Source organism: Falco cherrug, chromosome Z (genome assembly GCF_023634085.1).
Source record: "Falco cherrug isolate bFalChe1 chromosome Z, bFalChe1.pri, whole genome shotgun sequence".
NCBI lineage: Eukaryota > Metazoa > Chordata > Aves > Falconiformes > Falconidae > Falco > Falco cherrug.
In genome coordinates this window covers 84,002,282-84,146,460 of record NC_073720.1, presented here as the reverse complement: position 1 = coordinate 84,146,460, position 144,179 = coordinate 84,002,282, and the positions used below count along the sequence as shown (strand labels likewise).

The 144,179-nt window shown below is 41.0% G+C and overlaps 2 protein-coding genes across 3 annotated transcripts; one reads left to right on the top strand and one right to left on the bottom strand.

Annotated features, from left to right (window-relative positions):
• Positions 1 to 42,375: 42,375 nt before the first annotated feature.
• On the top strand, positions 42,376 to 132,419 carry ATG10 (autophagy related 10). 2 transcript variants are annotated; one of them, XM_055698600.1, is made up of 8 exons: positions 42,376 to 42,456; positions 44,354 to 44,479; positions 49,287 to 49,406; positions 93,666 to 93,789; positions 103,938 to 104,035; positions 124,764 to 124,861; positions 125,151 to 125,270; positions 131,838 to 132,419. In XM_055698600.1, exons 2-8 carry the CDS (start codon positions 44,354 to 44,356, stop codon positions 131,863 to 131,865), a joined length of 714 nt encoding a protein of 237 aa, XP_055554575.1. In that variant the 5' UTR covers positions 42,376 to 42,456; the 3' UTR covers positions 131,866 to 132,419. The 2 variants fall into 2 exon arrangements, with proteins under 2 accessions (XP_055554575.1, XP_055554574.1); XM_055698599.1 differs by having other exon boundaries at positions 131,835 to 132,419.
• A 4,364-nt stretch (positions 132,420 to 136,783) lies between these two features.
• Positions 136,784 to 139,410, bottom strand: RPS23 (ribosomal protein S23). Its single transcript, XM_055698601.1, has 4 exons — positions 139,156 to 139,410; positions 138,688 to 138,847; positions 137,962 to 138,082; positions 136,784 to 136,984 (listed from the first exon to the last, which is right to left on the bottom strand). Exons 1-4 carry the CDS (start codon positions 139,157 to 139,159, stop codon positions 136,838 to 136,840), a joined length of 432 nt encoding a protein of 143 aa, XP_055554576.1. The 5' UTR covers positions 139,160 to 139,410; the 3' UTR covers positions 136,784 to 136,837.
• Positions 139,411 to 144,179: the final 4,769 nt, after the last annotated feature.

Sequence of the window (144,179 nt, the reverse complement as noted above, 5' to 3'; positions counted from 1 at the left end):
AAAGAATATACAGGAGATACTGATACTGGGGTCTGTTAGGCTAAGTATACGTGTTAATCATCTGTGTTCTATTATGCTTATCTTTCTTTGGATTTTTGGCTAATTTTCCAGGGCCAGAATATTAACAGGGTTTTTAGTATGCGTGGATTAGGTTATTATATCAGGGGTAGAATAGCTAAGTGGGTGAAACCGAAGAAATCCAGTAAAAAGCTGTGGAGTTGTAAGTAGTTTCCAGCAGACATGTTGCTGCTTACTCTGCTAAGGCTCGGTGCAGGGAAAAGCACTGGGCCTACAGAACTGGATGGTTTTATTTGCTTGAATTCTTGGGTGAATCCGATTGCTGTAGGTCAGTTATTAATGAGGATAAAAAGGTTAACGGAAACAGGAGATGCTGATAGTCCAACACTTCATGTCTGTGAAACCTATGTATTGTCAGATAAAAACAGTACTCCTATCACGCTGATTACAAAATCAGATGATTTTCGACACATCTGAATTTAACCGGACATTGTTTTAGTAGAGCGTAGCTACAATATATAATAGATGTACACACAATGCATCAGTGTGACTGTCTAATTTCACTAGTTATAATTAGACATTAGAAATGGCGCAGCATCCAAGCTGATGCTGTTTCTGAACAAGCTACTATTGCCCTTCTCATACAGGATATCCAGGCTTGGGTGAATTTCATTCCTGTTCTTTTTCTTGGTTGTTCTGTAAACAAGCTAGCACAGTGCCTGGAGTCCAGTGACAAGCATTCCTCCTCATCTGCTGATTTTTTTTTTTTTCTGGTTTATTTTATTAAAAAAGCTGCACCATCTGTATGTGGTCAAAGAAGGATCAGGTCAAATACCAGGAGATGAGGCCGAAAAGACATAGTAGAAGAGGCACTACAGGACTGGTCTCTTTGAAATAGACAGTTAATGATATGCCCCCATTAGCGCAATGCAATAAAGATCTACAGAGCAACAGAGCTGGTGCTGTGTACCTGATGTCCACAGGTGTTTTTGCAGGGGTTCACTTAAGGCTAACCCAAATCTGGTCCGTGGACAGAACACTGTATTGAAACAAATTGGATGAGTTCTTAGAGTGCATCTTTTGATTCAGCTTTATCTGAAAGGAAACTATTTGTATGCTTCATGATGCAAACAGAAGAATGGCAAGTAAGGATAATTAGGAGAACCACTTGAAAAGCAAACTGGTCTGAACTAAAAGTGATAATGCAGATGGGCTCTTTAGGTCATTCTTTAGCGTGCATTTCTGCATCTTAGTTATCTGTGCTTTCTCATATCTGAAAAGGAGACATGGGCTGGAATAAAGAAGCAAACTTCTTCAGTCTGAGTAAATGCCTCTTGAACATGCTGAATTTCAGAGCAGTGTTCCTGAACAATTCCATAACTGCACAAGCATTAGAGTGTTTTGATTTATGTTATTAAAGGAATAGGTCTGAACAAATGGATCTCCATTTGCTGTAAACCAGAAAAACATTAGAGTGGTCAGGGCAAATAAGGACAATGGCTATGAACATCGAGCGTACGATAATGTTTTGCATTTTTGATCTTAATGTATGTCATGTCTGGGCAGTTGCTGAAAAATTAATATATCTAATAGCAAAGGGAACATACATGTAAACCTACAATGATTAATTAGTAGGATATGATAAAAAAAAAAGGGGGAAATGTAGCATGTAGGGAAAAAGTGATTTACCATAACTGTTTGGGTATAGCTGATATCCCTAACTGGAAAAATCATGTCCTCACTAGGGTGTCCCATGGAGGAACTGATACCATTTCTTCATAACAGAATAGGGAAGCGCATGGTATCAGGGATGGGAACATATTTTGGAGTATTCATTATGTGCTGTGTAATGTCCATACACTTTCTTTTAGCTGGTATTTTATTTACTATAAATATTAACCTTAGTGTTGCTGTACTGCTATAGAATCCCCATCGTTCAGTGCCCATTGCTGTGGGGCAATGATGAAAAGACACAGGCAAAAAAATGGCTCTTGTCCCAAGAACCTTAAAACCCAATAAAGTTACAGCTAGCTGTGACACCTGACCGGGGGATTTTGGGCTCGTTGCTGCTCTACGCTGACGTGCTGTAGTGTTTTAGCCCATCAGCTGCAGGCACCATCTTAACCAGTTTGCCTCGGTAGTGTCCCCAGTCTTGGTACTTTTTTGACCCACGACCAGATGGAGGGAAAGGGACTCTGCATATTCTTCTTTGGCACATTGCAGACCAAGAGGAGAAAATAACGAGATTCCACTGCCAGAGTTCAGCCTTTTAAACTAACAGAACTGTAGGTGTGAAAAAAATTATTTGCATGAAGACCATGGGAGATATGTGATGTCCTAATTGCAAACAAAATCCAAGCTTCAAATACAGTTCTATAGGAAATTACCATTTTTTGTATGTATAGGAAGTATTTAACTTCTGGTAGTTTAGGACACATTCCAATCCAACCATCCAGAAAGGCCAAATTATACGTAATAAATTATTGTTGAGAAAGAGGTATCATGTTATCTGTCTTGTCCACAGCAAATTATAAAGCTATTCGAAACCACAAATGTTGAGTTCTTAATCAAATAAACTACTTACAATAATTTTACTACAGATATTTATATAGCTTTGAGGATGTATGTTCGATGGAAAGATGATGAAATGTTTTTATAAGATCAAATGTTATTTAAAAATTCATATTGCTGTATGTCTTGAAATTGTACTGGCAAATCTTTTCATTTTTCTCTCCTGTTCAGTATTGCCATAGGCTCAGTACTGTGGTCTTTACAAGCAAAAATACCATGCATGGTTTGCCTATATGATGACATCGGGGGGGGGGGGGGGGGGGGGGAGGCATTACAGCAGCCTCCAAATAGTAAAGATGACAGTGAGATCCTGCTTCCTTAATCGAAGTCAGTGTGAGTTTTGCCTGAGGAAGGTTAGGATTTGGTCCCTGAAAATAAGATAATGAAACATAACTAGGAATAATGGGGTGATATGAAGACACGGAAAATGTAGGTTGAATATCATTAAAATCTTCCTGACAGTGAGCTCTATTATACCAGGGAATAATCTCATTGACTTCAATGGGAGAACTACCAGCGTAAGATCTGAGCAAACGCTGGAGTAGCCTTGGTCCTCATCCAAAACCCACTGACATCAGCGGGGATATTTCCATAGACTTCAGTGAGGTTTGGATCAGGCCCAGGGTGAACAGTGCAGCTACGTTTGCCCGAACCCGCACAATTCCGGACACTTTTTTCCATCATTGTTGTGAATAGTTGTTAGATGCATCTAAATACAGGCAACACATGGTGTTACCGGTTCATTTAAGCGTAGCTGAAACTGATCAGTTTAAGAGGCATCTTCCATGTGGTGCAATGTAAAGAAGCTGTTAAAATTACCTGATTGCTGTTGTTCAATCGGGTAATTTAAATGGAGGCCACTATGAAGAACACAGGTATGTAATAAGGCTGTACTGCATTGCCGGCTGGAGCTTATGTACTTGTAACACAGGGGGGTATAGAGGCTGGGCATTATTTGAATTAGAAATCTCTGATTTTTGTTTTCCTGCCTATGAATGCAACCGGCAAAAAAGCAGGGAAGCTACCAGCAAGGAAGCACCAGGCACAGGATCAGATACTTGCAGAATAGTGTGAAGGAAAATTGAAGAAAAAAATCTTTTTTTTTTTTTTTCATTCATCTTGTGTGTATTCTTTGTAAACAAACCAGATCATGCCAGAGTTGCCAGCTCCTGCATCTGTTTCTCTCCTCACAGGCACAAGTTGCAGGGTTATAAACTTTAGCTACTACCTGATTCAAGAAAGGCAACAGACTAATTATTTGTGGCTTATGCCTTTGCACATGTAATTTAAGTCACATGTTGTTTTGTAGACACTAGTGATTAAATGTATTTTAATATCGGCTGCCACTGAACCTCAGTAAAGTGTCACAAATAACAAATATTAAGAATAAAATTTCTTAACAGCAAACATGCTTTTGTCCTTTAGTGAATTCCCTGCGCCTGGGTATTCTTTTCAGCACCTCATACAGCTCTGCAACCTAGCCATATGTTTCTATCCTCTGCAACAGACTGGCAGTCGCTTACATGGAGGTTTCTGCTCCTCAGTAAAGTTTCTATTAGATCACGGGCTGCGTTGTGGACAGGAGAGGGGAAGGGAAGCAAAGAAGAAGGCCCAAAGCTCATCAGCTTTTCATTCATTCATTAATACATGTACCATGGTCAATGAGAAGGAGCTCTGGAGATCTGTGGCACTCATACGAGACTAATATAACCAGATTAAATAAAACTACTGCATTTGTTCAGGTAAATTTATTAAAACCTTGGAATCTATGTACAGGGAAAAATGAGTATACAACTTCTAAAATTTTAACGTGCAGCAGTCATTGGGCTGCACAGATTTGGAGAGGGTTTGCAGTAGCTTCAGTATGTTGATCCGGTTACTGTAGTTTTTCATTATTGTATTAGTTTAACCTAAAGCAAAATGACTGAAAAAGAATAGGCAGATGAAGACAACCTGAATTGACTGGCCCCACCTCTCCCACAATAATTTAAAGGTGTTCAATCAGACAAGTCATAGGAAATACGTGGAATATCTTCTAGACAATGCTGCTGCCTCAGTGCAGAATCAGTTCCAGATACATCATTCTGTATATGTTGTCCACCTAACTTTGTTCTAGAAAACTCTAGTGAGGAAGACTTCATCCTAAGCTACCTATTCCAGTGTTTCTCTGGCCTTACTGTTAGAAAAATTTTCTTAATACCTAATTTTCATCTCCCTACCTGCAATTTAATCCAGTGAACATGGAAAATAATGCATTGCCTTTCTTCCACAGCTAATTCGTAGGCATTTGAAATTTCGTACCATGCTTCTATCTTCTTCTGTGTAGACCACACAACCCCATTTCCTTTGCTCCTCCCTCACAGATGAAGTTTTCTAGTCCTCATTCTCCCTGCTCGTCTCTTTACTCTCTCTAGATTGTTATCAAACTGTGGAGCGCAAGCTTACGCAGAGTATATCAGGGGAGGCTTTATCAGCACCGGGTAAAGCAGAAGGATTGCTTACCGAGTTTTGAGGATGACATTCCCAAATATATATCCCTGAATAGTGTCCACATCTTTTTGCAACAGCCTGATGTTTTTGAGTCTTGTTAAACTTTGTTTTACTACAACTCTAGTATTTCCTTCTGCAGGACAAAATCTATCCTGTGTAGCTGATTAGTACTTCCTGGGAGTGAAATTTTGCAGTTATCCTGACTGAATTTCAACCTGTTTTTCAAAATTTTCCTTATTTTTCAACAAAGTTTTGAATTATTGCCCTGTTCTTGAACATGACTGTTGTGCCTTCCACTTGCTGTTATCTTCAGATGACAGAAACGTTTCCGTTTCTTTTTCTATTATCTAAGTCATTACTAAAACTGCTACATAGTATTGGACCAGAAAAAAAATCCAACGTGGAACCCCATTTGATATGTGTTTCTACTTTAATAATGAACCTCTGATACCTGTGCTCTCAAAATACATTTTCAGTAAGATGTTTAGTAGTTTCATGTAGCCATGTTTCTCTACCTTGCATGTGAGAATGATATGGCATAGTGACAAAAGCCCACTGAAGTCAAAGATGTATGACGTCTACTGCTTCTTCCTATTCTTGATGCCCGTTACTCCATCATGGAAGAAAATTAGATAGGTCTGACATTATTCACTCTTAACAAATGCATGTTGGCTGCTACTTATCTCTTTGCTGTCTTTTAGAAGCCCATAAATAGTTTAATTAATTGGCCCATGACTGAAGTTGACTGATTTTTTGTGAGTTTCTCTTCTTTCCCTTGTTCACCCCTTTTCAGCAGTCTGGAACTCAACCATCCTGCATTGCCCTTTCAGAAATAACTAATAATAATGCTGCAATTGCCACAGCTAGATCTCTAAATAATACTCAGGCTGAATTTCACCAAATGCAACCCATTTTAATACAGCTCATGTTTTTCAGGTATCCAAGACTTTTTTTCCCTACCAACTGTAGTCTTAGTTCTTACCCCTTTATCTTTAGTGTTAATTGCTTCTGTTGTCTGATCATGGGGTTTGTTGCTGTTAAGATGAAAAAAAAAAAAAAAGGCTTTTTTAGCATCAGTATCTTTTACTTTCGTTTGAGAAGCAAACCAACTTCCTCCATTGATTTTCTTCCTACTACAATGCATTTAGAATACCCTCCTGCTATGCTTTATATTTCTCATTAGTTGTACCTCATGTTTTGTCTCAGCCCTTTCAATTTAGCCTCATGTTTTTATCCCTTTTTTTTTTTTTTGTAATTTAACCTAGTTTCCAACTTCCTATACTCTCTTCTTGTGTTTTAAGTCATTAAAACACTCCTGATTTAACTGCATTAATTGCTCAATGTGCTTCTGCATTGGAAGAGTTTACGCTTCTGCCTTTAATATTAACTTTTTAAAGGAACTGTCAAATCTATTGGATATCTCAGACTTGTTTCCCAGAAAATCTTTGTAATTCCATGTATTTATTGAATAATGACTTCTTGATGTCCACTGGTTTTGTTTAGTCTTCCCAGCTTAAGGACTAGGAGGTCTGACATTTTACGGTCAGTCTCACCCAAGCTGCTTTACATCTTCACATTCTCAACCAGTCCCCAATGGTTGGCTTGAATAACATCTAGAAGAGCTTCCTTTTTTTCCCCACAACTCTGTAAAATTGTTTTCAATGCATTTCTAGAACTTGCTGGTTTGTGTCCTATTTTTCTTGTTTCCTACCAGATGTCCAGAGCAGTTACATTTCTGCATTTCACCAAGTCCAGTGCTTTCACACAATTGTATCAGTTTACAAAAGCATCATTCACTTAATCTTCCCGCTTCAGTGGCATACAAAAGCCTATGCTGTGATGGTGCCCTCATTTTTTCCTGTTACTTTCACCCACAAACTTATACCCCACCTATCTTATCTCCCACCCTGCACTTCCGAACAATTCTTGTATAATCCTCATATGCAAGGAAACACTACTTCTCTTTTGCCCTCCCCACTCTTCCAGAGCAAGTTATACCCTTCCATATTAATATTCCAGTCATGTAAATTACTTGAACAAGTGCCTGCTATGCCAATTAACTTGCAGTCTTCATCAAGCCCTGAGACTTTCAGTTCTTCCTGTTAATACCCCTACTTCTTGCTGTACAGAATCACAAGATATTGAGTAGATGCCTTCACCCTCCTCCTTGTCCCTCCTATAACCCTGTTATCAATATCCCTAGCTATTCTACTTGTAGGCCTTTGAGATGAACTTCTTTTCTAACAAACGCATGGATTCTTGTAACAAATTCTCATTATTTCTAATTTAATGTCCTCATAACTGAGGTTGCAAGCCTATGCCATCCCAATTAACAAAGACAAATCAGAACAATTAATTTTAAAGATGCTTCCTCCTCTCCAGCTAAGTTGCAGGTGGCTGGAAGCAAGAAAGGGAAGGGCTGGCTAAAACAGCAGATCAAGTAAACTTGGCAGGCTTAAAAAGGAGCCTTCATACAGAGGAAGTTTCTTGTTCAAGGGAATCAGACTGACACATGGAGGAATGTCTGGGTTACAACCAGGAAGGTCAGAGGTCTAGATAATATAAATAGGTATGTAAACTACTTTTTGGAGGCTTTTCTTCCCCAAATACCTTATTCCACTGCTAAGTAAGCAGTTCTTTCCTGAATTCTGCATATTACTACAGCAAACGGGAAAATTTTAGGTTTCATGGAGGTTCAAGTACATTGGCCACGACTGAAAGAAGGATAAATGGGACTTCTTCCAGGATGGGCTGAAGCATTAATCCTCACATTTGGGGTTGCACTGACTGCTTACTGTCCTGCCCTCTGTAGTCATGCCTGGCTGTGGGCATCAGTCTCACAGCCAAGCGGCTCACGCCATGCATCAGTACTCGGCGTAAGTCAGATTCAAAGCCTGAGACATTCTGCACCTACACCTGAGCTCCTCCGCATGCAGAAGCCATCTGGCTTTTTCAAGACTAGCAGCACAGCAGCGAGCCGATACGTAGGCTTTACAAAGGATGGGGACTTAAGCAGATGCTTAAACCCCAGACTAATATAGACCTAGACCAAATCTGGAAAACAATACAGATGTAGACTGAAGCCAGTAAAAAGGTACAAATGCACTGACCTGTAGCTCGTCTGATTCCTGGGCAGCTCACTTAGTCCTCTGAGGGCAGCCCACACCATCAGTTCAAAAAGGCACGTCAGTGGCAGTATTCTGACCTGGCCACAACTGTCATAAGGGGCGTGAAAAATAAATTCTGACACTGCCTTTTCTCTACTTTTTTGAAGATGGATGATGCTTTTTTTCTCTCGTTTTTCTGATATTTGCACAGGGAGATAATCACAAAGATTCCTTTAAAATAATGTAATGTTATCAGAAGTCATCAAGAACTCTACTGAAAAATATATAAAATAGTAGGCTGAACTAGGGGCTAAATTGAGAGGTGATTTTTGAAATGCTTGTTAAAATTAGGCCCAGTTTTGAGGAAATAATGAAAATGTGAAAATTTGTGCTATTTCACAATATTAAAATTCCCTGGGTTACTGACGCTCCACAGATACTTAGGGAAGCTATTAGGAAAAATTTGGGGAGACTTAGGAGAGCCTTTCAGCATCTTGTGAAAGCACATTTTCTACCAGATGTTTTTAAAGAAAGAAAAAAAACCACCCATATTTTGATTCCATTGAATCATCAGCTGCATGAGAATCTTTGTCTTCTGAAAGTGCCTTAAGCACTTTCTCTGGATCAAATATTAAGAGGAACTTATATTAATTAATATCTTTTTTTTTCTTTTCTTTTTTTTTTTTTTTCTGTAGATGACAGAGACTAGGTTTGGAAGCTTCTCAGGAAATTTTCTAACAATCTGGGAAACAGGTTCCCATTTTCTGGGATTTTTCCAGAACATTACTAGCTAGAATATGGTAGTGGTTTTAAGATTAGGAGAAGATGTTATTCATAATGCAGAACCCTCCTTGTCACAAAATCATGTGAAAAATATCAAAATAATACGTCCTAATGCCACTGATAATTACCTTCACTTAGTAAAACCAAAAGCAAATCATATTCATGTGGAAGAATTTGCTTTCTCTCTACTCAGGCTTTATTGAAGCATGGTTTTCAAACTCTCTGTGATGATCACATGCATAATTGCTGCTGTTGCTGTTTTTCAATGCTTCCAGTTTATGTTACATTTCTAATAAAACCTGATACATAGCAGTTGCCATGAATAAGCCAGCATTTAGCAACAATGACCATATCCTGGCATCCGGAATACTACAGCTATTGCCTACCAAAAGTTCAGAAGAAAATATGTGGGCGACTCAGATGCAAACTGAAAACTGGAGGGTCTTTCTTCCTGAGCACCTTCGAAGGATCTTTGGTGGCAGAGATGCCAAAGCCAGCGTAAGCAGCTCCCCAAACCCCTCCAGCTGCTTCTTCCCGCCCCTGGGCCGCCCACAGCCGAAGAAACAGCTGTGCCAGCACAATGCAGCAGGGCGGTACGGTACGGGAACAAGGGCTGGGAATGGGGAGGGCTGCTTACAAATGCTGAGGAAATGCATGTGGTGGTGGTGCACAGCACTTAAGTTCCTTAGGTCGTTTTAAAACTATCTCCGTTCATTCACTCAGCACAACGACCCTGCCGCTTTTGCCCATCTCTTCCTGGGGGCAGCCTCAGGAGAATGGGAGGATAAAGCACCCCATGGCCAACCATGAATTCTTGCCTAACCAGTCCGTGGCAATGATTAATTAGTGTCCAAGAACACTGCTGAAACTTCAACCAGTGGGTGAAATTACAGAACCAAGGCCAGTAGAAGACAAACCTCCTATGGACACTAGAGCAAACTCTGAGTTGGTGGAAATGTACCAGAGCATGCAGCACACAGCATTAGTTTAGTGGTGACAAAAGGTGAGTAGCCCTGTCGCCCTTTGTAATCACAGCAAAAATCTCAGTAATGAGTAACCAGATTGGATAAGCAACAGCTTTGTGCCCTGTAGCAGTGGGCTGAGTTTTTAAAAGTGCTAAAATGCACATTTCTGTTGTCTACATTGGCGTAAATATGAGCAGCACAGTCAGATATACTGAAAAACACCCTGTTAGGACTAGTTGTTTTCAATTCTCTCTTGTTGTTTTTCACTTGGTGTAAAGATGGGTAGAAATCAGAAAGACACTCTTGGCTGCTCCCTGACAACGCTGCTGTGCATCTGTCTGACACAAGGGTGCAGACCCAAGACAAGCGATAGTGGGCAGGACCAGCTGGACCAACGGACGGCCAAACGACTGCAGGATGCGGGAGGCAGCGGGCTGTACGGTGGCAGAAATACAGCTGGCCTTTAGCCAGTCATGTCAACAATCCTGCCAACGGCAGCCTGCAGAATTTCTGCAGGCTGCAGACCAGGATAGCTGACAGTAGCTGCTGTCCTGCGCACAGCGGCAGGCAGGCCGTTGGGTACAGCGTTATCTCAGGCTACCATGGCTCTGCTTGCCGGTTTCAATGGGCTGACGGCCCCACCTATTCCATTTGCTCTGTCCTGCGGTGGGAGGAATGAACGCAGGTTGTGCGTAACCTTTGCCTTGAAGTGTGGTAGGCAGGCACTTCAGTGTGGTGGAAAAACCTCATCCTAGCCCTGATCACAGGTGAAAGCCATAACTGTGAATTTAGAGCGTGCTAGCCACTCCACGGTAACAGCTTGTGTGCACATTTCTGCTTGGGGATAAAAGTGAGGTAATTCAAGGCAGCTTAACCCTCATTTTATACATGCACACAGCCAGCTCCACCACAGGAGCTGACTGTTGCAAACGCACACCCTAACTCACCCTGCAGTAACTTGCGCTTCCGTATCCCGAGGTAACCTGGCCTAACACTGTCGGTGAGACTGTTTCTGTCCCGAAACAGAGATGAATTATTTCCTAGCCATCAAAGTAAAAGCCAAGTTTGTAAAATCAGAATCTGTTACATGAATAAATGTTTTGGTGGATGTAAAGTGGGTCAACACTAGTCTCTCAGCTTGAGAAACCCAAGTCATGTGCACCAACACATGTAATTGAAAGAGTATGTCTCCATGGTAGGTATTTTCTAGCAGATGAAAGTGACCACACAGTTTGAAACAACTCATTAATCTGAAGTTTCTTCTTAGTTCAAAACAAACATAGGTGTATCATTTAGGAAGCAGATCTCCTATTCTCTTCAGTTCTTTCATCTGTTTCAGTAGTCGCTAGAATCAGATGTTTCAAATAAAAGTTCAAGGAACCATCAACAAAGATGTGCAGTAATCCGCCTAGTATCTGTCTATATCTCACTTGTTTATTCTCAGATTGAGTGATGATCTGGAACCTGAGGTTTTATAACTCCTCCGTACATGTTTGTTTTAGTTTATCTGTTACAGTTTTCACTGTTCTTGCTACTCATAAAAAACATTGCTTTCTTTTGTAGCTTGTAAAATTCTTGACCTCAGTTATCTATTGTGGCAACGTGTTCCCCCATCTAAAATCACATGGCTTGGTAAAATGTTTTATTTCGCTGGTAGTGAATTTGTAAACTTTCACTTTCAGTGACTGTTCCACTGTCCTTATGTATCAAGCAGTGGGAACAGAAGCTCTCAATTTTTTTTCTGCAACAGACCATGAAATCAGCATTGGCATAGCAAGTAAGTACAAAGTGATCCTTGTGCAGACATAATTGTCCAAAATGCTGCCTAGCTCCTGCCAGAGCATCAACAAGATCATATATCTTTTGGAAACAGTATCTTAAAATGATTGATTTTTAGTTATGAATAACCCTTAGAGGCCCGGAAAACACTAAAATATTCAAAAGGGGTCCCACGCTCCCCCGTAACTTTTCAGTTGTGCTATGCTAGTTTCTACATGCGTAATATGAAGAATTGTTTGGCATCAGGCATTAGGACTGCCTACATGCAGTCCACCAATTCCTCATAAATAGCCAGACCGAAAAGCCACTGCAAAGAGCTCCTCCAAATGTATGACTGAAGCAGTGCATGTCATAGCTTGTGTCTCCCCAGCCTGAGAAACCTTTCTTTCCAACTTCAGATTCCTGAACTCAGGGGTTTTATGTGCTTGATCACTGTGCTGTGGCATGAAGACTTAAAAATTATTTCTTCTCATGACCTTCAATATCTTTGAAGATCTTCTTTGAGAGCTTCCTAAATTTTCCAGATCAGACTCTTCCCTATCTGAACTCCAGATACTGGTCCAAGTGCGACGTTATTTGTGCATGAGAAAAAATTGGACATGGAGCAGCTATACGCTTGGAAGCTATTTGCATGAAAAAAAGAAGATGGCTGAAAACAGCCAAGGAGCTAATTCTCATGAACGGCAACTTGAGCGCTTGCAGTAAGTCTCTAAATAGCAAGACCAAACGTTAATTCTTCTGAGGTTGTAGAAAAACTTGAAAAAAAGAAAGAAACATAATTCAGTTTTGTATAGGTTGCAGTAGCAAGGATTTGGCTCAGAAAAGCCCTTGGTTAGTACAAACAAAATACGTACAGGTGTTTCATCAGGATTAAACAGGAAGGCTGAGTTAGGGTAATGGGTGTATCTGAGTTAGGGCAATGGGCGAGTCTGAAATAGCAAGGCTGAATTAGAGTTACGGGCACCCATCTGTTTGATAAAGCAAATGTTAAAGGTACCACATGTGAATCCCTGATCTCACTGAACCCAATGAGAATCCTGAACAGGTATTTCAGCATCTGGATTTCATGTCACCCTACAGAAAGGGGAAGAGTTAATGTTGGTATATATGTGTGTGTGTCAAATCAAAGTGCTATCTTTGCTAGATAGAAAAAGAAAATAAAATCAGGCATTAATTAGCAGCAAGTAGTGGAGCTGGGCAAAGAGCTGTGTGGAGAGTACAGCAGGAAGAGCAAAGTGGACCAGTCTGGAAAAAGCAGCAGCCAGAGCAGAGTTCACAGAATGATATAAAGCGATAGGCTGGAATAGTGAACCGTCCTGGACAGGGAATTAAGGAAGAAATGAAACAGGCCAGCTTGCCAGGAGGCAGCAGGGCTTACTGGATAGCTCTGATTTTAATGAGTCTCTTGCAAGCCATGTTTGCAGGATGTCAATAGTGCTCATGCTGCAGTTTTTATTTTTTTTATGAATAGACATCTCTGTGGCAATGGTGAATGCAGAAATGTTGCCAAGGTCCAAAACCGTAACAGTTGACAACACACCTTCAGATGATGAAGCTGTGTCACAACATGGTAAAGCATGTCATGACATTCAGCAGTGGCTGATGTGGTGATGAAGTATCAGCATACTGCAGTTACTGGCAACCGTTAACTCTGCTGATAGCGGGGCTGATCTGACATGCCGATCAAAAATGTGAGTGGAGGGGTAGCCTCATCTTTAGTGGGAAAAACAAGAGTGATGGAACGTTACTGCTCCCTGACATGAAATGCCTCATAAATGTGTGCTCAAAGGTAGGTCCTCACGTTCCTGCCTAGGAGCCTGGTCTTCAGAAGGTGCTGAGCTGCTAAGTGGGAATTGTTAGATACTGGTCATTTTTTCAGTTGATTAACTGACCTCTGAGCATGTGTCCAGAGAATTACTCTCGGGACCCAAAATGCTGTGCTTTCAAGGAGGGCCAGCGCTGCAGCCCATCCACAGGCAACGATCTCCAGGTCCACCAGGACCAAGCAGACCTCACCACGGCCCGGTGGCAGGGGCCCGGTGGCGGGGTTTCAGGTCCCCGGCCAGGGCCAGGGGTCAGGGCCCAGGCCGGGGCGGGGCTTGGGGCCCCTAGGCCGCGGGGACAGCCCCCGCGGGCCCGTGAGGAAGGACGGGACCCGGGAGAACCCGCCGCCGCCGGGAGGGTGACCCACCGGCAGCTGCCCCGGGGGGCGCGGCGGGGACGCCGGGCAGCCCCAGGCCCGGGGGCCACCGGCCACCCCAAAGGCCGCCGCGGCCGCCCCGAACTTGGCGGCGGGGTCCGACGGCGGGCCGGGTGCCCGGCAGCCCTCTCGGCCAGCGATCTGCAGCGTGAATCAGCCCTCGCCAGCAGACGCAGTGCCTTCCCTGCGCCTGCCAGTTCCTGGAGGAGGAAGAAGGGTGGGGGGGGAAATTAAAAACCCCGCAGGAGGAGGTGCCCACCCCCGCAGCCCCCCGACCCCTCCCGCCTCCCCCGCTCGACCCCGGCCCGGTGCTGGCGGCCGCTGCCCACCGGCGCGGGCAGCATGTGCCTGCCTGCTGCCGTCGCCCCCCAGGCCCGGGCAGGCAGGAGCCGCGCTCCCGCTCCCACTTCGTCTTGGCAGGGCACCGCCATCAGACGGAGTGGGAGGAAGAAACATTAACTCCAGCAGCTGTTTCTTGACCCCGGCTGTCAGTCTGCCCGAAAACACGTTCGGGTTTTTTATTATTTTAAATTCGGAGAGTCCTACCAGGGGGCGGGGGGCGCACACTCACAAAGAGGGAGTTTTTTGAAGGGGGGAAAAAGTTGGATCCCAACCCCCCCCCCTCCCCCGCCGCCCCTCTCCTCAGGCGGCCGCGGGGCTGCGCCGCAACTCCCCGCGGCCGGCCGGCTCCCCCGCCCGCCCGGCGCGCGCGGGCAGGTGCGCGGCACACGGGCACAGACGCCCCCCCACACCCACACCCACACCCAGACACACGCGGGCACAGACACCCACACACACACACACCCACACACAGACACAGACACACGCGGGCACAGACGCCCGCGCGCGCGCGCAGGCACACACACACTCCCCCCCACCCCCCCCACCCCCCCGCACACACAGAGCCAGCGCTAAGAGCCGTAGCTAGACTACAGTAATTCCCCAGCATGGGCGGCTTGAAACTGCTCGGGCTGAATAGCATTTGCTGTTCCGTCCCGGCGGCCGCCTCCCGCCGGCCCCGCGCGGCGCTGCCGCTGCCGCTGCCGCTGCCGCTGCCGGAGTTGTGCTGACACAGGCTGGCTGCCGCACCGAGCCCGCCGCGCGCCCCGCGCGCTCCTCCCGCCGGCGGGAACGGGCCGGCCGCCATCCCGCGGGACGGACGCGGGCACGCAGGCACACACACACACACAGAGACACACACACACACACACAGAGGCGCGACGCCCCACAGCTTAGGGGGAGCTTCCCCACCACCACCCCCTCCCCCCCGCCGGCAGTGCGCGCGGGGTGTCCCATGGGGTGCCCTCCTGTGCTGCGGGACGGGGGTGCTGTGGTGGCGGGGTGGGGCGAGGTGGCCTCTGAGGCGAGGCGTGCAGTCGGGTTTTGCCCATTAGAGCTTTTGTTTTGGTGTGTTTGTCTGTGGGGTTTAGGGTTTTTTTTTTTACCTTAATACGTGGGGAAAGTGACGGTGCTCCCTGGGCTTCCTGCTGCATTAAGTGGGAGAGGGCAGCCTGGCAAAGTCAGGGGTGGGGTTCACGTGGAGGCATCGGCTCCTGCGGTGGCCATCCTTCAAACAAAGAGAGGTGGGGAAAATGTCGGTCCTTGCCTCTTGAAACTGAGCAGAAATGAGTAGTGCTATATCTATGAAAGTGCACATACACACGTGGTGTACAAGCAGGTATGCTCACACCTTTGTTGTCAGGCAGGCCAGGGATTTGAGTCAATGCCTTCAGCTCACATCGGACCAAGGTTGCCTGAAGTTGCTTCTCATAATCTTAAAGGTGTGGAGGTTTCTGGAGGTGTTTTTCTGTTGGCTTCCTGCCCTCCGAGGCCTCTGAAGTCTTCGTGAAAGAAGGATTAACTCATTGCAGGGCTTAAAATGCACATTCCACACGCACAGCCCTTTACAGTGCTGACCTCTTAAAAATAAGGGGCTTCTTTAGCAGTACCATAACCTGGCATACCTAAGGGTTGCGACTAAAGGGAGGAAGGAGAGCAGGCAAAGTGCTAACAACTTGAAACTATTGGCAATGGCTCTTCTCCCCTGACTCATTTATGCTTTACAGCACTGGAGAGCAGAAGGCATGCAAGCATACCTGCACTGGTGCCCTCATCTGTATCAAGAAAGCCTAAGAGGTAGAAAGCTTTGGCCTCCAAAGTGCCAAACATCTGTGCAGCTCACGCTAAGGAGGTGCTCAAAAGACATGTCTGCCTCTCACCGAGTGAGAAGGCCCACTTGCTTTGGAAGGATGCGGTCCTGGAAGGGAGGAATCACAGTTGTGTGTAGTAACCCGGCAGCTCACAGCACACCGAACTTGTATTTTCAGTCTAAACTGAGCATCTGTCCATGGCAGTCTTGTGGTATCTAGTAAGGGCGCAGCAGTGGTTCGGTCCTCCCCAGCAATCCTAATATGGGAAAAGGAACTAGGAGGAGGAGGTGGATATTGAAATGAACATGCCTGTGGGTGTTTGTGCATTGGGGAGGAAGGTGTGAAGACGAGTGCTGTGAGGGCTGGCTGAGGGCAATTCACAAAGGGATGGAGCAAGACATCAGCTTTACTTGCTGTGCTCTAGACAATGGGTGATTCGTCCTGATCAACTTCTCAGACGAAATGGTAGTTACATGTGCTATACTAACTGTAAAAAAATCGTGAACACGTATGTTATAGATTGATAGAGGAATGTTAACCTTAAACTGGCAAACAGTATTTTTCCCATTCAGTAGAGAGGGAATACTTGTATCTGACTCCTTAGATCTATACAAAGCCTCCATATTTTCGGCTGATCAAACAGATATGTTTTAAGTTCCTCTACACTTGCTTTGAACTGGTGAATAGCTGTGTTTTGTTTTGTTTGGGTTTTTTTTAATAAAAATTGTGATTATACAAATGAAAGATCGCTGATGTATTTTGGAACGTCTGGAGCTGCCTGAACAAAAAGCAGAGATGCTTGCACTGTTTTTTAAGAAAAATCTGACCATCCTCTTACAAAGTTTCTGGAAAATACTGTGTTAGTGCCTAAGATGATCATGCTGACCTCCTATTTTTCTTTTCTGGGTTGTTTGGGTTTTTGTTGGTGGTTTTTTTTTTGGGGGTGTGTGTGTGTGTGTGTGTCTTTTTCGTTAGTACAGTTGTGTTCTGGGGAAAAGGAGTTGGCATTCCTGTAATATTTTGCCCACAAGTGCTTCTGACTCTGCCAGCTGTGGCGTGCAGGTGAAATGTAAGTGACAGGGTTTCAGGGTGAGTTTCAAGATACACAGACAGGTCATTTTCACCAGTCCCTATTTCTAACCATAATGAACTGCACCAGCAATGAAAACCCTACCTAGTTTTTAAAAGCTTCAAAAATTGCTGACTGACTCAGGAAAATAATGAATGTGTGTATGGCTGTACACATTTGAAATATGCACAGTTTCATATTTTTGTGATACTTTTCCTTGTTAATTGCGTTTTTCTCCAACATTAATTGCCCAGTTTTAAGTGAAAGGTATTAGCCAATGTAAAAACTCTGGGCACAGTACTCATTTGGATTCAATTACTTGTAAGTGAAATTACAAATTAATTTGCAAATTTTGGTATCAGATGCCATAGTGTAGGGCCAAAGTAGGACATCCAAGTACAGAAGGTGTGTGGGGCTGGATGCTGGGGATATTGAAGATGTATTGTTAATTGAATATTTTCTTGGAACGTTTTATCACATTTTAAAGTCACATCTTAATTACAGGTTGTAATGATATGATTTTTATTCCAAAGAAGTTTTATTTTAAAGCCTGCTTTAAAATAACGTCATGTGGGTAACAACCCTTGAGTCACAGAACTGATAAGGAATTCATTTGGCTTTGGGATCTTAGTATGTACCTTCCCATTGGAATGAGATACCCACATGAACTGCAGCTAAGGGATTGTTCCATGTGATCCTTCAGCTGTATTTGATTTTGTGTTACTCTAGTGGGACTGCTGGTCTATTTAAATACCTAACCTTGTGAGCTCTTCAAGCCTCTGGCAAAGCTGATATTTTCAGTCCTTTTGACTTCTGCTGGAACCAGTGGTGTTCTTTGCACATAAGGTGGCTGGTACCTTGATGGATTGGGCCCTGGGCTCTCCTGAGTCTGTTGCCTCAGTTGACTGGAGTGGCTCTGCCATTAGGAAATCTATGGATGATATAATGCTTTAGCATTGCAGATAAATTGCGACTTTTGTGTGTTTGACTTCTTAAATCTTCTTGGAGAGGCACAAATTATTCAATCAAGCTGTTTATCAAAGCTGTTTCTGAGTGAGGTCTCAAGACATACATTCATCATGGTGAAAAATTTCCTTCTGAGACTTTTAAGGGGGCCCTTCTCTAATCTGTACCTATAGAAGCATTTTGGTAACTGAAAATGAACGACTAAACAATTTCATGGTTTCATGCATGCTTACATAGTATATAATGTCAGCGATTGCTAAGATGACCCATTCATTCATCTAAATTTGCTGAGGCATCTTAGAGGCTGCCTACGCAAATTTCTCTGAAAATGGCAAATGAACGCCTGTACTCTGACTCCACCCACTCACCACCATTTCGTTTGCAGGGCACATGAACAGAAGAGCAAAATTTGCTGTTTGTACACACAAGGTGGCATAACTTGTGCCTGCACAGAGGACGCTGAACTAGCCAAAATTCAGATTTACTTGTTATTAGTCACACAGATTCCATGACAAATTTTGGTAAATTCAGTCCGACTTAAGGTAAACGGGAAAAATAAAAGGAGGGGGTGGGAGGGTGGGGAAGAAGGAATAAAAGGTAACCTCAGTGTGATAGTTTGTCTTCTGTACTCTTGGTTTGTATACTCCCATTGCAGCCTGACTTGTAACAAACTATGTAAAGTATCTCCCTTTCTAACAAGTGTTAAAAGCTGGTCATCAGCTCCAGCTGAGAGCAAATTCACACAAGGTTAACCAGAACAGGTAATCATGACTTTCTTGTCCTTGTCAATAGTTAGCATTTAAGTGCACGCCTTTTCTTTTTCCCTTTATCTAGTATTTCCATTTAAAAAGCACTGTTTAAATGTTGAAATAGTATCTGGAGTGTCTGGAATATTTTGATACTGAATTGCGTGTTTAGTATTCTCAGTGAGTAACTTTTTAACTCTTCTTACTAAAAACACCCAGTTATATATGTATTACTATTTCCTGCAGGGTTTGTGTTATGCATATTTAATAATCAGGCAGGCGTAGAGAATGTATTGTATGCGAGTAAAGATAAATCTGGTGCAGCATGTTCTGCACTAAAAAAACCCCAGCCTGGTAATGGTGGGGTAGTAGATGCAGCTACAATAAACAGAAAGAGTTTGTGCATTACAGTCACCGTCCACAGTTAGCTGGTGTAACGATTTAATACACAGATGAAATGAAAGTAACTGGAAGAAAATGCTTTAATCTCTTCAGAGTGCAACCAGTGTGTATTCACTGAAGGCTAAGTCCTATACTCCTAATTCAGTTACAGCTGAAGGAAAACATCAGAATTGACTGCATCGTAAATAATCAACTAATGTTTTAAAGAGTCCTCAGAATAGTAGGTATGTGTTACCTGGTGCTAACTAGGTAGTGTCCAAAATGTCTGAAATCAGATACAGTTTTTTTCTAAATCTAATCTGAGCTATAATCTCTGCCGTATTTTACACAAAAATTGCTTTTATTTTAACTGCCTTGTAACTGTAAGTGCATCTTGTGCATATTTCTAATCCAAACCCATTATTTACCATTCGTGAAGGTGCTAGTACAGTATCTGGGCAGAACAGCAATAATCAAAAGTCCATGGACACAAGGCATCTTTGCAGGACCCTATGACTGAAGCTGGTGACAAACCACACACCGCCACCCCACCCCACCCCCACCCCCTGCCCCGAGATCTCATGGGTACAGGATCAGTTTTCTAAAAATACTGTGGTAATACAGATAAACAGAAATAATAATAGTAAAAGGGGACATGAGTAAACAACTGGAAAAACAAAGTGTTCCATGGCCTACGCAGATGAAATTAATGTTTTTCTGAAGTTCTCATGCTTACTTTTTGTTCTTCCCTGCAGCTGATAACCATCTCTATGATGTTTTGTGCAAGAGTAATTTTATGTTAGTGTTGATGCCAGTTTTAACCCAAGAATAGCTTGCCTTAAGTTGGAATCTGTGGCTGTTTTATAATGTGTATCATGTTTTTACATGTTCAGCAGCAGTGCTAATGAAGGTATGATATGCAGAGGGTGTGCTAATTTTATGTTTAGCAAAAACATGTATAATGCTTAGGTTTGAAAATGAAGGTGGTAAAAACTAGATTAATGAGGTCTGGATAAACCATTGCTAATGGATTAAATTATAATAAATACTCAGTGTATTACTTTTTTTCTAACAAAAATTGCATTGTATTGTCTAACTGTTAGAGAGATTTCTTAGCCTAGAAGGAACAAATGCTGAACAGAATAATTTGATAACTTAAGAGTTATTATCTCTTGAATTGCTTTAGATTTGGCCAGCAGTTTATTTATTGGTACAGTGGCTAGCAATCTTCTAGTCATGAATCATGGCAGACTATTTAAGTTACCTCTGTGGACAAAATCTTAAATCTTTCCCTCCTATGGCAGAGCTTACAAAATGTTTTTGCTCACTGTTTTAGGAAATTACTTAAATAATGCACCAAATGCCCATTTAGCATGTGGCTTGATTCATTAATATATACAATAAGAAAACATAAACATTGGAAGTGTGGCTTTAGCATTTCCGTAGCTCTCTAAAACGTGAAGACAGTCAGCAAATGAATTTGCTAGGAAACTGAAAGCTATATTCATATCCCACTAATGATACAGGTCTCAACCACAGAGCAAAGGAAGGCAATAGTGACCGCACAGTCCCGTTACGTCTTCGTAACAGTCGTTACGTAAGGTAAACCTTTGTGCTCACTACCTCATTAATTATTATTGTCTGGGCAGAGGCTTACTGCTATATTCATGATGATGCATAAAACTAACAAACATCCAGCTTGTTCTGTTCTTTATGCACTTTCTCTGTTTGCATTTCTTTTAGCTCCACAAGTTAACAGTCATATTAATCTTAATTTCTGTTTGCAATAAATCTTACAGAAGACAGAGGAGGTAAATATGGGAACTATTAAGACGCAGCTTCTGTCAGGTAAGTTTTCTGACTATTGAAAGCATTTCAATATGTAACATATGTCAGAAAATTTTATTCTGAATCCTGGCTGCGCGGCTGGTGAGTTAGGGTGCCACTTTGGCAGTACTTGGCTCCTCTGATCAGTCAGGGGCCAAACCTTGATCCAAGTGTTGAGCGATTTCAGAGACTTTGTGCACCTCTGTTGCTCAGATACGCAGTATGACCAAGAACTTTGAGACTGATCTTGAGAGAGTCTCTTCCCTGCTGAAAAAAAAGGGTCATGATCTACACTTTGTTGATCAGAAGAAGGAGAAGGAGGTCTGATGTGGGTGATGTCTGCAGTGGCTTCAGGAGGTGCAGAATGGCCCGTTGCAGGAGGAAGGTATCAGTGTGATGCAGTATGAACAAGGACAGTTTTGCCAAGAGACTGAGTCTCTGTGGTAGTACCAGCCCATGCTAATGGACAGCAAGGTAGCCTGGTGGAACCATTCTTCAGTTCAGAAGTGAACATGGCTGTCCCCTGGAGCAATCTGGAAAAGGTGATTTTAGAATAGTGCAAAATGATGTTTTCATATACTTCCGTGTGCTAGTGCAGCTCGCACAAACTGTAGCTGGAGTTACAGTGTAATACACCAGAGCTAAATGGCATGCCACTTGAAAAGCACTCTCAGTCTTCTGCCTGTACGTTTTTTGAAGGAGTGCTGTGATGCTCTCAGGTTGCATGTTAAATGTGTCCTAAAATTAAAAGTGTTTTGACTGATGATGAGAAAGATTAAACCTGTCATCTAGAGCCAAGTGTAATAATACAGGGATAGGGAGCTTAGCTAGCAAGCACATTTAATACTGTGTTTTGATACAAAAACGTAACAACAGTTTAAAATGTCCAAATACTGTTCACAAAAGCCCCGTGAGAGCTAATTCATTCTCCATAGCCTTGCAAGCATTCATCATTGGCTGCCACCCTGCTCAACCTTAGCTTTAATTTACTGTTCTGTGGTAATAAAACAATGTATCCTGCCTGTTCTGTATTACTAGTAGTTAAAGGCAAAGATGTAAAAAGTTCTCCTCCAAAGTGAGGCACATCAGCATAGTTTGTAGGTGCACTCCTGCTGAAACCAACTAGTATAGTAAAGGACTTTTGTGAACAGAATTACACTGGTTGATCTGATTGGTTCTCAGAAATGTGTTGGTTATGTAATTACGTAGCTATTGCAGACTGGCATGCTCGTATTTATAACTCTTCTGTGTTACTACTATAATTTTTCTGCACCATTTCGTGTGTCCTTCATGTTTTCTTTTTGGCGGGTGGCAGTGGCAGGAAGTGGTTACTGCTGTTGTTAGACTGTTAAGTCTAGATATTAGTATTTTTGGCTGGGGAGAATGGCTGTAACATCACCAGACTTGCATAGATCTATGCAAGTATTCTAAAAATGTACATGTTGTAAACTGGGAGGGAATAATTGGAGCATGGAAGACTGTAGCTGGTGTTAAAGAAGCAGATTACTCAGTTGTACAGAGTAAATTGTATTCCCTCTAAAAAAAATTAGCCGTGTAGGGTGTAATAATCACAGACTCATTTCTGGGAGCTGAGGAGGAAGAAGTGAAACCAAAGCAGAGCTAGTGCTGCTGTTTTTTAAAACAGGGTCTGTGAGGAATTTGGAGAAAGAGAATGTTTGGGCAACATTTTTTTTTTTTTTTTGCCTGAAGAAGGAGAGAGGAGGAAAAAAAAGACTAAGCCAGTTCCTTTAAGTTTTTTTGGAAAGGGAATAGTTTAGAACTTCTGCTCATTTTCCTGGAAGAAAAAATCCTCTTGATATGTTAGGAGGTCTTTTTTCTTGCACATTGAGGAGGACAGCCATAAAAGAGTAATTCCTGAGGGACCCAGGATCCCCCTCCCCCAGCTAGCCCAGACTTTTCTTGTGGGTTTGTGCAAGAGCAATGACAGTACCAGAAAAGAAGTTCTTGATTTTAGTCCCCCTACTAAAGTCTTCTTGTGTTTTTGGGCTACAGAAATCATGAGGAGATAATAGGTGAGCGATTCTGAGAGGTTGGAAGTGACAAATCGGCTCCCAAAACGACAATGGGATCACTCCCTCCATCTCTGGGGCTCAGGTTACCCACCAGCTCAGGCTGTATCACCACCCTTCCTCTGGTCTCATTGGAAAGCTCTGGTGCTTGAACTGCAGAGCTGCCGCAATTCAGTCACAGGATGGTTCTCTCTTAGTTTATCCAACACCTTAGTCTTTGTTTCCGTGGAGAGGGTTCCAAGCCAGCCCCCTCCTGTGATTACCAAACTCCTTGCCTGCGAGAACTGCGTGCCCCTGGTCTCCCGCCCCTGGTCTTTGCCTGCATGCATCTCTTCAAGCCTCTGCTCTCTGAACTTTCTGTTCTGATGTATTCTGTCCCTTCTGTATTTCCCCCTGATCCAGGCCTAATACACTCAGTTCATGTGTTTTGGTAACTCTGAGTACTAGACCACCTATTTTAAATGTATTTGTGTTACTAAAGGTTTATTGTAAGTGGTGTGGTATGGATAGTAACTTCCTCTGACCGAGACAGCTCCCGCGGACATGTTCGGTTGGTAATAACTTTGCCAGTCTTCTGGCTGAAGTTTTCCAGGCCAGTTGTCCACATCCAACTGAGACACATAAACATGCTTATCTATCAGTTAGGTGGTCATGTGTTGTTTTTCACAGGCGCTCTCCCCTTGTCAGTGCTCAAGGTGGACAGATGAACTGTGACTTGTAAGAAGTGAGGATGTTTTCTGTAGGACCTGTAACTCATTTGGTCTGGAAGGTAGAAGGTATTTGGCTGGTGAGTCAGGATGTTGCTAACACAGAAAGGATGCTTTAATGATTAAAACCATTGAATGCTGCTCTGTTAAATCCCATGACCGGGACACAGTCCTGTCACGGGATTCATATGTGACATGAAGTAAGGAATTTAATCAAATTTATCACAGGTGGTCATTGTCCATGCCCTCCTCTTTTTCTAGCTTCTAGACTGGAGACTCTGTGACCTAATTTGTGGAAGCTGTGAGTGCTCATGGCTGCAGACAAAATCAGAGGGGACTGTCCTTGGCACGTATAAGTTCTCTGAAAAAAAATGAAGTCCTAGGCACAGCAAATTAACAGATATCTCTGGTTTTCTTATGTGCACCACAGTTCTTTCCTATGAAACAGTGTACAGTCATGGGAAGTACTGCCCCGTGTCACACAGGGACTGTGAAGACACCTCTGATGAAGTGGAATGCTCCCTTTATGAGACTCCCCAAAAAGCAATTAATAATTCAGTCTCCCAAACAGGGCTTAAATTCTGTACAGTAAATCAGACCTGCAAGAACATACTAGAGAATGCAGAAAAGCATAAAAAGTGGTAGCTGCTCACTGAAAGAATGTCATCTATTCTGGGCTCTGAAAAAGTGGGCAAGCGCTGAACAATTCAGTCACTAATGACTATAACAGAATGCTGATCTGTAAGGTGGGCAAATCAAAGCTTAATTCTGTATTTTGTGACTTTTGAGTACTTGACTTTGCAAGTGTAATGATATTTTAACATATTCTTTTGGGTACAGTGTGTGTAAGTGCTGATAGTTTTGCTAATACAAATATTGCTCTTAACAGAATGCTGATCTGTAAGGTGGGCAAATCAAAGCTTAATTCTGTATTTTGTGACTTTTGAGTACTTGACTTTGCAAGTGTAATGATATTTTAACATATTCTTTTGGGTACAGTGTGTGTAAGTGCTGATAGTTTTGCTAATACAAATATTGCTCTTCAGAGGGCCACTTCACTAGTGGGAGGGTCACTTAAAGTCCTGGGCAAATCCCCATTTTATAAAAGCAAAAAAATAATAAACATAAAAGTGCCCAAAGAAATAAGCCTCTATGTAGATTTTAGTCCCTTAGCAATCTTCCTAAAATACTAAAGGGCACTTCTCCTTAATGAGGCCAACACAAGCAAAATCAAAGCAAAGATTCCAGAGAAAAGTTCAGCTAAAATAAAACCAAAAAGCATTTTCAGGTTGTTTTCCAAACAGTGTAATTCAGGATCTTATTTTACGTATTTTACCAACATCTCATTTAAAAACTTACTTGGAAGTGAGAAAGGATGCAAAATTTTAGGGGCAGTTGTTTTTTTACACAGAAGCTAAAAAGTCCAAAGGGAAGAAAATGCTTAGGAATGTGTTTATATCAAAAAGCATTTTTTAAATTTTTTTTAAATCTTTTTTATATTTATCTTTTTTATTTTTTTATATATTTATCTTCTTATTTTAAGATTAAAAAAAATTTTTTACCTTATCTGGAAAGTAGCTATTGCAACCTTTTAATGCAAGATCAGCACAAATATGAAGACAGAGATAATGCAAAGGTTAAGAGGCTGGTTTTGCTTCATATGGCAGGGTTTGGAGAGACAGATGCAGTGATTTCATATCTGATTGAAAACTGCAGCTTTTCTGAGGAATTATGTTTTAATCGCATAATAAACAACTGTACAGTAAAACTGAGGTCTGTGACAAAAGTCTTAAGATGTCTGAATATAGTGGTATTTGTGCAGGAGTGTTACACATTCCTATAGCTCCGAGTGCTGACATACACCCTGTCACTTCAGATAACAAAAGTAACTCCTCGGCTTGTAGGATAATCCATGCTGGAAAGGGACTTCACAAGGTCTCTAGTCCTACCTTCTGCCCGAAGCAGGGTGGCTTACAAGATCAGAACAGATTGGTCAGGGCTTTTCTCAGTTGGGTCTTGAAATTCTCTGAGGCTGGAGACTGGAGACTGGAAAACCTCTCCAAACAAGCTTGACTGTCCTCATAAGGCAAAATTTTCTGCCAGTATCTAAGCCAGAACTTCTCTTGTTTCAGCCTATGGCCACTGTATTTTTTAAAAGTGTGTTTTAATTGGATTGCAAATTATTATACCTGACTCTCATTGATGACATTTTCAATAAGTACATAATTTCAGCTGTAGCTGAAACTGATTGATGCTAAAAGTGATTTTAGTATGGAGTAGTAAATTCCTATGATTAAAACGTTTCAAATTCCAAACAGAATTGTAACACTAAAATAGAAAAATCACTGGATGATAAAATACGTTTGTTTGCACCATTACCGTAAATGATGAACAATGCAGGTATTCCCCAATGAAAGTAAAACTCAGCAAAATGAATTTAAAAAAAACATTAAACAAGCTCAGATTTGTACAAACTTGTCCTGCACACACCTTCAAGTAATATTATGTACTGCTGTGATCAAAAGAATCATCTGCAGTTTCCATGATACCATCATTTTATGACTGGCATTTCGTATTCTAGCTCATGGATACAAACTTTGAAGAATATGAACAATATCCCATCTAATGACCCTGTGTTTTTTATATTCTCTGTCTCAGCATGCCTGCTTGGTGAGAGGCTTTCTTCTTTCTAACAAGTTTCTCTCAGTACCATTCAAGAGGTTTGTGACATTATTAGTTCACAGTGACAGAAGACATACGTGGCACTGAAGTGCTCATTAAATAAATCAAAAAAAGAGCATAGACTGACTAGGAAGGAGACATTCCCTCACACTGTCAAACTTCTCTCACTCATCCATCCCATTAGGCAGCAGGTCAGGGCTAGAGTAAAGTACATGTAGGGCATGTAGGACAGAAAAGTTCCCATTGTGGAGTATATGCTTTTTCTAGCATACATTTCTGTGGGTAAAAAGTGAGTCAGAACATTGCAGCATTTCAGGCTACTTCTTTATAAAGCTGCAGGACAAATGATGTCTAAAACACGTAGTGAGACTTGACTGCCTATAACCAGCTGCTATAGATGCTATAGTTGCCTTAAAAAGACTATTCACAAATAGTAGAGGATAAAGGGATCTATACTTACAGGATGGATACATGCTTCAGAGGTAAGACCAAGTGCCAACAGAGCAATGAAGATTATGTTAAGCATTACGCTGTAACCACATGCCCTGGAATGAATGATTGAGCTTCTTAAATGGTCATGCTAATGTTTTTACTTATGAGTTCTTACCTGTAGAGGTATGGTCTCATAATTACTGTAATTACAAGGCTTATGAGTCTCATCAGTCAAATCACCTTGCTCCCTCAAGACATTCTCAAAATTGCTATCTGTCTGATTCCCACACACTAAAAAGGTAATTCTGGAGTGAAGTTTTCAGACTAAAAAAACAACCCAAACAGTCAGAGGAAAGAAATATGCAGCTATGTCGTTCAACCCTTTACACAGTCACAGGTTTCCTTTCTAAGCCCCTGCCACGTCGTCCCCACCATCCACAGCTGAATCACTGAACCCCTCTACCTCGGGCTTGCACACCACAGCATGTACAATTAGGTTCTGGTGACAAGCACCGTTGGTGTAGATTGCTCACACTACGTAGTGAAAATGACTGCTCATAGTTTTCTTAACTGGTATTCGAGTTCATGTCAGGCAAGAGATGGTGATGGAGAAACATCTAGCTGTAGTTCCACTCTTGGTACTCTAATAGCATCAGCTACAGTACTGGGAGCTGCACTAAAGGGGTTACACTGGCACATGTACTCAGGAATCAGGTTGCTGAATATTTCTTGGTTTTTTATTTTTTCTTTAAAATTGTAGAATGGTTTGGGTTGGAGGGGACCTTTAAAGGTCATCTAGTCCAGCCCCCCTGCTGTGGGCACGGACACCGCCCCCCAGCCCAGGCTGCCCCCAGCCCCGTCCAGCCTGGCCTTGAGCCCCCCCAGGGACGGGGCACCCACAGCTGCTCCGGGCAGCCTGGGCCATCTCACCACCCTCACCGTACAGAATTCCTTCCCAGTATCTTACCCAAACCCACCCTCTTCCAGTCTCAAACCGTCGCCCCTCGTCCTGTCACTACAGGCCCTGGTAAAACATCTCTCTCCACCTTTCTCGTAAGCCCCCTTTATGGATCAGGAGCCCACCAGAAGGTCTCCCCGGAGCCTTCTCTTCCCCAGGCCGGACAAGCCCAGCCCTCCCAGCCTGTCCTGACGGGAGAGGTGCTCCAGCCCCCTGACCATCTTCGTGGCCCGGCTCTGGACCCGCTCCAGCAGGTCCGTGTCTGTCCTGTGCCGAGGGCGCCGGGGCTGGGCGCAGCGCTGCCGGGGGGTCTCACCACAGCGGAGCAGAGGGGCAGAGCCCCCTCCCCCGCCTGCTGGCCAGGCTGCGGGTGACGCAGAGCCCGGGGTACAGCCGGCTCTCTGGGCTGCGAGGGCACGTTGCCGGCTCAGGTCCAGCTTGTTGTCCACCAGTTCCCCAAGATCTTCTCCTCAGGGCTGCCTCCATCCCTTTGTCCCCCAGGCTGCACTGATACTGAGGGATGCCCCGACCCACGTGCAGGACCTGGCACTCGGCCTGGTTGAAGCTGATGAGGCTCACATGGGCCCACTCCTCCACTGCCCAGGTCCCTCTGGATGGCATCCCTTCCCTCCAGTGAGTCAGCTGCACCACGCAGCCTGGTGTCAGCTGCAGACTTGCTGAGGGTGCGCTCGATCCTGCTGTCTATGTCACTGATGAGGATACTCAACAGTATTGGTCCCAGTATGGACCCTTGAGGGACGCCACTCATCACTGGTCTCCACTTGGATGCTGAGCTTACATTGTTGAGTTACATTGACTGTAACTATCTGGACACAGCCATCCAGCCAGTTCCTTATCCATCCAACAGTCCATCTTTCAAACCCATCTCTCTCCAATTTACAGCAAAGTCTGCGTTCACTTAAGCATCATGTAGAGTTAAGTAGTTCCCCTGGCTATCAATGCAGGAATTATTTAGAATGCAAAAGAAATCTTCTATCCTACAGGGAACAGCTGTATGCTTGATTTTGAAAGTTCAGAATTGCCTTATGGCTAAATATGTGCATGTGTGAAATCCAAAATTTGTGGAGATGGTGGCTGTTTAGCCCCAAAATACAAAAAAGAAAAACAAGAGAATATGTAAAAGAGGAACATAAAGAAATGAATCCTCTTTCACAGTCCCAAAGAATTTGTAAAGAATTATTGTCTTTTGAAAAAATACTGGGTAAATTTTGTATCTAAATTCAATTATTAAAGATACCTTAATTCTGCTTTATGTGCCTAATTACTGCCTTATTGAAACTAACGAGGAGGGGCATCCAATGAAGAGAGAGTATGCTATAAATAGAAATCCCAACTAGAGGGCTGCTAATGGAATCTTCATGATACTGGGTAATGTAAACAAGGAGATAAACTAAAGAAAGTTTTAATAAATGAAATGTAGGGTATTATAACTTTCACTCTCTCAGTGTTATATCTCATTTATGTCTGACTTTACATCATCCATGGAACATTTATAGTTAAACCTGATTTGTGACAACCTGAGATTTATAAATGTCATCCCTTCAGCCTTTTCTGGATTGAGTTGCAGATACTCCATTTCATGAAGTACTAAATGTTTTCTGAAAAAGAACATTAGCTACAGAAGTAACATTGCCTTCTTAGGAGCAGCCAGGGGACTTGAGGGCAACGTGGGTTAGTTTGGACCTTTCATCTCTAAACAAATCCAAATATGGCAAATCTTCAGGTACTTTTTGATTACATAATTCTTAAAAAGTCTCACTCGTATTGTCTGCAGTAGGCCTTTATCTGATGGTATAACCAATAATAATGAGACAGTAGGGACCTAAATCTGGACTTACCTTATAATTGTTGTAATCACTGGGACTGTGAATATGGTTACAGGATTGGGCCCTTAAGTTACTATTTTACAAGGTTTTATTTCCAGTACTTCTGCAACATCTTGCATCTTGTTTCAGATACTGATACAGGAAAAAAAATCATTAAGAAAATAAACATTGTTTGGTAGGAAAACCCTCCCTAAGCTCAATTAAGTATTCTGCTTTTTACTTAATATCATGTCTCAAAATCCTTCAGTTCCAGTGGTCTGGTTATTTTATCATCCTGCCTTCGATACCCTTTTACTCTGAATGATAATGTACATTTTAATAATAATTATGCTTTGATTTTCTATACACCCATGTTTTCACTTGAGTGTCTGAAAGGGCCTAAAGTACTGTTGAGTTAATCTTCCAAACAAGGATTACATTATCATTCTCATCCTCATTCCACTGTTAGATGAAGGTAACAGCAAGAAGCAAGTAACTTGCCAAAGGTAACAGAGAGTGGTAGTGGCAGAGATGGAGGCAGATGTGAGCTAAGAATGGATGACACCACCCTCATCATTATCCCCCAGTAATTCTCCAGTTGATAAAACAGGGTACAGCAGCTGTTTCGCAACTTCTGGATACCTGCAAAGAGCTGTCATCTCCCAGGGCACTAACCACCGCTTTCAGCTGCCTCTGTGTCAAAACATTTTTCTAAAAAAAAGGGAAGATATCTACCAGACAGACAACATTTGGAACTGCTATTGAAAAGGTACATGAAAATTATTTTTATGTAAACAAAATGTGTCCACCCATAAAGCCATGTTGTTTCACTGTGAGCAGGTAAGGGGCCAGGAAAAGTTACAAAGTGCGGTGATAAAGGGGATTAAACAGAAAGTGACCTGGATTTGTGTAAGCCTTCTGGATGGCAAACAAAAGAAACAGGGCTGGGAAAACACAGCACTCCAGTTCTGCTGGGTGGGTCTCATTTGAATTGGTGCTTGGGGGTGCATTCCACTATTGTTAGACACGAAATTACTACCTCTCTGCCCTCTAAATTACAAATCCCGTACAGTATGTATACATTGTACATTAGGGATCTACAATTTAAATTTACATCTTATTTTGGCTTTGCTTCTTGAATTTGGCTGTTTTTGTGAAAATTCCTAGGAAAAGAAATCTGTCTCTTAAACATGATTTAGTTTGAGTCATATCCAGTTAACTCTCAATTATCTGTAGACAATATGTGCCAGATGTGGCCCATTTTGGTATAGAGCTATATGTAAGCTAAATGCTTATAAGCTATATTTTAGCTATATATCAGCTAACACACACCATCACTACCCCCCCCCACTAAATCCACATCAGCTCTGTGCAGATCCAGCCACAAATCTCAGCATTGTCCTCCAGCCACACGGAACATGGGGATGCAGTTGCTTTTCTGATTCTGTGTGGACCTATCCGGCTGACACTGAAATGTAGCTGGTAAATCCGGCCAGTGGGAACCTGATTCCTGCACCATTGCACTGTGCTGCTCTGTGCTCGGGGAGGATGCACTAGCTCTGCAACGCGTACCTGGTCTGCAGGGGTTTGGAGCACCATACAAAAGATACCTGAGAAGTTCAGCAGAAGTCATTTCACCTCCAGTTCTGGGCCTGGGGTGGCTGCACTGGATCTCAGTTATATCCCAGCACGGTCACACGGGTGATTTCAGCCATGCGCCACAGTACCTGGGTTATCTGGGTTTGTCATTCGTCATTCAAAACACCACGACTCCAGATAATGGAGAGTAATGGCTGGACTAAATTAATTCTGACATACCTTCATCGACTTCAGCAGAGTTACATCGGAGGTGAATTTGGCCCATGGATTTCATTGCTATGTTAAGAAGCTGTCAATGCTGTGTACAAATTAGGGGAGCTGACACTGATGAGCTGGTGAAGCTAAAGTGTGTTATTTCACAGTGTTATTAAATAAAACAATCCCATTTCAGTCACAGTCATAGAATCATGGAATAGATCATATAACCATTTAGGCTGGACAAGACCATCAAGTCCAACCATTAACACAACACTGCCAAGTCCACCACTGACCCATGTCCCTAAGTGCCATATCTACACGGTTTTTAAACACCTCCAGGGGCGGTGACTCAACTATCTCCCTGGGCAGCCTGTTCCACTGCTTGACCACCCTTTTGGTGAAGAGTTTTTTCCTAATACCCAATCTAAACCTCTCGTGACACAACTTGAGGCCATTTCCTTTTGTCATGTTGCTTGTTACTTGGGACAAGAGACTGTCACCCGCCTCGCTACAGCCTCCTGTCCAGCAGCTGTGGGGAGTGCTAAGGTCTCCCCTGAGCTTCCTTTTCTCCAGCCTAAACAGCCCCGGTTCCCTCAGCTGCTCCTCACAGGATTTGCTGTCCTTACCAGCTTCATTGCCCTCTTTGGACACGCTCCGGCACCTCAGTGTCCTCCTTGTGGTGAGGGGCCCAGCCCTGAGCCCAGGGCCCGAGGGGCGGCCGCACCAGTGCCCCGCGCAGGGGGACGGGCACTGCCTGGCCCTGCTGGCCACGCTGCTGCTGACACCGGCCAGGGCGCTGCTGGCCGCCTTGGCCACCTGGGCACGCCGGGGGCTCACGCCCAGCCGGCTGCTGCCCAGCCCCCCCAGGCCCTTTTCCCCCGGCCCTTCCCAGCCCCCTGGCCCAGGCCTGCAGCGCTGCCTGGGGCTGCTGTGACCCAGGGGCAGGGCCCGGCACTCGGCCTTGTTGAACCTCATCAGTTGGCCTTGGCCCATCAGTCCAGCCTGTCCAGTCTGCTCTTCATCCTCGTGTCTTCCTGACTTTCTTTGACTCTTACTGTATTATTTCCCTTATGAAAATGCTGCACATGACTAAAGCAGAATGAGAAGCTCAGGACTGGAAATGGTTTGCATAACCTCTACACCTTCCCTGTGTGAAATATTTTAGTGCAGTGTGACTGTGTTATGAGTAAATAGAACTTCAGCGAATGAAGTAGAGTTGCAGCCTCTTATACCAGGGTAAATTTGGTCACCTCAGTCAGTGCATTTGGGAATCACAGGCAAGAAGTAAGAAATTCCAAGGTGAGTGTTAGGAGGAAAAAAAGTGTGCCAAGATTGCAAGATAACTTATTTTGAAATTCTGCTGACACTGGTTTGAAGGACTGGACCCCTTTTTTTTGTGCTCATTTCTGTGGTGGCAATCATCAGCAGTTTCAGGGTCAGGAAATTATTCCCGCGTCATTCAAAGTATCATCTTACTTGATATACGCAATGATTTTATGCAGCCATTCTGCCAGTTAAACTATGTCTGAATAAATGTACAGTTTTTTCTGGGGAGAAAAAAAATTACAAACTGGATTTGGTAATATCTCAGTAATTCAATGGCTGATTTTAATTTTGAAGGTCTGGTAAATTTCTGGACTATGTAATTCAAGCAATTCAATTCAAAGTGGCCTTTGGCCTTGTCCAAATAGGGATAAACAAAAGCATGAGTGTCGTATATTAGCTTACGTTAGTCAACAGAGAATTTTATGAGGTCTAGTACAGAGATGGCATTTTAGCACATGCTAACAGTCAGTTGCTCAGGGCTTACTTTTATCAGGATGGCTTCTGATTTTTTCCAGTCTTAGCAACTGACGTATATTTTTCAGGGAACAAGAATTTCCTTTGTCAGTTAGAAATGATGAAGAAACAAACTTAGCAGACTGACTCCTGAACTCTCCATTGATAGCCTTTCCTTCCACTGGGCCTCTAAAAATCTTATTTGCATATCCTGATGAAAACCCCATCACTGGGGGAAATGGTGGTTTTGTCTTGCATTCTGAAGCAATCAGTACATTTATAATTTTGGCAGTAAGTTTGGAATACAGGACTCATGACCATAAAAGATGATGTGTTAGGATCACACATCATGTGTGATCATAGGAGTATAATAAAATAAATGTAATTTTAGAACATTCTTACCATGCTGACGCTATTCACGTGCTAGATTTCTCACAAATGGAAGAAAGAGGTATAGTAAAAATACTGAGTTAGAGGCCATGATGTTATATTGATGATGACAATAAAGTATGGGGCTTTTCTCCAGCGCTTTACATCAAACTAGATAAACACTCTTCCCCGCCCCCCCCCCCCCCCCCCCCCATCCCCCCATTTCTGTGACAGGCACTTCAAAATAAGAATAGGTGACTATACCATTTGGAAGGTTGAACAAGTGGTGAACAGTCCAGCTGTTCAGAAAATAAGAACCAACAACTGACAATGTGTTTGAGAAACAATACCAAGTGAGGAGTACAGGAGGTGGACTTGGCAGCTATGGAAAGGAATTGGCAACAGAAAGTAAAACCCTAAGAGACAGCCTGGTTGGTGAGATGAAGGGCTCACGTAGCTGACTAGTCTGCCTCTGGTAACAGCAGCAGCAGAGGTCATTTCAGGGAAGAAAGCGAGCCTAGGTGCTTCTTCGGTCCGCTCCTTGCCATCCACAGTTGCTGTATTAGGAACAGCAGAGAGTAATAAAACTTTTGAAAGCCCTAACTTCAGGGACAAGAGGCCTGAAGGAGAACAGTGTAGTCACCGAGTGTATCCACAGCGGATTTCGTTGACTACCAGGTCTACGGTGGTTAGTGCAAGGGCTGTGCCAGTGCAAACCCATCCCATTCCTTGCTGTACACAGCTGTACTTACTGGGTTTGGAAATCCTGTGGACACCTTCAGCCTTGGCATGGAGAGAGGCCAACACACTTGACCTTCTGCTTGGCCCAGCGCAACAGACGTAACAGGTATCAGGAAAGGCAGATAGGGGGCTCGCCAGGCGGCAAACAATTCTGACTCCACCTGCCTGTAGCTACTGCTTTCTCTGTTGCATATTACAGTTAAGTTCAGTGGTTTAGATTACTTTGTTTCTGCAGCCATTTAGCTTATACTTTGAAAAGTTACTTTGAACTGGTAACAGAAAGATCATCACTAGGCTATGCACCTGCACTTGAGAGATACTTAATAACATTTCTTCCAAGTAAACTTGTAAATTACTTGGTGAAGTATCTCCAATCCATTCATAAACTTACAGTAGTGTTAACAGGCGTACTTTCTGACAGCACAAACCAGTTTAATTTCAGTAATGTAGGTCCATGTTCAGAGCCTAGTGAATGTTTTTTAGGATATAGAAGTCTAGAGTCATGTCCAAAACTTTTTACCTAGCTGATATCAGAAGTGATTTTCACAGCATCTGTGTGTCTTCAGTCACCCAGATGCACACTGTTCCACTGTTTCACTGCTACATATATAACTGGTTTTCCTCTTGGGACCTGTGTAGTTAGGGAAGGATTTCATGGTCTTTAATAAGAGAAATTAGTTGTTACAAAAGTAACAGGGAGTAGTAATACTCCATGGGTAACATGCTACTGGGAAGGAGTTTGACTGTGAGCTTAAGCACTAGGGTTCATTACTTGGTGTCACAGGCCTTACCATATTTCCCACATTGCTGTTCAAAACACCATCCTTGTCATCCATCAAGACTTTACTGAGCTAGAGTGCATTGCTCTTTTGGCTGGCGTAACTTTTTAAGGACAAACTGGGTGCATCTGCAGTCCCTTCATATCTCCAGAGCTATCTGGGACCTCATTCAGCTACAAAAGTGTTTGTCTCTGAAAGCCATTTATTTCCTCTTTTGCAGCTGCAAGGGGATAAATACAGTTTTGCAAAAGCAAAATAAAAACCAAGAAACAAACTAATTCCTGGAAAGACACCTATGACGATCCCCAGAAATTCTGAAATCAAACATGTAGATCATATAAATCCCTAGTGTGCAGGATGTTGTGTGCATACAATGCTGTGACACGAATAACATACATGAAGTCAAACTTGCTGGGATACAGAATGCGCTGAACTATACATAAATACTTTTTAACAGGCATGATCTTGTTGGCTGTACATTAAATGCTCAGAGGGGGTTCCATGGCAAGAAAAGGGTGTAGCATGGATTGGAAAAAAGCCTCGAAGGGATTATTTCAGCCACTGAGTGACCATAAAGGAAAGTTTGTCTCCTGAAATGAGGAAAGGTGCTTGCCTTTCTTTCACTTAGCTGCAGCATCAGTGCAGGTAAGACTAATACCCTGATTCAAATTGCAGGCAGGGTTCAGAGTATATTTTGCCTTGCACCTCAACAGAACTTGTTAAGAATGAAGTGCAAAAGAGTTACTGGCATATACCCCTTGGATGAGGGTGCACACCTGCGGTCAGGAATTTGCCATGATAGACAAGATCAGCTCTTGATCCTGTCATAAAATCATAGAATCATTTAGGTTGGGAAAGACCTTTAAGATCAAGTCCAACCATTAATGTAGCACTGCCAAATCCACCACTAAACTGTGTCCCTAAGTGCCACATCTACACAGCTTTTAAATATCTCTAGGGATGGTGACTCAACCACCTCCCTGCGCAGCCTGTTCCAGTGCTTGACCACCCTTTTGGTGAAGACATTTTTCCTAATATCCAATCTGAACCTTCACTGGTGCATCTTGAGGCCAGGCCAGGCAGATTTCCAGCCACTCTTACCCAATGCTAGCGTTGCCTTGGCTTGTTGTGATCCCAGTGCAGGACCCAGCACTTCTTCTGGAATCTCATACAATTGGCCTCAGCCCATCAGCACAGCCTGCCCAGGTCCCTCAGCAGAGCCTCCTGCCCTCAAGCAGATCAACACTCCCTCCCAGCTTGGTGTTGTCTGCAAACTGACTGAGGGTGCACTCGGTCCCCTTGCCCAGATCATTGGTAAAGATATTGAACAGGACTGGCCCCAGTACTGAGCCCTGGGCACACCACTTGTGACTGGCTGCCAACTGGATGTAACTCCATTCACCAACACTCTTTGGGTCCAGCCATCCATACAGTTATTCACTGAGCAAAAAGTACACCCATCCGAGCCACAAGCAGCCAGTTTCTCCAGCAGAATGCTGTGGGAAGCAGTGTCAAAGGCTTTAATAAAGTCTAGGTAGACAACATCCACAGCCTTTCCCTCATCCACTAAGCAGGCCACACTTTTGCCCTCTCCCATACAACAACTCCTTGGTAGCTGCATGTTGGTCAGGTTGGTCAGAAAGAGGTGCCCAAACAGAGTATCTTAATAAATATGGATGGGTGTTAGATTTGTGTTAAGACTTCTACCAGATTAACTAAAAAACAACATTTTTTTAAAGTGATGTTCTATGCATTTTGGTGGAATTTGAATTCTTGTCACTATTCATTTGTGCAAAAGTATCTGCCTCATAATAACAGGAATTCACCTGCAATTTTGACTAATGATCAGTAACATCATGTGATGTCTGCTTCTACTTGTATTAATTCTTGCTTGACTTCTAAATGAACAATTTCTTCATAATATTTTTCTCTGCAAAAATGATAGTGGAAGGTGCAAGCTTCTTTTATTTTTTTTTTCCCCTCAGTTTTGGGTAGTTTCTGCTGTTGAATTACCTTACCAAAAAATGTACAATCTGCCATTCTTCATTCAGGAAGAAGTTCTCCCTCATTCTTCAACTTGGTCACTCTCCTTAAATAATAGAGTTCTTAACTTTTACAATAAACCTTCAAGTTAAACTCTGAGTCTTTCCTCTACACAGGGCAGATGATAATTGGTCTGCTCTTGCCTGTCATTTCTCATCCAGGCAGCTTTCCTCTTGACCTTTCTATCTATCATCCAAGGAAAATATTCTCCAAACCTAGATCTACATGTCACATTATATAATTTTGGGCTCATAATATTTTGTAGGAATCAAGAATAAAATCCTATTTTCCCACCAGCAATATCTGTGTGTCTTCACTCTCTTCAGTGTTAATTAACGAGCTGCTAATTTTATATGTGGGTCTGCAGACCTATACCAGATGAATAACTGGAACAATTTACTCTGGAGTTTAGCAGTAGGCTTTATGTTATGTACTTTGTATGTGTACAATGAATCATAGTTCTGATCTAGCTAACAACCGGAATAAAAACATTTCACCATCCCACTTTGAACTGGTTTCTGATTTGCTGATTTTAGCAAACTGGACAGTGGTAGCATAGGTTTTCTGGTTTAATGAAACAAGAGAGACAGACGCTAACTTGCTTATTTACTGCTATTATATATATTTACTATAGGTTCTTATAGTATTCTTTTATCGTACTTTCATATAATCCTGTTCTAATGACCTTTGCTCCATCATCTGCAGTTATATTTTAATGCTGTTTTGACCATGAACTTGTAATCTGATTTCAAAATTTATCTTTCTTTATCAATTAGTCCTCCTCATTACTCTCAAAATCCCCCAAATCCAATTTCCCTGCTTAGGAACAAATTTTTTAGGCCTTCAACTGCTATTATCTTTTATATTAACGACCTGGGTATTTCATATGTAGCCTGTCTCAAGCTGATTTCCATATGTCTTGGTCTAATAAGGAAAAAACCAAACCAAAACAAAAGAAATTCATGAACAGAACATGAATAGCAGTAACAGAAAGAGAAAACAAATGAAAAAAACCCCAACACCAACCTTGAAGCCTGAAAGAAGAATTAAACTTTTAGATAAAATAAGTAGAAAGAAGTAGGAAAAATTGCTGAAAACAGAAGGTGGCAACAATTGCTGCATTATGCTAGTACTTTCTTCAGTGCTGGTTGGTAGCTGCTGGAGTGGAATAAAAATACACATGAAAAATGAATGCTGTTTGTATACCTCTTGGTTTGTTTCCTTTTGAACTTTCTCTCAGAACTATCACAGGGCCCAAGAGCAGGTATGCGGAAGGCACAGACCATGCGTCTGCAAAATTCAGCTCCATTTGCCAGCCTAACACAGTCACCACAGCCTTCAACAGTTTAATTAATTCCCCCTTTTTTGCCAGCAAAAGGAAAATAACACTACTTGTCTACTTCATAAGAGCACTGTAATAGTACAGCGATTACTGGAAGATAAGGTTTGTTAACAATTTTGAAATAGTAACTCTCCACCTACCAAGATCTAGCTGGGAATTTTCAACTATCAAGTCTCCTAAACAAACAAGGCAAAAGAATGTAAAATACGTTACTTTTAATTATTATTATTTATTATTTGTGCAGAATCTCCATAAGCACTGTTAATTTAATAACAGATTATTACGACATTTGAATTAAGCGATCAGCCATGGTGAATAGTTGCTAATATCAACTTCAGCTGGAATGAAATCCACCATTTAACTTCTGCTGAGGTTGCCTGTATATACAATCCTTCTCAAACTGTAGATAGGGTATGTTTGATGCTGTGACTATATCAGCACAGCAAATGAAGAAACTATTTGTTATCATACAAATGATAAGTTGGGTTTGAACATGCTGTCTGATAGCCTTATGAGACATTTTCGCAAGCATTTCGGTTTGGCTATACCATTTCTTATTTGGCTTATTTAGCAATATTCTTTTATTGTCAAACTTTGGGACCCAGGTACTGCCAGGTACTGGCCATAATAGATTTTCATCTCTTTTTGTTTAGCAACATTGCTCAGCATTGAAAATGAAAATTAAGAGTAATGAAAAAACAAAAGCGGAAGGAATAGCATTAGAATTACTGTGAATTGCTCAGGATCCAAACCACACTAAGGAGGATTTGTGAAACTGGATTTAGTACATTAATACAATAGTACATTGTATTAATTCTATCAGCCTGAGAGCTGTAATGTTAACTTTTTTCTTTGGACAGTAGAATGTTGCCTGAACTGCATGGTTTTGGTCATGCAATGAGTTTTGGTCAAAACTGTGTTTCCTGGGACCAAAAAACAGAACAAAGAGATGAAAAAGACCTTTTAGAGATCATTCAGTTCACTGCCTGGCTGATGGACTATTATCCATGATCTTTATTTAGTTCAGTTCTAAAATTCCCAAACAACAAAGGTCTTACAACAACTGTAGTTTACACTCAAAAATTATCAATATGTGATAATATATCAAAAACGACCAATATGTGATAATGTATAAACAACCAACAATACGTGATAACAATATTAATCTACATAGTATATTAATATTTTGAATAAAACAAACTGGTCCCATGACCTATTATGCATTTGTTTGAAGTATATAAACATCTAAGTAGTGACACAAGGAGCAGGACTATTAAAATGCTTTTGTATAGCAGAGACGAGATGGAAACCTGAGGCATTTATGCAGAGTATGGGCAAAAGAAGGAAGAGAAAGGAGAGAAACCCCCATAAAGGAACTTCTTGTCAAGTAATTTTAGAACTATAGCAAATGCATTTCCCTTGATAAAGTGGCACTCAGAGCAACTTACTGAAATGCCCTGGCAACAATACTGGAGATGACCAAGATGATACCAGATGCTGTAAGAATATACCATGAATCCGACCTGTTCTGCAGACAGACAAAAAGGGAAATGGTCAAAGAAAACTGAAACTATTATCCCAAGTTTGTCAATAGCAGAGCCAAGATTAGAATCCACCTCTAGTAGGTACAGTTTCCTCCCTACACAGAGATATATATAGTATTTCTGTTAGCAATAATGTATGGATACTAACAATTTATCAAAGTTAAGTATTTTAGATCTTAACTTCTGCAACACAAAGAGTTAGTGACGCTTGACATTAGGAAGCCAGCAAGTCCTTAAAGAGGATATTCAGGTCAACAATTTATTATTTTTAATAATACCTAATTACTTCAGATTGTATATGTTGAGTTTAAGATCCATAGATAATATTGCTTGTTTGTGACACTCCAGCAGTATAGCTAAAGCCTATACTCTTTAATAATTACAACCATGTTGAGATCCTGGATGTCCTTGTCCTTGATTATAACGGGGGCTGTGTACTCACAATTTTAAATAAAGTAAATGGATCTGAATATACGAAAACTATGGCTTAATGTTCTGGAAACTACCAGTCGTGGTGACTCCTTTGGTAACTTCAATGCAAAATCAGGGCCCTATCAGCCGCTTTTTAAATGAGCTATGTCTTAAACCTGATGATTCTTTCCCTAAGAAAATCCAGAGAGGCAGTAACAAAGCTAAAATTAGAAATCAGGAGCTGTAGCTTCCAAGGGAATGCACATTACGTGACATTTTTTCAATACCACAGGCATTTTCTGTTAGTGAAAAAGACTTACAGAATATACTCCACAATGTAAAAATCTTCCTTCGAAACTCAGTGTTGGATGACAACAATGGTGTTTATTTACCAAATTTTAAACCCCTAACATTTAAAAGAAACAGTGGAGAACAATATAAATAATTAATTCTGATGACTAAATAACGACTATAGCATCACAACTTGTAGTTACAATGGTATCACCAAAGCTATGCAACTGCTTTAAAAAATAATACATGCAGTCAAAACAGTAATCTGTGGAGGTACCATAATTTGTTCAAAGCACATCATGCAGTTAATCATTCTCCAGAATACCTTCATGAAACAAAACTTTGCTTATATATACACCCGATGCTGAAAGCTACAGACTTGGGTGGAACATTTCATTGTTCACAGAGAGTGGTGAAAACCATCTGTAAATACAAATCATGGCACATATTTGAAGAATGCAGCTGCTAACAGCCAAAATACAGAAAATGGAATTTTAAGAACAAAGAGAAATTATTTATCTCAGGAATATTCCAGCAAAAAGTTTTGGCCCCTGTGAGCTCTCCACACCCAGCAAATCACAAGCAAATTAGGAACTGCACAGTTGGAAAACGTCACATTACAACCAGCTAGAGCAAAGCACCATTTGCATATGGAGGTTCCCACTGAGGAGTATGGTCTCCAAAAGCTGATGGGATAGCTCTTGTTTACTCTTAACGCAACAATCATAAACCTCTTTAAAATAATGGTTTACAGCTGAACAGGTAAAGCCAACATTTTACATTCCACTTAAGTCTACTGAAATGCAGTGTGCTCTGCAGATACTACGGTTTGGATAGCTTAGTCATGCCAGACAAGACTTTACCACTGAGAAATATAGGGTTTAACAGACTTGTAAATTTGAAAATAATTCTTCTAACATTTGCGTAGCAAAGCAGCCTCTGTGCACCTACCACATTCTCAGTTCTAAGAGCAATTGCAAAGGCAACACAGCTGGGTCACAAAATGAGCACTGGGCATACGCTGGGCATCTCCTGGGAACAGCTCCGGGCCACGCTGTGGGGGACGACCTGCATTTGTCCTCATTTTCATCCAGACAACCGTATAACCGACCACTTCGGATTACTCTTCTACTGACCCCCATGTTGTGTTACAAGACAGTGCTTAGGTGACCAGCCATTTCAACTTCATGTTACCCCCTCCTCACCTTCGACAGGGAAAAGTAGTAACGTTACATATCTACATGGTAGGGGAAGAAGGGCAATTAAGTTGGCAAAACCGATTAGAAACATTGAGATAAAAACTGGCACTGCCGAACTCCTGGAAGACGGCCAGCCTGAACTACCGTTATCTCGGTCTAATATTTTTTGGGGGCGGTAGGTGGAGGCGGGCAGCAGTCCTGGGCGAACGGAGGGCCCTTCCAGAGGCTTGCTGGAAACGCCCACGCCCGACCGACTCATACATCGCCTCACACAGCGGCTACGCAAGGCCAGCGGCCGGCGGGGGCAGCCGATCCACACCCGGCGCCGCCCGCCACAGCTTCCCGCCCCGCGCGGCTGCGAAGGGCGCCTCCCGCTGCCCCGGCCCGCGGCAATGCGCATGCGCTGTGGGCGAGTGTGCGGCCCGGAGCTGGAGGGAGAAGGAGGAGGAGGAGGAGGAGGAGGAGGGCGGCACGGTACGTGGAGGGCGGTGCGGTGGGGCTGCTCGCTCCCACTTTCCCCTGCACCCTTCTGTCCTCGGAGCTGCGTCCCCGTTTCCCTCCGTTCGCGGCTTGCGCCGGGCCTCGCCGCGCCTCGCCTCAGGCGGGACGGGGGCGCCCGCGCCTCCGCCCGGGCCCCGCCGCTGCCTTACCCCCGCGCACGGTGCTGCCGGTGGGCGCCACCTGCCTGCCCCGGTCGGCGGGACCCGGCGGGGGACGTGAGGGGGCGAGGGCCAGGGGCACCCGCCCGGCGGGGCGGGAGGGGCTCGGCAGGCACGGAGGAGGCGGCCTGGCCTTGCGGCCGCCCGTGGCGAGTGGGACAGTCGGTTCGGGTCTGCTCGCCGCTCTTCGGGGTAGTTTACAGAAAGGAAGAAAGGGAGGTGCGCTGCACAGGTGCCCGCAGCCTGGTATCCCTTCACAGCCGCTCACTTCCTAAAGCACGTAACTCTCCTGAAAACGTGTGTGAGAGATACGCACTCATTACGTGCCCGTGCCGCAGTTTTGCAGTCTGTCGTCTGGACTGGGGAATTTGAGAATCACAGAAACATTTATAGTGTCGGTTTTCCACGTTTCCTCTTTTTTGACATGCTGATAGCACAAACAGTAACTGGGGCTTGGGTTAACTGCCATTGAAAATAATTTATGTTCAAGTGCTAGATAATTTATGTCATGGGCAGGCAGGATGATGTTGTGATGCAGGGCCGGATCCTGAAAAATAACAAACATTGTATGAGGTGCTGTGCCCTTTGTATTTCTTGTTAGGAAAAGGTGTGCTCTAGGTGTAATAGTTACTGAATATTTGTGGTGCTGCAGTGATGCCTGATGTCTATGAACATATTGAAACAGCTACATCGAAAATGATACATCTTTTTTGAAAGGGGTAAAAAACTAAAAACTGGCCAGATTTTCTGAGAGAATCTTTCTGTTAAGACCCTGGGAGGACAACATTTGAGGGGCAGGGAAGGTGATCATTTGAAGCGGGCTATAACCCCCTGAAGCCATGTTGGCCTGCTGGCATGAGAAGGAACAGTTGCATTAGCTGGACTCTGGCCATCGTGAAGGCTCTGAGGCCACAAACACTACAGTTGTTAAGCTCCTGTGAGCCATTCAGTTTCCCCAACAGAAAGATGCTAGGCCCATGGAAGTAGCCCACAGGTGGATTCAGGTTTCTGGTCGCCAGTTGAACCATACTGCTAAGGAAGCATATGTCAAAACTACAGTACTGTGTGTCCAGTTGTGGGCTCCCCAGTACAAAAAAGACAATGCCATACTGGAGCAAGTCCAGTGATGGGCCACAAAGATGATTATGTGTGTCTGACATGTGAGTTGAGGCTGAGAGAGCTGGGATTTTTCAGCCTGGAGAAAAGACAGGTCAGTGGGATCTTATAAATGTATATAAATACATGATAGGAGGGAGTAAAGAAGATGGAGCCAGACGTTTTTTAGTACTATGCAGGAAAAGCACAAGAGGCAATGAGCACAAATGATACATTAATTATTTTCATTTAAACAGAAGAAAAATTATGTATGGCTATGGTAATTGAACACTGGAACAGGTTCCCTACAGAGGTTGTGGTGTCTCCATCCTTGGAGATAACCAAAAGCCAACTGCAGATGATCCTGAGCAACCTGCTCTGGTTGACCCTACTTGAACAGAGGGATTGGACTAGACAAATCTCCAGAGGTTCCTTCCAACCTCGCCAATCTATGATTCTCTAATGTACTTGTAGAAATGTGTCTTTGTTTTACCTAAAGAAACTGGTTTGTTTTTTTCCCCAGTGCTTTGTTGTTTTACTATTCAGTTGCTGTAAAGCAGTGAAAGTTTTTAGTGTTCATTTTATCTGTCATTAGTAATACTTGGTTTGCTCTGCAGATGTCCTGTAGCATGGCTGGTGAAGAGGACTTTGTTTTGGAAGAAAAAAGATTCAAGCAGTACTGTGAAGAATTTATTAAACGTTCACAGCAAATAGGAGATGGTTGGGAGTGGAGAACTACCAAGGTAAAATAATCATAGTGGTACTTTTTAGGTACCGTTGCTGGCATTTTCTGACATTTTTGAGCTGTTGAGAACACCACAAGCTGAAACATCCTTCAGGGGAGTTTACAACATGTGAAATAAATGGCATTTTACACAGCTGGTCCAAAACCAAAATAGTGCATAGGTGGTTTATATGAGGATTTAGGCCAGTACATGTATTGAACAGGGTTTGTGAATTCAGAAACTGCTGGGATAGTCTAGTGCCGCTTATGTAACAGAGGTGTAGGATTACCTGAGGTGATTTCGATCTTGATCAGAAAATGTCTCTTAAGGCATTATGCAGTCTTCATTTTCAGAATTTCCAATGATGGGAAAACAGTCTCAGCTCTTGACAAGACTTTTGAATGGTTGGCTATGCTTAAAATTAAACTATTTAAAAAAACCCAAAACACTGTTACTTCTAAATTTAACTGCCCAGCTTAATCTTCCAGCCATTGGTAGTTACACCTTGTCTGCTAAGGTGAGGAGCCGCCTTTTATTAGAATTCTCCCTGTTTTGGGACTTCAGTTTCAGACCTTAACCTTGTCATTGTAAAAGCAAAACATGTTGAGCTCCCTGACTGTTAGATGTTTTCTAGTATTTTAATCATCCTTGTGGATCTCCTTTGAATACTGTCCAGTATATGAAAATCCTTTCTCAGCTGTGAGCAGAACTAGACAATGAATGTGCTATCACTGTGAAATTCAAACCTTCCTACTCTGGGCAAGTGCTTGTGGTTATATATCGAAGGATAACTTTAAACCTTTAAGCTAAAACAGTACATAGTCTTTGTTCTAGATGTGTGACTTCATGTTTTGTATTAAAATACATGTTAGTTGCATACAGCAACCTGATCAATCTGTCTGTATTAATCATCAGTCCTTATTATTTGCTGCTTCCCCGTAATTTTCAAACCTCACCAACAATAATTACATATTGTTTCTAGGTCATTAATCAAAATTTTAAATAGCGTGGGGCCAAGACTAGTCCCACAGGACACCATTAGAATCATTTCTTTTATGATCATTCTCTATTTTTTAAGTTACACTTGAAATCTATGAATTAATAATTTTTTCATTTGTTAGTGTATGTCAGATTAGTGTGGGATTATTTTAGTTTTTTAATTTCTGCTGATGGAATCAATAGTTGAGCATATATTGTTACAACTTTTATGCTTATCAACCAAACACGTATTTTTAAGTTACCTGACAAAGTCTATTTTTCTTAAAAAATAACTACATTTATTGAATATATTTCTACCCAGTATATAAAAATAGATAGATTTATGCTGGCTTTGTCCAAAGTTCAGTTGAACTTCCACAGTGCTCGAAGACTTAAATAAGATCAGCATTTCTTACATACTGATTTAAAAATATCTAATGATAGCCATTTCATGCTAGTGTCCAGCTTAACCACTGCTGTACTAAAACCTTTGTAATAGTTATGGGTTATGGCTACGTGATTTGTGTTTGTTCTGTAATAGCAGAAAGATTTTGAATACTTGCTTTTTCTACTTTGTATGCTTCTGTTATTTTCCATCTATTAGTAAATTCACACTGTTTTAGGATTTCATTTTGCCACGCTTTTTTTGATGGGTGAGCAATATAGGTTTTCGTAGGTTTATTTGCTTCTCTGACCAGTTTTCTGTATTGGATGGTTTGGAATACTCATTATTATCTGTGTATTACTTCTTTGTGCTGTAGAAAATTTACTGCTATAGCTTCCCTGGCTTCCCCTGCTGCCACTTTAATTAGTGGTTTCCCATGCTTTCATGAATTTTGGGGAGAAAAACCATGCTTGTACCATTTTGAAATGCAGGAAGTCTCAGGGTAAATGTATGCCATCATTTCTAGATAAGTCATTGTCCATTAGCATTTGTAACCCTTTCATCACTGATGAAACAGAATTGCAGTAAGAAGCAGGATTTTGGCTTAGATGCATTCTGTTTAGAAGTCTTTAAAAGACTGCAAATATTAGCCAAGTGTTACAATGCACCCTTTCTTACAGGCAACCATTTGAAACTTTAGATTTCAGTCCAAGGTTATATTTGTGCGGATTTATTCAACAAAGAAAGATGCTTTAAGCCTCTATTGGGAATTTAATACGTGGGTCAAAGTTTGAACTTACTGTGAAATAGGAAGCTTTGCTGGAAATAGCAGAATGAGGTAGATTTTTGTTCTCACGTATAAAAAAAATGTAAGAATCTTTTTTTTTTTTTAATTGGTGACTCCATGATTTCAGTGTGTGATAAAAACCTGACTATTGAGACCATCCTTTTATAGTGTGTAGTCTGGGAAGGAAGCTTTTTGTTAACAAGATGTCTCATTGTCTTTTTGTGGTTTTTTGTTGTTTTTTTTTTTTTTTTTACCAACATATGTGTTGTGGGTAATTTTGCTGATGTAATGCACTTGGATCTCATTCCTCATTCCATACTCACGTGAATACACCCATTGATAGCAATAAGACCACACAAGTAAACCAGTAGAACTGTGTTCTTGTGTTCCCATGTTTTCTGTAGAGATTAAATTTAGATGATGAAATACTCATTGTTTTGGTGGAGCTGGATCTTGTGGCATAAGTTCACATGGGCAAAGCAGAACACTGTTATTTACAACTGTGAGTGAAATGTTCTAAACTATGTTATTTTTATAAACTGTGTTGGTGGGTTTTTTTTCCCCAAGAAGAAAGCGGTAAAAAATCCAAGAGCACCTCTGCTGTCGGACCTGATGGAGCTAAACTTGGGTGCTGTGTTCAGGGATGGATAGCTAAATCAGGGTGTGAAGGCTGTCCCGTGTTTGTTTTCTGCTTTATGTATTTCATATCTAGTTAGGTTAATCTAAGTAATCATATCAAAGGCTTTATTAGTTCACTTTTGTTTATGATGCTCACAAGACAGCTGGAATAGAAATGGACTCCCTTTCCACATTTAATGAGATCAAAGTCCTTGTTAAAGTATCGATTTATTTACAGGGGTGGAAGTGTACAAGATACGTGACACTACAGGGAGTGCAACAGGAAGGGTGCTTCTCTTTCTTGCTACCTCTCCTCTAGCCTTTGACATACAGCTCTCAAATGCAGAGACTGCTAACTTCATGTTTGTGTCTATCCATAGATATTTTTTCATGGCACTCAAATACTACAGAATTTAAAGGCAATGGAGCTTGGCTCTTTTATGCTGACAGGACGAACTGGTTCGGGGAGGTGAACGTTACATCCAGCCCTTCTCTGGCAAAGCTCATTGTGCCTGGGGGCGTTTACCTCTGTGGGTGGCGGTAGTACTTCGCTGCTTGTAGGGAGGTAAATACCTATGCAGGTCGCTTTGCTCTTGCTGACACTCCCTTGAAGCTGCAGGAGAGACTTGAGAGTGAGAAAAGTGGCTTTGGTATCACCACGTTAAGCTTAATTTTTTTGTCACTGTTGCATAATTCTTCACTGCACAGGTTGCAGTTGATACTGCAGCTAGAACATCCAGCACAGTTTGGCGTATTCATGCTTTTGATGAGATTTAGTGAGAAAATAAGGCATGTGGTAGGAGAAGTTATGAGCAAGGTAATTGCTCATAGTATGATTCATGCTTGAAAATTCATGGACAAAAATACATGTAGCGACCATTACTGTTTTTTATGTGTGAAACTCATAAGAACAAAGCAAACAAGTAGCCCATAGTGATTTTGGAGGTACATATATTCTATACTGTCCTTGAAAAGAGAGAACTAGTGTGTCAGAATAAAACCTATGTTGATTGAAAGGTCAGAATACATGAGATAAACTGTCAGCAATGACAGATTAACCGGAGTTGAATTATAGTTAAATTTGCAGCCTTGTCAAGCAGCTTAGTGCTACAGTAATGAATTTTATATAGAGACTGTTTTGAATAGAATCCTTTTTCATCAGATGTTCCACATGTGCTTTCTATGTTTCTCTAAAATAAAACATAATGAAACAGCTAATAAACCCCTGATTTATTTGTTTCCTTTGAGAAATAAGTTCTTAACGTGCAACTACTGATCTTTGTGTTGTGCATACTCTTTTCTCCCTTTCAGAGTGTATGTTCTTCCAGTGATCAGTTATTAAACTTTTTTTCTCTTCTAATTAAAAAAAAATAATGTTTATGTATGTGTGTGGATAGTCAGGTCAGCAAGGGGGAAAAGCTCCTAAAACCTTCTCCTGCCACTCTGAAATTGCACAAGGGTCTTTTACAACAGTAGACCATGCGGCCTGGGAAGCAGAATGATAAAAAGGGAACTGGAAGAAGGTACAGCTTTCTCTTACCTTTGGCCCTCAGAGGTGATTAAGAGAAGGGAACAAACTGTGACTGCACACATAAGTTCTGAAGTGTCTTGTTTGAGTTTTTTTGTTTTTTTTGAGGACTTTGATGGGAGCGAACTGAGCAAAAATAAACCAATCTAGCAAGAATTGGGAAGTTTATACTGGGGTGAATTCATTGCTTGAAATAGGTAAAAAATGTTAATAGCTGTTCCTCTCTTCATGACCTTAGTGAGCTGTCTTCCAGTTCTCTGGCACTCATCCTGATCTCCAGGTAGCAGTTGTCTTATTCAATTAGTAGCTATATTAAATTTTATTTTTACTGTTCAGGTGTTTGACTTCCTTTAACACCAAGAACTAGTGCAAAATACCTGTGAGAAGATACTGAGAAGCAATGCAGTCATTGGTGCCTATAAAAAGACTTGGAGCTTATGCCTAAATAGCATGCTCTGTTTATTTTCTAGAACAGTGATGGCATTTAGCATTTTGGTTACAGAAAATATTTTTTGTTTTCTGAACACAGGACCTTGGTGATGGTTATCTTAGTAAAACACACTACCAAGTAAGAAACAGAAACATCCCACCAGATCTCAAGGAGAAAAACAATGATAACTGTGAACAAATGTTATGTACACATGTTGAAGTAAGTACACATTTTAGACTTTTGTGTTTATAAAATAAATAATTTTCAGAATTTTGAAAAAATACTATACTATTAAATTATGTCCCTCCAGAAGGATTACAGAACTTAAGTTAGCAGTGGCTGTTAATTATTCTTCCTACAGTTGTACTTGTTCAGTTTCATAGCTATATTGGTGATGAAAACTGGGAGGAAATGCAAAGGCTCCAGCATTTTTTATATATGTATTTTCCTCACTGAAGGATAATGTTTGTTTGCATGTTGATTCACTAACATTAAGGAAACTTGCCTTTTCTGGACAAAGAGTAAGCATCAAGGTTTAATTATTTTAGAGATAAATATTAAAACACAGAAAACTTCTTGAGGATAATATTATTTTGAAGTGATATTTACTGAGTAAGTTACGTTCAAGAGTTTTATACTGGGTGTATGCTTTTTTACTGTGAAACTAACTTAAAATACTGAGCATTTTTTTGAAACTGGTGGTAGGAAATAAAATAGATTTTGTATTCTTGAAGGAGAATAAACTTTCTTCCAGAAAATGAAAACCATTCATTAAACTCAGGGTGAGCTTATCTGAATAATTATTTGCTTGTTTGATTCTGTGTTAAGACTTCCAGTTTACTGACTAATCAAGATATAAACAGTAGAAATTCACTCCCTTGTTATGTTGTTATCGTAAATACAAAAAGAAAGCTTAGATTATAATTGACTGAAAACAGTGTGTTCTATATATTATAAACTGTTGAGTAGATGGCTATGGAATATTTTTCAGTTACCTTGTTCTGCATCAATTCCTTTTCCTTTTTCATCAGCACACTGTTGGTTTTTTTTCTCCCACAGAGACTCCGATATGGGGTCTGAAATGAGTATTCTTTTGGCCTAGTTTCGAAGGAAATGGCATTTAAAACAATCATGCTGTCATGTTAGTCTGTAATTTAGTTATTTCTACTGATTTTTTCAGTTCACTGCAGGCTTCAGCTGTATTTTAAAGAGGGGTAGATACCAAAAAGTATTTGTTTCTTAAAAATTTTGTGAAAGCAGTTGGCTGGCTAGATGAGCATTACTTTTACTAGTAGGTAGAAGAATGATCTTTATGTTCTATTTGGCTAGGCAGTGCGTGTACAGAACTGGACTGAAGCAGCACCTTAGTCACTCAGAGTGCCATGATGGACACCTAGGGTTCACATAACATAAGTAAGCTGGAAACAAGACATGGTTCTGTTACCAGTATGGCAACTTTATTCAAACTACTAACAAAAAAAAAAGAAAAAAGAGAGCGAGAGAAAATTTTACAACTTCATTGCTGATAACACCAGCTTTGATATGAATTGAAATCCATATAATCTTTAGAATCTTTTGCTTGCATATGTTTGATAAGTACCAATTATAAGTATAGTACGTAAGTTATCTGAAGGGTAGCTGAAGCATTTAAAGTGTTCCTTTAATTTAAATTCTAATGCTTCTTAAAATTAAGGCTAATATCAATGCTTCAGAAGTTGTTACTTAATTGTCACTGCAGCAGTGTTTGTATGCTTTTGTCCTGACTTGTAAGAACAGATTTTTATTTACATTCAGAACGGTTTTTGACGATTGACTTTATTTTAGTAATGAATCGAATCTTCATTACAGAGCATATTGTAAAGGAACATCTTGTAAAAAGCTGTTGAGTCCTTCTGGAAAGAAGTATCAGCTATAGACAAAAGTACCACAACACAAAAAGGGCTTCAGAGCCTGTAACATACTGAAACAGAGTCTTTAATATACTCAAACGTAATCATAAACAGTCTTTCATAGACTGAAATACGATTCCGGGCCAAACTGTGGTTTATCAAGATAGTAATATTAGTAAGTACCAACTAGTAAGTACCTACTGAAATACTGTGAAAGATTTCCATGTTTTGAATCATAGAAATGTCTAGGTTAGAAGGGACCTTGATCGCTAGCTGGTTCTCTTTGAGAAGGCCTTTGTTCATGTGTAGTGAAAGTAAAGGTAAGAGTGAAGCAAGCAAAAGGTCTTAGAAAATTTTCTAGGTTATGAGACCTGAGGGTGTGCATAAGGAAAAAAAAAGCTTCCTCTCCAAAATACTCACTGCCTAATAGAAATTATGTCAAATTTATATTCGTCATTGGACTGAAGGGTAACCAGGCTGTTAAACTTATTTAATCTAGAAAGTGGGAGAAGCACACCAATAGGTTGGAAAATGAATTTTTCTATGGATACATAAAGTAGGACTATATATTTAACACTAGAAGAAAGATGGAAATGGTGACTGCAGAGGGGGATAAATTTGCTCAGGCAAAGCAGTGTATGTATAAGATGCATTTTTTTTTTCTGCAGATGTTGCATGTGAGAGTCTTGTTGCATTGTTCTAATGCTCTGTTACTTAAATAGGTTTTGTTTTTGTAAAAATACACATTACACCCATAAATCACATGGGTGTTAATGGAGTTACTGCATCTCTTTCAATTAGTTATTGAAATCCATTCTGATGCATAGAGTTCAGCAAAAGTTGTGGTTTTGGTAGAACTTTGAAAGATTTCCACTGGTTATATGCATTCAAGGTTTAGCATTTTTTTTCCTTTAGAAAATCTCTCTCTCTCTCTATTTGAAGACTAATGGAGCTCTAGACAAGAATTTTAATTTATTTTGGAAAAAAAATTGGCCATTGTCTGATACTTGCATATTTCACAATTTTCAGTTCCAGAATTGCTGTTATAATTAGATTTTTCTATATTGTATCTCTACTATTTGTGTCGTATTAGAGAGATTTCCATCTTTCAGTAGTCTGATCATCTTCTTCAAGGCGTGATAGGACATATGACACAATTTTACATAAGATAACTAACTAGGAACAGAAAGAAAGGGAAAATAAGGAAAGTAAGGTCCCAGTGGTCAATATCCATTGTTAGTAACAGACAGTGTTGACAAAAAGAAAAGGGAAAAAATGTACTGTAGTATATGATGAGGTACAAGAAGCCACAAGATTTTCTTCTCCTATTCCTGTGAATCCAATTCAGAGATAACAAATAGAAAGTTAGTTTTGGTAGGCAAGCTGAAAATTATGAAGAAAATTAGAAGACAGATTTTTGAAGCTGGGTGGAAATACAGGAAAGTTATCCATCGTGAGGCTTTAACTCCTATTTAAGTAGTTGAACCAAAGACACATCAGGGGAGGGGTGATGTTGAATAAATCAGTGAGTATATTGTAGCGAAGAGTAGAATTAGGATGTTGAAACTGCAAAGAAGCAATATTATTACTGTTCTGTTCATTTTTAATCTGTGAAGGGATACTGAAGTCTAACAATACATATAATGTTAGGGAAAATAGAATACCTGAAGTAACTTTATTCAAATAGAAAATAAGTTATCACAGTATCAAAAATGTACTAATCTTATGGGTTCTCCAGGGAACCTGATCAAATTATTTTTTGTTTATTTTGGCTCATTGGTCTTATAGATAGTTAAGGTTTCCAACTTGCCATCTCATTGTCTGGTATCTAAATACCTGAAGCCTTTCTGGTGAAGGAGCGATGAATAACTATGTATTCTGGTCTTTTCTACAGAGCAGTCTGTATTACGTGGTGTGCTTGCTTCCATTTATACAAGTTGTATTTTCATCTGAATACCAAGAATAAAATTGTGTGTGGGTTTCTTTCCGCTTATTTTAGATATCTGCAATATAGAGCTTGTCACTTAAATCTTTGTTTCAGCCTGAAGAGGTAAGAAAGCATGTTGAGGTATAAGTCAGTCAAACTATTTTAGGTGTCTCCTCTAGGAGGAAGGTGAGTCTAAAAGTGTCTGATTTTCTTCACTGATAATCAAGAGAAACTAGGTGGTTAACCTGGATATCTGCATTTTGTCATCTGAATCTCATACAACAAAATATGGATCTGAGCAATTTTTGCTGGTGATTTCTCTGAGACCAAGATTTCACTGTGACAGCAAAGCTTGTACTTTGTAGAGGACTGTATTTTGTAAAGCAGCAACTCAGGAGGAAAAAAAAGGGATTTAAGGATAAACTGTTTGAGCAACTGACACTGACTTAAGCTTGATTGAAGTCTTTACATTGAGACTGGCCTGCTTGTGTAGTGAAATGCTATGGCCTTTGTGATACTGGGGGTTGTCAGACTGGGCAGTTACAGTTAGTGCATGTAATGGATCTGCATGTGGTAGTATGCCAGAGTCCTTTTTTGGGGGTGATATAGCGGTGTGAGTTGCTGCATTCTAGCTCCTGTTGGAACTTCTTACTTGCACAGAGGTTCCTGTATTGCAGGTATTGTGAGATAGTAAGGATTAGCTGATTGGCAGTAGGTTGCTGTAATGGGAGGCAGCCTGCTCTGTAGGACCAGCAGGAATACGGCAGAAGCTAAGAACAGGTTTGGGAGCCATTGTGCTGTACTGCACCAAGTTGGCATGTTATCTTGTATGAAGCAGGTTTTCCCTTTTCTGGAACTGAAGGGTTCTGTCATATGCATAATAGTTAATTGATGGTTCCTTCAGCGCATTGGCAAGCCTGCAGAGTTCAGACTGTCTCCTTGTTATCCTTTTGCATGTCAGTGAACCTTTGATATCTGCTAGTTTGCAGACGCACTCTTGCTAGTTCCTGAGCTGTCCCAGGCAGTATAGGAATTACCTTATGAACTCATACGAGGACTGTATAGGGTATTGGGAGCTGTGAGAAGCTCACAGTTGTAAGTGGGTACAGTATAAGTGCCATCAGTTGGGTTTTACTCTTTGTATTGAAATGACCCAGCTTAGATGAAGGTAGATGTAAAAAAGCATTTATGTCCACGTAGATGCACTGACAGTATAAAGAAAGGTATCTGGAGACAGGTATGCTGATATGATAATATCTACTTAGAGCAGTTTAAGAAAGTTTCTCTCTTTATACTTGGCAGTAACTGAGTTGTCAAACTGTTTATCTAAGCAGGTGCCTGGGGATCCTGTTTTATGCAGACCCTGTCTTTCCCTTTGCCATCTTACTAGAAAAGAATTGAAAATGTTCCTCTGGAATGTCATTCCGTGGTTTATGTTGGTTTAGTGTAATCAAGATGTTTGTTTTAATGTCCAGATTGGTAAACAGAAACTACTAATGATGTTGTGACTAGCCATAAACAAACTTTTGACTGAGTTTGTGAAGGATACCCTTCTAGCCAGTGAGATCAGATTTGGTCCCTAGGATGTGAGCTGAAGAGTTTATAAATCTTTTAAGAGTATCTTCCAATAAAATAAAATCATCATGAGATGCAGAGCAAGGAACTGATACAAACACATGGTGCCATTTGAAAATTTTTAAGTTGCAGTCTTGTTCTGGTTAAATTTTTATTGAATCAATTGTTGCCTTTCTGTGCTGACTTTATGCCAAATGAGTGTCACTTATACTTTTCCGTAGACAGCATAAATCTTGTGTAACCACCATACTGTTGTTCTGGCTAATTCAACAACAGTTTTCAGCGTATATTCTTTCTTGATCCAAATCAAATCTGTCCTGCCAAGAGATATGTCAGGGTCTGTATCAATGAACGTGGAATTGTTTCTTCTTTTGTGTAACTTATATGTGGAAATATCTTTCAACTATTTTGTTATTGACAGTCTTATACTACTTAAATTTATAAGAGAGATTCATATAAGTTGTTCATCACAAGCTCTTCATTGAAACGAGATGCAAAGGTGACCAGCTGTGGGGAGTATTAAGTTTGATGAACTTAACCTGGGCTTGGTTTTGAGGGGTGCTGTGGCACTGGAATCTTGACTGTGTGAGGTAGTAGCTTCTGCTTCCAGTGAAACTGGAATCTTACCCTTCTATATTTGTGGGTTTTTTTCCCTTTTCAGTCATCCTATTTTGTTCCACTTCAAGTAAGTCACAGTGAAGAGAATAGTTTTTCCTGCCTGTGCTTAGAATGCTACAAAAAAAAGAGTATTTCACTCACTTTAATATAAGCCAGGTCGCCAACTGCACTGAAAGGATGCCTTTCATTCTAGACTTTAGTATTTACCATCATCCTGCTTCAGCTTTTGTTAAGTGCTATGTAGACACATTTTAAGCAAAGACAGAACAATTACATACATTATTATGTGAATTGTTGATAATGTGAAAATATGGTACAAAATTCAAAATGAAGATAGTCCTCTTGGCTCAAAGAGCTTATGTTCTAAAAGAGTAAAATAGGAAAATCTGGATTCACTTTATGCATTCTTTTTGTTTGGTATTCAGATAGCTCAAGGGAAGTAATAACTTGGAGTAATAATTCCTGCGTGTGGTTTGTCTCAGCTCTTCTGGGTATTGCAGAAGTGAGTCAGCGTGGAACCATTTCTGAAGCTAGAGCCATTGCTACTTGTTGAAGGAGTGGGCAGGTTGGAAATGTTGGTTTGTTAATACCTGATGAGCTTCACAAACATGTTAAGTTACGTATTTACGTTTACATGGAATCCACCTTTACTGGCAGATGTTCATTAGTGTTGGTGAAGATCTGCCTGATGGAGGACATGGGAAAGAGTCTGACATCTATCTTAAACTTCATGATACAATGTGATTTGCTGTTTAGCTGTGCTGTTCAGTTTATAACTAGAAAATTACATTCTTAGTAATTATTAATCACTTTTTCTCTAAACAAATCCAGTGTTTTTAGAATTAAGAACAACTCTTTTGGTGCAAACCTAAATAAGATGAATTCAGTGTAAACATTTGCATAACCACCATATTTGTTGGATGGTTGAAACATGTGAAGTAGAAACCCAGCAACAGTACTTAAGGAGAAAAATGTAAATACATTTAATGGAATCTAGCACTCATTGCAGAAAATAATGAAAAGACCTTAGTAAAAAGGGAGAAAATAAACTATTACCTACTCACCTAAAACATCAGTTTGTAATGAGTGATCCAAGCTTAAGAGCAGTGCAGTCGCTAAGAACAGGTGAGTTTACCCCTAATCCCTGTTGCTCTGAGAAGGGAAGTAAATCATGCTGCCATCTGTGTTCAACCCAGAATTTTTCCCTTGAAAAACTGATGTGGGAAGCTTTGGTAGCTTTGATGAGAAGGAAATACTCTTAATTTCAGTTTGTTTTGGATCTGCTTGGACCCTTTTCATCATGCTTGGCTTCCTATTCCAATTCGTTTAGGTCTCCAGGGAGTGAGCTCTTCCTTTGGTGCTGCTGCCCATAGTGCTGTTAGTCAGCCTTCGCTGGGCAACAGTACATGCTAATGCCCCATAATTCTATGTTAGCCAGGCCAGTATTTGGCCCCATCTTCCAAATTCCTTCGTGCTTCATTGTCTAGCATATATACCAGCAACCTTTTCAAATACCAGAAAGGAAACCCAAATTGTTGATGGAAACCTGTAAAAAAATAAATGAAGAAACCACGTATTCTAAAGGAGATCTAGTGTGTTGCAAAATACAGTAATGCTGCTTGTGATTTTGCATAAAAATGTATTAATCTGAAAATGGAATTAGCCTTTATTGAACCACACAAAAAAATTATGGTGTGGATTTTATTAACTGTTTTGTACATGAAAAAGCTTGGCAAAAGAGTGACATTGTTTAGAAATACCAAGGCGGGAAGAAACTTCAACGTTACACCCCTTTCTTGAGCTGGAGAAACCTCAGTAGAGTGCTGTAGTGACAAGTAATTTGAATTCTAGATATGTCTTGCTTCTGGGTTCCTTCACTGATGGGATGTCTTAGTCTTCATGGAAGAGGCTAAATGCTGCTTATGTCAAGTTCTGGAGACATGGGAAGTTTTTGTCTCCCATGCACGGACCTTTGTAGATAATTTTTTGTGTCACTTTGGTGTCCTGGCAAATCTTGTTAGCAGGAGTTACATTTAGTTTTCAACAGCTTTGATGACATGCTGTTGGCTTGACTGTCATTGTGGGTTCTGGGACTTTGATCTGAATTACCTATTTTGTATATTCTTTGATTGCTGTTCTGTTTTACACAGTAAGATATACCTAATAAGTTTTCACAAACAGTAGAAATTGTATCAAAGCAAATATATATATATATATATAATTATGAAGCTTTTGGGAGAACTGAAGAAGCCATATGACCTCCAAAGGTGATTTATTTTTAGTTTAGATGTTAGCATACAGTGTTTTGAACTTTTTGTCCACTTGTCTTAGTATTCAGTGTTATTGCTTAATATTAGCAAATAAATGCTACATTAAACACAGGAAAAGATGCTCTAATTCAGATTTAGTAACTGAATATGACAGTTTAGTTAGAGTTACCATAGTTGAAGGCATGGTGTAATCCCAGCAGAATGTCTTCCTTCTGCAATAAATAAATTCTCATTTCCTATGGAGCACACATAGAGACTGGTATAGGTATAGATATAGCTATACATATAGCTATAGATACAGCGCACACAGAGCACACATGGTAAGTGAAGATGGTTTTCCCAGAATCTGATCTTTGAGAGACCATTAATGCCACTGACAAAATTATTTATAAGCTCCCTCATTTGGCCTGGTGATGATATATTATAGGTATTAAAAAGAAGTATTTTTATTTTATTTCTATTTAATGCATTTATTCATGACATCTAGAAAGTTGTTTTGAAAAATGTGTGATTTTAGTGCATCTAGAAAAAAAAATCCAGACTGAAGTCTTTAAACTTTTGTAATTTTTCAATTTAAAATACAATTAAATAATTTGTAAGTAAGATTTAATTTCATAAATGTACAGTCTTTCTTTTCATGTATACCTTTATTATAAAATAAAATTCTTTTTTACAATCTCATTTTTTTAATTTTTAAAAATAATGACAGGGTGGACTTCAACAGCAGTTGTCTTTGCCCTGTAAGTTATGCTGACTGATTTACATTAAAGCTGTAATTGCATATATAACAGAAGTGTCAGTGGTATGTAGGCCACGCATTCAGATACTTATGTTCCTGGGCTGTGTGCTTCCCCTCTCAGCTTGCTAGGGTAGTGTATTTTTTTTTACAAGTCTTCGTGAATTTTGCATCGAATGTTTTGATAGCCACATGCTTCCCATGCCCTGATCCAGAGATTCCAACTTTTACAGTTTCATCAGTGGAAAGACTTGTGAGAAATTAAAATCTGCTTTTCTGTTTTCAATTTAAAAATATACTATATTAGTCTTAGTAAGAAAAACTGTTATAAAAATAGGCACTTGTTTGTAGATTTACTAATTTTTAAAAGGAACATTCACAATAACAGTGGGGTTTGTTATGCTGTATTGTGTTGTGTGTCCGTTCCCCTCCGCCCTTTTCTTTTTCCCTCCAAAAAAGATTCAAATTGAGTGGAAGAGTTACTGAAGTGATGGACATATCAACAGTACTTACGGTGGCACATACAGCCACACTGTGGCATCATTATTATATTTTTTAACATATTACAACTAGTGCATGTTGTAACGTAGTATCATTTTGGCATTTCCTAAGCATTGCTGTTCTTGGGGATAATGGAAATGAAGTTTTGAGGGAGCATATCAGTAGGATACAGTGACTCTTCATCACCTATGAGCAAGCAGATACCGAACACTTCCCCAGTTAAACCTCCAAAACTAGATTGTTCAGGAGTTGAAAGAGGCTGTACACTACAGTGTTTTTACTCAGTACAACTCATAAGTGGGGTGGGCATATGGTTAAAAACTTCTATGTTTATGGAATGCATAAAAGACCCACATGCACTACTGTTGAATTTTACTATCATAGTTGGCTTTATCTCTAAATTGTGAGCATTCTGTACTAAGAGTATACACTTCAGGGTTCAGTAGAACACAATATGTATTGGTGGTAGTTCAGAATTGATTAAGCACTGAGATACGCAAAAAGATTATGCTCCAAGCATGTACATTGAAACTAACAGTGATGTTAAATATAATAGAAAGATTAAAATAGAAAGATTGCATTCCTAAAAACAATTACTTGTGTATGTTTGGAACATTCTGGCCTTAAGAAAGTAAAGGGGAGGTGTTTTTGAGCAACAGAAATACTTCTGAAATGAAATGCTACAGAATTATATTTTGGTTTGGCCATTGTAGGGTATGGAGATATGAGAGAGCTGCCCGAATCATGAGTGACATTTTGGAAGCCTGGATTTTACAGTGTACTTCTGTTTTATGCCCGTACATACGTCATAAATTAGTGATGGTGGCAAACAGGGAAGGACAGAGTGAAGGAGAAGGAGCCTTGCTCCCAGCAGTCTGGGTGGCATTGCTGCCCCAGCACATTGGGTGGTATATGCTGTGCCAGGTGTAGATTAGTTTGCTCTCTCCCAGAGCGGCAAGGGAGTCCTGAGGGAGATTGCAACAACCCTAATCATAATTTCAGCATTTGGCTGCTCCAGGGGCAGTCTAATGATGTGCTGCCCTAACTCTGGGCAGAGTATTGTCTTTTTGTCCAGACTGTATTTTTCAAATGTTTATGGCATTAGCTCACAAACAAGAAACATGACACTATAGTATTTGTCAATACTGCTTTACCACAAAGGAAACAAAATCACAATCCAGTCAGTTGTTAGCATTTTCCTTTTTATGGTGAACCTCAAAATACTTTGTGTTGCCAGTCTCACATATATGCCTGCCTTTGTTTCTTTGAAATTAAATTGTACTGGTACAGTATTCTGTGCTCTAATTTTCTGGAGACAATGCTCATCTGTATTGGAGAAATACTTTTATTTTGGCCAAGTGCCTGTATTTTCTAGCAGTGTTACATGATTCATCTTTCAGTGTGTTTGAATTGTTTGCCTGCAACACACAGGTCATGTTGACTTGGAGTGAATATTGCGGATTTAGAGCCTTAGAGTGAGCAGTGGCTTCCTGAGAACCAGGCAAAATGGCCAAACTTCCACATGTCCGTGCTTTGCAGAAAATTCATTGTTACTGTCCTTTTAGCTGTGAGGTCTGACTGTGAGTTTTGTTTCCTCCCCAACACCATCTCACCATCATTGTCTCTGAACTGTTCACATGGGTCACTCTCAAGATCATAAAACAATCCTTTTCTCCCCTTTGTTACAAGGAACAGTTATAATTTCCTACTCTGGAAAAAAATGCAGTCTCATACTTTTTTTCTGCATGATAAATCTTTCTATGCTGCAAATCTTGTTAGCCTTATTAATTAAAAAGCAGCCACTGCTGCTTTTATGTGAATACTGTAAAGGTAGCAATTTAGCTTTCTTCCTAAGGTCAGAATGCGGTGTTCACTGAGGACATTACATAGTTGTACTGTACAATCTGTGTGTGATTTTGAGGTCTAATCCTTCCTAGAGATAACTAAAGAGCATTGAAGTTGATGGAGATTTAGGAACTTCTGCTGCAGGAAAATACATTCTAGAGATACAAAATACTTTGTTGTCAGGAATAACTGATGGGGGCGTATCGGCAAACACACAGTGAGGAGACACTGCTTTCTTACCTTTTAGGAGTCGAGTCTTGGTATACCTTTTTTAAAAATGTAGCTATGAAAATAAGACTTTTTTTTGATACTCAACTGGTATTCAACATGATACTGCCAAAGCAGAGTGTTAAAATTTGGTACGAATGTTATTATGAACACCCCAATTTGAAAGTTATTTTTCTGGTTTACAGCAGAAATTAACTTGGTTCTCTGAATTTGTATGAGATAGGTGTATTCCTGAATGACTAAGACAATATATCTTTAGTACATAGCAAGTATTTTTTACTTGAATTCAGATTATTAATGTTGTGCAATCTTTCTGCTCTGGTTTGCCAGGGGCTAGTTCAGGCATCGCTTAGACATGCTTATTGATAATTTAGATGGGGCACTCAGTTCTACTGTATAGAAGATACTGAAAGTACATACTAAGCAAAGGGAACATTGTTTAAATGTTCATAGATGTTTAGGGACAAGAAAATACACTGCTTAGCATAAATGGATGTCTGTAATTGGGAGTATTTTGCTGCATGCATAGCTTTTGCATGATCTGTGGTGGTAGCAATGGAAATTAAGTAATTTGAATTGACTCAAACATCTTTTACCATTTTGCTCTGAATTTTGAAGGAAGATGTAATGTCATGCTGAAGAAGATTTAAGTTTGCTTCTGAAAAAGATAAAGTGTAAAAAAACCTTGGGATCATGAGATAGACATTTCTCTGGGATAAATGATTAAGATACGGAAAGGCAGACGTCTCTGGTACAGAAGAGAAAGCTGCGGCTTGTAAGAGGTGGAAGACTTGTGCTGTAGATAACAGGTCATACTTTATAATGTAGGCTTTGTGTCTATTTAATGATTTTTGTAATATGATCATTATATTTATTTCCATCTATATTTTGTATTTTTCCCTATTTGATAGCTTGCCAATATAATTTCTTTCCCAGACAGCTGAACCTAGCTTGCAGACTGACAGGGCACAGAAAAAAACACCTTCAAAGGAAAGCACATTAAAAAGCTTAGAAATCACCAGGAAGCGTTAACGGCTCTGTTGGCTGTTACACAATGGGATGCAGGAATTGCAGTAATGTTCTTCTTCCATCTGGTGCCTGCAAACTTGGTGTTTTCAGAGGCTTTCATTGCTGTAGCAAACTGTTCACTTATTCATTCATGTGTAGTTGCCCATTATTCTTTGGAAAAGACTTGGGTTGAAATAGGCTCTGTTCTTTGTTACAGAAGTGCTCAGTGTCAAACGTATTACAAGAAGATGTCAGTCCAAATGCAAATATGATCAAATTTCAGAGCATCTCGGCATGTTGTATATATTTGGAATGTACTGTGAAGGTGTAGTCCTGGGAGTGAGGATCTTGACTGACAATACTCAAAGGAAAATCATTCAAAATCTGTGCCAAAATGTCTGTCTAAGACTGAAATTTCAATTTCTGTTTTAAATTTCCTGGCTTATGTTAGCTAACATCCCAGCCTTAAATGTCTTACTTTTCTTAGGATCTCTGTAGTTATTTTGTTTGTTACATCTGGACTGTTAATTTTCAGGACTGTGAGATAGCTACTGACTGGAAGTTGTCACTTTGAGAGGGAAGAACGGTTTTGTGAAGTAACGGATGGGGAAGAGGTGGGCCTGACACGTTTCACTCCCAGTAGCAAAAGGAATGTGCTTATATTTCCTTATATTGGTTGGCAACTGGGGCGATACTGGGGTTGCAGCTTGTCACTTTACTGCAGAACAAGGACCATCTTAGATCCTCATGAGGAATATTTGGAGGAAAGACAAGCCCCAGTCTGCTGACAGGGTTAGTATTTACAGCTTTCATAGGAAAAGCTTCAGAGCTCTGTTAGGAGGAGAGCGAGTGAAGATGAAGACAGGACACTTACTTCTTATTGCCAGACCAGGAGATAAAGCAGTTAGTTTGTAATTTCAAAGCACAAACCAGTTAAAAATGTCCATCTCTTGGTCCTCCCTAAATATCTGGAATAACCATGTTCTTATGGCAAGAGACACTGATGGTGTGTTCACAGTAAGACAAGCTTGTTGGGTTAGCCATCACCTATTGCACATTCTGTTCCTTCAGAATATAAATTAATCTCTTCTGTCCCATAGTGGTAAGCAGGTAAATTAACTTTATTGTTTTCCTGAAAGTATTACAGGAACTCCTAGTATTCTGCCCGTTTAGTTAAATGTCATATAATAATATGCATTTATGCAAATCTTGTCTAGCTTTCAGAAAGTGTGAACAGCAAGGGGGTTCATTTTGGCATATGGGAACTTCTAGGTGCTTTACTGTATAACTGTCTTTTTCACCTTTTTCTTGAAGAATTTGGTGTTCTCTGTATTCATGTAACTATGATAATTGATGGTGGAATTTGTCTCTGTGTTGTATACCTACGTGCTACAGGTGCAGTGACTGAAATACTAACCACCAGTTACTGGACTGAGGAACCTGTGTGAAGAAGGAGCAGTTTATAGCAGCTAGAACATCACTGATGTTCAGCTACTATTGATACCTTACTTATGGAAGTAAAAAAAATCAGTATTTCATGGAAAGGAAGAAGCTCAATTAAGCAAAACACTTCTGGTATTACAGCTAATGAGAGAAGTTTGAAGAAATGAGCTGTAGTTGGTAGGATGGCGGTACTGCAGAAAAAAAAATGGGAAGGTGTAAATGATGTCCAGACACATAGAACTGCAATGCATGCAGTAAATGTGCTTATAAAAGTTTCTTTAAAATTGTACTGTGTTTTCTCCCTACACAGTTTTAAAATGTTCACATCCTGGCCACTTTTTACAATCTGTTACTATAACAGGCTGAAAACATACACATTTCTATTTCAAACAAGATCTCAAAATAAGTAAATATGAAACTTTGTATGAAGTGTGGTTTATGCTAAGGTCTTCCCTAAAGCCTTTCATTGTTAAGGACATTTAGGATAAAAGCATAGCTCCTATAGGCAGTAATATGGGAAAGCCAGTGATTGTGAGTAACCATTTTTTGACTGACTGACTTCATAAATGATCTTAAAGAGCTTATACTGTCTGTCTGTCACTCCACCACAATGTACTTTTGAAGTTGTTTGCCAAGATCAGTCACATCTGGCAGAAGTTGCTCATATTCTGAAAATGCTAAGTTCCTGACATGTTTTGAAATACCAGTCAGTAAAATGGGGAAGAAAGGCACTGGTAATAACTCAAATGACTGATTTCTACTCAGGGATGTAGAAGAGAGGAGGGAAGGATGGGAGGCCGTAGTGAGATGCGGAGATTTAGCCTGTGTCTACATTAGTGTGAGTGTTAAGAGAAGTAGTATAGTTTCGGAGCAAAGCCCCCAGCTGTCCCTGCTTACCATGAGTTGGTTAGTTTCGTGAACATGAACTGGAATACTTTTGGAGGAAACTAAACTAGTTGTACTGTATGAGCACCAACTTGTAATGGAGGTATGAGGGTCCAAACCAATGACTGATTGTAGGTACAGGTTTGACCCACATGTAGTTGGTCTTTCATTTCAGAGAATTGGGCTAAGTCCAGGCTGCAGCAAAATCTTGGAGCTGGATACAGTGTAGGTTTTGTGATCTCCACACCAACTATTGATGCCCTTGATCTATTCCTGTAGTGCTGTATTACTTGCTGATGTAGCCCTAAGCACCTTAGTGTACCGTCACTTGTGCCTAGTAAAGTAGTCCTCCTAAAATAAGGACCTCCTGTGTGGTCAGTGAAGAGCAGTATGTGCTTTTGAGTATCTGTAAATAAAGATCTTGTCTGCTTGAGTTTAGGAAGCAGTTATGCAGAGATGATCTGCTTCTGGAGACATTCAAAGCCCATTATTTCTTCACCAGCTAAGTTAAGCCCTGAATCTGAATTAATGAATCTGAATTAAGTGTCTAGCTTAAGCAAACTGTTCCACCTGTGTTAGTTCTTTGGCTTATGAAAGTTTTGTTTTCCCTCCTTTATGCAGCGCTTAGGCACATCTACACATTGGAGATGTTAGCAGATAATATTTATCATGTTAGAAGCAAGGTGTGTCAGAAGAATCAGTTAAACTTGACTAAAGATCATCCCATTTTTGGTATCTGGACCATCCTTTGGCTATCTTTAGTGGAAGCTTCTGAGTACATGATGCTTTGGAAAATTGGGCCACATAAATAGAAACCTGCTAATCTAAATGGAAATTTCTAGTTTTGAGGGTTTTGTCCAAGATTCAGCAGCTAAGGCATGGTTAATTGTCTGGAGTAGTTACTTGGTTTTCACTTGGGTTTGCAGAAATCAACACAAGAACAACAGAAAGCTACCTATATGAAATTCTAAATCCCAGGTAGGATGCATGGAATGCATTTAAGTACCTCCTTTGCAGGATCCTTGTGCTTCAGCAGTGTCACAGCATATGTTTTAGTGTACGTTTAATGTATGTTTAACCAGTCCAGTGATTTAAGATGTAGAATTGCAGTTAAAAGAACAATTACAGAGAGTATGCAATCAAAATTTTGATCCTATGGTCTGGTATTAGCTAGAATTATTTAGCTTTCAAAAATAAATATTACAACTACAGCCATTTAAATACAAATTAAATGGTAGAAACTCTCATGAGTTTCTAATTTTTAAAATTTTTTATTTGCTGTCTGTTGTTAGATGCTTATTTTCATGTTCTCCAGGTTTTTTTTCCCACATTTTGAAAGGGTGGAAACATACTTGCCATTTAACATCAAAGACATAGTTTTTGTGTAAACTGTAACTGCATGAATTTGAATTCTAAGAAAAATGTTAAACATTGGAAAGATGAGAATGTGAAAGGTTTTCTGTTCCACGATTTAGCAAGGTATAATACTCTCCTTTGGATTGTATTAGAAAAACTGTTTTGATCTGATTTTCTGTGATGTGAGTTTCTGTCTCTGCCCTTGCCTCAACTCAGAAATTCTTCCATCAGTGGAGTGATGTTAACCACATATGAGCAAGGTAGAGGTTTTTAAAGATAATTAAGCTCCTGTAAGTTTTATGGAATTAAATGGCTGAGTGGAGGACAGAGACCATAAAAGTTCTCTGCCTGAGGGAAAACTTGCAGCATGTGCTGATGACTTTACTGTGTCCCAGAGAATCCGCATGAGAAAAACCTTATAAATGTCCCAGCTGAAGGAAAAGCCTTGTCCTTCTTTGGACCTAAACTCAGTTGACCACAAGATGCAAAGCTGAAGGAAACCAAAATCAATCAGACAAAACATTTCAAAAGAATTCAAGGTAATTCTGGGTGTACAATATTTAACAAGCAACTTGGATGAACTATTTCAAAATATTTTGTCATGTGGATTTGATGCAATATGAAAAAATAAACATAAGTTGATTGTAGAACTATGCTCACATAAATTAAAGATTGTTTTTGTGCTGTGAGATTTTTCCCCCCTCTTTCCTCAAGTGCCTATGCTTTGGGATGCCAGAGAGTGCATTTGACTAACTGTGAGTAAAGTCTCTCAATGGGCAGCCTTGTAGCCTGTGAGAATATGCTGGGTATATGGATATTGAAACATTGCATTCCTTGGTGAAGCCCAGCGTACCTTTTTTGATGTAACATCTGTCCCTGTGAATGGAAGTATTGAATGCTTCTGAATAGTAAAACTGTGCTGAACCTTTCTGATAGCATTTTTGATCCCACATTATATAGATATTCAGGTCTTGCTAAGTCTGTCCTAAATTTCTGGACACGTACAATCCTATCCAAATTTGCTCTGTGTGTATGTGTGCGTACTAAAGTAAATGCATAATCTATACAGCAGGCGCAATGACTCCACCAAGCTTTATTACCCAGTTCTTCATATATACAAAAATTCTTAACACTTCCAAGGAAAACACTGGACTTACTGTGCAGGCACTCTGTAGTGCTAGGCATCTTTCATATTTATGGGAGATGGCCATCTTTGAAGGCAAGATGTAATGGAAATACTCTTTTTCAATTCACTGTGAGGAGTACTTACTTTCCTTGTCTTTTTGCGTAGTTGAAGGTTTCTTTTCTGGTTGATTTCGTAATTTTATAACTGTAGTATTGCATGGGCATTGGTTGCTGTAGCAGATTTCAGAGCAAGGATATATTAAAATTCTATCCAGCTGTGTCTGATTCTGCTTTACAGGTAACAGTGTTATTAGCCAGACATGCAAAGCTCTTTAATATCCAAGTTTTTGAATCAAAGTGAATCATACCTTACTGATGAAGTAAAGGTATTTCTAAACTGTTTTCAAACAGTGGAGCTAGTCTAAGCTTCCTTTATCTAGAGCTTCTTGCGTACCCAGAATAGTCTAGCCATCAGTAATCTAGGCAAGGTATTTTTGCCACTGCTAATCAGATTTGTTGTATTAGACTTTTATCTACTGCTCCATGTAGTTCTCCAGGTTTTCCACCTCTTCTACTAACTTTGCTTACTCTCTTTGCTCCACTTGAGATGGGCATTCTGCTGCAGCATTAGAGTCTCATTACAGAATTTTATTTCAATCCCATCTCTAGGAATACCTCTAAAAATAACTAGACTTTAATGTCCTTTTTTTTAAGTCTTGTTTCTGAAAACTGTCCAGATAACTACTGTGACAGTACCATCAGTAAAAAGGAAGAGATAGAAAAATAATAACATGAGTGGGGTCGTTATTAATGTCTTTCTGTTAATGCACTTCATTATCTTCAATTGAAATCACTATTGTAATCTGATACGCTTATTTTTCTGGGAGGTGTCCTCACAGGAAAAAAACTCACAGTATTTTATTCAGCTAGTCCTTTCAGATTTTTTCAATTGGTATTTTAAACTGTATCTAAGAATTCACTTCTGCCGGTTGTTTTTCAAAGGCAGCCCTTTATCATAGATCTCCTGACTATGTGTAAACATCAGTTTTATGAGTCTGCTGTACAGACAGCTGGTTACGTTGTAGGTGTGCCAGTGAACGGAATCTCTACTTTCAGTCAGGTCTAGAAGTCTTGCTGTGGTGAGCTTTTCCCTTATATGTGTGAAGTACTTCATAAAGGACAGCTCTCTTCGAAGATGTAAATAATATGGAATTAAAAAACATAATCAGTTTTCTTTAGCGGTAGAAGAACATTTAATAACCATACATGAGTAATATGGCAAAGTGCTTAAGCAAACCAAATCAAAATCAAGTGCCTCAAAATTTTTTAAATAATTATTATTAAGAACTGAACACTTAACATTTTGAACGAAACTCACTAATAACATGTAGACATACAAGGAGTGAATGGATGACTAGAAACTAGTGTTAAGAGTAGGAGGGAAGTGAGCTAATGCCAGTACTTTGGTAAGGAAGGGGATGAGCAGATTCTAGTCAGACCCTACCTTTAGAGCAGTTTCTGAATACCAGAAGTTAGATTACAAATAGTTTCATTTTCAGGATCAGAAGAGAATGGTGGTTTTTCCCTCCTTTCCTTTTTTTCCACTCCCTCTTTTGATCTCTTAAATTTTCCCCTGCCAGTATCAAAGAACAGGTATTTAAAAATATCTCTGACTGTAGAGTAAATGCAGTTGTATTCAGCTGCTTCTGAAATGAAATGCTTTTTCTTAAATAATAATTCAGTAAAATGCTAGAAATTAAAAAGGTTGGTTACATTTTGTGAACCGTACTGAATTAGCCAATAGCAGGTGCCAATTAGGGTTGGGAGAACCGTTGCAAATGAGTTCTGCCACTGTACTCACACAGTTTGCTGTTATGTATTGTATGTTGCAAATAACAGAGAAGAGAGAAAAACTGTTTTCAAATGTTCCAAACTGGACTATAACAAGGAAATAACTTGGGTCATAAGCTGTTTTACCAAGATGTTCTATTTATTCTCTTCTGAAGGAGTTGTCCGTGCTTTCTTCTGGAGGCAGAGTAGCTATAATTCGTACATTGCTTTGTTAGACATAATTAACTTCATAGAGAAGTAGCATATTATGTTAACACAAGCAGAGTATCATACTTACATGGCTACGTTCCTTCTGGTACACAAGCCATCTCTCTAGAGGTTGTGAACATGCCTTTGCTGAAACAGACGATTCATTCTGATAATGTCGGGAAACCAAACAATATAATAACATGATTGCATACGTTGCATTGTTTCCATCTGTCCATACCTTATTTGTGTCCAGTAGTGTATTATTCCATGAATCTTACTGTAAAATAAACAGTAATACATGTAATTCTTTCTCTTTCCTTATTTTCTGTCTTTCCTTTTGCTGCACTTTATAGTGCTTTTCTTGAGTATTTTCAGTAATGGTAGGTAAATAGCAGTCAAATCTGTAGTGTTTGGAAGAATACAGAAGGCTTCCTAGACATATATTTCCAAAAATAGGTTAGGAAAAATATTTGTGATGGAACTAGAAATAATTTCTGAAGGATCTGAGACTTTTTATGTTACGAGTTGAAACAATGAGTTTTTACCATATTAATAATAGCATTTGAAGGCAAACTTGTAGAATTCTTTTTCCCCACTAGTCTGTTGCAAGTGGTTTATTGATAACTATGGCATTATTAAATTAATTATTATTCTGGTATTATTTGTTATAATGGTAGGAGTCTTTTGCATTTAACAGTGATGGATTTTTTTTTTTCAGCAGCTGGGATTCTTAATGAGCAAAACCTGAAACTTTTAGGTTTGGTTTTAGCATGTAGTAAGAATTATAGAATAGCTGGCCTTAGAAAACAAGCTTGAATGGATGTATCATGAATTGATTCTGTTTAAAATAAACAGATAGACAATTTCAGTATATAAGTTTCTTTATTTCAGAAGGACGGTTTGTAATTTCTTTAAGGTATTTAATGATTTTGGCTGAAGCATGCTTTGACTTCCTTTCAGTCAAAAGTGCAGAATAGTCTGAAACCTAACTATTGTAGCAAGATCATTAGGAAAATAAAGCAACCTTAAAGGATGGAGCAAAGGTATAGCTTAGATGTTTTAGGTGTAAAATAAGAATTCCCCAGAAGAGAATCTGTGTTGTAAAAGAAAATAGGTCTGAAAAGATGCTAAGACAAGTATTAAAAGGTTATTTAACCCTGCATATAGAAAGATTAAAGAAAGAGAAGCAAGCCCAGAGGAAAGATTGAAGACAAAATTGTATTTTACTCTCTCCACCAGATAAACGGAAATAAATTCTCACTTTCAGTAAAGATGATTTCAGAGAAGGCAGGATGGCTAATGAGAATGGGGGTGTATGTAGACAGAAATGACTTTGATCAAGGGGGGAACAAAATTTGAGAGGAGATTGTGAAGTAGAAGGTAAGAGGTAACTTCAACTGCAGAATTCCTGTCAGGTGTCTGTTGTCTTTTGTGTTGGAATACAAGAAGAAACCTGGGTTTTTTTCTATTTAAAAAGGCAAAAAGCTATAGGATTATTAGCCTAACATCAGTGGTATTCAAGGTTTTTGAATAAATTCTTAAAGAAACAAAGTTGAAAATGGAAATAGAATAGAATGCAAGATGGGGTTACAGAAGACAGTGAACCATTACCTCTTATTTGGCAAAATAACTGATTTGTTGGAGAAACAAAGTTTGGTGCTCTTAATCCATTTAGAGCTTAGAATTTTTTTTTTTTATATTAATAGCATACAGGAAAACAAAGCTTGAGTTATAATACCACAAAAATTCACTCTTGGACAAGTCTTATACTTTAACTAGTAATTGTAGTACAGGAAGTGGGAGTGTTTTAATTATATTTGCTGATGGCAAAATATCTGGAGGCATTGTCAATACAGCAGAAGATAAATTCCTGTGGAGAGAACCAGAGGACCTTGAGGACTGGCATAACAAAGACAAGATGAGGTTTAGTGGTGCAAAGTGTAAGGCCATGTATTTAGGCAGTAAGGATAAGATAATTTGGTTTCAAAAGCTCGTGACTCTTTAGTTGGAAATGGCTAGGGAGGAGAAATATATGGGTATTTTAGATGATCATAGGATTCCTGTGACCTGCTAATGTGCATGAATGAAATAAAGACAGTTTTAGATTCTGTCTGGGTGTTGCTTTCAGGTGAAACTGAGTTGAGGACTTGTCTGTCATGTTGTATGTTTAGTTTCAGTTACTCCCACTCCAAAATAAAAGGGTATTAAAAAAAAAATAGTAAAATTGCTACGGTGATAGGAAAATCAGATTGGGGAAAGCCTATACTATGAGAAAAGACCAGAGGAATTCATGTTGTTTAGCCTAGGAAAAAAACAAAGCCTGAAAGGAAGTATGATTTATCTGTTAATACATTGGGGGAAAAAGGTTTGAAATGCCAGGGAATGAAAAAGCTATTTAAACTAAAATAAAATGTTGGCACTGGAATTAAAAGTTATAAACTGAACATGGCTAAACTTGCACAAGAAGCAGAGGGGAAGTGAGATGCTGAAATGGCTTTCCAGAAGAAGCAATAGTATCCTGAAGCCAGTGCGTTCTTAGATAAAACTATATAAATTTAGTAAAAGGCGTTGTGTGATGTTTGATACCTATGATAATGAGACACTGAATTTCATGATCTAAAAGGTCCTTTACCCTCCTATTTCACACATCGTAATTATTTATTTTGTGTTATGTATGACTGTGATGAAAGACAAGTGTTTAGAGTTAATGTCTTTGTGGAGCTATATATCTATATCAGATTTTGCAAGGCTGCTTGGAAGGTCAGGAAATTAGAGCAGAGATTGCACAGGAATGTGTGTTTTCCCCTGTAAAACAGGACCTTCATCTTTACATTGTCTGTGAGAAAGATTTTCACTTTTGCCCTAGATAAAGGATCCTAAAAGCCTGGGATTTAATTTTGCGTAAATCCAGTCCTCAAAATCCCTGAGATTTTCTTCTTTAACTGGCGTCCAAATTCTGTTTTCATGTAAGGTTTAGCTAGGAATTTCTCCTTCTTTTATGTTTTTCATGAAACAAATAAGAGAGGTACTTCACAGCAGAAGAAAAGAAGGAAGAAAGTACAGGAATTTTATCAGGAATTAGGCTCAAAAGTCACAGTGCTAGCTAGCATTTCCCCCTTATTGTATGGAGTCCTGCTTCATCACTGAGACTCCAGTGTATCATGGGGAATGCCTGTCTCAGGATAAGGCTTCAAAAGAAAATGAGGAAGTAGTTTGGTTTCATTAGAGGAAGCGGGCTGAGAATTTGCGGGTGAGATTGTGTGCGTGGTCACCCTTCATACGTGTGAGAAAGAGGGCAGGAATGTTCACTATGGTTGGACTGTGAAGAGGAACATGAGGAGGAAGTCTGGGATAAGTAGTCATTGTAAGTTGCTTAATGATGGTACGCACTGCATTTTTCTGCCCAGAGGCTGAACTGAACTTTCGTGCTTCCTTGGTTCAGACCCGATACAGCTACTCAGTATTAGTACTAGCAATGCTAAGCAGTGCCCATGGGCTTCAGGTAGCTTGTGTCCACTTTGTAATGAACATCAGACATTTAGGAGTTGTGATAGGATGAGACCAACGAATGATGAAAACCCCTTGACTGCTTTTGTATTTTTTCCCGCTGGGATTGAAAATGTGACTTGTCATAGTTCTTCATAGTGTATCTGTCTAAAACCTGCATTCTTATCTGAGAAAAAGAAGGGAACAGAGGGGATGAGAGGTCCTATTCTGAACACAAAGCAGAGAAAGTGAGTGGAGGGATCACTGCTCTGAGCAGCCTCAGAGTGTGAAAACTTGGTTCCTGCTCTTGCAACTTAGCTTTAGAGCTGAGCTCTCATGGGTGCTGCAAGGTTAGTCATATATTTCACTTTTTGTAGTGAGGCTTTGCCTTGAGGCTGAGAAACACGCTGAGGGTTGAAAATGCTGTTTTTAATGACACATAATTTTAGATTATCCTTAGCTTTAGATTTTTACCTTTTTCTTGGTAATCTTATTTCCAGCTTTGTTACCTAGAACATCATCTTTTGCTTTAGTAGGTGAAATTTGTTTTCATTTGTAAGTCATCTGGTGTTAAAAAACCAGAACTGACAGACAGGCTTTTCCAGAGAAGATGTATCTAGGAAAGCAGCATGTAAAACTGCCAAGGCGCAGGGACCTACAACCTGAAAGAAGGCTGGGATTTTCTGGAGTTGTGTATGAGTCCTGCCAGCTGGAGGGATCCACGTGCACCTGGTATCAGTTGCTGACTGGTAGGAAAACATCCTGACAGGCAAGGTGTAGGTGGAGTAAAGCAGAGCCCTGGGCAATCCCTCAGATGGTTACATGCTTCTACACACTTCCAGCTTCAGAAAACCACTTTTTACCCAATCTTTACAAATGATGGGCACTTGAGAACCATGATGTGGGTTGAAGCATATGTGCTATTACAGTCCGTATTACTTACCTTCTATGGCTGAAAATGCAGTTGTTTGGATATCTGTGCTGAAAGTTTGCCCTAGTGAAATAGATTAAATTTGAATATCAGCATTGTCCTTCATTTCCCTTGCTCTTGTTCCCAACCCACACTCCTTCACAAACTTGGTTCAAGCTGCTTATTTGACTTCATGTTAGAAAAATGAGCTAATACATAGTGAGGATTTGAGGTGAATACTTTTTTGATGATGATAAAATGAAGACTGTGTAGAAGTCATCTACAAATGTGATGAATTTTCAGTTCTTTTTTCTTAAACCAAAAGACCATTCTGCTTTTTTTCAGAAATCCTGTCTTCAGTTCTGTTTCATTTTTCATACGCAACTGCTCGGCAGCCTTTATGTCTAAGGCCAGTAGTTCTGGGTTTGTGTAGAGACTGATCTCTGGGCCTACAGCAGTGTTCTCCCACTAATGGGCCTCGAAACCTCAGGAAGATACCCGGGAGACAAAGCTGTAGTGCCTATGAGGTTTGTATATGTTTGATAGAGGCTTGTGGAAGCCTTTTCTTTGGTCAAGTGTGCCTGCTAAAATGTATCCATGCAGTCACAAGTAGGGAAGAGGATAGACCATCTGTATAGTCGGTGTAAAAAGCTGATCGTGATTATAGAATTATAGTTGTATGTGAGAAAATCTAATATTAATGTGCTCTTTCTAGGTTAATTTTGTCTGAGTGACTCAGACAGTTCCCAATTGTGATTGGCAATCAATAGTAATAATATGAGCACTAAGTCATGTTTCTTCATCAAAATGACAAGCCTCAGAGCAGACAGTATAATTGTTTGCTTTTCTGCACAGATAGAGACAAGATTGCTTTGCTTTTTTTTTTTTTTCTAAATAATGAGTTCATGGGGGCTAAAGAAATTAATGTGTAAAGTACCAGAGACAAAGGCTTACGTAAGAATAGGGAAGTGTAAATATGAAACAGAATGGGCATTTAAAATGTCATGTTAAACATTTGCAGCACTAGCTAATGACATGTATTTTATAAATACCCTTTAGAAATTTCAAACAGTGGAGGTTCTGCATGGCATCTCAGAAAGACTTGTTAACGTGAGAGTAGAACAGTGTTATGTATGTACATACATGGTCTTTTAGGAAGAGAAGCAAGGATTTTGGAGTTCATGCAAATAGTACAACTTATATGACTGCTATTTCTTAATAGTGTCTAACCTTAAACCTTAAAACCAAAATAAAATCTCCGGTAAGTTTTTTTTCAACATCCCAACATGGCATATGGTTTTTCCTGTTCACTTGAGTCTTATCTCCATAATGATTTAAGTATCACTGTTTTCTTTCTATTTTTAGTTAGCAACGTTATATATTTCTATCTAACATCTGATTTGTGTGTGTGTGTGTGTGTGTGTGTGTGTTCCAAATGGTATGTATCTTTTTGGCTCAGTTATACATGTGTTACTTAATATCTGCTATATCAACAGTTCCTTCAATACCAATGTGGTTAAGAGATGAGCCAGAAGAAGTTATTTTGAGACCACCTGATATCAAAGGGATGAAAGCTACAGAAATCGTGTTGAAAGTCAGATTGTTTCTCGCTATGAAATTTCAAAACTGTCAGGAGGAGGAGCGGCGTGAGGAGACTTAATGGTGTCGAGATGGAGCTAGGAAGGCCAGTGCTAGGCTTGGTGCAGCATCCTGTTCCTTGTTCATGATCATCTCACATTTCAAGTATTTTGGTTAAAATGCAGGCAGGAGTTTCATCTAACATGTAGGCGTTTTGGAAAACTGGACCTCAATAAAGCCCAACATGCAATCTGCCAGGCTAACATGATTCAGGTATTTGGCATTTATGAATATCTTTTTAACTTTTTATTCCATATAAAATGGAATTACATAAAACTGTGTCATTATCAGGAAGGTTGCCTATGTACAACCACCGTGAACCCTGGCTAAATGAAGCAAGGTAGATACACTGTAACTGGTCAGTCTGTTTTGGAAAGCGGATACCAGCACTTTTTTAAACACATCTCATCCTTTGTAATTTTAAGGAAATACATGTATATTTAGTTGTTACAAAATTCAAGTTTCTTTTTTCTTCCCCATTTTCATCATTCCTTCAATGATTATGTTAAGAATTGAGATTTCCTACGACTATTCTATGTAAAAAAGTTAAGATTCTTTACTGTGACGAAGAACTGTATGATTGAAAAGCTAACAGGAACGTTAACAGAGGAAAATGTGGGAAGAGAATTTTTAATCAGAGTATGTTAAACTATGTTTTAAGTATGCTTTCAGCACCTACTTCTGTGATTAATCCTTATTTGAATAGTAGACAAATTTGTGAAGGAGTTAACTGTCTCAGTGCTTAAATTATTATACTTCTGAGTTAAAGGCACAAACACATCTTGCATCTGCTGTTGGTGCTCTGGCATCGAGTTCTGTGCCTGGGTTTACGCTGGGTTACTTAGTGTGGCATGATAATACTAGTTTTACAGGCACTGTCATGTGGTTTTCCTTGGGTATATCTAGTAATAATCTTGCACCAGCTGAAGAAATTCACTAATCTTGGTGTTAACATGTTCAAGTATTGTTGTGTTTTGTTCTTCAAGGTTGCTGAAAACTAAATTATAGTTTTGCTGATGTAGGGGCATCTAGCTTTCGAAAGCATGTTGTCTGATAGTTCATAGAACATCTTGGCAGTGTTTTTTGTTTTTGAGCTTAGGTATTTAGTACAGGGAGTTATTCTTCTTTAATTGTTCTGCTTTAATTATTCTTCTTTATTTGTTAAATTGTTTCAAAGCTCAATTTTGATACTGGCTAAAGCTGTGAAGGTACCAGGATGTAATAGAAGGTCTCTCATCTGAGACATGGTTATGTTAATACTGTCCTGTGGTTAAAGGTGGTGCCAACCTTTGATAAACTATTAAGCTTGATTTGTACTGATTTAAATTTTAAAATTAAACAGTTACAGAAAGGACTTTCTAAACATGTTGATGTTTTGCCACTGAATGATTACAGCTTGATAATATTTGATTTTAATTTTTGAAGTTTTGGTTTTGAAAACAAAAACATCTTGTAATATGTCTTGTGTATTACTGCCATCTCTTGTTTTAAAGGCTGGTAATATTCATCAGTGGCTTACCTACTGAAACTTCAGAACTGGTTTTTAAGTTATTTTACTAAAATAGTGAGTCGTCAGCTAGCTAATTATTGTTTTGAGTGTTTGGAAATTCACATTATTTTAGCACTAGGAATCAGAATAATTAAATTATGCTCTTGGGTATGTTGTGAATTTACTGCATAAACTTGATCAAAGCACTTCACCTTTCTGTCTCAGTTTTCACAGAGTAGCTTATGTTTGTAGGAGGTAGAACTTAAAAACACAAAATAACTTTGTGAAAGAGTAATCTTGATACAGAATATCCATTGAATTTTTTCATGCCATTTTGTATTGAAAAACCTCCCTATAACATTCAATAAAACTACTAAGGCAAGAGCTTTACCTGAGTCTGTACTTGCATTGTAATGTTTACTTTCCTTTCAACTCTTCCCATCTTAAACAAGGAATAGATACATTTAGGACCTTGCTGTCCTCTGTTATATCTGGGTCCTCCTGGGCTTATTACTGAAAATTTTGCCTGATTTTTTTTTAAAGCTGGAACTGTAGAATAAGCAGACATGGTGCAACTTAACAAAAAAGATCATATGAGTAAAGACTGCTTATAAGGGTGAAGAATCTCAGGACTGAGCTGTCTGGTATTTATGTTACAGATGATCAACATATACTTCAAATGTTAGAACAATCTGTATTACACAATAGAACTGTACATAATCAGTGTTCGTGCAGTGGTCTACATATTTCTTTCGGACGACAAACTAAAACATGCAGAATTAAGCAATGGATAAATATGACCCCATTTTTCTGGTTTTTATTGTCATCCAATTTTAATCTTACAGTTTTCCCTGAGCAGAGGAGAGGGGGAAGCATTATGTTGCCCAAATGAAAGGCAGTGTATGATGTGAGGAATTCCTACTGCATGTTCTATAGTAATGAGAGTATGCTTATCATTATGGATTCCCTTGCTGCAGGTTGTTTATTCGGCTTGAGCAGCAACCATCTTTTCTATTGGAGTACTAACATACTGCATTGTAAGTAGTTATGTATTTCTCTAGTGACTCGTATCTCTGAGCAATTGGAGGATAATTCAAAACTAAGAAAAACAAGTGACATTAGAGGAGCACTAGAGGGCTAGTTTAACCCTCTCTATCCTCAAATTTAGTTTGAAATACAACTTCCTGTTGGAGGTCTGTGTCTTTAGCAGGAGTGGGAAGAAAACAGGATTGTTTTCTCACTGGTTGTGGTCTAAGTGCTGGGAAGGATGGAACAGGTTCAAGAAACAGGAACGTTGTTTCTAATTCCATTGAAATACAGACATTTTAGAAAGCTCTTTTAGAAAAACCTAAGAAACTATTTGGAAGTGTCTCAGTAATATGGCAAATCTGCACTAAGTATGCTCTACCAGCAGGCTGTACCAGCAAAGTGCTGCTGGTGTGCGTGTAGTTCAAGAACCACCACTAGTGGTTCTACTGTGGTAGTAGACAGAACCATTCCTGGCCCAAATCAGACAAACTTGGCTGGTAAACCAGATTTGTCCCTATGGCTGCACCTCCTGCACTATATTAGAGGCTGCTACTATCTCACTTCTTCATGTTACTGAGCATCTTAGATGTTTTAGGCAACGTATATATGAGGCAGATCTGTAGAGGTGGTAGATGCTTTAACTCTAGACCTTGAGGACGGAGCTGTTTTGAAGTTAGACCTTCAGGTTTATTTTAGTTCAGATTTGTGTATTGTCAGATGTTTTCAGAGGCAAAGAGCAAAACTGATATAACCATAGCCGCCTATATGGTGAGCTGCAGTAAACTGATTTTTGTTTTACATTATGTCATGTAAATACATACTTTGGCTCTTGAAGTACTTTTTCAGTGTGCTCAATATGTTTACATAGTAAATGCCTTATACAAGGGTTTGAAATGTCCCTGGTATCAATACGAAATAAATGAATCTTCTTAGACTAGTAAGTGGCTATATTTTTCCGTTTTCAGAGTTTCAGAGTTGCAGACAGGTTTATAAACATGCAGTTCTCTTTTGCTTAGTGCTGTATATATACTGCAGCAGAGGTGAAGGTGTTAGAGAATTTTTTAACGGAAAATTAGTTTTCTACACACTCAGATTTTCTTCAGGAATGAATTTTTCTAGTTAGACAAATGAAAAGAAGCAGTTTACCTAAGATCAGTTTAATCCTACTGAAAGTGTGACAATGCATTAAAGTTTTCTGGAAGTTTTTTTAGCAATGGTTCAACAATATGCTGCATAGCCGAGCAGAGCTGTATTTTTTAGATCTTTCTCCACCAGTGCTCTGTTGGGGAAAACGGCATTATACTGTGGTGGTATGTTGTTGCCTTTGACTATATGGCAATTAGAGTAGTGAAGTGCCTTTGGATGCCTCAAAGTAGAGGTAGGCTGGCTAGAACCCTGTTTTAAGGATGAAAATCAGACGTGCATTAGGTTATGCACACTACTAGAATTATCAAACCAAATGTCCAGCTGATTATAAGGGAATCAGTTCAGCAGATTTATATGGCAAAGTTTAATTTAGAAGTACTGACATTTTCTTTTTTAATATTTACCATCTCTAACCAGAAAGTCTTTGTTGTGTGAAAAATGTTGATATTTAACTTTTATGTTGATTTTCAAAAAAGACAAATGTTAAAATACTGGAACTTCTTGTGGAAATGAAATCACAGTATTTGGTCAGATCTCAGTATTTCAAGTCCTCTTTTCTTTGTCTAACACATAGTTGAGCAAATGAGATATGTGAAGTTGGGGCGGGGGGGGGGGGGGGGAATCCCTAGCTGCAATATAAGAATGAAGGGTGTTAGTCTTTTGATTTGTTGATACTGTCAATACTTTTGTGACAAAGAGGGAGGGTAGAGCTGAGCTCAGCTTGTGAGTAATCTTGCTGTGGCAACACTTGTGTTTATAAACTCGATTTCCTGTAACAGTTTCTAGCTCCTGCTCTATTGACTGTGTTTCCCTGCTTTGTATCATCAGCACAATTTGTCAGCAATCTCTTGCTTTTGTGCTGAGGTTATTAAGGAATATTCTAACTAAGATTACTTTACAGACCAGTTTTAGAGGTGCTTAGTTAGTTGATTGTCCCCTAGTCAATAATTCTCCTTTTAGCATATCCCATTATCACCCCTTTTTACAGTTTCTTATGTATTACATTTTTTATATAATCCACATCATCTCCAGTTTAAATAATTTTCCATTTGGCACAATATCAAATGTTTTACTGAATCCAGCCAGATTGAATCGCCTGCATTTCCTTGTACACAAAGTTAGTTAACTTATCAGAGGAAAATACCAGGTCAGTTTAGCATGCACTTTCTTTGGTAAACCAGTTATGTTTTATCCCAGTTTCTCTATAGTTCTTTTATAGAGAATTATATTTAATGATATTTATAAATATTGTTATAATACTGTTTATAATAAATATAATAAAAGTATAAATATATTAAATAAAAATAATTATTCTTGCCTTCAAAAATGGTTCTGATCCTGTATACACTGAGGTCAGACAATGGTTACCTAAAGAGCTTTTCCCCCGCTTTTCTTAAATGCAGATATTTCATTTATTATTTTTCATTCAGGTACTATCAATCCAGCATGTTTCAGTTATAAAAAAAACATTGCTTGCTGGATCTGTAGCTTCAAGTGTACGTTCTTTTAGACATTTACACTGAAGCTTGTTCCTGTCCCTCTCCTTGGCTTTTATACCAGTGACCAAGATATGTCTTGGTTGTCTATCATAGGATGAATTAACCATTATATCATACTTCTGTTTTCTACTGTATGTACATGTATGTAATGTACATACTGGGCACTGAGACAAAATATGAAATTAGGCTTGAGGCTGTTCCTTCATTATTTTTAATTTAAACCTCAATCTTACTACAGTTTTGCACCACTTTTTTTCTTGCTACTCATGTCTGGTAAGCCTTTTGCTGTTCTTAAGTGTAAATCCAGTTTGAATTTTGGCAGTTCTTATTTTCTCCTTCTGACTTAGACTTCAAGATGTAGCTTTTTTTTCTTGCCCCTAGTCTTTTTTATTCTCTGTAGGTTTTTATTGCGTACTTGGGGTATTCTTTTCTGGGGTGATTATTCATTCAGTTAAGTCTGCAACTTTATCCTACAGTGAGGTTTTTTTAGTGGTTCAGGGTATAAATTTTAGGCAGTTTTTGTATCTCTGATTTAAATACATTTAAGCCTTTTCCAGATTCCAGTCCTTCACTTTTTTTATTTCACCCTTGGTTTCTCAAGTATTTTAAATAATCTTAACATAGATTTAGGAAAGCTTATCATGGACAGTTTATCTCAACAGATACTTAGTACAGGAGGATCTATAAAATACCCGTTCAGTGTTCATCTGCATATTGCAGGCCAAAACACATTTCTCAGTTCATCATACAAAGTGAAGCTCTGTTGTAAAATACCAACAGCCAGTCCTTTAATTTGTAAAATTCCTAGGTCATCCTAGAACGCAGAGCATACTGATCGGTCCAAGGCATGAACATTTCGGTGATCTCTGCCAGTCTCATGGTGGAGAGATTCCCATCTCATTTGCAGTCTTGCAATGTGTTGGTTTTGAGAGTTTGGGCAAGACACAACAGTCAAATAAGCTTAATATCATGTGTACACCTGTCTTTCTGTATTTGTTTGTACTTACATATAATTGAAATCTTTAAGTCAGATTTATTTTACATAAGCAGCTATCTTGTAATTGTCTTGAAACTTGTTTCAAGATATATATATAAATAAAAATATTTTAATATATAAAAATACAACAAATAAAAATATTTGTTAATTCAATGACTTTTTGGTGAAGAAGTAGTTCAAGTATCGCATCCAAAAAAAGAGATTCTTGCCAATATTAGAAACACCATCTCCTGCAGTTCTGGGCAGTACTAATCTCCCTAACAGTATCAGAGATTCCTATCTGAATAAAATCCTTTCAGTCCTATTTGTACTCTTATAGACCCTATTTTTATAATTCTTCCCCTAGATAGTTTTTGATCCAGGTTGAGGTATCTCCATCCATGTCACTTGTATTTCTCTGCAGCATTCACAGCTGGAATATAGGCATTGAAAGCATTTTCTCCCCAAGGAGAACCAACTGTAATATCTTCCTCCAAGTCTTGCACCAGCCATCCACCAGAAGTCTCTGGTTCTTCCCACGCTGCCAGAGTTCTTGAATCATACTGACCCTGTGAGCACTTCCCTTTGACCTATCTCTGTCTCCTGTATAACTGAAATACAGCCCTTTCACTAACTGTGAACACTAGTATCAAGGATCGTACTTCCTCTCTGCTACTGATGTTTCCAGCACTTTTTTTTAAAGTTTTATTTATATTTTACTATGTCTTCACTTATGGTTTTATTCTCTTTTTGGATAACAGACAAATCTTTCACAACACTTTTCTCCTGATTTAAAAAACTTCACTGTACTAGACATGACTGTAAACATGAATGACCCATGCTCAAATGATGTCTTTTTGTTGAGAGAAGTCAGTTTTGTGTGCATGCCTACCAATGATGAAGTGTCCCCAAACCTTCCAAAGTTAATTGATGAGTTGTCTGCTGATCAACACTATGATGTTATGCCTCCACCTTCCTTCCCTTGAAAGGGCAAATCCCAAAGAACCACAGAATTTCTACTGAAAGCCCCATGAAACCTTCATTTCTTTGAGCATTTTCCTCTGCCTGGTATAGTTGTGAGTTATTTCTGTAGTAATGCTGGACTGTGGTGTGCCTCAGTATGAGGGATGTGCAGGAGAGTTTCCCATGCTTCATCCCATACGGGTCTTGGAAGCCAAATAATGAGTGACAATAAGAAGTATGGTGCTGCTGCTGACTGTCCTGTGTACTGAACAGGTTGAAGAGACTTTGGGGGAAAAATTACCATTCATTATAGAAAGTAAATTCCGTGTATCTACACTCATGCCGTGCATAGGTATGCAAATGTTTGTGAAAACGTATGCATTGGTATAAAAAGCCAACATTTCCCTTTTTTCTATAAACTGCATGCAGTTGTGTAGAATTCAATGTATGAAAGATCCTGGTACTTGGGAACTGATTTCTACAGCCATAAATTGTTGATCTGCTCACGTATTACTACCAGAGTTAGCAAAGTGCAAAAGGCAGAGGTCCTGTTTTACCTGAAACATTACAGAATAGGGACCTCGCTAATACTGTTTGAAATAGCATATGGACACCAGGCCTTTATTCTAAAATTATTCCTTCAGGGATTGCAGTTGAGTTGCAGAAGCCTATAAACAGCAAGTTAAGAAAAAATCAATTAAATTGTGTCTTTGATTTTGGTGCAGCCCTGCCATTCATAGTCTCTGCCTTATGAACAATGTTACTATATAGGAAGTTAAAAATGTATTTAATGTATTTCAGTTGCTTTTTCTTCCACTACTTCCTTTGTTTTGTACATGACTGAATTTAATATTTAGGAAAGCATGCTCTTAGTTGATTCTAGATAGATTCCTTTACATAAGCAGAAATAATTTAAGTAGTAAATATCTTGCTGTTTTCTTTGAGACCCGATTTGGGGTACATGCAGCAGCACGCAGTACAATAAAAGGTTCTTTCGGCAAATGTTTAGGAAAATACTTTCCAAGAGATCTGCACATGATTAGAATTACTGAGTGCTCTCCTCTTTGGCTTCCTGTTTTGGAATTAAATGCCTTCGGGACACTTGGAAAATCTCTGTTTTGAAAAGCAAGAGCAATTTAACCAATTAAATACTTAATCGTCTTAGCTGTGATTTCAGTTAGTTGTAAATAGGGACGAACATATGAAAAAGTCCGTGACATACCTTCATCAAATTGAAGGAATAAATTAACTCCAGTAGCCATAGAGTAGCTTTTGAGGGAAATGAGAGCAGATAAAATGTAGCAACAGTAAAAGTGACGTTATGGTGCTTTCTCTGCACATGTGTACAATTACTAGCTCTTTCCTTACTTCTTGTATCCTGTGTTTCTGATTCTGTGCGATACTGAGTGAATCACTCTCTGATATGGTCAAAGAAGTTGGGGCTGTGAAACCTCTCATGCTTTGTGCCCTCTGAACACAAAGATCACCTGTGGAGGCTAATATGGCACGGTGTCATTCACCAGGGCCCTGGGGTACCGGGGCTATGTTCTCTGCTCCAGCGAATGCTTGGTGACTCATACAAATTGGAACAGCAGAGATGTCACCTCAAGTGCTTTGTGGTGTCTGAAGTGCTTTTCTGAGGGAGGAGAGATGTGCCTTCAAGTTTCCCCATGCCGAAGGAGGAACTGTGAAAGTGGGAGAACGCAGCTTTCCTTTTCAAGTTTTCTGCTTGAAAATTGCTTAAAGTATTTTACATAGCTTATTTATAAAGTTTGAAGGAAAATACAAATATGCTTGTTCAATGGTTTTACACAGAACAGTCTCTTCAGGTCCCTCCACCTAGTATGGAGCAATTCAACTAGAAGAAGAATTCCCTAAAATGAGATGAGTTAATGTACCTAACAGCTCACCCATTATGTGGATCTTGCATCTGTGTAAAACTTCTGTAGTAACACTATATGTGAGCTTGGCCCCATGCAGCTAATGTACAGTGTGTACCATTTTTTTATTTTTGTAAACCTTGTGCTACAGTGGTCTTGCCTGGTTGTTGTATTTGTGTAGTATTGTTGAGCATCACAGGTGTTTTCCACCCCATACTGTGGGCATTCCTAATTTTGTACTGAGCTTTCTTGTCAAATAAAACAGAGTTTGCATGAAGATGGAAACTGTTACATTCCAGACAGAAACACTGTAAATAATTCATACAGTTTTTTTACTTGGCTTTAAATAATTATAAAGCAAATTCCAAATCCTTAGTTTTGGAGTATAGCTGGCTTCAAGGTGCAGTTGTATGGAGTTGTACAAAACTCTTGGTGGTGTATTACTATAGCTGAGATCCTTTTCTACTACTGTATTTTATTTACTTTTCCGTAGAAGTCTCCTAACCATATTATTCAGCCATAGGTATATAGTATAGCTATCTTTATTGTTAGATAATGGTTTAACAGACAGTTTTTAATTACATGAATGTAATGCGTACTGTCTTCTCATTTGAATTTTGTGAATTTTAACAGCATTTTGTCAAACTACAATTACTTCTTTGTAAAGCTTGCTAGCAGTTAAATTTGCATCGAGATCTATTATGTACGGGATTCCTGGAAATGAATAGTATCATGTAATACAGCATGGCAGTTTTTATTTGAGATCACATTAATAAAAGAAGTAATTCAGTACTTTCTTTCCAGCCACTATGAATGTCTCCAGTATACATTTGGGCTGTTTGTGATCAGTGACATTTGATAACATTATATTTATTAATACTTAGAATATTCTTACAGAGTATTTTGTTTGAAAGTGAACTGAAGGGCTTTTGACCTGCCCAAATCTGAATTCAGAGCTTTGCATTTCCTATGTAACAGTGATGAGAGAGTAGAAAGTAAGTACATCTGTATTACATCATATATTAATAAAATAAACATTTTTCAGGGCAAGCAAAAGCTGAAATTCCTTGTCATGGTAGGGTCTGGCCCTATTCCATTAAAAAATACCTTTATTACACTTAAGCATTTCCAAAAAGAAAAAAATCGCTGGATCCTAATATGCTACCAGTTTTTATTTAAGAGTAGGAAGAAATTCAGGTGGGTTTTTTGAGAATTTGCAAGTAACTTCATAATTATTTTGAGTGATAGTTAAAATTTTTGAGTTAAGATTATTTTGAATTTGAAATAGATCTTTGTATTTTAATTTCATCTTCCTATTGTCCTAATAGGAGAGTAATGTATATACTTTAGCTTCAATGTATAGTTAATATGATTCGATCTTTTGTATTCAAATAAACTGGTCGTAATTAAGCTACATTTTTTATGATTATTGTTTTTAATTGTTGTGCTTATATAATATAGGCTATGGCCAAGCTTAGACTGGCATCTCAGGTAACTTTTAAGTTGTAGCGTTTTGACGATACTAACTTAATTGGATACTGTTTTCTTTTTCAAGTAGGCAGCATGCAACTATCATACTTGCAGTAAGTCACTGCCTTTCTCTTACAGTGCCCTGGGTGGGTGTCTGTGCAGGCAAGCCTCCGTGGAGTGCTTGCCCAGCTCCACTGTGGCTGCCAAGCCTGTAGCACAGCAGATAAATCCAGAACTGCACTGTCCCTGCGTCCCCTTCAGCCACTTTTAAATGTGGCCTTCAACTTCAAATTTCTTGTTTTTATAATGCCAGATTTTGTGACAATTTGAGCATTTCTGTCTGTAACTTTTTCACTTGAATTGCTGCTAAACACTGTCTGTCAGTCTTGGCACCATTTTCGTGCAGTTTCCCATCTGAGAAATTAATGAGGATTTGAATTTGTCTTCTATAAAGGAAAGGTTTGTAGGCATTTGCTGTCAGTCTCCCCATTGAATTAAGTATGGCCAAAACTGGGTTGCTGCTGAGATTCTCAAAGCAGAAATAATAATCCTTGTTCTAAAAAAATAAAATTGACCTAAAATACAGCTGAACTGCTACCATTGTCTTCTAGTGTAGCAATTTTTTTTTTTTCTTTTTGCCTATTATAAAACATAGAGCCCAATCCTGGAAACACTTCAACTCAAAAAAGCAATAATCTTGTGAAATAGTACTTAACCTCAAAGTAGTAACTTATTCTAGTTCATCCAAATGCAAGATAATGACAAAAATAATCAGAAAATCCTGCAATTTGGTTTATGTTTGGATGAAATTGAATTATTTAAAACTTTGCTTGTGTGTGAATTTTAATTTTTTTACTCTGATAATTATTGCAAACGAACTGCAACGATGTGTAGTTACACCAACTTGATCCATTTTTCATGAGCCTTGAAAACGCTGCGCTCCTCTGTGTATATGCATAGCTTGTGCTCATGTGGTAGCACTGTATTTGCAAGTATTTTTTATGAAGACTTGTGAATGAAATTCCAAACCTTTCTATTAAACATAGCTATTTTGTTGTATGCCTAGAGTAGGCAGATTCACAGATCTAAATCACACTATTCCGCCAAGTGACATAGATGCACTTGGTATCTGTGGCCAAAATTTGGTCTGACAGAATTCCTTGTCACCTGTCCCTTAACCTGCGGTATCCCGGGGGCTCCTGAGAGTGCAGTCCCAGGTTGGTCATGCCATGGACTTCCACAGCTCATCTTGCCCTCAGCACTATTACCTAGCAAGGCTTCTGAAAACACAAGTACCAAAACGTGCCCTGCAAAAGATTGCCAGAGGTGCCCTACAGTACGAGGGAAGTCATGAAGCCATCCTCATTTTGGTTCTCTCCTCTGGCAGAGGGGCTGGAAGCTGCTTTGAAAGTGCCTGACTCATAGGTTTTTCAGTTATTGTGGAAGCTGTTCCGCTTCATGTGGAATAATTAAGTATACGCTGGATGAGACAGAGGGATGGACTTTGAGCTGACGTTTACCGTACTCAGAATAAGAGGCAGGAATTCCTGTCCCAGCAGAGAGGCATATGTGGAGCATTCTCCATACCTTACCTGTCCTGCATCAGTTTTCTTACAGAAGGGCTAGTGGTAAAAAAGAGGGGGTATGAGTGCCACCATCTCCAGTTGTTTCTTATCTTGCCATACTTCCTTAGAAAGAAGGGCTGCTGTAAATGCCTAATTCCAAGGAATGATACTGACAGATAATGTTGATTGGAGGTAGTGGGAGTAATTGAATCCCTGCAGCTTACAGCTGAGGTTGCTCTGTTCTTCTGCGAGGTGTGTTTCCATAGCTTCAGGTGGACCCTTCTTTTAAGAATTTCAAATAGACTGGGTTAGTCCACGTGGGCCATGCCCCTCTTGCTCCTTTGATTACCTTGCCTCATTTCCTAGCTTCACCGGCTGTTAGCTGTAGTTTCCACCAGACGAGGTTTCCTAAAGTACTGTGTCTCAGTCCTTCAGCCCTGTTCAGAATAGAGTCTTGTACTTCCTACGTAAAAAAAGAAGATGTTTCTTCGGGGGGAGGAGAGAAGCCACCAAATTCTGCATTTTGTATGTGACAGCCTGGGAAAAATGAAGAATGATTTTGATAGAGTTCCCCACCTTTATGTGAAGAAAAATTTCCCAACTGTTCTGTTTTCATGGTCTGTTGCCTCTTTTGCTTGAATAGGTTTTGCTTTCACTTGTAATAGCAGTTTTAAAGCAATCAGAAGACAAATCTAATTTACAACCATTAGAAACGATTATTAATGCATGAGGAACTACTGCAGGTTTATGTGCCGTATCTTTTTGGGGTGGAAATCTAGGTATTTTGGTATGCCTTGAATGACAAAAGGCTGTGGGTTTTTGTTAGTAACCTTTATTTTGGGGGGGGTAAATAGTCTTTCTGATTATGACTGGTACTTTAACAGTGTCATGGTCAGGGTGCTGACTGGCAGTCAGAGGATTTTCCTTTGGGAAATGAAGTATTTCAGGGATCCATTGCATGTTTACCTTAACTCAGACTTGAGTTTTTCCATTGGTGACATAGTGGCTTTTCAAGGTAGCCCTGTCTTCCAGAAGAAGGCTCGTTGGACATGGTGTTTAGTAATATCACCGACTAATACAAGGACCAGTTTCTTTCTTCGGTATTGACGGGCAGTATTTAACCAGGTTCTGCCCTTGGCCAACTGAATTTGAAGGCATTCAAGATAGTGGGGAAGATTCTGTCACTGAATACAGGAAACAAGTCCATAAGGTAACTTCATTATTCTTGAGACCTCTTCTGTTATTCTCATATGGCCTCATCTGTCAGTAATGATGCTGGCATCAGGTAACATATGGAGGCTGTTGGATTTCCCCATATATACTTCACATAAAAGAGCAATTTATTAATGTATATAAAAATGATGCAGCTAGTGGCAAAGACATTTGTATACCATTCATCTTACACTTAAATTCTTCAGGAAGTTGTCCACATTTTTATGCATTTTTACAGACCATGACGTAGTGGGGTAACTTTGATTACAGCCTAAAAAATTTAGCATAGTATGAATAGTGAACGGAAGATACCGACAATCACTTAATGCAAACTGAAATTCTTGTACTGTATTAAAATAAAAATCCCCATGTGCTAGGGTGGTTTTGAGATTCTCGGTTCGCTTTTTTTTCCTCAGCATGTTTAGTTTTGCAAGGAGATTTTTTTCATTTTGTAGGTCTCCTTGCAATTTTCAAGTAATACTTCATGTTGAGATTTTATTCCAGGCACTGGGCGTACTGGCTGTTCAACCTTCATTCAGTCAGCCAGGCTTCTGTCTTCTGCCATCCTCTGGCTTGTAGGGGTGATCCAGGCTGGTCAGGAGGGTGTGAGGTGAGCTGCTGCCCAGAGGTCTGACTCTTCTCTCCAATGAGGCTCATCTTGCTGACTGCTCCAACGCCACACTGCATTTTCCACATGGAAAGGAAAGGGAGGATCAGACTGGAGATTCAAGATCTTTGTAAGGCTGAGAATGACTTGAGACTCTGCACAGGAGGTACAAAAACCAGCAGGAAAATGACCTGCAGAGACTAGACCTGTGGGGGCTGCAGGCAAGAAAGTGAGACACGGTCCAAATAGATGTGGAGAACACCCGGGAGGAAGAATAAAGAGTGCAGATACTATCTCACCACGCTGCCACACCCTCCACATTAAACTGTGCTTTAATTCTGTCTGCTGAACACTGTCCTACCATTCAGTTTTCATGTTCAGATCTCCCTATTTGCCAAAGTGTTGAATGGGGAGGGGAGATGCTTTCTGAAAACTCTTGTGTTTCTCACGGTAGCTCACAGTTGTCTCTGAAGAAAGAGAAACACCACGCTGGAGAAAGTGTGATACATTTGTTTTCAACTGCAGAGGCTGAAATGAAATTAAGTGTAAATGTATTCCAAGCAATGAAATCAGATTTGCATACTAATCTGGATGGCATCTCCCCGCCCCCCCCCACCCCAGTGAAACTAGCAGTACCAGTAACTGTGCCTGAGTCACCTTTTCTCCCTTGCCTCCTTGAAGCCCAGTCCTGCCCTGCTCCTGCAGAATATCTCAGGAGGCTGGCCTGCAGCAGGAGGAAGTAGAGGTCAAGATGGCAGGAGAAGAGATGAGGAACATGGGAGTGACTTGAGATCCAGGAGATATGTACCCACTGTTCTTTAAACCACTTCTCTTACCTCTTCCCCCAAAAAGGGTGTTAGGGCCTACTTAAGCATTTCAAAGGGAATTTGGGCTGAGCAAGGATGGCTGTCTTAGCTGGCCTCTGTGGGTGAGGTGGAGAGAGGAAAATGTTTTGTGTCAGCACAGGAAAATCCCTTTTTTATTAGGTAATTCTGTCACCTCCTCAGTTTACCTGGTCCATCACTTCCCTGGCCCTTCCCCTTCTTCTGAAGCCCTCCCAGTCTGAAGGTCACCTGCCTTAACCCATACCTTCCTGCTGCTTTTCAGTCTGGAGCAATGTTACTACTAAAGAGTATCAAAACATGCTATTAACTCTTTACTGCTGCCAATTAGCTTGTTACCAGGGTGTTAAACTTGCCTTCTTCATCAGGAGAAGTAAGAATAGTACAAATATATTATTTTGCCTTTAGAATGACATGCGGCATAATTTCTTATCTATTGATTTAAATAAAGTAGCATTTTAAAAGGAACAAATCAACTTAATTTGTTCAGGGGGTACTTAAAGGTTGAGAACAATTTTGTATCAATTAAAATTAGTGATAACTCATTTATGATGGAACTAATGTAATTAATTAGGTAGTTGCTGCTTATCTTTTTTCTAATACATACATTACTTTTAAACATCTGCTCAGTAGTCCATTATGATAGCATGAGAATGGTTTTACGTGAGAGCAATTGAGGAACAGATGCTTCCTGATGACAACTTCCCTATTTGTTTAGGAAACAGTCAGAGAGTCCTGGATTCACAGTTTTAACTGGAAGCATGGCAAGCATGCAAGGAAATCTGCAAAGCAGAAACAAAAAATTGAGAAATCAAATTACTTCATAGCATTTCTAATGATTGCAGTTTTGTCAAACCCCCTTTTTTGTTAACATTTCAGGTTTTTTTTAAATGCGAGTATGTTTGTTTTGTCTTTACAAGATCTAGACAAAATTATGAATTTGTTCTGTGGTGTGTATGTGTGAATGTTTTGCAGCAGTTACAAAATCTTGCAAAGTTAAAATTTATTTCAATATTGTCTATTATAGTAATTAAGATTCAGCATTAGCTTAAAAAGAAAACAACAGTATACATAAAAAAGGAAACTAGAACAATTATTTGACGGAAAAATTTCAACAGGATATCATATAAAGTAGATAAAAATAAAATTCTGTTGTGATTTTTTTTATATAAATCATACCCGTGTTTTATATTTATGGCTTTGTCAGTAGTTGGTTAAAGAGTGAAAAATAAATCCCTTCTTCTGGGCTGTTATAAAACTCTCTGAGGCTCCATCGCTTTATTCAGCCAAGCACAGATTTTTAGATGTTCTAAAGATCACCTAAAATGACTGTACTCATTTTATTCATTTCATCAGCAAAGTTAATCTCATCAGCTAGAGAGATATCATCAAAAGTTTTAGGTTCCAAAATGTAGTTTCTCTGCATAAATACTGTGCATTGTACTTACAGAGACTGTGAAGTACAGGATTACACATCAATGCTGTATCTTTTTCTGTAAGAAGTCTTGAAACTGCTGTATACTGAAAGGAAAGGGGATTAGAGGCAGCCCTAAGAAGGATTCAGCTATCTGCCTTTGTATGCAAATCACACATACAGTGTACCCACTTGTCACTAGAAACAGCAGAAAAAGACTGAGTTTCAGAAACTTAACTTTGAGTGTTGAAACTTTGTAGTAGACTGAAGTACATTTTGTTACAGAGCAGAATAATGTCAGTTTTAAAACTTCTTTGAGCTTTGCATTCAGCTGAATGCTTGATTTCAGAAACTGCCTAAACTATCAGTCAAAAAAAATCCAGGATAATCCAGAATAAATGTGTCCACATGTACTGCTATCCAGAAGAGTAAAGCAGCAAAGCTGTCTTCTTCCCTTCTCAACTGCCTCTCCTGCCGTCAAACTATGTGTGTCTTCTGGGAAGGCCACTTCTGCATAAACCCACCTTTCTCTGGAAGTAATAGGATATTTTGGGAAGTACTCAGTCATCTAATGTATGTCTGGTAATGGCAGGAATTCTTAAGATTTCTTAATGGCTGTCTCAAAGAACAATGAAATCAGAAAGTCTCTCCTTTGCTTTCCTTTTCCTAAGCCAGCAATTGAAGGTGGAAGTTTTTTACCAGCTGAAATCTTGTGCTAACCCAGTAAATTGAATTCTTAATGACGCAGTTGTTCCTAGGTTAATTTATGACCTTCTGAGTATACCTAAGTATACTTCTAAGCAGTGGTTTTCTAAAACTTTCTAAAGTTTTCCTAAGGATATACAGATTTGAGTATTTCATTTTAAGTTAGTATTAACTTCCTTTCCTAATTATTTGGAGAGAGTGAAGAATATGGCTTCTTCGTTATTCAGTCTGAAGTAGTCACAAATTAGGTATCAGTGTTTATGTGAGGGTATACAGTCATTTTACCCTTGTATACAGAAAGTGGGAGAATAGTGTATACATACAACTTTTTTCTAAAACAGTAGTATTTAATACATGAACAGGTAGTCTTGCCATATCCAGAAGAAGTTTTAGGGCAAGGTAAACTGGTGACTAAGCAGTAGGCAAGACCATAATATCTGATGAAACATTGATGTCTGTGAAGCAGTATGATTTTGATTCCAGGAGGTTGATCCAAAAAGGGGTTTGTAAATTTTAATGTAGGTTCGGTTCTGAATATGGATGCTTTCCCACCTCTATGAACTCAAAAGCCAGTTTGTAATTGTTTTTTGGTTTCTTTTTCCACAGGCTGCTGCTGTTCTTTCTTTTACTATTCTCACTAAAGCATTGAAAATAGATCCATTTTCAAGAAAGTTCATCTTACCATAGAGAAAAAAATTCCATTTTTCTGAAGTGATCTTTTTAAATCTGAGTATCACATCTGATCAGAGGGTATGACATTTGTGAGGGGGAAAAGAACTTGCCTTCTTAGCCTGTTATACATTTACGTGGGAACTGGACATAGCATGCCTAACTGTACCTGGCCCATGAAGTCAGATACAGTAATCATCACTGTCCCTTCTGGCATGTTGTCTTTAGTATCCATTCACATACAGTTTTAAAAATTACGTTAACATAGAGAGCACTTTCTTTGAAGATTCCTTCCCAAGGTCTGGGCTTGCCATTTGTGATCTTCTATCCATGTGCCTCAGCAGCATCTGGTTGTCTAATACACTAAATTTGGGGGAAATCACTTTTATGTGGGCTATCAAAAAAAAAAAAAAAAAAAAGTATTTTGTGTGTCATTACTGTTATAGTTAATCAGTTCTTCATAGATTAATTCATCACTGAGTTCAGTTAAGGATGTGAGATAAAAGTGCAAAATAGCTTTAAGTTTCTCGTGTGTTAAGTCCGGATGGTGTTCAAAAGATGCTGGTTCTTCTTTCCTGATCAATCTTTATTTTGCTTGGACAGAGACAGGAAGAAAATGTTCACAGTTGCTTGGCAATAGTCAGGTTGGAAATACACACCCAACCTGTGGGGCATTATGGTTGCTTAGTTCATGCATGCAAATTTGGGGGTTTGAAAACTGAACAAGTCCACACCCATAGTGTCTTTTTGGAAAGTTTATTCTAACAATCTTAATGGCATTATTAATTTAATGGTTCCATTTTCAGAGGTGTTGAGTATTGATAATTTTTAGATAAGTCAAAACAACTGGGTACTAGAACTAGCACTACTTTGAATATTAATTTGAAATGCTAAGGAAATATATGCTGCAACTGGGATATATCTCAATGGTGTAACGTTCTGTCCTGATTTATTTCAAATCTACAATAAACTTTACTTACTTTACACTTTAAATATACATTAACAGGAAAAAATAATCTCAGTTTTAGAAGTATTATTAGCAAAAACAACCTCTGGCAAAAAGCCTTTCAAGAAGGTAGAACAAAGAATTTTCATGGATACATCTGGTTTGTCTTTTGGCAAGGAAAACCAGATTACTTAAGGATACACTTTTAAAATTATCTATACTAAAGGTAATGAGAGGGATGCAGCTGTAGTCACCTTACTGTACCAGTTGTTGTGCCATGAAGATTTTAGAGCGCTTTTGTCTTTTGTTTACAAAACAGCCTGCACTTAGAGGGACCTCAGTTCTGCAAATGCATAGTTCACAGCTGCGGGAGTTAAGATGTCTTTGTAGGTTTTGAACTTTTGTGATTTTCTCGCTAGTATTGATAAATGGCTTTTGAAAGTTAAGTGAGTGATGCTGTGAAAGGGATGATTGCCATTATTTCTGTTCTGTATATTTATTGAATTTATTACAATATTAGTAACTACTTTTCCTTTATGCAAATACAAAAGCTGATGTATTACTGTGTTCATGTTTGTTGTTTTAGGAGTCTTTGGATGATTCTCAAGCAGCTGGAGTTTGTGCAACAGAAGTGATTCACTATGAGTATCATGTCTTGTACTCCAGCAGCTACAGAGTACCTGTGCTTTATTTTAGGGCATGCTTTTTAGGTAAGACCAATCTTCTATTAAACAAAAGGAAGAATAATATGTTGGGTCAATAGATGTTAAGAACACAGACTCTATATTAAATTGAGCAACAGAGTAATAATTATATGTAGTAAAAAAGTAAGAGATTAGGCTGTTCACAATTAAATTTTGTCATACTCCCAATACAGAGCTTCAGAACCTTGGAGTAGATGATATCATCTCAGTCTGAAGGAGGCTGATCTTTGGCTCCTGGCGTCTTGCCTGTGGTTGACTAAAACTGCTGGTCATTTTTCTTGTTCTTTTCTTTAAATTAACACAAAAACTTAAAGCTGCAGTTTTGAATTTGGCTGCAATATAAGAGGACATAATTACATACAGTGCTTCAGCAGAACTGTGTCGGTTTCTTTGGAGCCTGAATTTGAGCCACAAGGCTGTGGTCTAAATGTACCTTTAAAAGTGTATGCTGGTTTTTTGTATTTAAATTTGCTGCTTAAACAAAACAAAATTGATAAGGTGTTGCCTTTTTCTGTCTATTAAAACTGGCTCCTGAAACACTAACTGATCTTCTTTCCTCCCTGATACATACATCTTGTTACCTGTTACTCAGTTGCTGTAGCCACTGTGATTTCACTCCCCATCCTGTCAGAAAGGAAGGAGGAACACACAGTCTCCCTCCAAGGCCGCTGGTGGTGACACTTAACTTAATCAGCAGAGTGATCACACTGCAGCACTGGCTGTGCTCTGTTCCTCTCTGCCCAAAGACTGTGTACCTAGGGTGGAGGGATTGAAATCTCCAAGCCATTTCATTCAGTCTCCTGCATGGTAGCATCAGCATCTTTTGTGTTTTGAATAATCTCCTAACTTTATCTAGATAAAGATGTCTGAATGTTGCCAGTGATATCTTTTCCTATTTAATTAAAAAGTAGCTTAAGCTGCTTTGAATGTGTTTGGTAGATTTAATCACTCTCTGGCTTACATTGTTTAATGGTTTCTAATTTTGCAGTGTTAGCATTTTAAAAGGCACTTCAAATTTAAAATTGAAGAACAAATTCTCATAGACTCCCTGGTGGAAAGATTTTAGTCTGAGGTGCAGTTTCAGGAATGGATAATTTGGGGTAAATTTTCAAACTGGGAAGTGGGGAACTGGGGACATTGCTCCGCCTTTACCACCAACAGAATTCATTTGCACACATCCTGCTGCAAATTTATTTCTAGAATTGTTACAGGCATTTACAAATGTGCAATGTTTTGCCCTTAAACTTATTGTGCAGACAGGAAGATAAAGAAAGTTTTGCTGTAAGAGAGAGATTAACCTATTTGTGGCCCTGAAAAATGTCATCTTCTTGGGTTTAGCTGAATTAATAGTGCAGTGTCACTACAGAAGAGGATGGAGACGCTGCAGGTAGAGGAAATAGGACACTGTTTCTAATGTACTGTACTTTCATATAATTAGTATTCACCATAAGCAGTTAATCACCAGAGAAGAGCTCCCAGAGACAAAACAAGTTGTTTAGCTTGTCAGCATCAGGGAATTGGAGGTGTTGAAACATGACTCCTTATAGCTGGAAGTGGATATTACAGAAGCTAGTGGATGATCTAATGCACAATCCTGGTATTATGTGCCAACAGCTCCCCTTGCAGTACAAATCCGTAATTGTTCCTACAAGTATAATTATGTTTGAAAATACTTCTTGGGAACGTTTCACAATGGAAAACAAGGACTGTTTTTTAGATAATTCCTAAAGTCACCTGGGTTCTCTTCAACATTTAACATTGTTTTTTAACATTTAACATTGTCTGACTCTTGAAGAGAGAAGGATACGAAATGCTGGCAATAATTACTTTTCCTATAATATTTTCAACTATTATTCTCTGATTTTAATTATGGATAGTGTACTTCTGAAAATGGAAAATTCTGTTGTCCCTGCAAGTTATTTGCCTGATTGTGCCGTGCTGTCTCCAGGTCCCGACATGGGGTTTTCAGGAACAAGCAGATGACAATCGCTTTCACAATCGCTTGAGATATCTGAGCAAAATATCTTTTGTCTGATGCTGAACCCGGTATAAGGAAAACTCTAGGCTAGGTAATGCCCTGAGATTTTTTTCCTTTGAGGTAATAGTCTTCATGTGGTAGGCTCCTCACCTTGTTTCTCAGACAACTAGTAATACTCGCTGCATTCCTCATCTGAAATAATCAGGGAAGAATCTTCTGAGACGTACACCAATTTCCCAGTCTAAATTCCTATGATTATTTGTAGATTAAGTAACAGAAGCAGTTTCTCACAAGTCTCTTGTGAGCTGTTCGTGGTTTCCCTTGAATCCTGTCCATACTGATCCTCAGGTTAATTAGAGCTTGTTGGGGGAGTGGAGGTGAGCTATAATCCTTCCAGTGTTTCCACAGCCCTGCCCTATCTTGCCTTCCCCAGCAGCAGGGCACAGAGTTTGAATTCAGAACTCTGCTTCCTCTATGGCAGTATGTTAAATGGCCATTACGCCTCGAGGCCTGCCTAGGAAATAACAATTCTGTTCGACCTAAGTGGTTTTGCTTGTTTTGCAATATTCACTTGCTCACTTTGTATGTTATGGTAGCAACTGGTGTCAGCCTCTCCAAATCTGCACTCTTCAAAATAGGCTCTTTGAAAACATTTCTAAATGTTCTAAATAATTAAATCCTACCTTTCTCTGTGAGTCCAGTTTCTGTTGACTTGGTCTCTTGCAGTCCCACCTAGGAAAAAGGCTTCCAGTAGAGCTGCAGGGGAGATTTTCCTGTCACATTCAGTGTGGTTGGCATCTTCAGGAGCTTGTGTCAGTGAGGACATCCAGTTTTCACTGCTCTCTGCTAGCAATTGTGTTTAAACATTACAGTTCAGTTCTTCCTGCAAATAGGGCAAAAGTTGTATCTTTATCCTTGCTGGTGTCTAAATTGGATGAAATAACTTATTTTCCAGACTTCATCTTTAGACCTCTTTTTTGGGGGAGAGGTAGTGCGACATGTAACGTAGTGTAAGGTAAGGGTTTGACATTTTAATTGCCACAGAACTAAAACCTTATGAGAGACATCTAAACTTTCTGGTAGTCTCTGGGAATAGATTTAAAGGAAGATCTTCTTCTGCGCAAGGACAAATTTGAGCTGAATATAATGATTAAGCGTGATGACTCTTGTCTGGAAGGTTGTTGGGGAACATCACAGGATACCTGAACATAATTTTAGACTAGATATGTGTAAGAAACATTTTTCCTCTACCTCATAATATTTCCCCCATGGGATATATTCCTAAATTCAGACCTGTTGAAGTCCTAGCTTGTGTCAGGAGCTCAGAACAATGCTCCTCAATACCTCAGTCTCAGAGAACTAGGTGTCATTTGTCCAAAATCTGTCTTATGTATGCCATACTTTTCAGAAATGGGAGCTCTTCTTTCTTTCTTTGGCTTCCGAGATTACCAAATAGGTAGTTGGAGAAATGCATGAACCCCTGCTGATACCTGATGTCAGCAATTAGCCCTCTTAGAGACAGATGGTATAGGCAATTAGCCTTCTCCTTCAATGCTGGCATCAGCCAGATGGGCTGAGCTAGGTCCAGTAAGCTTTCTTTAATCAGCAGAGTATTTTCCCCTTTTCTTAGTCTTTAAGATGTCAAGGAACTTGGGTCTTTTCCTGAGGTGTCATCATCTGAAACCATACATTCAAAAAACCTCTTGCACCAACAGTGAGGTAGCAGCAACACAATCACAGGTGGACACAGGCATCATTCAGGAATCACCTGAATTTGAAGAAAATAATGGCTTGTCTCACACCTCTCTTCTTATTTTTCCTACAAAGGTAGAGGAAGAATCATGAATGCCGGCTAAGCGCTAAAAGAGCAGAACTAATGGGAGTCAATAAGGACTGCAGCCTAACTCCTCTAGGAAAGAGAGAAGGAATGGGATTCTCAAGTTGACCTGCTCAAAATAAGTTTTGTGCTCTGATATACAGATAGATCCCTGCCAATAAAAAAAGTGCTAATCAGCGGTTAGAGGGAGGGAGCTTGTGAGATAATGTAACATCCTCCAGCCCTGAAGGCATGACTTTCTGTATTCATAACCATACTGGGCCTGGTGGATGCACTTTCCAGAACACAGACTTACTCCCTCAACTCAAAAGCATGTAACCACTATGTCATTTCTCAGAAAGATAGCTCCTCCTAAGACTGTGTCCCATATGAACTTGTTTTATCTTGGCTTTGGACATAAATAAAACTGAATAATTTGTATAATCAGATATTCTCCCAAGCTGTAAGGGTTTTTTATTCTTTTGTGGTAAACGGTTTCATAAGAGTGTTTCTTTGGAAAATATGCCAGAATGAAGCCTCAATACAACTCGTGCACCCATTCACCAAAAGAGTCAAATAACCTTTAATTGGAAACCTAAGAAATTATTAAAAGCCCTTAGTAAACAGTAACTTGGGAAGCCTGAAAATTTTCCCTGAAAATGTATGTGAAAATTTGTGTGCCTGAAGAATTTCCGCCCTTTGTAGAAGTTAAGGTGCCAAGTCAGCTGGGAGCTGACTCATACGTGGTCTTAATGACCACACCTTGCTGCTGTGAGGGGGGCACTCAACTGTCTGCTTTTTAATTATTTCTTACCTGTGGTGATATAAATGAATTAACCCCAATTGGACCATCTAGAACCTTTTCTCAGAAAAGTTTGTTGTAGTCTAGACAGTTTAAGTAATAAAAATCCGAGTTTGTGATAGAAAGGTTATAAAGGTTGCAGTTGTTCTTGCTGACTGTTAAAGCAGATGAACTGGTTGATTCCAGCCCGTAGTTAATTAGTGGCAGAAACAGAACCCATACTTGAAAGAGTTCTTGACTCCTATCCTTTATCTCATTTCTCTTGGTTACTTCCCAGGCTCTTTTGGCCTTTCTTGCTGGCTAGATGTCAAGTTTATTTTATCAGAGTCTGCATTTTGCAGAGCCTGGGTTATTACTGATGAGCTGATGATGTGTTGCATGCCATATTTGTGGCACTACAGGCATGGAGCTTCAGACAAAGGTGCAGTAAATCTCACACGACCCACAAGCAGTTATTGCTGTGTGGTGTACGTTTCCTTTCATGCTCTGTAATTACTTAGATGGATTATACAAAAGGTACATATAGCCACAAACTTTCACTTACTGTCTGCACGCCTGCTCCCAGCTAGACTTGGGATAAGACTTGGGACAAGCTGCAAGCACCTCAGCAGCTGTGTCATTGTGGGTGCATGGTGAGTTAATGTATTGCTCTGCCTTCCTCTCCTGCCACTTCTCTTGTCTTGATGCTGCTGTTGCCTGCTTTTTCTGGCTGAACCCTTTGAGTTCAGCTCCATCACAGGAAAGAGAGAAGAAGCAGAGAGGCTGATTGGCTCAGCAGGTGCCACAGTGGCCCCTTGTTGCTAGCAGCAACAATTACAAAGTGCTCTGTCAGCACAGCTGGATATTTGAGGTCTCAGTGGGTTGCAAGAATGTTTAACAGGGCTGCTAAACACGTGAATGGTGACAGCCCTTGAATAAGGGGTCTACGGGCGCCCAAAGAATACAGATGTGTGTTTTGTGCAACTCTGGGAGCTTGCAAATAAAGTGGATTCACTTACATTATCCTAAGCAGATGACCAAATTCACACAAACTGAGGAGTTTTAAAACATAAACCACACTTCCAGCCGGATTACCTGAAATGGGTTTTATTGTCCACACTTACCTTCTGACACTGCAGGAACAAAACCAAAATGGACTGCAAAACCTCCGAACTGTCCTTCTTTCCCTTGTGCTCTCTAACAAGCAGTCCTTCTATCAGTCATTTTAAGATCTTAGAGTAGTTGTTGTTTGGGGGTTTTTGTGGTTTGTTTTTTTTCTCTTTTTTTTTAATTGAGAAAGAAAGCACCAGACTTTCAGGTCTTTATCCCAGAAAAGAGGGTGGGGAAACGCACCATCCAGACTGTCTTCTTTCTCCAGTTGAACTCACATCCATTTTAAGTATCGATAACTTAATATTTCTTGCTGCATCTGGCCTTCCATCTAGTCATTTAAATAATGTACGGGAACACAGTACCTGGAAGCATGTATGAAAGCTAACTCCATTTAAAATGCACACTTAAACTCCTTTAAAGCTTAGTGAAATATATTAAAATAGTGCAGAAAATGAAAAATATAGGGAAATGTAAATCCAAACATATTTCAATGTATAAGTGCATAATCAGAATGCCCAGATCAATTTTTTATTCCTATCTGAAACGTTGCAATTACTCTATATTAACTACTGAAGTATTTTATTGTCTGTGGTCTTGCTATGATATGAACTGAAATTTTCAGTATGGATGTTATTTGTATTTTCCTCTGAAGTGAAAGTAATTCTACACTGATATATGATGGAAGATACACTACTTCTCATACATGAAGTAATAAAATCCATGAGGTGAAGACAAAACTAAATTTAACTATAATATGCTTAATGCTTCAATAATATTTGATCATTTCTGTAAATGAGATTAATGGTTAGAGTCAGAGTCATCAATTTCCTGTGTATGATCTGGATTTGCTGAAGTGTTATAAAAATTCACAGATACAAAGAAAGGTGTACAGAACAAGATCTAGAGTGGCAAATCAAATTTTGCATTAGAATGTGTGTTGTTCTAGATTTTCCATTTGGATTTCCTCTGGATTCTCTTTGCAGGTTGAATAAAAAACAGAAAATCACAAGTATGTATGGCATCTCGTATTCACAGAATCATAGAACAGTTTGGGTTGGAAGGGACCTTAAAGACCATCTAGCTCCAACCCTCCTGCCATGGGACACCCCCCCCCCGCCCAAGCTGCCCCCAGCCCCGTCCAGCCTGGCCTTGAGCCCCCCCAGGGACGGGGCACCCACAGCTGCTCCGGGCAGCCTGGGCCATCTCACCACCCTCACCGTACAGAATTCCTTCCCAGTATCTTACCCAAACCCACCCTCTTCCAGTCTCAAACCGTCACCCCTCGTCCTGTCACTACAGGCCCTGGTAAAACATCTCTCTCCACCTTTCTCGTAAGCCCCCTTTATGGATCAGGAGCCCACCAGAAGGTCTCCCCGGAGCCTTCTCTTCCCCAGGCCGGACAAGCCCAGCCCTCCCAGCCTGTCCTGACGGGAGAGGTGCTCCAGCCCCCTGACCATCTTCGTGGCCCGGCTCTGGACCCGCTCCAGCAGGTCCGTGTCTGTCCTGTGCCGAGGGCGCCGGGGCTGGGCGCAGCGCTGCCGGGGGGTCTCACCACAGCGGAGCAGAGGGGCAGAGCCCCCTCCCCCGCCTGCTGGCCAGGCTGCGGGTGACGCAGAGCCCGGGGTACAGCCGGCTCTCTGGGCTGCGAGCCACGTTGCTGGGTCATGCTGAGCTTGCCCACCAGCGCCCACAAGTCCTTCTCCTCAGGGCTGCTCTGAATCCGCTGTCCGCCCAGCCTGTGTTTGTGCTTGGGATTGCCCCGACCCACGTGCAGGACCTGGCACTCGGCCTGGTTGAACCTCATGAGGTTCGCACAGGCCCAGCTCTCCAGCCTGCCCAGCTCCCTCGGGACAGCATCCCTTCCCTCCAGCCTGTCGACCACCACCACGCAGCTTGGTGGTGTCAGCAAACCTGCCGAGGGTGCGCTCGATCCCACTGCGAGTGTCGCCCACAGAGATGTTAAAACAGTGCTGGTCCCAGTACTGACCCCTGAGGTACACCACTCATCACTGGTCTCCACTTGGACATCAAGCCACTGGTTTCAATTCTTTGAGTGCGATCATATAGCCAATTCCTTATCCACTGAGCAGTCCACCTGTTAAATCCATGTGTCTCCAGTTCCGAGGCAAGGATGTCATGTGGGGCAGTGTAAAATGCTTTGCACAAGTCCAGGTAGATGACACCAGTTGCTTTTCCCTCATCCACCAATGCTGTAACCATGTCATAGAAGGCCATCAAATTTGTCAGGCATGACTTGCCCGTAGAGAAGCCATGTTGGCTGTCACCAGTCACCTCCTTATTTTCCATGTGCCTTAGCATATCTTCTAGGAGGATCTGCTCCAGGATCTTGCCAGGTACCAAGGTGAGACTGACTGGCCTGTAATTCCCTTGGTCTTCCTTATTTCCCTTCTTAAAAATGGGAGTTACATTTCCCTTTTTCCAGTCTGTGGGCCCCTCTTCCCTCCAGGGCTCTATCCCTTGGTACTCTACCAAGAAGATCCCTGCAGAGGCCAAAGTCTGCTCTCCTGAAGTCCAGGGTGTGGAGATTGCTGTGTACCTTCCTCACTGCCATGACTGCTCAAATATGATGGATAGTGGCCACTTCATCCACCAGTCCTCTCAGGACCCATGGGTGCATCTCATCAAGTCCCATGGACTTGTGCACCTTCAGGTTCCTTAGATGCTCTCAAATTATAGTGGGTGGTTCTTCATCCTCCCAGTCCCTGACTTCGCCTTCTGTGACTTGGGCAGTGTGGCTGGGCCACTTGACAGTGAGGACCGAGGCAAAAAAGTCATTAAGTACCTTAGCCTTCTCCATGTCCCAGGTAATCAGGTGTCCCATTTTCTTCTGGAGAGGGCTTACATTTTCCCTGGTCTTGCTTTTATCACTGACGTACCTACAGAAGCTTTTCTTGTTGCCCTTTGATGTCCCTGGCCAGATTTAATTCTGTCAGGGCTTTAGCTGTCCTAAGATGATCCCTGACTGCTTGGACAGTTTCTCTGTAATCTTCCCAGGCTACCTGTCTTTGCTTCCAGCCTCTGTAGGCTTCCTTTTTGTGTTTGAGTTTGTCCAGTCGCTCCTTGTTCATCCATGCAGGCCTCTTGGCATTTTAACCTGACGACTTCTTTGTTGGGATGTGTTGCTGCTGAGCTTGGAGGGGGTGGTCCTTGAATATCAACCAGCTTTTTCTGGGCCCCTCTTCCCTCCAGGGCTCTATCCCTTGGTACTCTACCAAGAAGATCCCTGCAGAGGCCAAAGTCTGCTCTCCTGAAGTCCAGGGTGTGGAGCTTGCTGTGTACCTTCCTCACTGCCCTAAGGATCTTGAGTGCCACCATTTCATGGTCACTGCAGCCAAAGATTACCTGCACACAAGTGATCTGAGCATAAATACATCCTTCTAAAGTTAACTTACGCTCTCATAACAAATTTCTTGGTAGCTGTTAGACCATCTCCAGCACAGCTGTGGTATCTGCCATCGTTAGACAGAGGGCATGATGGTCTACCAGGTCTCACATTCATGAGGATGGCATAGTATAACTAGTTAATATGCTGTTTACCCCTTCGGATACTTCATTTGCCACATGCTTCTGCTATATGGTGCTTATGTAAGTTCAGAACTTGATGCTTTTTTATAAATATGTGCTGAAAATAAGATAAAACAGAGACTGTAGGCAGCTGGTTTTAACTTATATCTAAACATGGCATTCAAATGTTAATTGGGTGAATAAATCTTGTTCATTTAACAGACATGAAAATGTCAGTGGAATAAAACTTTATCACAGGATAATGGTTTCTGACACCTAATAAATGCAAGATGAAGCTACTTATTGAAAGTAGATCAAAATATTCTGTTGCCGTTTGCCAAAAACAAATATTCAGGAAAAATTGACATGCTTATTTTCTGAAGTGCTTGACACTAATATCATGGCTTAGTTCTGACCATAATTCGCAACCAAAACCTGGTGCACCAAAGCTATATAAATGCAACTCAATAAAAAACTATGGGCATGTAGGTTACCAAAACGCAGTAAACTTTTGTCTGCAGAATTTTGTTCCTTAGATTTTTTCCACTCACACTGTGAATTGCATGTATTTACATGAGACAGCTGTTCACGATACTGTTTTGTGGTTTTAAATATGTCTTGTCCAAGCATTGTTACACAAAATTAGTTTAACTTCACACCTTACAACCAGAGCAGTAAGTTGTTACTATCAGGTGACAGAGAAGAAAGCTGAACAGGGAATTTGGGGTAGTTTTATCAGCACCTTCAGTCAGGGTTTCAGCAATGCTGTTTTTGGAGTTACAGGGGCAGAAAGAGGTCAGTCATATTTTGCTGTTATTTTTTACATCTGCTTCCAGATAATCTGTATTTTCAGATTTACTTTTGCTATTCTGTATTAAAGATATAGCATGATTAAGAGCTTTAACCTGTGGGTGGTTGTTTCCCTCTCCCCCCCCTCACAGATGGAAGACCTTTAACTCTGGATGAAATATGGAAGAGTGTTCATGCATGCTACCAGGCTCGTCTGCTGGAGGGGCCCTGGGACACTATTACACAGCAGGTGAGAAACCACTGGTCCTTTACAAAATTGATGAATGCAATATATGCCTGGATCCTCAATGGACTTTTTCCCCCCCTGGACACAGATAAAATGCATAGAAGTCTTAACTGAGTTTGTGCTGAGCCAGTTACCAACAGTAGTTTTAGTCCTGAATTTTGAAGGATATGTAGGGGTTCATCATGTAAGACTTAACATGACAGTATCTCTCATTTAAAATACTTCTCCAAAGCTGGTCCTGCAAACTTCAGGCAATTTCTGAGTAGTCATGGAATTGAGTAAATACAAAAGTAGACTTATGTATCTAAGTAAAATATATTTGTGTGACATTTCATGGATTGTCTATTAATCAAATTACCAAAAAAGACTGTGTAATTTTCCATTTTAAATAGACTTGCAAACTCTGGGCTTGAAGGAGAGAAAATTGGTCTCTCAGTCAAATAATAAATTATTGCTGACTAATGTCTTGAAGAATCAGTAGTTAATGAATGCCATGTTTTAGAACAAGAAGCAGATTAGTAAACTCTGATATCACTGCCTTCTGTTAAAGCTATTCAAATCACTTTTATTTAAAGTGGTTTTAAGTCACCAGATCGTTTCAGCAACAGTTGCCAGACTTGTGATGGCTGTCTTGAAAACAGTCATACTCGTTCAAGGAACAGTGAGATATGGTTCAAGCTGAGTTCGTTGCTCTGGTTTCTTCCCTCGGCTCCAGGCCTCCAGTGCGAGTTTGGACAAAGAACAGAGACTCTTTGGGTGCGAATTTGTTACCATCAGACAAAGATACTAATGTGTTCTTTCTTCCTCCCCTTTCCTTCCTTGACTTTTTGATTTTAGCTGATTCCAGGCACACAGGTCTCTTACTATAGCAGATGGCACAACAGGGATGTAACCTCAACTGAATTCTGCAGGTGGTTCCTTAATTCAACTAATACAATTTAATTACAGGATGCCTATTTGTAGATGGTACTCAATTATGGGAATGCAAGCAGCACTCATGTTTTTGCAGCCACAAACTGTTATTTATGTTATAATAGCTCCCTGAGAACCTTACAAGCATTGTTTTTTTGATGTCTGCTGGACTTGTCTGATTTCCTGACTTGCCTGCTGCAGAATGAAGGTGAGAAGGTTAGGTTTTAATAAAATAATTTAATACGGTAGCAGATAACTGCGCAAGAAAAGTATTGTAGTTCAGATTTTTCGGTAAAATTTTACAATTTGTAGCTGAAGTTCCACATTTGCAGCTAAATCATGAATGTTTCTGCATAGAGAGCCAGAGGATTCGATTAACTTTGCCTTCACAGTTCCCACCTTCTTACATTCCTAGACCAGTAACTCTGTGGTCAGATGCTAGGTATCCCGTAGGGCTGACACCTATGGTATTTCCCAGGTGAGCTGTTCTGGCTTGTGGGTAGTTTATATTCCCACCTGCAAAAATGTACAGGAGAATCTGCTATGTGCACTCTAGAGGTAGCGTGCCTTCTCGATGCTCATATTATACTGTGGCCTGAAGCCATGTTCAGGCTCCTCTCTAGAAAGCACAATCTCTTTCTGTTTGTCTGCAGCAGCCTGCAAGAACCTACAGCTCTGTATAGGTAATAAATCATAATGCAATACTACTGAGAATAAAGCATAAAGAGTATGTTTGGAATGTGTAAAATCAGAGTGGTGGAAGCCAAAATGAAAACCAGGTCATTCCCACGCAGAGATTATTTTTACCTCTTAAGCAACAGTAAAGTAAAACTGTCCTGCATCTAATAACTAGAGATGTGTGTGAGATACTTACACTCAAAAACTTGCAGAAACAGGTTTTATGGCTGATAAAATGTGTAGAGTGCTGAACCTGTTGTCTTCGTGACGCCTCTCCAGATGTGGTTCAGCCAACATGAGTCCAGTGACAAACACAAACTGAGATGTAAAGAAACAACAGCAAGTTGCCCATGAGCCAGCAGTGTGCCCGTGTGGCCAAGGTGGCCAAGGGGGATCCTGGGGGGCACGAGGAGGAGCGGGGCCAGCAGGTGGAGGGAGGTGACCCTCCCCCTCTGCTCCGCCCTGGTGAGGCCGCATCTGGAGCGTGTGCCCAGTGCTGGGCTGCCCAGTTCACCAGAGACATGGAACTGCTGGAGAGGGTCCAGCAGAAGCTACGAAGCTGATGAGGGGCCAGAGCATCTCCCTTACGAGGACAGGCTGAGAGAGCTGGGCCTGTGTAGCCTGGAGGAGACCGAGAGGGGATCTCATCGATGTCTACAGATGTCTTAAGAGCGAGTGTCAGTAGGACAGGGCCAGGCTCTTTTCAGTGGTGCCCAGTGACAGGACAAGGGGCAACGGGCACAAACTGCAGCCCAGGCAGTTCCACCTGAATATGAGGAAGAACTTCTTTACCTTGAGGGTGATATTAAGGTGACTTCCATTACATAAGATTACAAGCTAAGTTAAACTCTTTATCCTAGAGTAATATAGACTATACTTCAGGCTGATAGCACAATACTGGAACTGCTGGCAGGTAGCAGAAGCCAGATAAGTTGAGATCCTGTGCTAACTGCACTGCATGATTTGGAATTAGTTTACTTTTTTTCCTGTGCCATTTGTATGTACGCCTTCTCCCTGAAGACCCTATACCAGTGGCTCAAGGACACTGAATTCCACTGACTTCAGTGAAGTTAGCCTGCTTTACATCAGTATTGAACTTGGTCCGAAGGCCCCAGCTGCATTCCTGGATTGCAAATGTACTTTCCCACATGACTACAAGGCCTCCAGGAAAGTGGCTTCAAGAGGTCTACAGTTTTGATTTTAGGTGAAAGCAGAAAGGCAGCAGGCAGTGAGAGTGCATTTGCTTATGGTCATTCAGTCAAGTGATAAGAGGGAATGTATTGTTTGTGGAAGCATGCATCTCTGGATGTATCAGAGCAGAGAAGAGCGCCAGTACAATTAGCGGGGTCAACGCTGTTGCGTTTTCAGTGTCAGCAACCGCTAGTGCAACAAACACTTCCCCTTGTAAACTGAGAGATGCATATGCCAGTGCAACTGTAAAACAGCGGTAAAAATCAGAGTATTCTCAAAGGAATTATGAAAGACAATAAATTCATACTGTAAGCACTAGCCTGCAAGCCTCAGATCAAAGCAAGGGTTAGGTCTACAAGAAAAAGAGTACTTTTCTCCCCTCAAATGAATCAGGGTTCTGAACTGAAATACTGAGTTTTCTCTTCTCTTTCTGTTTTTCTGCTGACCCATTTTGTTATGTGGGTTAGGCTTTGCCTGCAGGGACACAGATCGTATAATGCAAGTCACTGGGCAAACTCACAAAGTCAGGCTTGAACTCTCAGTACACGTGAACAGCAGAGAGAGAAAAGGCTTAAGATTTTGCTCCAAAACAGATACAAATTTTAAATTCTAAAGCAATCCACCACTGAGAAGAAAAATTGAGCTTAGCATTGTTCACGTGTAATGTTCCTTAACTTTTAACTAGTGCTGATTTTGTACTTTGATTCAATAATTGACAGATTAGGAAAAGAAAGTAACACTGCCTTTTTTTCTCCCAGATCCAGGATCTTACACTAATAATTTAGAACCTACATTCCATGTATGTTATGAAATGTGGGTGCCATGCCTGTACCCAGTTTTGATACAACTATATTTTGGCTTATAGTCTGTATGGTGAAATATAGCTGAGATCAAGAACCGACACATTGCCTAAGCTGCAAAGAATATAGCTTTTTGGCTATTACATTGCCAAAAAACCCCCAAATTTTAGGTAAAATTTGAACTTTTTTATTTATTTATTATTATTGTGGAAAGTCACGCTCATTTTCAGAGAAAGCATCTTCATATACTTTTACTGACTAGATTGTTTTTATTGCAAAAAGCAGAAGTCAGCTCATTACCTTCGTATAAATAAATCAACATGATAAGGTTGCATAGTATTTTATAATGATAATTGATAAATGGTGATGATTTAATTGCACTTCCTCTAGTAATAATCTTAAAATGCTCAAATGAAGTTCCTATGATTGGCTTTCTTGTGAGTTAAATCTCCCTAGAGTCTTCAGTCATCCCTTTTCTACATCCAGTGATAACTTGCTTTGGCTGTTTTAAATAATACAAATCAATTATAACACACAGCTGTTTAACAAAACTTCTAAATGTTGCTACAGGTCTCTGTGGGTGTTTCCTGATGGCTTATAATGACATCAATTGAGCACACCTGGTAAGATCTGTGTGAGCTGGAAGTAGCTTAATTCTGCAATGACAGGAAAATTAAGGAGTATTTATGGATTACTGTTGCATTTCAGAACTGTTGCCAATTGTGATTTTAGCTTCTTTTTACCAAGAGCTGGAAATGCAATTGCAGACATTGCATGCCCAACTCCTGAACAGTTTACTTGTTACTTGGTGGGTGCTTTCAAGGGTATCCTGTATGAGTTAATTCTCTCTACACGTTCTACACAAAAGAATGTCTCTTCACTTTTTTGCATTAATGGATTCTTTACAAGAAGCTCCCTTCCAAGTCCGTGTACCTTTCCTGAACTGCAGACAAATACAGCTTTCCTCAGTTGGATTTTCCCATTCAGCTTGACTTAGGGTGGAATCCCAGCCCTGCATCCCTCATACCACCATACTGGGTAACCTTCCAGGCCCCTCTGGCTGCCAGCCCTGGTGTTTTTCCTGACTGCATTGCTGTTTAAAAGTACTTATTAAGCCAGTTAAGTATCAGCTGTAAAGAGCTGGTAAGACATCCAGATGTTTGGAAGAGGACAGGAGGAGAAGACAACAGATGTCAGGTTGAGAGAGCTTGCAGATAGGGTGAAGGTAAAAATAACACTGGGGCTCCTGGGGAGATTTCAACTAATAGTGGAAAACAAAACCGAGACACATTCTCCAAAATCTCAGGCAAGTGTGTCCAGCTAAAAGAAAGTTGCAGTAAATGGGAAGAAAAGCCTAGACAAAAGAATAAAGTAAGTTATTGTGGTAATGGATGGCAGCAAGAGACACATGTAATTTGCTTGCATGTACTCTGATATTCAGCAGAGAAATCCAGTACAGTAAGTGTATAGTGGCATTGGGTAAAACATCTCAAACATAATGGTCCTTTGTGTAATGCAACAACAGATCCACCACATCAGTGTCCAGGTATAATATATCAGAGGCATAGTTAAATCGGCAGCAGTCCAAAAGTGCCATGGTCAAATGCTAAATGATGAGGCAATTTGAAAGGAAAAAACCACCAGAATTGGAAAAAGTTTCAAAAACAAGGAACAGAGAGTAGAGACTAGAAATGAAACAAGGGAGAGGGATCTTCCCGATTATAAAGGTGAACATACGGTAGTGCATGATTTATCAACTAGAAATTTAAAAAATAAAGGTAACTGAAGTTTAGTTAAGCTGTAAAGGCTACATTTTACTTTTTTATCATTTTGGAAATCTCCCCCAGGGTGAATGGGAGATGTGAAGCAGCAGAAAGTGACTGTGTGGTTATAGCCAGAACTTCAGTCTTCTAACTATGTAGTATTAGGTCCTTGCTGTAGAAGTTGCAAATACAGAGGACATAAGTACCTGACAATACCAGATTTTGTCCTCTTAAATTTTAGAAACCTGCTTTTCAAAATTATGGCCTGGTAATCACAAGGATTTAAGATCATAGTAACTTCACCACGTACTATATACACACTTCCATGTAAGCTGTATGTATTATTGCACACAGCAGTAAAGCTGCTTTGAAAGTTTTAATGTATGTCTAATGGCCAAACTTTCAAATAACGATTGAACCGTTTAAAAATGTAAATAGCAAAACTGAACAGAGATGCTCAGCTTGTCTTAGTGAATCATATTTACGTTTTTTCCACTGCAAGGTAACTCATTGTCTGTGAAAAGCTTTGAGATGACAGTCTTCAAGACTGAAGCTCTTTTTTTGTTAGAATGGGTATGGGATAGGTGTTGGTAGTACATTAATTTTCATCCTGGTGTGGCTAGGTGCTCCAAACCTATGAGGTACCTACATCAAGGACCAAGAGAATAATGTAGTCTCCACATCCAGTTAAGTTTTCTGCAGAGAGCGTGAAATGGTGCTGGACTGGTGATGTATACAGTTACCTATTAAAAGGTAGACTGAGATCCGTTTATTTACCAGGCACTTTCTGAAATTTGTTTAAGAATTATAGAATATTTATTGCAGTGAAAAAATGGATAAAGACACTAGTAATTTTTCATCCTTTCTTTGCCCTGATGGGTATTTATAGAAGTGTATACATAGTAGAATGACTTCAGCAGGAAGAAGTGAAGCATTCTCACCTCAGAGTACCATGTAGGTCAGTGGTGAACTGCTCTCCTAGGAAGTCAAGAGATTTACTCTAAATCAAGCAGAAAAAAAATTTGAATCTAGGTCTCTTATGTCTCAGGTGAGTTTTCTACTTGCTTGTGGAGTAAAGGGGAGGTAATAACTGCCTTCTCATCTTTCTTTTTGATACGTTTGTGCAAGATCTGCTTTGGTAGGCATGCTGCATGAATGCCTATGGGCTACCTGCATTGTTGTCATAGACATACTCTGGGAGCCATATCAGGGCATAGGCCATAAACTGATCACCGTTTCAAGATGTAATTGTTTATGCACATGCCCAGTGACATAAATGTGTTTTGTTTTTTTTTTCTGTGGGGAGAGACAACACCAAGCAGCATGCATTTCTAAGACTACAGTGAAGCTGAGTAGTAATTTTAAGAATTTTAGATACAAGCCCTTGAACTTATATGCCCAAGCCCATTTTTTTATTCTTGTCGCTTGTGCAAGTCCATGTCTTGGTTATTTTTTGCCTGTGTGGAAGCAAACTAGCATGAGAATTTTAAAAGCCGATGAACAAACCTGGCCACAGTCAGTTCCAGGTATAACCAAAAATGTTAACAGTGTGATGTCCTAAAGCCTGACCTTCCCTTGAGAAAACAAAGTCATAAACACCACCCAAGTATATGTGCTAAGGCTTAATCAATGCTTAGTGATGATAGGATATAAAATCAAACATCTGAGGATAGAAATCAAATTGCATTATTACAGGAGGCTTAACAGTTGGAAAATTGCCCAATAAAACAAGAAGGAAAGCTTGGTGACTTGAAGGTCCTGCAGAAATAGTCTAAAAAACTAATCTGTGAATCAGGGCTCGGAAAGATTGTGGAAATTACAGAGCATATGTTTCTGTACATCCCTCCCCATCCTACCCTTTTTAGCCAAAACTGTTCAGATGCAGTTACTTCTACTATCAAAATGTGACTTAGAGGTGTGTGTGCAGGGCTTGGTTCTGGATTTGCCAACCATAAGTCAGCGTTTTGCTTGTTCAGTGCTTTGCTGTCACTTCAGAAGAAGACATTCAGATCATTCTGATACTGACGGTAAATGCAGCAGTTTGTGAGGACAGTGCAAAGCCTCTGCATTGTATTAACTCAGATCTTCTGCCAGTCTGGAATTCTGCTTCCAGAAGGGTGAAAAAAACCTTCTGGATTCTTAAGAATGATGCATTTCTGTGGTTGCATTGATTTTGTTATTCTGCCACTCTGTCTTCTCATAAAACTTGTTTTTCATGAGCCTCCTTCATGGCACTGCAGAAAAGGTAAACCTAGTAGTCTTATGAATAGTGATCTGTGCAAATACACTTTCCTTCAAAGTTTATTTGTCCTTTGTTGTGTTCCTGCAGTTCTATAACCTTGCATAAATGCTTAAATATGGCAGATCGTTGTTGTCTATGCAGTGGTCTATTAAAAGATCCTCTAGAGCGCTTCAAGTCTTTGCTTAAAGGCTCACCTTAAAATAAAAAACTATAGACTGTTGATACCAATACTAGCCAAGTGAAGACTGAAAGGGATTCTGTTGGTTTCCTTCTTCATTGTTCATGCATCTTTAGGTGCAGACTGTATAACCCTTTTCGGAGTCCTCATCTACAATGAATAAAGCTGTTTCCATTTGCTAATAGCACTTCTGCTACAAAAAGGGATGAGTTAGCGACTCTGTCCCACAGTGTACTGGATCTTAAGTTTCAGGGTAGTAAGTGATAAGGAATTCTGTGTCTTGTTTTTTCCTCAACATTCATTTCTCAATTTTGTCTGAGGTGGGTGTTTCTTTTCTGTCATTTGATACTTAGGAGGTAGCTTTAATATAATTTCTGTTACATGTCCATTCTGTCATATACAAAGTAGTCAACCAAACCTAAACTACCCAAATAACAGCACAGAACTGCACTATTTCAATATTTATCCAGGGTCTGCTCTTTTTCAATATGTAGTTAAGAATCTGGAAGATGTATTCTTTATAGTACTTCAATAATCCTGTCCATTACATCACTTAATTTATAGCAGTGTTAACAGAAAAATCAATAAACATTATTTCTAAAATGTCAAGGATGTTAATGATGTGATTTAAAAAAGGAAAAGGATTCAAAACTCTGAACAGAACACATTGATGTAGTGTTGTAGAGGCACATCTTGCTGAAACTGTGGTAGGGAGGATTTAAATCATTATGGCTCAGTCATCTTGAAAAATGTGTGTAGGTCGCTATTCTTAGACATACAAATCTTTCTTGCCATATTGTGGGATTTTGCTAAGTGGGGGAGACTGTATACAGTATATCTTAACAGAAGGTTGCTAAGATCGCTCTTAAATCATTTTGAGTCATATCAACAGTTGCTATGGAACCCCTGCTAATATTTTTGGAAAATTATTAGTACAACTTCCTGAGGAAAGGGAGTCTTACCAGTATTGATTAGAAAGCTGTTTCACAGAAAAAAATCTTAAGAATGGGAAGGCTGGGTAAATACTTATTTCCAAATAAAATTTTCTGTCGTGTATTGAACTTCTGTGGTTTAAACCAAGCAGTAGTATTGTACAAGCTAGCGAGTAGGTTTATGTTAAAACTAAGCATTAATTAATATTGTGTAGCTGCCCTACAGTTTAATCATGCTTTTCCCAGTAAGGCTTTATGGACATAAACTTAGTCTGACCAATTTCGTAGGAGGAAAAGATCAAATAGTGGACTGGTAATAAATGATGTAGAGTAAATACAGAGGTGTAATGGATAATTTACATGTAGAGAGAAAAAGCAGTAGGAGAATCTGTGTGCCAGTTTCTGGGGCACAATTCAGGGTAGACTTGTTCCAAGCACTGGTACTGTTGTTACTTGAGTTGATCAGCTATTCTGAAATGAAGAGATGAAGCTATTTTCCAGACAGATACGTAATTAATAGAACAAATTGCAATCTAATAGTATTGATTATCTTGATTTTTTTTCTATTTCTGTAGAAAAACTTTTCAGTGCTACACACTGCATTTATCTAGCAGTGACTTTGCTCTCACAGAGCTTCCCGGCAGAAATTTTGTGGAATAAGTTGTAATAGCATGTTCCCTCCCTGGTCTGGCATTTCCCCTTGTATGCTGCGGTGGGTTGCTCTTCTGTCTTTCCCCTGCTACAACCTCTAACAATTCACTACTGGAATGAAGCTGGTTACTGAATTGTAACTGAATACCCCTTATTGAATGTTTTTGTGAAAAATTATAAAATACACAACAACATTGACTGCACAGTATGAAAGAAGTGGATATCGTATGTGATGCATTTAGCTCCATTTGAAAGGCAGTTGGTATGGTCACAAAGCATTGATAATTTTGTAACACGTTCCCTTTTTGTTTTCTGCAGCAAGGGCTTTTGGCAGGTGGGGTTGGTTGTTGGTTTTTTTTGTAATTAATAAAAAAAAGTATTCTAGGTGCTATATAAATGTGAGTTAGGTATCCGTGTTAACAGAAAGCAGTTTGTACTTAAGCACCTGTGCACTCAGGTTTTGGAAGTAGATGGTATCAGCAGTTCAGAAGCATTTAGACAAATTCATGAGACCACTTGTGGATGGACCACAGTAGATGCAGAATTACCAGGAAGGAATGTGTCCTCCGTCATCCTTAGTAATGCAGACGTGCTGGAGCAGTACAGGGGCAGTTGACCACAGAAAGAGGCCAGACTTGTATTCTCCCAAAATGGCTTTTCCAACTGCCGCGGATGGAGTCAGGATGTATTGCTAGATGGGCTGTTGGGGCAATCCAGTCAGTCACTTAAGTTTTTAAGGCAGTCTGGGGTTCAAAAAAAAAAGGAAGTGAATTCTTCCAAGGAGGTGAAATTACTCCATGTAGTCAGACTTGTATATGAAGCTGTATACAATCTCCAAGGATCTCAAAACCGGCTGGAAGTCAACTGGAGTCCCTTTTTGGCGCCTCTGTTGGTGTATTGTGTTTCTAACTGCACAGCAGCCTGGTTGAAGAACAACCACCCAAAATCCCAGTGCAGAATGGGCACTGTGGCTCCTGTAGGAATGGTGGGTTCAAGCTCCCATAAGCTGCAGCTCTTCTGTGCTCTCAGGAGAAAGCTTGGTGTTTCAGTCATGTGTTGACTGAGACACTGATGTGATCAGAGTCTTTTAAACTCTGAACGACCATTTCAGTGTCCTTTTGACATTTTCTGTTGCCCGCCTTTTTCATACCAGCATTTGTTGTTCTGGTGGTTTGCTAATCCCTGTTCTAACCTCTGACTCCACCAGCCGTGCTGCGTACAGAGAACCGTAAGTACATTGGGGAAACTTGTGGCAGAACCGACTTTTAGGCAGTAGAAAGTTTATAGCTTTATATTGAATCTGTCATTAGAGGAATCACCATGAATATTGACAGTCCTACAATGTCTTTGTTAGAACATTGGGTATTCAGTTTCGGTAGTGATTCAAAGTACTTGGTCCAACAAACGTTATTTCAAATGACAGGTAATACAAGGTGCTTTGACTGGAGGAGGGGAGCACAGACATCGGCTGCTGCAGGGAAAGAGGACGAGCAAAGGAAGTCTTCCCTTGGCCTGAACTCAAAATGAGGGTTGAGTCACAGTTCTGCAGACATGCCATTGCCTCCTTATATCTGATACTGTTAAATAAGTGTTCTGCTCTGCTGCAGCAGAAATTTGCTTTCCACATTACCTTGTGGTAATTGTCTGTCTTCCGACTGTTACAGCTATCAGTCATACTACCTTCTTGATAAACAGTAAAGAGAGAAGACAGGAATATATGGCTTCCTGTTTGCTGGTTACACTATTTCAAACTCAGAAGTCTTACAAAATCTCTCTTCCCAATATCTTTTTGTCCAGGATTTCCTGGGTTTATAAAACAAACCCTTTTGGGGCACATTCGTCAAATGCCAGTATGGATTTTTTTTCTTAACTTACCATTTTTTAATCAGGGTAGGAAATCTGTCTCCAATATCTTTCCCATACTTCCACAGCTTGTTGGATCGTTCAGTTTTGCACCTTAGATGAATCTCATAACTTAAGAACAGATTTTAAATAGTAATTAATTAAGACTATATGCTACATAAGTAAAATGGTGACAACTGAATTAATCTTATTTTGGCAAGCATGGAAGAAGAATCATCTGTTTATTTTCTTAGGAAAATGGCTGAGATGCCATTTCTTGACAATATAACTATGGACCTGCCAATTTTTAACTATAAAGTTTTCTTAAAGAATCCAAAATGCAAGTTACATGCTTGTGCGAAGTTTAAGCTTTAAAAATGTAGCTTGGTCTGAGCGTCACCTAGTGCTTTGATTCCTCTTGTTGTTAAAATTTTTAATTCAAATCTTACTTTATATATATGTGTGTGTATATATATACACACAGACACACATAAATATAGAAATATATACTAGCAGTGTTGGCTGTTCTTAATTAATGTTGTGCTTGTCCTGCATGATTACCTCTTAGGTATGCCTTTAAAGGGTCCTGTGTTAGCTATTCAGTAGCTTTTAAAAAATAATGAGATTATGAACTGTAAAAAAGGATCACCATCCTCTCAGAACTGTAAATATTCTATAATCACAGAGATTTTGGGGATGAAATACAAAATAGGTCTTGGTCATCTAGTTATATTTATATTCTGTAGTATCAAGTATTACAGTAGTAAGTTAGCTCTGCACAAAAAGCACATTTGTACATCAGGTCTTACGGCAGTCCTCTCTGTTGTTAACATTCTCCTAGTTACAGAAATCACTATATAGAGAATGTATTTATCTTTTGAGGACACCTAAAATAGGAAGGCCTTGAAGATGCAGAGTAAACTGAAGTAAAACTTCTGATTTAAACCCATTTCCATCTGCCACCTTTGAAAGCACTTTACTGCTGGCAAACTGGCTTTGTCTGTGACTTTCTAACTTGCACTGTGCATTGTACAGGAGAAGTAAAGCTGTCTTCGAAGATAGTGAATAGAGCTATTGTTCCTCTTTCGGATGTACCCTGATAGTTCTGATAGCTTTAAAAATGGAAAAGCAAGATTGATGTTTTTGTGGCATCAAACTGTAGACATGCTCAGCTGTCACATTCAGCAGAAGCTGCAGCTGTCAATGTAAGTAGCAATAAGTTAGCAATATAGAAGTGATGTGAGGTCTGTCCGAATGAAAAGATGGTTTTTATCGCAAGCTGTAGTCAAGAGGCAGCAATCAGGCTGTGATCAGCCAGGCTTAATTACATTAGCAGGGTTTTCGTTTATGAGAAGAGCAGTTTGTGCCATGAAGTGTTTGTTTCTTCAGAACCTGCACTTCTACCTTTGTGGCCGCGATGGATTTGAAACAGCAGGTACAAAGAGGTAGGTGTGGTTCGTCTTAAGAAAGTTCTGGCTGCGTTAAGTGTCCTGGTATGTTTGTGTTGTAGGATGTGCCAAAGTGACTCCGTTTTCCTCAGGAAAACTTAGCCGTTTCATTTGTTGCCTCTTCAGCTTGGACTTCATATTTGATGAAATAAGGATAGGATCCAGCTTAGTTGGCTGTGTGGCGTTAGTAGTAGTGAAACATTAATAAAAACTTGTCTCTAAAGTTAGTTGGTATGTCTTTCGAAATACGCAAGGAACAGATAGATTAAATCATAAGGGCAATTGCAACAGCTCTTCTGCAAAGAACTTGAGCGTAAATCAAAATCCCTCTGCAGCCTTCTTCTCAAAAAGATGTTCAGTAATGACAGAAATTTGCTTTTTTTGGTGTGGTTTGCACTTATTTGTCTCATCGGGGTCCCTTCAAGTTTTCCCTTGCTTAGTAGCATTGCAGATTTATTTTGATTGTCTAAGAAAATGCAGGAGAACAGTGGTAGTTGCATTTTCGTAGTCATTCTTCAGCACCCATTACAGACAGAAGTAGGCTGTTTCATCTTCAATGGGCTTAGCAGTGGGAGTGCTTCTCCCGGTTTTATGGCGAAGTTACAGAAACTTTCCTCACTTTTTATCAGTAGAATGGCTTGGCTTCTGCTTGTAAATTGAAATCAAGGTGACTATAAATATGTTACCTGTCCCAGATAATAAACTGTGTCCCATGCCCCCAAGGATAAATAGCTTTTTTGGAGCTGATGACTTCTTTTTAAGCTTTTTTGGAGCTGATGTCTATTACAGCAAGCACATTTCTTTCAACAGCCATTTTGCCTTTTCTGATTTCTTTTTTCTGTTTTTTTTTTCCAATTACAATTTCTCTGTATCAATCCTATTAATAAAACATTATTTTTATGAATGGCTGCATTAATAGAAATGTTGTGACCTGTGTCAGTAGAATGGAGAAGCCCTATAGAATTACTATCCTAACAACAGCTTTGTTACTATGATCTATGTCTTCTGTCAGGATGATAAAAGTTCCCTGTGTAATTGTAGTTCCTTAACATTGCGTCTTTCTAGTGACAGCTGTGGCTGTCCTGTTGCCTTTGCAATCACCATTACCAGTCCTTGTAAACACAACACGCATATACTCATCTGGCTTCAGTGCTCAGGCTTAAAGTCTCCCTAGACCTCATTCATAAAAACATTACTCAGTTTTTACACCTGAACCTGAGAACATGTGTAATTTAAGCATAAAGTAATCCTTTTGACTTCAAGTTTAAGTTCCACGTGTGCACAGTTACTCTTCTGGTCGTGGGACACACAGTCAATCTGGAGAACATGATTTTATTACTTCCTTTCTCAATGAGTAGACTTAGGGTTTATTAAAAAGTAAGTTATTATTGATGTATATAAAAATAAGGGATGAGAAAGAGATAAGACTGTGATTTCAAGAACATAAAATATTTATAGTATCTTGAGTGAAGGATTTTTACTTAAAAACAGGCACTTGTTTCGGTAACTGTGGTCAAAAATTGGTGAAAAGGGAAGAGCATGCAACTTATTTATTCATTGCATCACTATTTCCATTTCCTTAAAAAAGAGATGATAGGGGACATGTTTTATTAATCCTGCCACCTTTTTCTGATCTGATGACTGGAATTGTGAATGGTGCTGGGAAAGCGTCTGAAAAGAATTGGTCCTGGCTGTGGTGTTTGGTGGTAGTATCCTGCGTGAAAGTTTTGAAACCCCTCCATGAATGTATTTTTTCAAAGCAACATCATGCAGACTGGATGGGAGAAGAGGCAGTTTCAGGCACAAATCCATTTTGCGCTACCATAAATGTTATGATGGATGCTTGAAGGCAGTTTAATGTAGCACTGGAGAAAATAGAAGCCATTTCTACTGGAAGAACTCCAGTTATGACAGAGAAAATAAATGGTGCTGTTACAAGAGATGTATTGACAACAAAATATCTGCTGGCTGCGGGAGAGAACAGCAGGTACAGTACAGATACCTACAGGCAATTACCTGAAGTAATACTTATTTTTAGTTTAAGTCTGACATGGATAGGATTTCCTATAGGCACTGCTTGGTAGAATGTCCAATCTGACAGGCATTTTAGACTTAATTATACTTACACTTAGGAACTACCCAGTCTTCGCTACAGTTCATATTCATGTCTTAACATTTCACTGTACTGCAGAGGAGAGAGGATGAAATTAGTTTTTTACACCTTAACTTGTGATGACCCTGTGAGGGGCAGTCCAGTTTCATTAGTAAGTGATGACGGGACGGGTGAAGGATGGTTGATCAAACCTTCACATCCATGATGGACTTCGTGGGAAGAGGCCTTCGTACACCACACAGTAATAGCTGCTGCTCAGCTGAAATGTTTTCAGTGCTCTGGGAACCTGCAGCAGTCATTTTTTGTGGCTCAAGCGTACTATCTAACATAAACCTCAGTGGAAGAGGTTTAAGCTCACCAGTTTAACCTCACAACTGAGGCAGCTCAGTGACTGTGCACAGATGGCTATAGTTGCGCAGCTAACAAGCAGTAAGCTGTTGTGCTGCCAGTGCTCAGTCACGTCCAATCTTGTGTGGCATTCCTAAATGTAACTACATTCATTTTCGATCTGCCCAAACAGACATTTCACATCTTTCATCCATCTCTCTCTTGTATGGTTTTGTATGGGAAGAGTTGAGGTCACAGCTACAGAGATGGGTACAAAACATACATTGTTGCCAAGTCTCCTTCAAGTCGCCTAGTGAAGACGTTTTTCTACAGAAAAAGCAAAAAAAGCATTTTGAGTTTTCAGATTCAATGGAGCTAATGGCTGCCTGTAAAAGTTTTATTTCCCATGAAAGTTGGGTCGGACTCAGAGGGATATGCAGATGTATGATGGACTCCAGTGTACGGTGCTGAACAGTGTTAAGAATCAGCCTCATAGGTAGATGGATACAAGATCATAGAGGTACAAGAAAATAATGCTGTTGATTTCAAATAAACTGTATGTCAGTGTTATTACTGTCCAGAAGAGTTGTGGCAACCTGCAAATGGGTTCTTGCTGTACTATGCCAGTGAGTAATTGTGAGAATTGATTTGAAACTCTCACGCATTACTCTCTAAAATGCATTGCTACATGACCAACTGGAAAAAGATTAATTGTAAACTAGAAGTGGTAACACTCTTTTACACTCTTTAAAGTGTTTGTTGGTTGTTTTTTTTTTCCCATGGAGTCCTAGTAGGACTTCATATTTTTCATGTAACTGGCTTACATATCAGGCTAGCTGAAGGCTAGTGTTGCTGCCTTAATATTTTGCTCAGGATACATTGCACTGTGTGTGGAATATCATCATTCCACCAGATGACTGCAGCAGGTAGTAAATATGCTCATGAAGCTGGTGCAGCACAAATTTTCATTCATTCTCACACCTTTGATAGTGTTTGAGAAGGACTCAGGATTCACTGCACTGGCGATGCACAGCCCTCTCTCAGGGCATGCCGTGAGCAGTGGAAGTGCGAGTTTCCCGATTTTCCTGACTTCAGAGCTGACCTGCAGGGACTTGCCCCTGTGGTGGCAAGGTAAACCAACATCTTCAGTTCTGGACTCACCTGCAGTGACCACCAGCATGGGCACTAATTAATGGCACTTTGACTGTGTGAAACCTGACAGTTGCATGTACAGCGGTTGCACAGTGATGAGTTCTGGCTGCCACCAGCCCAGGACACATCTGAGCTGGTGACCTGGCGATGAAAAGGCTGTGTAGCCCATTACCAATTCTGAAATCGTTGAGGGCTTCGATAACTTCTGCATTTTTATTGGCAGCTGTCTGGTACTTCCTCCTCAGAGATGCTGGGTCAGTGATTTCACCTTGAGTATACATTAAAGCCTCATGGGGATGCCATTATACACAGGATATGGAATTTAGGATTTGGCTGAATCAGATCTGATGCTCTCAGAGTGTCTTCCCTGATCCTCAACAGCTCTTCCATGCCTCAGTCTTTTCCCTTTTTAGAGACTCCTGCTTAATGGGTCTTACCTCAGGATTTCTTTTAATCTCTTAAGCTTTTGTGTTTCTCCTAGCAGTGTGTGACAATACTCCTAGCTTTCAGGTTTTAAATAAATAGCATGGCTTTGCAGTTTCATACCTTTTGTTTAGGGTAAGAAGATACACGCAGCAAACTTACTGAAAAAAATCTTGACTTTGGACACAGCTGTTTTGCATGACACGGTGCCTGTGGACTTTCAGTGCTGAAGGATCAGTGTGGTAATGAACTCAGTTTTCTGGATTAGAGGTAAACAAGTAAGTGACAGTGCTCTGTTTTCAAAAATACCCGGCTAAATTGAAATCAAAGCAGCTCATCCTGAATGTCCAGACACGCAGCTTTAGTGCCCATGCCATTCTCAGAGCCTGGCCAAGGAGCAGCATGGATTTAGCTAAACCCCGGGGTCATTTCATTGTTGCAGTTCAAAATTCTGTGGATTATATTGAGATTTACACCAGCCTGGAGCAGCTGTTACTTCAGGATGTGTATGAAGTAACCCTTGATAATTTGAAGAACTAGGAGACAAGCTAGGAAGACGGTTCGACTAGCCAAGACCAAGTGTCCTCAGAGCCTTCGGATTAACCCAGAAGCTGATCGCTGGGTCCTGTAGCCAAAACCTCTGCCTTTACATCCACTGGATCTGGAGGGGAAGAAAGAGCCTTCCACCTGTTGAAGAAGAATGGAGGAGAGAGTGCAGGGAGTTCAGAGCGTTAAACAGATTTTACCTCTATCACATGCTTGTGAGTTGCAGACTGATGTCAAAGATGGTGGGACCAAGCATGTTACCCTTTTGAAAAACAGTAGTAATGCGCTCTGCTTTTTCATACAGACATCTAATTGTTAGAGTTTGGGAATTTTTTAGCATCACTCTGTCATGTTGTAAGAAGAGGAAGGACTACATGAAGAAAGATGTAGAATGTAAAGTTAGTAAGCTATTTAAACATCTACTCTGGCCTCCATTTGTCACTCACTGGTGGTTTGCTGAAGCAAGAAGTGCAGGACAGAATCAAATACCAGGCAGCAGGATGGTTGGGAGTGACTTCAGGCAGAATATTCAGTATTTGGAATTATTTTTATACCTTGATTGTCGTGGTTTAACCCCACCTGGCAACCCAGCACCATGCAGCCAGTTGCTTACTCCCCCTCACTCGGAGGGAGGGGGAGGAGAATCGGAAAGGAATGTAAAAGTCAAGGGTGGAGATAAGAACAATTTAATAATTTAAACAGAATAAAGAGGTAAGAACAACAATAATAATAATAATAACAACAATAATAATTATAACAAAATGGAAAGGTGGGGGAAAAGGGTAAAGCGAAAGCCGCGCACGCAAGCCAAGCCAAGCAGGGAATTCCTTCCCCACTCCCCACGGGCAGGCAGGCTCAGCCATCCCAGGGCAGCCGGGCTCCATCACGTAACGGGTACTCGGGAGGACAAACGCCATAATGCCAAATGTCCCCCCTTCCTCCTCCTTCCCCCAGGGTATATACTCAGCATGACGTCCCACGGTATGGAATCCCTCTCTGGCTGGCTTGGGTCACCTGTCCTGGCTGTGTCCCCTCCCCATGTCCCGTGCCCCCCCAGCCCTCTGGCTGGCAGGGCCCAAGGAACCGAGAAGTCCTTGATTTAGTAGAAACATCACCCAGCAACAACTAAAACCATCAGTGCCCTGTCAACGCTGTTCTCACATCAGAGCCAAAACACAGCACTGTACTAACTACTGAGAAGAAAATTAACTCCATCCCAGCTGAAACCAGGACACTTGTCGGTGCTGTCACTTAGTGCCCAGATTATCTTCTCTGTTCTTTCTGGGAGTGTGTGGTACATCTTTATCGTCTTTCTTTGTGTGGGGATGTTGGCTGAAACTGCTGCCTCAGTCTACTTTTTTTCTTCTTTGCCTAATAGTTTTGTAAATATTGTTAACTATTTTTAGTACTATCTTTGAGGAATACCATTGGCATAATCTTTGCATTTTCTAGAATTATTTGGAGACATAAGCTGATTTAAGATAGCAGATAATTAGAAAGGATTTTTAATCCAAACTGCTACTTTTTCTAAACAGAAAACAGCATCAGTTCGCTTTTACCAACAGCAGATGGTAGCATTCTTGCACGAGTTACCTGTTTGCACTGCAGTGTAAAACAGTGCTATGTGAACGTTATTTTTTTATGTTCTAGAGCTTCTGGAAGTTTTTTAAAGTTCTCTTAGACATAAAATGATTGATCGTCATGGATACATCTTCAGCATGAGCCAAGTGTCCTTCAGCTGTAAAAGACCCTGTTTAATATTTAATAATATAAAACATGTCCTATTTCTGAACATGACAGGCTATGATACGTTTTTTGTTTCTAGGCAAGGAGTTGGAAAAAGGGTTTTTACTGTGTAGAAGGAAGACTTCGTAAGCATCTTCTCTTCAGTGCAGGCAATTTACAACATGCCAAGATGAAATGGCATCACAGAATTAGGGTAGTCTGGCTACAGTTTTATCAGCTTGGACAAGGGAAGTCTGTGTTGGAGCATAAATGTAGTATTTCTTCTTTGTCATCAGGAGACAGAACCACCATAAGAAGCACATCTAAGGAAAAGGGTCTTTACCCAGGTCAGTAGGTTAGTTGAATTACATTTGCTATAGATAAAAGTGAAGGAATAGTGCCATGTAAAGTTATTTTATGACTGTCAAGTGTGCCTGCAATTCAGAAAAGGTTGGGATAATATGTTTATGGTGCTTTTTTGTGTTTTGGGTTTTTTTTCCCCTAGACACATTAATCCTCATAGTCAGTCCCTGCTGTGGCTCTGGTGAGTAGCATAGCGTAGTAAGTCAGGCTGACACAGCTGAATGGGGAACGGCGTGCAGAGGTGGTGACGCTGCTGTTTTCTCCATCATGGCCCGTGCCTGCTTCTCCCCACCCTGCTGCCTTGTGTTGTGTGCAGCTCAGCTCTGGCAGAGTCTTGGGCTCAGCAGTGTCTAAGCACAGCCTGTGCTTGGCTGTGAACAGGCTATCATGACGTTTCATACGTGACATCTTTCTTGTCTAGAATCCCATTCCAGCCATCCCCTGCCGTGCCGTTATGCCCCTTATTGCACAAGGGGACAAGGTAGGGTTTGTTTAAGTACTAGCAGTGACCTCAGCAGCATTAAAGGAAAATCACTTCCCTAGGGCATGGTGCGTGAGACAGATATGCTGATCTTGTGGTATCATCCATGTAGGAGCTGATGAGATCACTGTTACAGCTTTGCATTGAGTGCAGGCTTGATTAAGTCAGAACACATATGCTGTTCAAGTGCTGGCTGGAGATGAAAGTGAAAGCTTTATGGAGCATTGGGTTGAGTTTTCAGCAGCACTGTGTGCAGTGTGAAGGTAGAGAGGAACAGACAGGGCCTTGTCATGTTGTAGGGAGTGTGTCTGACTGCAAACTCTGTCACTAAATGATGTTCTTTCCTGAGGATGATTTGACTGGGCTTCTTGAAGAACGTCTGTTCTAGGACATTTTTCTATAGAGTAGTCTAAAATGAGGATGTGCCACCTAGTGGAATTTAAAGACACCTTGAGAGCTCTTCTTTCTTGCTCCCCCTCAAACCCTCAGGTTGCAAATTAAAGCATGTTTACTTCCCAGCACCAGTCTGAGAATATACAAGGATAAGGCGTCAAGGATTTTAAAGAGCCTTTCCATGGAGTGGATTTGTTTTCTGTATTACATATCGTAATATGATATGTAATATCTATATCAGACACAGATCAGATACTTGTTTACACAATAGTTTTGCCTACTTGCATTCAGGCAATGCTGATACAGTAACTTCACTTCTGCAAACCATTAGATTTTAACTAAAACGGTGGCATAACCTGGTTGGTGATCTTATTTCCCTTTCAAGATAGGAGAATATGGTCTCAGTTATTAATTTGTCATGACTATCAGTAAAAGAGCAATGTGGGCTAGACTCCGAAATGAGAAAAGTTGCATCAAGGATTAATTGGACCTTGCTTTCTCTTTTCCAAATGCACGTGGTGTCTTTTCTGTCTTCTTCTTGTGTAGTAAATCAGCTGATATTCCCTCGTAGGAGCACCCCATACTTGGGCAGCCGTTTTTTGTTCTGCACCCCTGCCGGACTAATGAATTCATCTCTTCTGTACTGAGCAGTTCACGGAAACACGACAGGTGAGAAATGCTACTGTGCTGTGCAAGGTTTTATGCAATGCAGATAAAGGAAATCAGCTAGGAAGTAGAAATGGTCAAAACAATTTCCTTGGTCCAAATAAGCAGAATAAGAGTCTGTATCGTCACCTAAGGGCTGAAAGTTGAATTACATTTGCTATAGATAAAAGTGAAGGAATGGTGCCATGTAAAGTTATTTTATGACTGTCGAGTGTGCCTGCAATTCAGAAAAGGTTGGGATAATATGTTTATAGTGCTTTTTTGTGTTTTGTTTTTTTTTTTTTTCCCCTAGACACATAAATTACATCACTTTGTGGCTTAGTACTGTAGGCCCAGTTGTGGGTCTAAATCTGCCCATGAGTTATGCAAAACTAGCACCAGAGCAGAATACAAATGCTGATTCAGTTGAAAGGTAAGAAAATGAAATTACCTTTTTTTCTTTCCCATCCTTCTATGAAATTTAAAAGTTCAGATATCTGGCAAAACTATTGTCTTCTCTTTTGGAGCTCTTGGTTCAGCTCATTTGTGGGTGCCCCATCCCTGGCAGTGTTCAAAGCCAGGCTGGATGTGGCTTGGAGCAACCTGCATAAGGTGTCCCTGCCCATGGCAAGGGGGTTGGAACTAGATGACCTTTAATGTCCTTTTCCACCCAAACCTTTCTATGATTCTATTACTTAGAACTCAACTTTCGATATTTTGCTTACATGGCTGCCTTACGTACTTTGGAATGAAAAATTGCACTGAGAGAGATGTGCTTGGCACATTGCTGGCAACCTTCATGATTGTCACAAGGTCCCTGATAATCCCACAGTCTTTCTTAGGTGTGTAAAAGCATTTTATAGTGGTCCCTCCAGCACATGGGTGGTGGTGTGATCTAACATAAGTCTGCTACAATGATTTTAATTTCATCGCGTTTTTTCTGTTTGATGTTGCCACTTCAGACCTCTGAGCTGAAAGACAGATGATGGCTAGCTCTTGTAAAGTTACTGCAGATTTTCCTAGGGATGAAATCAATTACAGGAATCCTTCCGGACTGGTAAGAAATGCAGTGTGGAAAGATGACTGTTCCTGGTTGTTTCTCTGGCAAGAACTTGCCTGGTTACAGTGGAAGACCCAAGAGCTGGTTGCAGTTGTAATTAAAACTCTCAGGCACCACCAAGACCTGAACTCCCTTGTGATTGCGTTGGCCCCCTGAAGTCACTTATTTCCTGCCGTCTGTTTTGCTGTGGTTGTGGCCTTAGTAAGACCACGCAAATGCGCAAGCCTATGGTTCCTTGATACAGAGCCGAGACGCTGGGTTTGGGTCTGCTGAACTTAGCTACTAAAAATCACGGCTCTAGAAAATCTACACCATCTGTGGGGATATTTACAGCAAAATACATGGAGGATGTGGTTTAAGCTTGTGGCAATCAGTGTATGGGCTGAGACTGCTTCAGCTAGGGACCACCTTCTCTACCACCCTCGTGTGCAACACCGCACACAGAATATCCCAATCCGAGGACTGAATAATACTTTCCTGAGGATATTTTGTGTACATCATGCTTCAGGAAACAAACAGGATCAGGATTGTAGACAGAGTCCTTGCAGTCTACATCTGACTAAGCATGTACAGTTCTAGAGTTCAAGGTGCCTAATGCTAGCGTATGAGAACATCTGGCTTTTCTGTGCTTCACTGCCTCCAAAGGAAGCTTTGCTATACCCTGTGAGAGTTACTGTTGTAGTCAATTAATATTTCTCATTGTACTAGGAGTTGTTCAGGTTTAGTCCCTATCGTGCAGTCTTTATGCAAGCCTCCTCTGACAGCTGTTGATTTTTGGGCAAGTAGAAATTGCATGGTCGTGCAATCAGTGAAAACCAGATTAGAAGTAACTTTCATACAAGTTGTCTTGGATTCTTTTCAGATAACATTTTATTTGTAGTATAAAACAGACCGCAAGTCCTGAGCAGTGGAGATGGAATTACAAATCTTACTTTTTATGTTCAGCAATATGTCACTTCCATACAGAGTCTAATGTATGCCACATCAGAGCTGGAAATGTGAAATGCATTGGGTTTCAGATTCTGGGGTTTTAGGTATTTTTATTGGTTGCATATTTTTAACTTGCATCGTGTGTTATTGGTGAATTGAAATACCATACAGTCTTTAAAATTCTATTGGTATGTAGTTATTTTGCCAGCCATTTGGAATTAATAATGAAAACACATAATTTGTCTAATTCTGGATCATAACAATCTGAAAAGTCATTTTTCTGTGTAAGATCTATAAAAGACATCCTTCCGTTCATGTACAATGCCAGCAACTACATTGCCTTTTTTAACACTTTGGTAATGTATGCTTGATAATTGCATCCGTAGCCCATTTTCAAATGTAACAGAACTTAACGAGAAGGAAAAACAAAAAAGCCCCAGGTAACAGGAGTTTTAAGAGTTGTTAAGTGTTCATCCCTGCTCTGTGATTTTCACTTCAGACAGTGGGGTGAGAGCTGTGACCAGCAGCACAGAGCCTGGCTGGAGGGGTCAGTGCTGGGTCCAGCCCTGTTCAACTTGCCCATCGGTGACCTGGGTGAAGGGACAGAGGCACCCTCGGCAGGTTCCTGATGACACAGATCTGGAGGAGCAGCTGACACACCAGGGGCCTGCGCTGCCATTCAGCGAGACCTGGGCGGGCTGGAGAGTTGGGTGGGGAGGAACCTCATGATGTTCAACAGGGGCAAGTGAGGGATCCTGCTCCTGGGGAGGGACAGCCCCGTGCACCAGCACCGGCTGGGGGTGACCTGCCGGGGGGCAGCTCTGCAGAGCAGGACCCGGGAGTGCTGGTGGGCAGCAAGTTGCCCATGAGCCAGCAGTGTGCCCGTGTGGCCAAGGTGGCCAGTGGGATCCTGGGGGGCACGAGGAGGAGCGGGGCCAGCAGGTGGAGGGAGGTGACCCTCCCCCTCTGCTCCGCCCTGGTGAGGCCGCATCTGGAGCGTGTGCCCAGTGCTGGGCTGCCCAGTTCACCAGAGACATGGAACTGCTGGAGAGGGTCCAGCAGAAGCTACGAAGCTGATGAGGGGCCAGAGCATCTCCCTTACGAGGACAGGCTGAGAGAGCTGGGCCTGTGTAGCCTGGAGGAGACCGAGAGGGGATCTCATCGATGTCTACAGATGTCTTAAGGGCGAGTGTCAGTAGGACAGGGCCAGGCTCTTTTCAGCGGTGCCCAGTGACAGGACAAGGGGCAACGGGCACAAACTGCAGCCCAGGCAGTTCCACCTGAATACGAGGAAGAACTTCTTTGCCTTGGCGGTGGCAGAGCGCTGGCACAGGCTGCCCAGAGAGGCCGTGCAGGCTCCTTCTCTGGGGACATTCCAACCTGCGGATGCGATCCTGTGCAACCTGCTGTAGGTGACCTGCTTCAGCAGGGGTTGGACTGGGTGATCCCCGGAGGTCCCTCCCAGCACTGGCCATACTGTGATCCTGTGATTTCTGATACACTGGACAGAGGAGTAAAATCAATCAGCCCTTCTCAGCTGCCCAGCATTGCTAGACATCTCTGTGTCAGCTTCTGCTGCTTCTGTGCGGCATATTGGCACACCGACACTGTGCTGGCTAGCCCCTAGGACCTTTACTCCTGGTGTAACTTAGAACTGGCCTCAGGTAGCTTTATTTAAAGCAAGGTCTGAGTTAGCTTCTCCTGACCTCGGATTAGAGAAGTAGAAAGGATTGATGTAGTTGTCCCCTGTAAGCCATCGGTACTGAACTGAGATATCAGTGTATCTGAGGATCAGTTATGCATATTTTCACAAGCAACACAGAAGTTACTTTGTACTGCACTGAGGGTCAAATATACAGAAGAAATTCCACTTTTAAACAATATAAATCACAGAGTACAGTCCTGAATACAGAGTGTCTTTGGAATAACTTACAGCTGAAAAGCTGGTTTTGGTGTTCTCATATACTTGACGAGACCTTCCTTGAGAACGGAGAAGAAAAGAGCCTGAAACAGCACTGAGTATTATTTCCAATACTAGTTAGACCCTGAGAGGATTCAACTGCTAAGCTGTTGCTGTGCAAATTTTATAAGCATGGTTTCACAGGCATTTCTTGGAGACCAGCTCTTGCTGTTTCTGTCTTGGAAACAGGAACTGTGATACAACAATATTAATTGACCAGTTGGGTTTCTTCACTCTAGGCAAGACTTCTTATTGCAAGTCTGTAAAATGTCATTGCTCTGCTCCGAATGTCAGCATCTCATCCATGGGATGCTGTACATCAGACAGTGTAATTTACAGATTGGAATTACAGACAGAAAAAAAACCAAAAACAGACCTAAACAAATCTGAGAGAATGTACTCCAGTCACTTTCTCCACTTCATCAGCCTTCCACTGCACCTTAATCTTCCCTTCTTTTTTTCATGAATTAGAATAAAAGTGGAATTTGTATATAGATAGAAAAAATACTTTTCTTTTAAATGGAAGAAGTCTCAAAGCTCATTACTTTCTACCTTAATTTATCGTTTCTAAACAAGATCGAGAAGTATTTGGACAGGGCATTACATGTTGTACTAGACTTAAAGTTCCCTCTGTGGGAGACAGCCCTAGGCACTTGTCTAGCATAAGGTCGCACACAGCGGGATACTGCTGTGTCAGTGACATGGCAGACACACTCTTAACTCCTAGACATCCTCTTTCAGCAGTCACCCTACCTCCTGGATCTTACAACCATGCATTCACTTGGCTGGACACTTAAGTTGTTCCCAGTTTCTGAAGCTGTCTCTGTCTTGCTTCCTTCCTGCTGATAACACCCCTCCAAATTCCTCTTCAGTGCCTTGACCCTGTTCCCACAGTTACTGAGACACGATGGTGATAATAACGAGCATGGAATGGATAAGCAAATTGACAGTTGTCCTGCCCTGCTACAATTCTTAACCATTTAACACCGTAAACAGTGAAATAACAGAGCAGTGTCATCATTAGTATCAGTGTTTCCCTGAAATTTGTCTAGAATACCACTAGGTAAAAATTCAGCTCATTAGTATGAGTACACTAAGCTTAAATTGAGAAACAAATGCGGGATAACGTAAATACTTGGGATCATGGAGAGAGGTAACGCTGTTTAGATACATGCTTTCTGATAGCTGAAGTGGGAGGTAGGCATCTAATTTCCTTACATTTGTGCCTTAAGGACTTAGAGGGTATTTTATACATAATGTTTGTGTACAAAAATGCTATTTTATTTCATAATCAAGTTAATTGCAGCACTGTTCTATAATTTTATTTAGAAAATCTATTGGAGAGTCTTAGATCTGAACTTCGGTTTTGGCTATGTACATTATCTGAAATCTTGCAGTTTACCGAAAAGAAAATTTCCAGTTCCAAACGGTTTTTGTAAATTTGCTCAGTCATTCATCCTTGCTAATCTGGGAAGACATATTGAGGACCATTGCCTCTGGGGACTTCTTTTTTTAAGAGAACTGACTCATACCTGCCCTTGGTTACAAGAATCAGCAAGAATTAATTTTATGTGTTCAGCTAAGCCAAAAACATGCCTCTCTTTGGAAGGCAATTGCTACCTGCATAATCCCTCATTTGTGTCAGCGTGATCGGGTTAGAATTTAACCCCCATCTGGTCTGCCAGAAGGTCTGTAGTTGGTTGGTTTTGGTTACTACAAGAAACATTCCTTCAGTCAACTCGCATGCTTGTTTTCACAACAGTAAATGATGACCTAGTTAATGAGAGCTGAATATAGTGAAGTAATCAATATCAATTCTTGTTTTGACTCCATGAATTTCAGCAAAATTTTTTCAAGAGCTTTTTTTTTTTTTTTTTTTTTTCCATTTGCTACGACAGTGGCTTAATGAATTTGTTTGGACATCTATATTTATATTACATAGCATTTCTGTTACAGCACAAAGCAAAAATGATTGCTCTTTCCTCTGATCTGTGAAGTTACAGTTATTTCCTTCAAAATGCTCTCTTTCAGAGAACAGTGTATATATGTATATTTGTGCATATTTTTAGTAACATGGGGGCTTTTAAAAGTATTTCAGGGAGTTTAGAACATTTCTTACCAATAAGTTACCATCTAGAAAAAAAACAAGTATACCTGAAGTTCATAGCTGCAATACTAACCGTGTATTGACTACTCAAGAAGAATTAGGGAGGTGTCTCACCTGTTACCTTTATGTGCTAGACTTCATTGGAGTCTTAAAAAACCCCGCACCACAAGGAAGCTTTCACTTCTCCACCTGAGAGCTTGTAACTGTGACCTACTGAAGATGAATTTCAACTCGAGGCAAGAGAGGGGTTTACTGCTGTGTTTGAAAACAGAATGGATTTACAGAGCTTCGCCTTGAACACCTTCTTCCTCAAGCCTGTTAGAAAACAACATGTTTTCCTGTAGTATTATTTTTCTGTAATGTTGTTAGTACAGCACGGTGGAAGAGGTAGCCCTGTCTAAAGAGATTAAGCTGCCAGCTTCTCTGTGCGCGGCTGGGCTCAGCAGCCATGCTCCATTAGCCTCATCAGCAGAGACCAGATGGGGGGAGAGACCGTTCAGGGGCTTCCTTTCCCCCTTGGTTGCTGCTTAGGAATTAGGCTACAGATAGAGAGGAATCCCAGTAAGAAGATTTTCACCCACAGTCACCTGCATCATCACCACAGACAGTCCCTGGTGCTGGGTCAGACCCTTTTGGAATACATCACCTTCAAAAGCAGAATGATTTTTGCTTCTGCTGAGCAAGCGCCATGGTTGATGCCACGCCACTTTCAAGGGCAGTTACAACAAGCTCTCTTCGCAAGTGGTGAAGTGTCAGCGTGATCGGGTTAGAATTTAACCCCATCTGGTCTGCCAGAAGGTCTGTAGTTGGTTGGTTTTGGTTACTACAAGAAACATTCCTTCAGTCAACTTGCATGCTTGTTTTCACAACAGTAAATGATGACCTAGTTAATGAGAGCTGAATATAGTGAAGTAATCAATATCAATTCTTGTTTTGACAGCAGGGGAGAACATGGGCTGCGCATAGCCTGAAAAAGATTTGTCAAACTGTGGAAACGAACTAATCCTTCTTTCCTTTGCACCTGATCCAAATCAAAATCCTGAACTGAATTTTGGTGGGTTCCAGCCAGGTCTCACTCCACCAAAGGTCTGATTGCTTCTTCACGGTTTGTAAAGGTTCATTCCCATGCATCCAGCAGTCAGGTGGTGTTAGCTTCATATGATTAGCCAAGTGCTTTAGTATTTACTAATATGCTTCACTAATGAAGTAGAAACATGGACTGCCATGTCTGCTGCACAAGTTCATGTCTTCCCTGATCTCTGTGGATTCCCCTCCATTTGGTTTGTGTAACACGTAGTTTCAATGCTTCTTCGTTAGGCTTAAAACCCCTCTAACACTGATGGGGTTTGGCTTGGCTCATCTCCCTTTGACATTTTTCTAGTGCCCAGATAACACAAGTTATTCCTGGGTGCTGACAGAATCCATGGACGTGTTTGCTAGAAGAATCCTGGTACCCGAGTGTTGACTAGATGTCACGTGCTACAGGTGCTTGTAAAACAAATAATAAAACGCAATTCAAAATGTGCGCCTGTCTTTAATAACTTTGTGCTTTACTGGTTCTGCTCCCAGTTCTGTGTGTTCTCGTACTCCTGGTAACTGTTACTGTCCCTTCGCCTTAACAGCAGTCTCACTTCTGCTACATTGCAAGAAGTGTAAAAAAACCCCCACAAACAAACCCCCAAAACAAACCCTAATTCAACCAAACCTGTAAAATAGCTACAGGCTTGGTAGAGTAATAAGGACTTGGTGTTCTTCTCTTTCATGTTTTTGATCTAACAAGGTTTCAGGTGAATTTACTCCATAAGCTCTTGTGCTTCTATGTAGCATCTACGCACCATTTAGGTACGCAAAGGCAACAAGGCTGCAACCATCCCGTTTTCCTAAAAGGAACTCACTGACCCCAGTTAAAAGCGAAATTTCCCATTTTGAAGATTTCCTTTACTGAAGTCCCCACAAACAACTTTTTTTGGCTTATACCTTTTGTTTCAGCTCTTCCCCTCATTGTACCGATAGCAGCATCTAGTGGCAAGATCCCTCATCACCATGCCCTACTTTTGGAAGCTGGTCTGGCTTCATTCACCTCCGGGTAAATCTTCATCTCCTCTGCTGCCAGACTGACTTCACAATTCGAAAACAACTTGAACCATGAGGACTTCGATGGTCCTCTTCCTTTTTTTTCGAAGGAGTATTACTGGCAGCCCTACTAATAGTTTTCGCTATGCAGGGCAAGCAAATCAAAGTAACAAAACCAAACACTCGGTTTGCTGGAATAACGAGACCAAAGCTGCTGATTTTTTTAGTTGAAGTCATGTATCTCTTGTAGAAATTGAGCTGAAATCCTAACACCAGCAGGTCTGTAGGATAACATTTGCATACATAAGACCATGATTTCTAGATTAAACTAGCTGACTGGGATCTGCCTCTTCCACCAGCAACTGCTGTCAGATCTGCAAGCTGTGAGTCATTATTTCAGTGTTCGGGTTTGCTCATCCAGTAGCTTCCGGTCTTACTGTAATCGGGGATCACCTGAAAAAAAATTGGTGATGTTCTAGCAGTCTTACATGTAATTTTGCATCTGATTTCTCTCACATGTGTGTACCTGCTGTTGGTTTGATGTTTATTATTAGTAAATACAGCTGTACTTCTTTCAAACCTGGCTGTATACTTTACTTACATTGTTCTGCTGCTAGACAAAGGCTGGGTTTCAGACACTTTGTAGCAAAATATGCACACATCTCTACTGTGCGCTACCTCTGATCGCTGCGTATCTATTCCAAGTTTCACAGAAGCATTAGGCAGAGCCACAGCAGACGTGGTAAGGACATATCTGGAATTTCTGGGCATGTAATAGCTTGGTTGAAATTTCCATGCTAAACAGTAGTCAGTGAAGCTGTAAGAAATACTGGGCAGGTGTAGAAGATCCTCAAAATGCACCCGCATAGCATTTTGAGTGAAAAGAGAATACATCCAGTACATGCATATGGTTGCACGGAAGAAAAAAAAATTACGAGCTGTTAACTCTCCACTAGCCAAGAAAACAGAAGGTCTAGGAAAATGAAGTACAGTAAAAATAAAAATTATAATGGGTACCCCAGGGGGCTGCGGGGATAGCTGGTGCATGGTCACCCAGCCTCCTCGCTTGCCCGCTGAGGTGCTGAGTGAAGTGCGCTACAGGTGACGCGCATTCACACTGTTCGTCAAAGCGTGGAGGCCTCCCTCTGAAAACCTTAAAAGGGTATTTAAGTGAGATTCCAACAGAAGGAGTCTTAATTCTGGGATTGCAGAGAGCAGATTTTCCAGAGTTCCCCCATAAAGCTGGGACGGGGCTGCAGCAAAAGCGTATTTCATTACGACCGGGGCTGCCACATTTGCAGGATAAGGGAAGCCCAAGTTCAGTGTTGCTTCTGTGCCTGAATGTGAAGGATTTGAATCCAAATCTCACAAATTGCCAGATGACTAAACTACAAAATACCCAGTAGTAAAGATTCCCAATCTGTTCTTAAATTTAACTCCCATTTGTAATATAAATTACTGAATACTAATCAAAGCAGAGCCTTTTGGGTCAACACACAGATGAATTGTGATTATAATGGGGGAATTGTTTACACTCTTTCACTTCAGCCTAGTAAGTATTTTGAGGTTTTGTTGCATAAGGTAGCTCTAACCAAAGAACCCTATAAGCTTTGTGCAAAATGTACTTTTGGGAGCCAAATTCAAGATAAAATACATGAGTACAAGTATCAGAGAGTGGAAGATCTGGTGGCAACGATTCAGAGGCTGATACAGAGGGGCATGTTGGCTTCTTGGTTGATGTTCTCTTCTGTAATTCTCTATTAGTTCTGTATTAGTCAAATTTTAAAGCGATGTTGAAAAACTGGACAGTAGAGAGGGGAAAAATGCCAAGATAAGAACTGATGAAATACTTCAGTTTTTCAAATAGCTTGATTATGGTGCAGACATCTTTGGAAAGTAAAAAGAATTGAACTATTTAGAAGTTATTTCTAATCTAGCAAAGAAAGCCAAAAAGCCCTACTGAAAGACATGCTCAACTCAGCACACAGCAGGTGAACGGTAACAGCTGAAATGCACTGAAAGAAAACGGGTGTCTTCAAATCAGGCAGACTCACCCAAGTTCAGACTTAATTTGCACTCAAGAGGAAATCAGCTGGGTGATGTTCTACTGGCTGTGCGGGACAGAGGCGAGATGAGGCAAATGGTTTAATAACCCCTTTGGGACCTAAATCTGATTGTGTCACATGCCATTGCCCGTCTTCACACTAGGCACCGTAACTGCTGTCATTTGAATACCATGAATAAATACCATTTTCAACATTTACAGTGACCATTTTCAATTTGAGGAAGGCTGATTTCCAAAATATGCATTAAAATTCATGCAATGCCTCCTCCCAACTTGCCTGAGGAAATGTTTTGATTCCTGATGAATTTAATAGTCCCAGAGAAACATTAGAATTTTTTGGCCAGACTTAGTAGTAAGAAATTTAATTTCAGTTCCTACAAGAAGAGCTTTATGAGTGACATGACTACTGAAGATACAATTCCAGCTACACTAGGCATCTGTCTCTTCTAAAAAAGATTTGAGTTAATTAAGTTCTGAATTGCATTATTTATTAGTTAATATGAACATCTCCCAAACAGTATCTGTGCTCAGCCGCTGGACAGGCAAAACCAAGAGTAATACATTGTGCTTCAGGCTTTGAAAACACCAAGCAACAAACTACCCAACAAACATCCTCCTTCACATAGTTATGCAACAGTTAACTATGTAGTATCCAAAGGATAAGTTGTTATTCTGTAGTCCTGAAAACTAATTGGTTCTTTCTTTGTACCGTGGCATTTTATAAAACTGGAATTGCCTCATTAAAACATAATATTTTGAATGACTACAAGGTCACAGTAGATCCGAGGTTAGTTCTCTATCTTACTCCCTGACATATTTTCATTGAAAGACTTACATTCCCTCTGTGTTGTATTAACATCCAGTAAGAAGTACCCACTCCCCCACACCGACAAGAACAAGGAAACACTGCAAGGTGTGGCAGGGAACTTGCTCTCTAACACCTTCCACTGCAGAGCAGCCACCCCTCGCGATACAGGTTTGTGATGGTGCAGCCCCTCCAGATTATTTAAGACTGTATGACCCCAAAGCAGTAGTTAGCCCACTGCCGTTTTTGGTGCGCGTAATACTTGTCCGCTCTGTACCGGACCATGTGGCAGGGTGACGGTGCTCTCTTCCTCCATGCTTACAGCACTCCAGCCCTCAGAAACTATGTAGGCAACGGAGGAAATACTGGAGACCTTTCATTTCTACAATGCAGCGTACTTTCTTGGGTCAGGGCCCCATCAGCTGTGTTACAGTGCCACACTAGGACCCAAGCTTCAGTAGCCTTACAGCTCTGCACAACTGGCAGCCTCACAGCCCAGAAATTGTTTCATGGGGCCCTTTTCATGACATTTGCAGGAAGAAGGGTTTGTGAGGGGACAGAGGCCTTAGAAGGATCTACCAATCCATCCCAACAGCGGGACAGTCACTACTCTAGTTAATAAGCTGAAGAAGCATTCATGAAGGTGCTGCCGACTGGGGATGGTCCGCAAAGCACTGTAACACCCCCTTCATTCCATGAAGTAACTCTCTGAGGTTCCCAGCAGACAGCTGTATGGCTCCACACAACAGAAAGGTAAATTTGGAAACACAAGTGCTTTTCAAGCCTACCTGCTGGTTATACAGATGCTCTGGCTCTCTTTTGTCATTCAACTGCAAAGCATTTCATACAGAAGGGAAAGCCAGCTGCCAACAGCAAAAGACTACATGCCAACATCTGAGGTCACTTGCAGATACAAATTAAAAAACAGTACGCCTTAACAAACATGAAAGTTTTTCCAGTCAAAAAATTTATTGACATTCTCGGCTAATTCCATCTAAATTTATGATCTTGGTCTCTCCTTCTTGCCCTTGTACAAGGCCAACAGAGAGACATTGGCTACTTTGACAACCTTGAAGCGAACTCCAGGAATGTCACCAACAGCATGACCCTTCCGACCAAAACCAGCAACCAGAACTTCATCGTTTTCCTGCAACAAAAGACCATGTAATTACAAAGGTGTAAATATTAAACCTGTACATAACTCTGAAATGGGCAACGTTAAATTTGAGCCACACCATAGACTTCCTTAAGCAAAGTGTAGAAATACTGAAGGCTACTGATAGATACACATGGATAAAGGACTATTACCTCTTCAGTGTTTGGAAGCATCAGCCGAGATGTCATTTAGCTTGCAGCAGCATGGCTGAGAACTTTACTAAGGATTCTGGTAAGTACAAAAACATCTCTGGTGTTTGTCATCTGCCTCTGCAGCTACAGCTTTAAGATACACATGGTGCAGAATGCCATGAACCCTTGTCCAATTGTTGTCTAGAACTCCCGAATTCTTCAACTTTGACTCAGTGCTTAACTAAACGTGCACAGTTCACGTCAAGCTGACCCTCTATAGTTGTCAAGAATGCTGAATGAAGGGACTTCCAGTGAAGGGAGTCAGATTCAGGAGAGAAAAGCAAAGAACACCCTACCTTTGTGATGTAAGTCACGTGCACTCAGGCTACCCTGTTTATGTTATAGTTAGCTCTTATGGTCTTCAGCCTTGCCCTAGAAGTGAACTCTCCTCATTATAATACTAAAAATCACACCCTCAAAAGGGAAGACCCAGGGCCCACTAAAAGACCCTTCCTCAGAGCGTGCGTAGTAGTAAGATAGGTAATGGATATGTGGATGCGTAGCAAATCATCTATATGGAGTTGCTCTCTGGGCAAGGAAACTGCGGTAAGGTTTTACATACAGTGTTTGTACTGCAGTATACCAGCACTGTTTGCTAGCATCCACACTCAGTAACAGAACAGAATCTCTCTCAGCGTGCAAGACTGGCTTAGCGCACACTGGGAATGGACTCACTCTCACTTTTAGACAACCAAATCACCCCTTAAATCTGTCAATTACGTGGTTTTTTTTCCCCCCTGACATGTAACTTTTTATAGATTAATTCTTGAAAATTACCTCAATGAAGTTCAGGCAACCATCGTTGGGAACAAAAGCTGTTATTTTTTTGCCGTTCTTAATCAGCTGGACTCTAACACATTTTCGGATGGCAGAGTTGGGCTGTTTAGCTTCTACTCCACTAAAATGGAAGTACATGGAAGTTAGCAAAAATCAGTTTGATGAACTAGCAAATACTCATTACACCACCAAAAATCACCCGACTACTCTGTTACATGCAAGTTTGATCTATACTTCAAAACCAAAACCTATTAGCTATTTATTTAGCTACTCAATATATAAACCCACAGTTCCCAAGCCGAGTAAAAACTTACTATCACCTACAGACACATGCTAATTCAATAAATTAAAACCTGAAGGGGGGGGAGTGGAAAGGGAGAAGAGAAACACTTTGGAGCCCTGGCAATGTCCCAATAAAGCTTATAAATTATGAAATGGGAAAAAAAAAAAGGGCAGAAAATAAGATGAGGTCTTTGCCACAAAGCACACACACAACGTTTCTCCCTCCCTCCAAATCCTAACCTGAGGTAAATACTATTTTTATTCTTTTGCTTCTAAATAAGAATTTTCAGCGACACGTGTATAAGAAAAAAAAACCCTTCCGCACAGGCATCTGGAAAAAATAAACCACGTTTCCAACCAAGCATCAGGAAGCTAATGGAAACGTGGCACGTTGCAGGCAGCAAAACCCCAGGGGCACCTCCCCAGCCCCCGGGCTCTACCCACACTTTCTCCAGGACGATGCCCTTGGCGTGGGAAGCGCCGCCGAAGGGGTTGGCCTTCAGCGCCGTGCCCAGATGCGCCTTCTTGTACTGCTTGTCGTGCCACTTCTGGTCGCGGCGGTGGCTGCGCAGCTTCCGGGCGGTGCGGAGCCCTCGGCACTTCCCTGCGGAACGGGGCGGAGGGGGATGAGGGGGTCGCTCCCGCCGCCGCAGCCCCCCAGCCCGGCCCCGGCAGGCGGCCCAGCGGCCCCCCCCCCCCTCCATCCCTCCCTCCCCCCCAGCCCCGCCGCGTGCGCGGGGACGGGGCGCAGCCAGGCCCGGCCGCGGCGCTCCCCGGAACCGCTGGGCCCGGCGCCGTGAGCGCGCAGCGCCGGCGGGGCAGGCGGGCAGGGCGGCGCGGGCGGCCCCGAGGGCGGCCCCGAGGGGCGCCCCCCGGCCCGGCGCGGCCCGGCGCGGCCCCGCCGCAGCTCACCCATGCTTCCCTCACGGCGGCGCGGAGCGAAAGGGGCAGGCGCCGCCCCCGCGCGCCGCTTAGCTGCGGCCGGAAGGCCCCGCCGCGGGCTGCCCGCGCCGCGCCTGACGGGAACGCAGCCCGGCCCCGGCCCCGGCCCGGCTCCCTGGCGGCCGCAGCGCCTCGGCGCCGGCTCGTCCTCCGTTCCGTTCCGGTGCGGCGTCAGCGGGGGCTGCCGGCCCGGCCGGGCAGGGGGGCAGGCGGCGCGCAGGCCGCCTCCCGCGGCTGAGGGGGCGGAGCGGCGCGGGGCCGCGGCCGGCCGGGGTGGGGCGGGCCTCGGCAGCCGGCGCGGTGCGGCCCTGCCCCGCAGCGCCCGGGTTTCCCGTGCTCCACGGACGTGGAGGGTGGCTGCCCGGCGTGGGGCGGGCACGGAGCAGTCTGAGGAGCGCGGAGCACGGCGGCATCGCCCCTGTTGTGCGGAGAGCGGCTTCGCCTGCAGCTGGGGCGGCCCCTTCCCCCTGCCGCGCTGTGCCCGCAGCTCGCCAGGCCCCGCCGCTGCTCGGACGTAGGCAGCAGGCGCCTGCCGGGCTGCTGACAACGCGAGCAAAAGCAGAAACCTCCGGTATTTAGGGTGAGCGAGGAAGATAGCAACGAGTTCTAATAGTAGCTGAGCAGAGCCAGGAATTCTTACTTCCAGCTTTTGACTTAAATGACTACATTGCCCCCAAGTCTTCCAATGGATCTGCACCAGAGTAAAATCACAGAATCACAGAGGGGCTGGGGTTGGGAGGGACCTCTGGAGATCACCCCGTTCAACCCCTGCTGAAGCAGGTCACCTACAGCAGGTTGCACAGGATCGCATCCGCGGGTTGGAATGTCCCAGAGAAGGAGCCTGCACGGCCTCTCTGGGCAGCCTGTGCCAGCGCTCTGCCACCGCCAAGGCAAAGAAGTTCTTCCTCGTATTCAGGTGGAACTGCCTGGGCTGCAGTTTGTGCCCGTTGCCCCTTGTCCTGTCACTGGGCACCGCTGAAAAGAGCCTGGCCCTGTCCTACTGACACTCGCCCTTAAGACATCTGTAGACATCGATGAGATCCCCTCTCGGTCTCCTCCAGGCTACACAGGCCCAGCTCTCTCAGCCTGTCCTCGTAAGGGAGATGCTCTGGCCCCTCATCAGCTTCGTAGCTTCTGCTGGACCCTCTCCAGCAGTTCCATGTCTCTGGTGAACTGGGCAGCCCAGCACTGGGCACACGCTCCAGATGCGGCCTCACCAGGGCGGAGCAGAGGGGGAGGGTCACCTCCCTCCACCTGCTGGCCCCGCTCCTCCTCGTGCCCCCCAGGATCCCACTGGCCACCTTGGCCACACGGGCACACTGCTGGCTCATGGGCAACTTGCTGCCCACCAGCACTCCCGGGTCCTGCTCTGCAGAGCTGCCCCCCAGCAGGTCACCCCCAGCCGGTGCTGGTGCACGGGGCTGTCCCTCCCCAGGGGTAGGACCCTACTCTTGCCTTTGTTGAACATCATGAGGTTCCTCCCCACCCAACTCTCTGGCCTGCCCAGGTCTCGCTGAACAGCGGTGCAGCCTTCTGGTGTATCAAATCCTCTCAAAAGAAACATTTATTAATTTTGAAAGGTACCGTTTGTCCACACTGCGAAACCAGCAATCTGCAGATGCCAACTGAACAGTCACAGCTGCCTCATTGAAGCAGTCCACTCCCTAAAAGAAAACGTCATGAACTTTCACATTTTGGAATTACTATGAAGGGGCAGTAATCAGATCTAAATGTATCTTTAGTAACATTAGTAACTAAATGTATCTTTAATAAGCTTGTGTTTACAACTTAAATACAAAATACATACTTTGTGTGTTTATGCAGGGGTGTTTTTACATTCAATCTGGATAGAATAAATAATAAAACCCCATTAAATAATTTAACACCCTCCCATGAACCAACGAATAAAACCCAGAAAACCCAGCAACAGTTTCAGGAGGAAACATTAGTATTATGAAAAGCAGCTCTTTAGAAGATGCAATTCTAATGAGGAAAATGCAATCGCTACTAATTTTAAGAATAGGGAAGTTAATCTTGTAAAAATGCTACAGTTTTGCTTTACAATCTTAATACTAGGAATGCTTCAAAGCTGACTAGGAAGGAAATTGATAATATCTATTATTTGATATATGTTTGATATATATATTGAAAATGTAAGGTGAACATACTGAAAGAAACTACAGCATTTGGTGCACAAATATTCACTAAGGCCTGAAGATCTAGGAAAGGTGATTTGAGATGCTGCTGCTGTAGGTTTTGCTGTTACTTTTTAAACTTTAGGAGGACTTTGGGACACTTCTGTTATGACAGGTTTTCCTCATTTCACCATGTTCTTTGAAATCAGTATTGGTTTATTGAATAACAAAGGGAAGTGCTCAGGTTTAGTTAGGTGTCATCCATGGCAAAAATGTTCACTCAGACATCTCATCCAGCACTTAATAACATGCAGGGGATATATTTGTATAAACAAACCATTTAGTATGACACAGAAAGACATACAAACATTATCAAATGAAAATGTCTGTCAGTGCTTTGACTTGCACAAAAGGGACTTGGGAACTTGGTCTCCCCTTCCTGCCCTTCTACAAGGCCAGCAGAGAAACACTGGCCAACTGACAGCCTTGAACTCCAGCAGTGTCTCCAACAAGGTGATCCTTCCAACCAAAACCAGCAACCAGAACGTTGTAATTTTCCTGGAATTTAGCAGCAACTGGACTGCTAAAAACCACCGTATGATTTAATTGAAATAGCATGTAAGAATAAAGTCAAGGAAGGCTGGCAACCGAGACTCACTCTAGTAAATTCACACGCATACGTACAGCGGAGGAGCTGCCCCTGAGTCTGTTGAATTAGCCTCAGGTTGGAAAATTGGAGCTCCATCGTTTCGCAGCCTGTGCTTACTAACCCGCAGATCAATCGCAGTAGTTCTCCGCTCCCCAGAGCGCATTTCCCAGCAGTTACACTGGGACAATTAACTTTATTGGCTCCGGATGCAGGTTATTTACCTCGATGGAGTTCAGGCACCTGCTGCTGGGAGCAAGGGCCGCTATGTTCGTGCCGCTCTGGACCAGGGGGTGCTGACACGTTGCCGGACCCCGGAGCTGGGCCGCTTTGCTTCCTCAACTCCGTGTGCCGGCGGAGCCAGCGGGACCCCCGGCAGCAGCCCCTGCCCCTGCCACCCAGCCTGCCCGTGGCCCTGCTCCCGGCCGCAGGAGCCTCGCCGGGCTCTGCAGCCCGTGCTGCACGGGCAGCCGCCAGGCCCTGCGCTCGGGGGTCCCTCCTCGCCCCGGCCGGGGGTCTGCAGTGCAATACCCCACATCAGCGACTCCGCGGGGCACGGCCCCGAGAGGGCCGCCGGCAGCTGGGCGGTAACGGGATGTTTTCCTTGGAGGACACCGGCACTGTTACATAAGCGCTTCTAAAATTAAATGTTTCGGTTGGCCGAGCAGATAAATCCACCCTAAATCCCACCATTTATCTTAAAACTCCCGGTATAATCCGATCTCCAGCGTTCCCTGTGAAATCTGTCCCCAGACGCCACGCAGGGCTGTAAAACAAAAGCCCCAACAGGCGGGGCTCCGGGACCGAGCTCTGCAGCCAGCGCCGCCCGCTCCCCCCGCCCGCTGCCCCGGCCCGCTGCCCCGGCCCGCCGCCCGCTGCCCCGGCCCGCCGCCCGCTCCCCCCGCCCGCTGCCCCGGCCCGCCGCCCGCTGCCCCGGCCCGCCGCCCGCTCCCCCCGCCCGCCCGCGGCCCGCTGCCCCTGCCCGCCCGGGGCGGCAGCCACCCGCCGCCCGCCGCCATTCTGGGCGCCCCGGGCCCCGCCTGCCGCCCCTGAGCCTCGGCCTCGGCCTGCCCGCCGCCTGCTCCCGCAGCTCCGGGGGTCCCTCAGCGCAGCCCCCTCTGCCAGCGCCTGAAAGGCCTGAAACGGGCCTCTTCCAGCGGGGAGAACAACAAGGAGGTTGAACAAAAAGCGGAGGGGGAGTCAGGGCTTTGACCGCCTCGCCTGGTACCTCAGAGCCTGTGGGTTTCCCTCAGTTGAAGGGAAAGTGCCTTAAGAATGCCGATGGGTGTAAAACAGAGCGGGCCCTCCGGCTGCCACAGTGCTGTTCTTCAGGGGAGTGGAGATAGACAGGCCCACGGCCTATCTCCAGGGGAGTGGGCCCTCTTCCTCAGTGGCAGACGTACCTTGTAACGCAGCCTGAGCTTTTCTGGGTTTTTTTTGTTTTGTTTTGTTTTGGTTTTTTTGTTTCGTTTCGTTTTTTTTTTATTTTTTTTTTTTGGGGGGGGTGAGGGGGTTTGGGGTTTTTTTGGTGTGTGGGCCCTTTACCCCCCATTGCCCATCCCCATCCTATCCCACACACACACACACCCCCCACCCCCCTCCCCAAGGTAAACCAGGAATGAGAAGCTTCATTCTTGATTCAGTCTCTTTCCAGACTAGCTGCAGCAGGGCCGGGAGCCTGTGTGGAGGTTTCTTGGGATAGGATTGGCATCATTTGGGGTTGGGAGTGGAAGGGAGGCTGGAAAGAAAGTTGTAACAGGATTAATTTTTGTATCATCCCGACCAGCGTGGTGGAGGTGAAGGCTGAAAAGCCTGTGGGCAAATCGGTTGCCCAGAGAGGATTTTGTTGCACCTGAGACAACCTTTTCCTGTGTGTTAAGGCCAGTTTTCTGCCCATGCTTCTGTTGCATTGTCAGGGCATTGTGAATGCATCTGAATTAGAGGAGCAATGCATGTCTTAAAGTAATAGTAATGATACACTCAGTGCTAATATGTCATACAGTGGCTGATACCTCGTACTTTGGTTAAGACATTTATTTTAGAAAGCTGCACAGTTCATGGTGACCAGATGTGTCACCTGAAGGTAAGTATAAACTGTTGAAAATAAATAGTACCATTGTCTTGTCAAAGAGATAAATTATCCCTGGTTAAAAGTATGTCTGCAGTCTCATTAGTTGCACTCAAGCTCAGTGTGTGTGTGATCGTTGCAGCAT

Excerpts from the sequence above, each read along its gene's own strand:
- ATG10 (XM_055698599.1), top strand. The coding sequence starts at position 44,354 with ATGTCCTGTAGCATGGCTGGTGAAGAGGACTTTGTTTTGGAAGAAAAA. Across the intron at positions 49,407-93,665 it reads TGTTATGTACACATGTTGAA|GAGTCTTTGGATGATTCTCA; the intron begins GTAAGTACACAT and ends TTGTTGTTTTAG. Across the intron at positions 93,790-103,937 it reads TTTTAGGGCATGCTTTTTAG|ATGGAAGACCTTTAACTCTG; the intron begins GTAAGACCAATC and ends CCCCCCTCACAG.
- RPS23 (XM_055698601.1), bottom strand. Across the intron at positions 138,083-138,687 it reads GGCATCGTCCTGGAGAAAGT|TGGAGTAGAAGCTAAACAGC; the intron begins GTGGGTAGAGCC and ends CTTCCATTTTAG. Across the intron at positions 136,985-137,961 it reads GTTGCCTGAACTTCATTGAG|GAAAACGATGAAGTTCTGGT; the intron begins GTAATTTTCAAG and ends CTTTTGTTGCAG.